General features: G+C 46.4%; 4 protein-coding genes and 2 long non-coding RNA genes across 37 annotated transcripts; 4 read left to right on the forward strand and 2 right to left on the reverse strand.

Moving 5' to 3' along the window:
• The first annotated feature begins 16,180 nt into the window (after window positions 1-16,180).
• Window positions 16,181-37,102, forward strand: LOC120688229 (serine/threonine-protein kinase Nek1-like). 19 transcript variants are annotated; one of them, XM_039970437.1, is made up of 16 exons: window positions 16,201-17,051; window positions 20,286-20,400; window positions 20,544-20,639; window positions 23,425-23,537; window positions 23,621-23,687; window positions 27,774-27,839; window positions 28,018-28,064; window positions 28,160-28,205; window positions 28,294-28,374; window positions 28,466-28,508; window positions 28,598-28,647; window positions 28,735-28,816; window positions 28,906-28,955; window positions 36,383-36,456; window positions 36,558-36,609; window positions 36,700-37,102. In XM_039970437.1, the coding sequence occupies exons 3-16, from the start codon at window positions 20,625-20,627 to the stop codon at window positions 36,934-36,936; spliced, it is 1,023 nt and encodes a 340-aa protein (XP_039826371.1). In that variant the 5' UTR covers window positions 16,201-17,051; window positions 20,286-20,400; window positions 20,544-20,624; the 3' UTR covers window positions 36,937-37,102. The 19 variants fall into 19 exon arrangements, 18 of the variants coding, with proteins under 18 accessions (XP_039826371.1, XP_039826372.1, XP_039826370.1 ...); XM_039970438.1 differs by having other exon boundaries at window positions 20,314-20,400; XM_039970442.1 differs by having other exon boundaries at window positions 16,202-17,051; window positions 20,314-20,400; window positions 23,420-23,537.
• On the forward strand, window positions 36,763-58,518 carry LOC120688226 (DNA-directed RNA polymerase IV subunit 1-like). 13 transcript variants are annotated; one of them, XR_005681007.1, is made up of 21 exons: window positions 40,631-40,959; window positions 42,769-42,844; window positions 43,075-43,195; window positions 43,308-43,432; window positions 44,783-44,827; window positions 44,900-45,163; window positions 45,501-45,653; window positions 47,025-47,162; window positions 47,886-49,748; window positions 49,849-50,018; window positions 50,105-50,168; window positions 50,268-50,386; window positions 51,067-51,209; window positions 54,315-54,541; window positions 54,676-54,849; window positions 56,112-56,249; window positions 56,749-57,008; window positions 57,148-57,259; window positions 57,351-57,562; window positions 57,658-57,769; window positions 57,883-58,518. XR_005681007.1 is itself a non-coding variant. In XM_039970427.1 (20 exons), the coding sequence occupies exons 1-20, from the start codon at window positions 40,646-40,648 to the stop codon at window positions 58,045-58,047; spliced, it is 4,425 nt and encodes a 1,474-aa protein (XP_039826361.1). In that variant the 5' UTR covers window positions 40,631-40,645; the 3' UTR covers window positions 58,048-58,518. The 13 variants fall into 13 exon arrangements, 9 of the variants coding, with proteins under 9 accessions (XP_039826363.1, XP_039826362.1, XP_039826365.1 ...); XR_005681006.1 differs by having other exon boundaries at window positions 57,351-57,769; XM_039970427.1 differs by lacking the exons at window positions 57,351-57,562; window positions 57,658-57,769 and having other exon boundaries at window positions 47,886-48,648; window positions 48,895-49,748.
• Window positions 58,519-58,792: 274 nt separating this feature from the next.
• Window positions 58,793-61,005, reverse strand: LOC120688228 (protein IQ-DOMAIN 14-like). The gene is made up of 3 exons (XM_039970435.1): window positions 60,279-61,005; window positions 59,922-60,161; window positions 58,793-59,841 (listed from the first exon to the last, which is right to left on the reverse strand). Exons 1-3 carry the CDS (start codon window positions 60,708-60,710, stop codon window positions 59,131-59,133), a joined length of 1,383 nt encoding a protein of 460 aa, XP_039826369.1. The 5' UTR covers window positions 60,711-61,005; the 3' UTR covers window positions 58,793-59,130.
• A 3,905-nt stretch (window positions 61,006-64,910) lies between these two features.
• LOC120691804 lies at window positions 64,911-66,268 on the forward strand. 2 transcript variants are annotated; one of them, XR_005682383.1, is made up of 4 exons: window positions 64,911-65,040; window positions 65,133-65,175; window positions 65,307-65,434; window positions 66,017-66,268. It is a non-coding gene; the product is annotated as an uncharacterized LOC120691804 (long non-coding RNA). The 2 variants fall into 2 exon arrangements; XR_005682382.1 differs by having other exon boundaries at window positions 65,307-65,423; window positions 66,017-66,259.
• A 23,527-nt stretch (window positions 66,269-89,795) lies between these two features.
• Window positions 89,796-91,130, reverse strand: LOC120692569. The gene is made up of 3 exons (XR_005682675.1): window positions 90,852-91,130; window positions 90,316-90,470; window positions 89,796-90,216 (listed from the first exon to the last, which is right to left on the reverse strand). It is a non-coding gene; the product is annotated as an uncharacterized LOC120692569 (long non-coding RNA).
• Window positions 91,131-91,242: 112 nt separating this feature from the next.
• LOC120692568 (protein PLASTID TRANSCRIPTIONALLY ACTIVE 16, chloroplastic-like) lies at window positions 91,243-98,809 on the forward strand. Its single transcript, XM_039975922.1, has 4 exons — window positions 91,243-92,247; window positions 92,351-92,419; window positions 97,270-97,328; window positions 98,073-98,809. The coding sequence occupies exons 1-4, from the start codon at window positions 91,360-91,362 to the stop codon at window positions 98,560-98,562; spliced, it is 1,506 nt and encodes a 501-aa protein (XP_039831856.1). The 5' UTR covers window positions 91,243-91,359; the 3' UTR covers window positions 98,563-98,809.
• Window positions 98,810-115,524: the final 16,715 nt, after the last annotated feature.

Raw genomic sequence — 115,524 nt, forward strand, 5'->3', positions numbered from 1 at the left:
GTTACCCGCCTTTTCAGTCTTAGGAGGCACTCTGGCGGCTGGTGGCGACTGGCGAGGGCTGGTATACTTGTGCCACGACGCATGAGCTTTATGATGGGGGTGTTGCCGATGAACTTCTCAGATATAATAAAAAGGTATCCATATGTTTAATATAAAAAAGGATAAAATCGCAAAGTATTTACAAAATTAGAGGCAAATTCACAAGGGCAAACTCGCCTTCTACCAGCCAGTTTCATACCGTTAGGTGTTGTTCACGAAGTAGGGGTAAACTCTGTCTTCATTTTAGAAAGCACAGGTAAAATCACAAAGGCTGGAAAAACAATGGTAAAATCATAATTCATGATCAAAATAGAGATAAGAATACAATTGCCCCAAAAATAAAAAATAGAAAGGGGAGTTGGGAGTAGAAATGGGCTGCCAACTTGCTTAGCTATCGCAGATAAAACTAGGCCTGGGTCTCACGTAGTTTGCTTTGGATTTTTTTCATTTTTATATTTAAAAAAATTAAAATTTCAAAAATATATGGCGGTTTCGAAAAATTTCAAAACTATACCCCTGTCGCCCCCTGCCTGGGCGACAGGGGGCCTGTCGCCCCCTGGCTGGGCGACAGGACCTAAATGTAAAAAAAAAAATATTTAGGTCCTGGCACCCGGGACGCATTAAACAGCGAACTTGTAAAATCGATATAAAATCGTAGAAAAATCGTAAAAATACAAACTCAACTGTTCTGGATTTTATGAAACAAGATCTACAACTTTTGTTATATAAAGTTTTTCATTTGATCAATGTATCTTGCTCTATTTTAAATACTAGTTTAATGCACTTTTATTTAAATATCAAGATCCATCCTTTGGATGTAGGTCACCTTTGGCTAGAGTGTTGCATATGGTGAGCATAGGCTTGCACAAAATTGGTAGATCCAGAAAACATTTCTAAAATAATTTTTAAAATTAAATCTTGCAATACGTCTAGTTTAAATGGGTTATTTATCCATGCTGCTATACTGAGTTTTAGAAGCCATAACTTTTACAGTACCATTATTTTATTTCCTAAGAGCTATAAAAAAAGTTTGGTAAATTTTAGATAAGCACAACTAGACCAAATGAATTATGACTAAGGTAAATGCACTAAATCAAGAAAAATAGTTCTTGTACCTAGAAAAATTTGAAATAATTCATTTGATCTAGTTGTGCTTATCTAAAATTTACCAAACTTTTTTTGTAGCTCTTAGGAAATAAAATAATGGTACTGTAAAAGTTATGGCTTCTAAAACTCAGTATAGCAGCATGGATAAATAACCCATTTAAACTAGACATATTGCAAGATTTAATTTAAAAACTTATTCTAGAAATGTTTTCTGGATCTACCAATTTTGTGCAAGCCTATGCTCACCATATGCAACACTCTAGCCAAAGGTGACTTGCATCCAAAGGATGGATCTTGAGATTTAAATAAAAGTGTATTAAACTAGTATTTAAAATAGAGCAAGATACATTGATCAAATGAAAAACTTTATATAACAAAAGTTGTAGATCTTGTTTCATAGAATTCAGAACAGTTGAGTTTGTATTTTTATGATTTTTTTACAATTTTATATCTATTTTACAAGTTCGCTGTTTAATGCGTCCCGGGCGCCAGGACCTAAATGTAATTTTTTTTACATTTAGGTCCTGTCGCCCAACCAGAGGGCGACAGGCCCCCTGTCGCCCAGGCAAGGGGCGACAGGGGTATAGTTTTGAAATTTTTCGAAACCGCTATATATTTTTGAAATTTTAATTTTTTTAAATACAAAAATGAAAAAAAAATCCGTTTGCGTTGCTGGGGTGGGTGCGGAAGGGATGATGCTGCGAGCTGTGCTGCAAGAATTGGCATGACGGGCCCGCCGCTCATCCACACCTACCTCCCGGAGGAGGACACGTCACCCGATGCTACGGTGTTGTTTGTGGCGTTGTTTAGTTGTGAAATTCAAAATTCCAAATCTATCACATCGAAAAAGAATGTTACATGTATTGAGTATTAAATCTAGATGAAATAAAAAATAAATTGCATAGTTTGCTTGTAAATTGCGAGACGAATCTAATGAGTCTAATTAGGCTATGATTAGACACTAAATTGCTAGAGTAATTACTATAGCACACATATTCTAATGATAGATTAATTAGGCTCATTAGATTCGTCTCTTAGTTTACAGACGAGTTCTGTAATTAGTTTTGCGATTAATCTATGTTTAATACTTTAGCTGTGCAAAGATTTCATTTTTACAATTTTACATGAGCAACTAAACGACGCCAAAGCTTGTAGTAGGCGTTTGTACCCGGTTCGATTTATTAGCCTTAAAAAGAATGCTGCTACGTACCACTAGGCAAGATTCATATCGTCCAACTACCTATTCACGTATGTAGGTGGGGTACGTTTTTTGTAGCGCGTCGCGCGTGCATGTGCCGCCTCAAACGTACGCGGGGATAAACGTAGTTCGCGCATTCACCACCGTGAACTAGGTTTCGGTGTGGTTGATAGCCGAGATTTCAGAACTCGAGTGTAACAGCATACATGCGCAACATTTGCTTCTTCTTTTCGTGTAAGTAATGTCCCAAGAGTGTGCCAAAGGACGCTAGACCTGCCGGGTGGTAGGGGTATAAATCTGTAAATTGTGAAACCAAAAATATATTTCGTAAAAAATAATTTTGAAAAATATAAAAATATAAAAAACGCCACGTATCTTGCTCTGGATTCTCCCTTCACTCCGGCCCATCCATAGAGTACTGTACTCGGCCGCGTTTATTTGCTTCTTCAGGTGGGCCTTCACCAGAGCGTGTACGAGGAAAAGATACGCCTCAAGATTCGCTCGCTAACAAGCGCGTCAAGGCTCTTCGCACTCGTCACTCTCCAAATTCACTTTCCAAAAAAAATATTCTTGTCTGGTCATCGAGATTCTCTTCTCTTATATTCAATTTCTCCGCATCCATCCATTCTCTATATCACTCTCTATACCAACTACCATGTGGTGGAACCCATACGTCAGCATTTTACTTTTTTTTCCTCTCTCCACCCTCCTTCCTCCCTCCTCTGCGCTCGCCCTTCGCAGTTGCTAGCGCCGGCCCGCTCCGCTCGGCAAGGGCGCATCCCACCGGCGGCGCACTGGCCCTTGCTGACGCCGCGGTCCGCCGAACTCGAGTGCAGCTCAAAGCGCGCACCCGTGAGCAGGCGAGCGGGCACGAGGACCTAGCTGCAGCGGCGTGGCGCCGGCAGCCATCCTGGCGGAGGCGCACGGCCTTGTCGGCGTGCGGCCACCCGCGTCGTGTCCCAGCGCCACCCGCAAAGTTGTGCTTCCATATAGAAGCAAAATTGGAGGCAGCAAGAGTAGTCTGCAACATGAATTTTTTTTTGTCATATTCATGTTCTTGCCTACTATTAAAGTACAGAGGTATGCAACATTCAGAAACATGGCTGCTACACAATTAGAGAGCTATATATCACCAACTACAATCAGTGATCAAAGTGTGCAAACTATATTCAGAGACAATGTATTAAATGATTACCTTATCGCTATCCGACATCCCGCTAGGATTCTCTCGAATGGTGTTGACACAGATTTGCGCCAACACACTCGAATGCACGAGAACGCGCGACGATCGTCAAAACGATCAACACAGCGAAAATCCTGAGCGGACCGGTCTGACCGGTTTTGCCGACCGGTCTGACCGGTGCAGGCAGTGAACTCGCGAAGACCTAGAACAGCGAGCTCGGGAGGGACCCTGTCGCAGCTCGTGATCGTAGGGTTGCTCTGAGGTCGGCAGGCCACTCAGAACGTCTTCAAACGCCGTCGGGACGAAGGAAGAAAGCAATCTAGGATTGGAAAAGGCTAGGGTTTGAGAGATAAAAGTAATGCGATTTTTTGTATTGATTCGATTGGGAATTAACTCAATTGGCCTTTGCCTTTATATTTATAGGCCGGGGAAGACGTACCCCTTCACGAGTAGGATTACATGAGGACTCTTTACAAAAACCATAATTCTACTCGGACTGTACAGACCAGACCGGTCTGACCGGTCGGCCCGACCGGTCAGACCGGTCGACCTGAGCAGGTGCCAAATTTGGCTGTCAACATATGCCCCCAGCTTTTTGGTGAGTTTCACAAGCAAAAAAGTAAGAACTATCCTGATGTACATGTTTTACACAGAGCATACAAGTCTAAAAATAAAACTAAGGACGATATCTAATACCAGCCGTCTTCGTCTTCACGCACTTTGCCATACGCTAGGATAGAATTTCTTCAAGTATCTCCCATTAATAGCCCTGAGTAGACGTTCACCTTGCACCGTCTCCACCATATACGAATTTTCGGAGATAACTTTGATAATCTTGTATGGACCCTCCCAACTTGGTGACCATGTGCCAAACTTGTTGCTTTTCATCCCAAGAGGCAAAATTGTCTTCCAAACCAGATCCCCAACCTGAAAAGATTTAAGTTTTACCTTTTTGTTGTAAGCTCTGGCCACCCGAAGCTTGTCTTTCTCAATCTCCTTCAAAGCCTTCAAACGCTTGTCGGTCACCTCATCAATATTATCCATCATCAAATCATGGTAATCAACAGCGAAGAGGTCATTTTGCTTTGCCAACCCATATGCGTCCAGATTTACCTCAACGGGTAAAACGGCCTCTTGACCATACACAAGATCAAAATGAGTAATCTTAGTAGAACCATGTCTAGATATACGATGAGCCCACAATGCTTCGGATAACACTTCATGCCACCTCTTAGGATTTTCTTCTATCTTCTTCTTGACAAGTTTGATCAAAATCTTATTACTAGACTCGGCCTGCCCATTGGCCTGAGCATAGTATGGAGATGAATTGATCAACTTAATCTTATAAGATTCGGCAAAAGCACGCACCTCTTTTGATATAAATGAAGGACATTGATCCGTTGTCAAAATTTGTGGAATGCCGAATCTATGAATAATATGCTCAGTAATAAACTCAATTATCTCCCTATGTGTCATATTCTTCAAAGGAACTGTTTCGGTCCACTTAGTAAAATAATCTGTAGCATCTAACACGAAGTGATGCCCCCTTTGAAGATGAAGGATTAATTTGTCCAATAAAATCCAACCCCCAACATCGGAACGGCCATTGTTTAATAATAGAATGCATCAACGCAGCAGGCACCAATTGCAAATCACCAAATCGCTGACATTCTTCACACCCTTTATATTATCTAAAATAATCGGATAGCATGGTGGGCCAATAGAAACCAGCTCTTCTGAGTAACCACTTCATCTTGGGAGCCGATTGATGAGTACCACAAATACCTTCACGAACCTCACCCATAGCAACACGAGCCTGATCCGAGTCTAAACATTTGAGGAGCAAATTTTCGGCAGTTCGACGATAAAGTTCATCGTCAATTAAAACATACTTGAAAGCCAAACGCCGAATATTTCTCTCTGCGCCACGACCAGGATCTCTCAAATACGACATAAGAGGAACCCTCCAATCCTGGGCTTCGGCCGAGACAATTGAATCATCTTTTTTTGCCGAATTAGAACTAGCAGCTGCATCATCTGACAAGTCTGGGCGGTCAGACCGGTTTCGTTGACCGGTCGGACCGGTGCGTCCAGAACCAGACACTCGGCTTTCGTTTGCATCGGCTTGCGAATGTTGATATATTTTTTCGTAACATTATAGCCAGATGCTTGTTGAGCCAGAGTATTTGCCTTTCCATTCTCTTCCCTCGGAATATGTTTGATAATAAATTCATCGAAAGAGGAAATAATATCGAGGCATTTATCAAGATATGCATTTAGAGAACCATTATAACACTGGCATACCTTAGATACTTGCTGCACCACCAGAAGAGAATCTCCAAAGGCTTCAACATGCTTCACGCCCATGGATTGCAAGAATTCCAAGCCAAATAGAAGAGCCTCATATTCAACTTGATTATTTGTGCACTCTTCTTCCAATCGGTTTGAAAATTCAAAAACAGCACCATTCGGAGAAATAAGAACAGCACCAATCCTTTGACCATCATCACAAACCGATCCATCAAAGTACAACTTCTATGGTGTGCAAGTAATATAGCCGACTTCTAAATCATGCTTGTCATTAATCCGATGCTCAACAATAAAATCCGCTACAATTTGGCCTCTCATAGATTTTAAAGGTTCACAAGCCAAATCATACTCAACCAAAGCATAAGCCCACTTACCGATTCTACCACTCAAAATCAGTTTTTGTAACATATGTTTGATCACATTGGTTTGACATAATACTATGCAAATACTAGATAATAGATAATGTCTCAATTTGGTACAAGCATAATAAAGAGACAAACATAACTTCTCAATAAATGTATACCTCGTCTCCGCATCAATAAGTCGTCGTCTTAAATATGTAATAATATATTCCTTCCCTTCGGTCTCTTGAGTCAAAACAGCCCCAATAACCTTGTCTTCAGCAGCCACATAAGTTTGAAAGGTACTCCTCTCCTAGGTGCTTTGAGTACAGGTGGTGAAGACAAATAAATCTTGATATTCTCAAATGCTTCTTGCTGTTTTGCCCCCCAAGTAAATTTGGTTTCATTTTTTAACCAAAGAATAGGAGTAAAAGCATCGATCTTCCCGGACAAGTTAGATATAAATCTTCTCAAGAAATTTACCTTGCCCAAGAACTTCTGTAAATCCTTCTTGCATGTAGGGGCTTCAACCTTCTTCATGGCTTCAACTCTCTTAGGATCAATCTCTATTCCCTTCTCATGAATAATGAAGCCAAGAAACTTTCCAGCCGATACAACAAAAGCACATTTGAGTGAATTCATCTTTAAACCATATCGGCGCATCCTTTCAAGAGCAATTCTTAAATTGGCTAAATGATGATCTAAACCGGCCGATTTAATGACAATATCATCAATATACACTTCCAAGATGACACCAATCAAATCATGGAAGATTAAATTCATAGCTCTTTGATAAGTAGCACCCGCATTTTTCAAACCAAAAGTCATAATCACCCACTCAAACAAGCCGACAAATCCCGGACATCTAAAGGCTGTTTTAGATATATCTTCTTCGGCCATAAATATCTGATTGTAACCGGCGTTACCATCAAGAAAACTAATAACACGATGTTCGGAAGCCTCATTGATCAACATATCAGCTATAGGCATAGAATATTCAACCTTGGGAGTAGCTTTATTAAGATCTCTAAAATCAATGCACACTCTAATTTTCCCTGAATTTTTCTTCTCAACGGGTACAATATTAGAGATCCAATCAGCATAACGACAAGACCAAATAAATCCAGCATCAAGTAAACGATTAATTTCAGTCTTAATTCGGTCATACATAATGGGATTGAAACGCCTAACCAGTTGTTTATAAGGTCTAAAACCGGCTTTAATTGGTAAACGATGCTCAACAAGATCACGACTCAAACCAGGCATTTCATGATACTCCCAAGCAAAACAATCAACATACTCCTTCAACAAATTAACCAAATCGGCTTTATATTTAGCCGATAAATTTTGTTTACAAAAGTCGGCCTAGGAATAGTTCCATCACCAATATCTACTTTTTCTAAAGGATCGGCCGATGTAAACCCTTGGCCCAACTTATCTAGATCACCAGAATCTTCAATGGCTTCACACATATCGTTCGTACGCGCCCGATATTAATCTAGCCTTTGCTGCAGCCATTCTGCGTTGGACCGGTCTGACCGGTCGGGGTGTCCGGTCTGACCGGTCGGCCCTGTGCGCCGAACGGGACAGGACCGGTCTGACCGGTCGGCACGGGCGGTCTGACCGGTCGCTTCTGGAGCTTCTGTTGTACTCATCTGATTTACATTAAATGATTTAGCCGATTATCCATCGGCTTTAGTACAGCAGAAACAAAATCATCCTTAGTGCAACTGATCAAATCATAATCGGACAGATCCATGCCCGATAAACACTTGACGTTGTCGTGTGCAATAATAGAATCCGAATCGGCTAAAGCAACAAAGGATGAAGTGTCCCCATGGACAATCTTAACCTCATCGCTGATCCACTGAACAAGAAATTGATGCAAGGTAGAAGGAACGCACTAATTTGCATGAATCCAATCCCTCCCAAGAATCAAATTGTAGTTACCTTACACTTCTGAGACGAAGAAAGCTGTAGCAAGCGTCTTACTCCCAATGGTGAGCTCCATGGAAGCAACTCCTTTGGCGCTAAGAGGCTCGCTCCCTCCAATGCCGCTGACTATCATGTTCGTCTTGATCAAGTCTTCGTCTTGGCCGCCGAGCTTCTTGTACAATAAGTAGGGCATAAGATTTACAATGGCCCCACCATCCACTAGCATGCGAGTCACCGGCTTTCCGTTGATGTGTCCTCTAATGTAAAGAGCCTTGAGGTGATTGTCTTTCTCGCTTGGCTTCTGGAACACAGCTTCACGGGGACCAAACTAAAGATGAGCCATGTCTTCCTCCGGAACCACAAAGTAATCCGAAGACAAGTGCACCACGTTAATCTCCAGATTGGTGTGCTCCGGAGATGCTTCATAATCCACCAATTCCTCGTCTTCGGCTGCCGGAGGAACTGCTGGGGCTTCGTCAACAGAAGAAACCGAAACGGGCGGCGCCGATTTGGCTGCTGGCTCTGCAGAAGGCTCGACCGGTCTGACCGGTCAGCTGCAGTGGTCCGACCGGTCTGGCTGGTTGATCAGCTGTCTTGGCCTTCCAAACCTTGCTCTGAGGGAACATGGGCCTGTATATGTTGAAGTCCTCATCCATCTTCTTCTCTTTCTCCTGCTCCTTCTTTTCTTTGTTGCGAAGGCGCTGCAATTTCCTCTTTTGTGTATGAGTTAAACCCGAGGGGCTCCACCTAGGCTGATGGTACTTGTCCACCGCGCTCTTGCTGCTACCGCCCTCATGATCATTGGCTATGACCGGCTTTTGCGAAGGAACGTCAACCGATGTATCTATATCCATCGGTTTCTTGCCCGTATCCTTTATGGGTACCTTGATTTCACCGATTTGAGCCACAACATCGGCTTTAAGCTTCTCTGGGTCGGCCACAGGCTTCTGCTCCCCTTTCTTCTCCTTGACGCGATACTCGAACCTCGGAACAAGAGCTTGGCCCGGCCTCTGATGAGACCGGTTTGACCGGTCGGAGGTGACCGGTCTGATCGGTGCAGCCTGCTACACTTGACCAGATTGGCGTGGTCCCAATTGGTCATGTACTGGTACTCTGGAGCTTTCCCCTTGATAATGTGGATTATAAGGCATCGGAAAACACTGCATCCATATCCCTTCATGCTCCCACACCGGATTTGTTGCATTTGACGCCGGTGGCATCCATGGCATGGTAGCATACATTTTCTGAGGAGGATACAATGTGACAACATCACATCTGCGCCTGCTGAACTCCCTCCTCAGGGATGCTGGACGATCTTGGCTCGGTGGTGATCGCAGTCTCTTTTTTAGCAGCCGATCGTTTTGAACGGCCTTTGTGTACTTGTTCAACAACTGGTTGAAGGTGGGCTTCTGATTAGTAGCTCTTCCCTGCACCTTCACCTCATTGGTCTTCCAAGTACCCACTTTCGGACATTTTGGCTTGAAAGTCCGGGGACGGTCACCAGGGCGGTCAGACCGGCTGGAAGAACCAGTCTGACCGGTCGGACCGGTCTGACCGATCGGAGACACCGGTCTGACCGGTTGTGCCTGATCAGTAGACCGATTTTCTGGTGGAGAGCTTCCTTGCCCCCTCCCGAGTATGGGATTTCTGACAATGATCTTCAAAGTATTCTTGCCATCATCAGTCTTCTCTTTGATAACTTCCCGGGCAAGGATCTTGTCACTTGTATTCATCGGTCTTGGATCACCGATGACAACATGCTCCCCCTTAGCTCCTTCGACTTGCTCCGGCCGAATGAGCACCTTTGGATTGTTCAATTCCAGCGTATAGACAGGGAAATGAACTTTGTCAATTTGTATCTCAGAAAGTACCAATCGTCCTTCATTAATGGCCGATTGTACCTGTCGACGAAAAACATTACAATCAGTAGTAACATGAGATGTAGAGTTATGCCACTTACAATATGCATGTCATTTAAGTTCGTCGGGAGATGGAATAGCATGTGACAATCGGATGTTACCATTCTTAAGAAATTCATCAAAAATCCGATCACACTTAGAAACATCAAAAGTAAATTTCAGCTCCTCTTGCCGATTCTTTTGAATCGGCTTGAGAGACGGAACCGAACCGGGTTTGGTCTTTGATGGCCAAACAAATTCAGCGGCATATACTTCCTTACTATCATTGTCCGAACTATCCGAATCATGATCAAGAACATGTGTGTTAGACCGATGAGGCTTGAAAGTATCTTTAGAATTTTTGTACTTAAATTCGGTGCCAATAGCTCGCATTTGCAAATGATTAATTGTAATGTAATCAAAACCTTCAAGTTTCTCCTTCAAATAAGAACGCAAGCCATTAAACGCTAAATCTGCCAAATCCTTTTCCGAAAGAGATGAATTAAAACACCGATTTTTTAAAGCTTTAAATCTTTGGAAGTAATCCAAAACCGATTCATCTCGGTTTTGTTTAATCGACGTCAAATCTAATAATCGAATTTCGGCTTCCCCACTATAGAAGTGATCATGAAATTTGCGCTCTAATTGATTCTAATTTAAAATAGATCCCGGCGCAAGTGAGGAAAACCAAGAGAAAGCGGTTCCAGTCAAAGACAAAGAAAACAAACGAACCCGCAAAGCATCATTAAGACTCGCTTCTCCCAATTGCAAGACATATTGGCTAACATGCTCCCAAGTCGTGCGAGAATCTTCACCATTGAATTTGACAAACTCGGGAACGCGCCAACCAGCAGGATATGAAATAAAATCAAACTCAGGAGGATGTGGCTTTTGATATAAACGCGACCCACTCATATCAATCCCGAGTTTAGATTTAAGTACACCGGCCAAATCTTCTTTAAATCTATTAAAATCGGCCTGATAACCACCATTGGCCGGAGTATACGAAGAGGATGAAACACGTTGAATGGTAGGACCAGAGTAAGCCACGTTAGTGTTAGGAATCGGTCCTCGATGAGGTCCAGATCCTTGCTGTGACGTAACATGGGGCCCTGTATACATCACCATCTCATTAGTTCGGCTATGGACAGCCGGACTAGGGTTGGACGTGTGCGGCACAGAGGGCACTGGCTGCTGTTCCGTCAGACCGGTCTGACCGGTCACATAACCGGTCTGACCGCCAGCACCGGTCTTATCGGTCGAGGAGACCGGTGGGACCGGTGGCGCATGGACAGTAGATGGCAACGGCGAGTTCGGCGGCATCCCATAGAATTGATCTTGGGTAAAAGACGTGCCAGCCGAATCTGCTTCTGTAAATTAAGCGTCACTCTCGACAGTTTTACCCTTTTTAAGCACTGTTATTTCATCATTAAGCCCAGCAAGAGCCTCTCCCGCAGCTACTTGCGCAACAGATATTTTCGAATCTACCATGAGAGAGAATTGTTTAATTAATTCAGAGGGATCATTAGGAAGTACCTCGACCTTGTCTTGGTTTAACTTGAATGATGGCATCACGAACTCCCCGACCCTCTTGAATAGGCCTCCTCGCTCCTTCTTGAATCCCTGAAGAAACTGCTCCTTCAGGTGCTCTTCAGCGATGAGGTAAGCCTTGCGCTCCTCTTCAGTGAGCTCCTCCATGGTTGCCTTGATGACATTGTCGTTGTGGATTTCACCATGAGTACCCATCTTCTCGGAGAATCTAGATTAGATCGGTTTTAAAACCAGATTAATCTGATTCCCCAGCGGAGTCGCCAAAAAGTGTGTTGACACAGATTTGCGCCAACACACTCGAATGCGCTAGAACGCACGACAATCATCAAAACGATCAACACAGCGAAAACCCTGAGCTGACCGGTTTCGCCGACCGGTCTGACTGGTACAACCAGGGAACTCGCGAAGACCTAGAACAGCGAGCTCGGGAGGGACCCCGTCGGAGCTCGTGATCATAGGGTTGCGCTGAGGTCGGCAGGCCACTCAGAACGTCTTCAAACGCTGCCGGGACGAAAGAAGAAAGCAATCTAGGGTTGGAAAAGGCTAGGGTTTGAGAGATAAAAGTAATGCGATTTTTTGTATTGATTCGATAGGGAATTAACTCAATCGGCCTTAGCCTTTATATTTATAGGCCGGGAAGACGTACCCCTTCACGAGTAGGATTACATGAGGACTCTTTACAAAAACCCTAATTCTACTCGGACTGTACAGACCAGACCGGTCTGACCGGTCGGCCCGACCGGTCAGACTGGTCGACCTGAGCAGGTGCCAAATTTGGCTGTCAACAAATGGCATCAGCATAGACTGATGCAAACTTCCCGACTTCATTCTTAATAGTGTCCCAGCGGCACTGTAGAGACCGTTCACTCCTTTCTGGGTTTCTTCCCCTCTTCAAGTCGTATCTATCCATAATTCTATCCCACATACGACCTTTTTTTTTGTCCAGTACTTGTAATTGGGTCATTGCTTATTTCAAGCCATGATTTCACAAGGTATTCATCTTCTTCTGGGTTGAAGTTGGCCAACTTGATACGACTGACGCATTTCTTTGTGCTCTTTCGTTTTCCTGTATGCTCGGGGGAGAGCTCTGGTTCCTCCTCATCTACTTCCAAAGATGGCTCTGCGTTTTCAGCCGGAGGATACACTTGTTGCCCACTGCCACCTGGCCGCCCCATTGCGACATAGGGTGGAACCAGCTGCCTACCTTGGGGGAACCAGGATGGAGGAGCTTGGTACACGTACATGTACGGGTTGCAGGCACCCGGGTTGGGAGGAATGTTGCCACCAGGAAAACCTCCCTGTGACCCATCATTGGATTGGTTAGGGTCCATCCTGAAATCACAGTCGAAAGACATATATCAGTGATCATTTAAATTCAATCTTGCATATTCTGGCATAATTGCACATAAGGCATATACTTGCTTCATTGTAAACATGGTGACATTTGGGTTAAGTTTCCTTTGTGTTGGACCTGCAACTAAATTGCTTACACTATTCTGAACAACTATAACATAAGACTAAACATTTGGGTTGACAGTAAACAAGTTCAGTTCAGCGTCCTCAATAATTTGATATTGCAATGGAAGTACTACATCATACTGAACTAAATTGCATCCATCTTCAGTTAGTTTCAAACAGCAACTGGTGATTGAAATTGCATTGCTTTCTACTCACTGCAGATAGTATCTTAAAAGCAAATGCTAAACAATATGTACAAGTAACAAATTGCATTGCTTTATACTCAAATGCTGATAGTGCATATTGGCCAACACAGGGCTACAAAGGGAGATACCTGAGTTTTCTAGGACGCCAGCTCGAGCGCCCGGTCGAGCTCTCCTCTGATGTGGCCGCCCGAACTGGTGAACTCCACCGCCGCCGCCGCTTCCGCCCACGGCGCGACACGCTCCCCTTCCCCAGGATGGCCTCGCGGCGCTGGACGCCCGCGCGTGCGGGCTACGACGAGAGGGCTCCGAGTTGGGGTTCCGGGAGGCGGCCCACCCCCGCGCGGATCCGGTCTTCCCTGGACCGGATCCGGCGCGGACACCAGTGGATCCGCCGCGGCAGGCCGTGATTTCCCGGCGGCGGCGCACTTCCTCAACCCACGACCGGCGCCGGTGCAAGGATAGGGCAGCGGCGGCGATTCACTTCACATCTGGCCGAGGCGGGCCCTCCCCCGCGCTAATCCGCTCCTCCGCGCAGTGCCCGGCCTCGATTCGGCCACGGTAACCGCCGGAGGCTGGGACGGCGGCGGATCAGGCGCGACAGGACTCGATCCGGTGAGACAACTCGGCGGAGGCGCGGATCCGGCGCTTGCAACCTCGATTGCACGAAGGTAGACGGTGCCGGCACTCCTCTTCCTCGACCTCGAGCCCGCGGCGGCAGCGCCTTGCGCTTGCGGAAGTTGCGGGGCCAGGCCGTCAAAGGTGGACGAGGGGGTGGGGGGTGTGGGGGCGGGGGGGGGGGGGGGCAGGAAGGGCCGCACGTGGGCGCGGGGGTTGTGGGGGGGGGGGGGCAGGGGCTCAGACGGTTGGGGACGACGGACGCGAGGAGGAGATACAGAGTCACTGGACGCGCGCTGGGAGTACAGAGCGGAGGATGAAACTGAATCTTACCGCGCGGGATAGAGAGCCCCGCTGCGGACTTTTTCTCTGTAAAATCACACTGCAAATCACGTAGCGTTTCGTTTATAGAGCCCAGTGCGGGCAGCCTAAGGCCCGGTATGTCTTCCTCAGATCCGTCATCGATATACACATACGAATATACGGGTCTTGTTTGGTTGCAAGTAGTGCAAGTAGCGTTACGAGACAATCTTGCATGCATGAATTATTAAACGAAGTTTATTTGCAAAATCTTTTTATGGATGTGTGTATTTTTTCGTGACGAATCTAATAACGATAATTAATCGATGATTGGCTACAGTAACCAACTTCTAATCATGCGGTCAAATGCCTTATTATATCCGTCTCACGAAGTACCATAGGGGTTGTGCACTTAATTTTGTAAACTACTTTTATTTTGTATCCTTAATTATTGATTAAAATTTGTTATAGTAGCTTGCGCTACTCCAACCAAACAGGACGTGCGCAAAACAAATACTACCACTGCAAACAGTATCACTGATGAGAGCAAGGATAATGGTCCTCGCTCGCTGCCGGCTGGGAGACGCCGGATCAGCGGTGGACTCCACATGCATTTAGTGCACGTCAGTGAGAGTGCCGTACGATTCAGCCGGCTGCGAGCGGACGGATAGTGAGACGCCCGCTTGGCTCTCTCTCCTCTTCCACGCAGGATCCAGCCGGCTCTGCCGGTCCATAATACTTGCTCTGAGGGCACGACGGACAAATAAAACCTGACAGGTGGAAGCGACACCTGCCACGCCTCGTTCCACGTTTACAGCGCCAAAGAAAATAATGATAATCACCCCGGTACGGATATGCACCATGGTCTTGTTTGAAATACTATCGTGTTTTTTAGTCTCCACATGAAAAACTAAATGAAGTCTATTTGTAATTTTTTAGAAATGAGTATAATTTTTCGTGACGAATCTAACGACGGTAATTAATTAATGATTTACTACATTGATGCTACAGTAACCATCCTCTAATCGCGCGGTCAAAGACCTCGTTAGATTCTTCAGGATCACTAGCGCAGTGGTTCTAAAGTTGGTTTTGTAAACTGGCTTTGTTTGATACCATAATTAACAGTCAAATTATCACTATTCACTAGCACGTTGCAAACCAAACGGAGTCCCTATATACTCCCTCCGGATTCTTTTGTAAGATGTATTTTTATTGTCTATTTTGACCAATATGAAGTCTTTCAGAAGCTAAAATATTTCAAAGTTGTAGCCGTGCAGGGTCTATTTATTATTCTTTAGTGTAAGCATACAGTGGTAGCAGTATTCTATTGCCAGCTAGCCAAACAGATAGCAGAGTTTTACTATTCCCAGAGCACGTCAGTCCAGTCCTTATCCAACGATTTCTGCAGCCCAATTAGAAAATCGGAGGTATGGAGTCTCCATTCTTCGGTAGAGGAAAAAAAGAGAAATACTAAAAGCCTAAAAGGTATAGGAAAAAGTAAAACATCCAACCATCTATTTTATATTCCCTCCGTTTCAAATTATAAGTCATTCCAAGAATCTTGGAGAGTTAAAAAATTTCAAGTCTGACCAAATTTATATAACAAAATAATAACATTTATGACAACAATTAAGTATCATTAGATTCCTTGTTAGCTATATTTTCATAATATATCTATTTGATGTCATAAATTTTTGTGTTTCTCTCTATAATTTTGGTCAAATTTTGAGATGGTTTAACTCTTCAAAATTCTTGAAATGACTTATAAGGGAGTATTTTATAGCCTGACAACGGTAGCCACCACTGAATCTAGCAAACAAGTAGTAAGTCATCCATCCTATAAGGGAACGATTAAACATCGCTACGCCCACCCAAACTGCCGTCCCCCACTGAGATGCTTGGGACCGAATGCACCAACAAAATTGTACCCCAAAACTCGCCACAGTTCAAAACAAAAGATCTGGATCATCCAAACCCCATCAAACGGACCGGAACGCTAGGCTTCAACGCGTTGAAGCGGACGGACAGCCCAACCCGCGCGCGGCGCGCCAGGTCCTCTTCCCCGCGCCCCGCGTTCGAAACTTTCTCCGAGCACCATCCGACTGCGCCGCGGCCTCCAGCTCCCCCGCAGCCGCGTCCGGTACTGGGCGGGTCCGTGGCCGCCGCCGGCCGCCGGCCTGCCTGCTGCGCCGCCTCGGGCCGAAGCCCCCTCCTGCGCCGCCCAGCTGTGCCGAAGTTGGCCGGCCCTATTCCTCCCTCCCTCCCTCCGCTTTCTCCCTCAGCCAGGAAACCTAGGTCGTCTCCTCCACCTCCGTTTTGGGAGTCCGGAGGCTACTGGGTCCGGATCCGCCCTCTCCCTCGCCGGATCTACGCCTCCCTTAGCCAGATCTACGTTCCTTCGCCTGGGCGACATGGAGCCGCCCTCCTCTTTCCGGCGGCGCTGGCGCAGCCTCCTCTACCGGGACTCGCGCGCGTGGAGGCGCTGGCCGGGCACGCCGTAGGCCGCCGTTGCCTCTGTGCCGCGCTCGTGGACGCGCTGGCCGGGGACGCGGCAGGCCAGTGTTGCTTCTGTGCCGCGCGGAGGTGCTGGCCGACCGGCCGTGGCTGTGGCCGCGGTGGCCGGTGCTCCAGCTTGCTTCTCTCACTTCCCGCTTCTTTTTTCTCCATTCTATTTCAGATCCGGTAGTGTGGAACTATAAACGGCACAGAGGGACGAGCTTTGTGGCGGCGGTTGCTCTGGTGAGGGAGCTCTGCGGCAAGCCACGCGGAGTGGCGGCCACGGCATGCTCACCCACGTCGAGGTTTCTCATGCTGATTTTGCATAATTTCTTACCATCTAGGAGCAAGATTGCTTCTGCAACATTAGCTATGAAGTTAATGTTTTGGCAAGAGGATCAACAGAAGGATGCGGTAAGCTTTCTATTTCTATGGAATAATGTCGTGTGGTGTGTTGCTTTTTTTAACATTAGCTTTTTTTAATCATGTGGTGTGTTGCTTTGGGTTCCTACCTGCTGCTTGTTTGATGAAAAGTCTAGGCAAACAATGTTACACCGAAATAGAAGTTGCTATTGCTTTTACTTGATGGACTTTGATTATTCTTGTTCCACTGTTAGAGTTTTGCCGAGGATGCAAAAATTATGCCAATTGGTTTTAGTTCTTATGAACAATTAGTTTGTTGTTGTGCAATACTTTCTTATTTGTGCTTGCATTTTCAAGCCTAGAATAAAACTTGGTGACCTATTACTACTTACTTTGCTAATTGTGCTTGCAATCATATTGTTATTTTCGTATTGTGTAAAATTTTGTTTATTTTGGCACACGCATTTTGTTGTGTAAACCTTGAGCCTGATGGTTCCATGCAGATCCTTGCCCTACGGTATGTAGAAGGCAAGAAAGCCAGAGATATTCTGGAAGTTTATTTAATCGATGAAAATAGACATCATCTGACAGAGCCATTTATGGATATGTCTTCCCTAATTGCCTTGTATGAGATCCCTACCCCTAAAGGATCGATGCAAATTTATGGATATCTCTTCCCTAACTTGTGAGCACGCGCACACTACAAATTTTAAATTTCTGCAACTCAAACTAGCATCAGTAAGGTAGATTCAGCTCATAAAGCCAGTGTACCATATAACTCTGGACAACTTAATGCTTCAGTTGCTAAAGATAGCACTTGCACCAAGTTTAATTTGGAGGATGCAAAGCATGCATTCGGAAATTGGTTGATCAGTTATATCTTTTATTTTGGGTTTTTATTTTTATCGTTTACACTTAGATTAGATCAGAGTATCAGACAACATTTTGCTGTTTTGCTGGTCCAAATATAGATTTTCTATGAGTGATCAGTTATATCTTTTATTTTGGGAAAAAGTCTACATGACCCCCTGAACTATACTGTCAGTACACTTAACACCCCAAACTCAAAAACCGGATGTTTAACCCCCTAAACTTTGGAAAACCGGACGAAACACCCCCTGAGCGGTTTTGGATGGTGGTTTTGCCACCGTGGAAGCCATGTCAGCGCCACCTAGATGCAAACGTGGCGCGGGGCCCACACGTCAGTGCCCATATCTCATCTGCTGTCTGTCGTCCCTCTCGGTGGCTCTCGTCGCCCTTTCCCGTGCCCCTAGCCGCAGGACGCCGCTCCTCCGACGCCGCTGCTTCCTACGCCGCCACCGCTCCTCGAGCTCCGCCGCGCCCGTTCCTCGAGCGAGCAGAAGCTCACTCCCGCCGCCGCCCACGCCGGCTTGGCCATAGGCGGGGGAGGGCCTCGCCGCGGCGGGGCGCGAAGCAGGGGCCGCGGCGGGCGTGCTCCACCCCGCGCGCCGGCCTGGCGTGCCTTCTCCACCTCCCCGGCGGCGTCGCCTCGGCGCAGCAGGAGGGGCGCGGGCCTCGCGGGCGGAGGGAGCAGAGGGAGAACGAGGGAGGAGGGGGGCGAGCTCCACTGCCGTCGACCTCAGAAAGAGGGGCGCGGCGCCCCGCGCGGGCGTCCACGGCGAGCTCGGCCGCCGCCCCGCGCGAGCGTCCATGGCGAGCCGTGCCGAGCTCGGCCGCCGGCCCGCGTCGTGGCCCTGCGCCGGCCGAGCTTGAGCTCCAGGAGGGTCAGCTCCATGCTTCGCCACCGAGGCCGGCGCGCGCGCGAGCTCCAGCTCCGGCGGCCGGCGTGCGAGGGAGCAGAGGGGCGAGGAGCAGAGGAAGGGCGATGCGCTCGCGGCGTAGTCGAAGCACGGGAGGGAGGGCCAGGCGGGTGGCGATGCGGACGAGGGGTTGCGCCGACACGCTGCCTCCCTCCAGCCCAAGCCAGCTCACCGCCTCGCGCCGCCCTCGGCCGGCCCGCCGCCTCACACCGGCGCCATCGGAGCTGCCCGGCGCACCGCCTCCCTCCAGCCCCGGCCAGCTCACCGCCTCACGCCGCCCCAGCTGGAGCTGCCCAACGCGCCACCTCCCTCCAGCACGGGGCCCCGGCCGGCTCACCGCCTCGCGTCGTTCCCGGCCGGCCCGCTGCCTCGCACCGCCCGAGACCGAGGTTGCGTCGGCGAGCCGCCGCCTCCATCGAAGGACAAGGCAGGAAGGGGAAAGTAGAGATGGGCACTGACGTGTGGGCCCCGTGCCACGTTTGCATCTAGGTGGTGCTGACATGGCTTCCACGGTGGCAAAACCACCATCCAAAACCGCTCAGGGGGTGTTTCGTCCGGTTTTCCAAAGTTTAGGGGGTTAAACATCCGGTTTTTGAGTTCGGGGGGTTAAGTGTACTGACAGTATAGTTCAGGGGGTCATGTAGACTTTTTCCTTTATTTTGGGTTTTTATCTTTACGGTTTACACTTAGATCAGAGTATCAGACAATATTTTGCTATTTTGCTGGTCCAAATATAGATTTTGTATGAGTCGTAGCTTGTAGGAAAACTAACTGGAGTTCATATCACAATTCATGTTGTGTCTACTCAGTAGGAATATTCAAAGTAACTATGTTTTTGTCTTATTGGATATCCATGGAAGCATCCTACTTTCTATTATCATAAAATTTGTCTTAAGAGAAGGTCCAGTTCATAACAGATATTAATAATTCATTTAGTTAGTTTGTAAGTATGTAGCACCCTTACTTAGAGTTGTTGTTCTAACCTGACAGATGCATGCTCTGAACTAATTCTTCTTGCCCCTCTGCTACTCCTAATAACTATATGTTACATCTTCTTTGTGTGAAACATTTATTTCTTATTTTGGACTATAGATCATGTGTTGTTTTTTGTATGTCTGAAATGCATCCATAGCGTTAGATATGATCATTTTAGTAATTTTCATTTGCATGGATATGATCATTTTATTCTTAACTATGGAAACATATTATGTCTTTTGGTTGTTTTGATGTGCATGGACAAAGTGTCACCCGGAGCGTTAGCACGGGCAGCCTGTCCAGGAACACAGCCTGGACGGCAGAAATACCAGAATATGCTCAAGAGTTTTAAGTTTTGCCATGGATAGAATGCATGATGAACTGCTGAAGCTTAATGGCAATGGCTTGCTATGCACAGTTGTGATGATATTTTTTATGCCTGAAAACAAGATAACTTCTTTCTGTTCTTTCTGTATCTCTCACCCTTTTATCATTGCTAATCCGAGGGATATGCTAATGGATTTGCCAGACTTTCTTTACAATGTAAAATATTGCAGTGAGAAAATTTGCTCATATGTGCTACAAGAAGATGCTATAAGTGAGCAATTGCTTCAAAGTTCTTTCTAATTTTATCTGGAGCACAGGTATGTTTCTCTGATGATTACCTTGAATCATGAACTTGCCACTTTGCATTGCTGTTAGTTTTTTTTTTGTTATCTTCTCTGGTTAATTGAGTGATCTTCTGATGGATGCTTAATTCTAATACACTTGATCACTGAAACTCCAGAGATTCCTGGGCAATATAATCTTACTCAAGTGTCATGCTGAGAATGAGATAATACACACCCTTGCATTCTTAGCTGGTGCCATGGTTTGGTCACAGGTACTAATAACTCACCTCTCTAGACCATAATCTATGTTAAGTCAATTATGTTTCCCCCCTATCTATATTGCACTCTGATTAGCTTTAATAGTCTTTCGGCACTTAAAATGGAATATGTATAAAGTGAGATATTTGCTTCGTTTCGTTGAACCGGCAGCTATATCGTGCCATGCTGGGTTATCTATGGGTATACAACAACAACAACAACATAGCCTTTTTTCCCAAGCAAGTTGGGGTAGGCTAGAGATGAAACCCGAAAGAAATAAGTTCAAGGTTCAGGCACATTAATAGCTAGTCTCCAAGCGCTCCTATCCAAAGCTATCTCTTTAGAGATGTTCCAATCTTTAAGGTCTCTCTTAACCGACTCAGCCCACGTCAGTTTAGGTCTACCTCTACCCCTCTTTACATTATCGACTAGCTCAAGGACCGTTATCTATGGGTATGATGCTAATAATTGTTATGACTTAGGAGTCAGGACTGGCATAATTATGTGGTCTGCACTTAAATATATTTGTTTTTTTAATCCGTAGCGTTAGCACGGGCCAACTTACTAGTAAACAAGTAATGCACCAATGGCAATAATGTTGTATGCGGAACTATAGCAAGATTCAGCATACGGTGGTGACAGGTTGCACCACTTTTGTTTAGCCACCTAATATAAAACGACATCTACGGTTTGTGAAACTGCAACGTTATTATTTAAGCTGTTAGACCTTTATTTAACGGTAAAGGAATAACTAGAGAATATGAGGATTTCAGTCACTAGAATAGACACTCGTAGTTTCGTATTAGGAGATATTTGGATCTCTAACTAAACTTTAATCACTATTTCATATTTCAATTAGAAGAACTAAATCCGAGCCGATGCTAATTCACGATAAGAATATATTAAATTAATTATACAAGCCGATGCTAATTCACGATAAGAATATATTAAATCTAATTAAACCATTATTGCACATATTTACTATAGCACAATACGAGCAAGTTATGGACTAATCAGATTTAATAAATTTATCTTGAGAATTAGTATCCATTTATACAATTAGTTTTATAATAAATTATATTTATACTTCTAGTTGCTTGTCAGCCAATCAGTCAACATCGTTTTTTTCTTACACTAAATCAGAACCAACCACCGACCAACTGACAATACTTTTCTCTCCTAAGGCTGACCTCAGCAGTCCCCCTGTGGCGCCAGCGGAGGCAGACGTGGCATGATGTGGCCGGGGGGGGGGGGCGGACGCGGCGGTGTCAAGGCTGGGCCACGTGTGCGGTTGGGGGCGGGGGCGGACGGGTGGGGGGGCCTATCGAGGTCAGCCTAACTTAGTACCAGTTAACAGAGTGTTCACAAGCCTTGCCAGAATCCAAAAGCACCGATTTGACCTTGGGATGCAGTCCGTCACCGCCCGCCTCCGTCCTCTTCTCCACGCCCTCTTCCCCTGTCGCTTTCCCAGCTTCCAATTCCATGGGTGTGTTTAGATGTGTAAAAAGAGTGTAAAAAGTGGATGCGAAAAGTCACATCAGTCACTGTAGCGTACTGTAGCACGTTTCGTTTGTTTGTGGCAAATATTATCCTATCATGACCTAACTAGGCTCAAAAGATTCGTCTCGCAACGTACATCAAAACTATGTAATTAGTTTTTTTATTTAACTATATTTAGTACTCCATGCATGCATCATTTGCTATATTTAATATTTGGATGTGATGTTGATGTGATTGAAAGTTTGGAAGTGGGGGGGAAATTTTTGGATCTAAACACACCCCATGGCCTCTTTCTCTCTCCTCTTCCGAATACTTTTCCTTTTCCCTCTCCCCTTCGCCTTTCTCATTTCGAGGTTCCGAGCAACCGGCGGGTTTGAAGTTTGAACTCACTCCCCCTCAAAGTCCCCGTCTCTATCTTTCTCTAGTCTCAACAAATGCGACAAGATCTGTGTGTAAGGTGACCAACACCAAGGATTTCTTCTCCTCCCCTTCCGCGTCGCGCATTTGCTCCGGGGGGCGCAGCTCCAGGAGGGCGATTATTGAGCTGTTCCAGTTCGTGGAGCCCGCTGCTGTCATTCAGAGGGGTTTTGGTGAGTTTTGCTTGTCATTATTATTTTCATTTCTGGGTTTCAATTCTTTATTTGCTTGCAAGATTTCCTGTGGTGAGTTTGGTGTGCTCTTGGAATTGGGGCTCAACATTTCTCTCTTGGACAGTTGGACCGTACCTTTTGGGGTTGGCATTTTAGTTATTTGTTTGAAAACTCGTGCTTTTTTTTGTCAGGATTTAGTCTTCAGCATTTCCCTGTGCTCTTCAGTCTTCAGTTTGGCATTTGGGGTTCAAAGCTTCACCTTTTGATGGGAACTACGGCAGCCCGTTGAACGCATCAGCCTGAGCATATATTAAGCACTTCAGCACTGTCGGCTAATTTTGTCAAAATGTTCATTTCGCATCACGTGGGGGCACTTCCTTTATTTTCCCCCGCCACCAATTTTGGCATCACTGTAACCTCACTGAAAATTTGTCGCCATTAGGGCACTAAAGTTGCGATCTGTGAATTATTTTTAAGTGTTTTAGATGTCAAAAGCATCAGTACTACCCTTGCAATAATGAAGCTGCAGGATGCTTAAATGCACTTGCTTTAAGTCAAATTTACTGACCGTGAGAGCAAAATGTTAATCTTGGCGCTCTCAAGTTGAATTTCCTCTATTATTAAGGTTCATTTTGTTTAGTCCGAACTCCGAACACAGAAATGCCAAGGGAAATCGTTCTGATATCTTGAATTTTCTTTTGCAGGACAGAAGGACAAAACATCTTGCTGGACGGCCATGGATCAATATGAAGTGCTGGAGCAGATCGGTAAAGGAGCATTTGGCTCTGCTTTGTTGGTCAGGCACAAGCTGGAGAAGAAGAAGTGAGACCACCACATTGCTTTCACTTTTTTTTTTACCACCATCTGTAATCCAGTTTCGTCATTGGGAATCTGAACTTGTGCAGGTATGTGTTGAAAAAGATCCGGCTTGCACGTCAGACAGACCGCACTCGCCGGTCTGCCCACCAGGAGGTAGGCAGCTGCTGCTTTGCACGGATCAACTTGTGCCTAGTTATGATTCGCACACTGGCCTTTTTGCGAATTCTCCCGAACTCTCCCGTTCTGCTACAGTTGAGAGGGCGAAAAGGGGGCGACTGCGTGCTCCCGCCGGCGGGGACGCCGATCCCCTCCGCCTCCGATGGCCTCTTTGGCCTTGGAGGTGTGGGGGATCCGTGTATCTTCTGCCGGCGGTGTAGATTAGGTCCTAGTAGTTCTAGGTTTTCGTTTCCCGGCGGCGTCGGCGAGGCGGCGGCGACGGCGGCGCCATGGAATAAGTCCCTCCTATCCCGACTCCGCTTCGTCTGCGCTAGCTCCGGCGCCGATGAGGGGTATGTGAGGGCGGAGTACATGGGTGCTGGAGGCCTCGCCATGGCGTTGGTTCTTCCGGTCCTTGGTTACTCCGGTGTAGGAGTCTGCTCGTCAACGGCTTGTCCAGGTATGTGGAAGGCGTTGATGGCGAGATGCAGCAGGCCGGCTGTTGGGTTCGTGGTCGTGAGATTGATGGGCTCCAGAGTCTCCATCGCCGGCTTCCGTCGGCGTGTTCGAGCTCATGGTCAGAGGAGCATGGGGTGTGTCCCCGGCCGTTATGCCTTCACTGTTCCTTTCTACGGCGGCTCTTTCCAAAGCCTTTGTGCGATGGTGTTTCTCTTGACCTTGGTGTCCACGCTGTTTTCTTCCCTGGTTGGTTCTCCTGCCGAGGATGGAGAAGGACGGCGGCGGACGGTGGTCGGACGAGATGCAGAAGACTCTTTGGACCTTTGTGTAATTTTTCTTTTCTTCAGGGTCTTCTGTGCAAATATGGGTGGACAGCTGTGCCTTCTGTATTGTTCTAGGTCGTTCCTGTACGTGTACGGTGTCATGTACGCTTTCCTGGTATAATACAGGTACGTTTTAATCAAAAAAAAAAAAGTTATGATTCGCACAAGTCTTTTGTTTACCAAGAATGGCTTGTGAAGGTCAACTCTTCGTGCAGAATGATTAGTATTTGCCAGGGTTTGGTTTCCCACAAACTAGTGTGTTCATGATGATGCTATTGCTTATCCTTTCTGTGAGGAACCAGCCCAAGTTGATCCCGCCTAATCGAGTCATCGTCCATTGATCAACTTGATTAGAAGGAACCAATCCCGGTAGTCCTTGGAATGTGTCATGAGCACCGCCCAGAATTTAAACACACTCCACAAGCACAACAGTAACACCATTACATAGGCACGTCCAACACACGAGATTATATTACAAAGCGGTTCAAAGTTTAATACAACAAGTCCTCAGAGTTTTTGCAGCGGAAAGTTCTAATACTAGCACTCCATACATATCGCAAATAAGAAGGTAACACTATATGCGGATAGTGCCCTTCACATAGCCACCGGCCATCTACTCCTCACCCGCACTTCCGTCCGCGGGGTAGAAGTAACCAAACACGGCCTCCAGCGGCGCATCACCTGCATCAACTTAACGGCAGCACCGTGAGTACAAAGGGTACTCGCAGGGCTTATCCAATATGGGTATATAATATCCCGACCTCAAGGAGAATGCATTTGGTTAGTAGCAAGGATAGGATACGGTATTTAACTTTTGCATAAAAGCATCTAACTTTGATCAAGTCGTAATAAACAAAAGACAGAGCATCTATGATCTCTAGAGCATGTATCAAACAATTGCATAAGTAAGGTATTCATAAATCATAAACTCAATCTTTCATGAACTTCCTCGGTAACTCTACGTTAAAGTCAAAGTACAAGAGCGTGCTCAATGTCCGAGAGCGCGGCTATTGCAATAGATTGAAAACCCTGCAGGGGTGTACAACTTTTCCCACACGAGAACAAGACCAACGACCATATCCACGGCCAAGGATAAGTGTTGATTCATGCCTCAACCTTTCGCACAAACACAACCGACTATGAGCGAACGGTCGAGAAGGACAAGTGCACCGGAAACGTTGATCGCACTCCATCACAACTCGCACCGAATCCGGTCAAGGCAAGGTGTGACTTATGTTAGTTGGCTTACCTTACCATTATATAGTATGTGGTTTGTACGGAAAGGTGCTCAAGTATCAAAGCGATTACGCATCGGTTCTTAATCAACTCAAGCAAAACTAACCATGTGAGCTTCATCCCAATATGGCCCTATCATACTTGCCCAAGTCCGAATCATCTTTCATATTTGCTTAACTTTTATCCATACTTGGCTAATCATGTAAATTAATCAAACATCCTATAGCTCGCGAGTGGTGGTGACCTGGCCACCTCTCGTCTTGTACCGTGGCTAAGCATATAGTTCGTGACACCTATTCAAGCATACTCATGTAAAGATGATATCCTAATCAAAGTTGATAATGCATCAAATAGGTTATATGCAATCAATGATATATATATAATAACTCATGCGCAAATAAGACATATACTTCATTGATCCAAAATAGGGTGTAAGAAATACTTAGGGGCTTGCCTTGAGTCTCGACGGGAGTAGAGTCTCCAACGATCTCCGGTTCAAGCTCCTCTTGCTCCGGCGTCACGGTCTCTACACGAGTGCAATGATGCATGATAAATGATATGCCATGAATGATTGACATGGTATGCAAATGGTATGAGAAGGTATGATTTAACATTGCAAAACTATGATAAAAGGGGCTAGACATATAGTACGTATGTGGAATAATCATAACTAATTGTAAGGGTAAAGAACAACTAAATGCGGACCGTCCGGCTTGGGAGAAGCGAACCGTCCGGCTCTAAACGGCGGACAATTTGGCGGACCGTTCGCAGGTCAGGTGCGGACCGTGTTGGGTGAAAACATGCTCTCTGACTAAATCGCGGACCATCCGTGTGGAATGAGCGGACTGTCCGGTCTGAACGGCGGACCGAGTGGCGGACCGTCCCCGGTCAGTCGCGGACCGTGCTGGGTGGAAACCATGCTCTCTGACTAAATCGCGGACCGTCCGCGTAGGTTAAGCGGACCGTCCGGCTCTCAATTTGTGAAAGGCTAAGAATCGTGCAGAGTCTCTGTTGGTTGTTGTCAGGAGCTGGCGGACTGTCCGGCCATGTCGGGTGGACTGTCCGCGACACTGCCGAGGCTCACCGGCGAGTTCGCCGCCGGCGATTCCGGCCACGGTTTGGGGTGGGGTTTGATCCTAGAGGTTCCTGGGAGTCTAGGGAGTTCACTTTAGTAACTAAATCTCACATGTATTAGGGTTTCGAAGCTCTAGGTCAACAATGGTGATTGGGCTTTAGGTGAGTTCTTGGCTTCAAATCCTAGGGCAATGCAGATGGATCGGGGAGGGGAAACACTCACCGGTGTCGAGTGGGTCACCGGTAAGGGCTTCAAGTCGTCGGGGAAGGCTTGGAGTAGCTCGGGGTCGTCCTCCTTGCTTGGGCTTGAGGAAGAGAATGAAGTAGAGGAAGAAGCTTGTTGGGGAAGCTCCTCCCCAAGGAAGAAGAGGAGATCGGGGTGGTGCAGTTCATAGGCGTCATTCTCCGGCGTCCTCCGGTTGTGCTCCGGCGAGGTGGAGGGGCTTCAATGTTGGGGAAGATGGGGGAGCTCCTCCATGGCTTGGAGCTTGAGAGAGAAGGTGAGGGGAGTGAATGAGTGAGAGAGAGAGAGCTGGGAGAAGGCTCCCAGGTGATGGAGGGTCGGGCTGACGGGTGGGGTCGGGGTGAGACGTGGCGCCCAGACTCTGCGCGCGTGACATGCATCGGAGATGCGCTAGCGGACCGTCCGCGAGTGAGGCGCGGACTGTCCGCGGGTAGGGTGACGTGGTAGTGAATTCGATGTGCCCGAGGTGAACCGTGGTCGGCCACGTGGCAAGGTCGCGAACCGTCCGCCGTATAGTGGCGGACTGGCCGCCACTACCAAAACAGTGGATTAGCCTAAGATTTAATTCTCTCCTTAATTGCGAGCTAATTATGCTTAATGCTTTAAGATGCACATGATGACATGTTTAACTAGTTAATCAACATAGGGCTGTTACACTTTTCCAACTGAGATCTGAACTTAGAAATCTTCTGCTTTCTGATAGCTGTGTTGTTAGTACACTTACGCAAAACTTAAATACCGATGCAGATGCAGCTCATTGCTACAGTGAGGAATCCATTCATTGTGGAGTACAAGGATTCATGGGTGGATAAGGTTAGTAAGAGTATTTAGGAAAAGAAATAGACTTTGAAGCATCTCGTAGATAATGCTTGCCAATCTTGAAACAAAACTTTGGGCATCACTTTCCTCGATTCTTTAACTTGTATTATGGACTAACGTGATAGTGTGGAAAATAAATTTACATAATTTTCACTTTATGTTTCAATTTCAGGGTTGCTACGTTTGCATTGTTATAGGGTATTGCGAAGGAGGAGATATGTATGTATCTCTCAGAGGAAACATATGCAGTTAATCCTTCCATCGTTGAACTTTATGGAACATTTTGATCAATGACTTATTCCTTCTTTTACCAGGGCTGAAGCTATTAAAAGAGCTAATGATACCCACTTTTCTGAGGAGGTACGGTTCATGACTTAGTTTCGTTTCATTTATTTTTGGGTGGTTCCTGATAACAAAGTAACACACGAGCTGTTTTTTCACTATGCAGAAGCTTTGCCAGTGGCTAGTGCAGCTTCTCATGGCCCTTGACTATTTGCACGCACATCACATTCTTCACCGTGATGTCAAGGTAATAGTTCTGTTCAGTTTGAAGTATCATAGATGCTCTTGTATAATGTGGAAATATATGTTTTCTGAAGCTGATCTGTATTTTTTTTCAGTGCTCCAATATATTTCTTACCAGGGATCAGAATATAAGACTTGGTATGTAAGTTATCATTTGTACAAGGCATGCTTTCTAGCACGTTACACAATTTTGGAAGCAATTTAATTTGCATTCTAAACAAATGCAGGTGACTTTGGGCTTGCAAAAATATTGACCCCTGATGATCTAGCATCCTCGGTTAGCCATACAACATGCCTATTCACTTGCTTCTGTTCACTATATCATTTCTTAGTCACAACACATGGCTCTATGCTCCTGATGCAGGTAGTAGGAACACCAAGTCACATGTGCCCGGAACTTCTTGCGGATATACCATATGGTAACAAATCTGATATTTGGTCGCTAGGTATGGCATCTGTTAAATGTAAGAGATCTCATGCCTGCAGTTCTGAAGTTATCAGTTGGACTGTAATGCTTGGTTCACTCTGTTTTCAGGATGCTGCATGTATGAAATGGCTGCACTCAGACCCGCATTTAAAGCTTTTGTAAGTTCTGAAAATGCTTTTACTAGATGCTTATGTGTTATCGAAACGTGCTGTTTGATTAAATTATCAAATGACTTCATCTATGCTTTACTTGTGCCGGGTTTGACTCTTGTTAGTGGCTTTACCATAATGCAATGAGCTAAATATTTATTGCGGCATATGGTACTGCTTGGGACATACTATGGTGCTACGGAATGTTTCAGTCGTCTCAATTTGGAACATACATGTTGACTGTGAACTGCTTATCTGAATTAAATGTTAGGTAATCTGCTGTTGGAAATAAATTTCAGTTAAGATATTGTGATCTTCACTATTAAGGAAGCGTTTAAACCATCTAAACGCGATTAAGGAAACCTAATGATAAAACCATAATGGGCTGTGATCAGCAGGCCTATTAGACCCGTTTCCAGAGGCTGGCCCCCAGCCCCACAGTGCCTATAAATATAAGGTCGTGGTTAGCACCTTAAACAACGAATTCACGTTATTCTAAAACCCTAGCCACCGCTAGTCTGATCGCTAAAGGCACTGGAGGGATTTGGAAGGCCAAGCACTCTCGTTTGGCGCCTGAAGGACGCCGATTCGCTGCTGCATCCCCTACACCGACAAGAACGCCTACTTCCTCTACGGATCAGGTGTAAATGGCTGCTGCTACTGCTAACGCTGGTATAATGTTTACCAATTTATTCCGCATTAGATTGATTTGTCATGAACTAGGTTATGTTAAGATCTTGGGTTATTAGCCTCTAATGTTTAAGCCTGGCTAATTCTAACAATCGGTATCATGAGCTATCTTAACCTAGTCATGCACGATCAATTTTGAGCTATGTTTATGCCTCTGATTTTCGTCGGTTTAAGATGCATATGAACTGTGCAGATTAGATCCTATTGCACAGTTAAGGTTGATGCATGTTTTAGATGCAATTAGATCCTGCAGAATGGCTTTTATGTGTTAATCATGCGTGATTAGATCTAAATCATGGTTAATTAAGTTTCTAATCACGAGATTAGATCTAATCTAATTCGGTTTAGGTCAAATTTAAGATTAATCTTGATCTGTTAATGTTAAGTGTCTCGGATTAGATGCAAATCATTAATGTTTATGCTAATTCATGGTTAAACCGAGACAAATTGATGATTAGCTATGCAATTAAGGTTAGGGTTTACTGCTACTTAATCTGTTCCCCAACTTAAGCCCCTGATCATATTTATTCCGCAAATTAGTTCTTAGATCCAAGAAATTGATGCATCAGAAAGCATTAAGAAGGAGGGGAAAACGCAATTTTCAGATCGGATTATGAAATCCCCAAATCCCGTGATGAACCCTAACCCTAAGATTGAATCTTACCTTGTGACCATGAGTTGGTTCACTGAGAATAAGCGGGCGGCGGCCGGCGCTTGCGGCCGGGGTGGGCGCGCTGCCGGGTCCGCGCTTGAGCACACGCGGCCGACAGCCCGCACACGCGCTCCTAGCGGTGCGCAGGGCGGCCACCAGGCGGTCACGTGGCACGCGGCCTGGGCGGCGAACCGAGCGGCCGGGCCTGACAGGCGCACGACGCCGGCGCTCCCGCGGGCCCGCGCGGTCGGCGCACCCGGGTCCCGCGCGACGCGTTGGACGCGCGCTCCACGCATGAGGCGCGCGAGTGCATGCTGCGGCGGCCGGAGCTCAGACCGTGGGCCCGCGCGCGAGTCCCGCGTCAGGCGGACGCGCGGCGGCGCTGCCAGGCCCGTGCGCGGCGCGTCTGCACGCGGCGGATGCGGCCGGGCCTCGGGCTGCGTCTCCCGACGCGTGAGTTACGGCGGCTCGGTCTGAGGGATGAAGAAGGAAAGGGAGTGGAAGTGATTTAGGGTTCAGACATGTCTCCACTCTTTTATATGAAGCTACATTAGTTTGTGGCCCTCAGATCACAATGGACGGTCCAGATTTCACCGCATTAGGGTTTCGCGGGATGGGCCGGATTGGGCCGCGCAGCAGCTTAACGGGCCGCACAAAGAGGGGAATTTTTGGGCTGTTTTTGTTTTTGGTTCAGATTTATGTCTTTTAGCCCAGTTGAATGTTTAAAGCCTTTTCTATTACTGTTTCTTATGATTTAAGCTTAATTTTGATTGCTGTTATGTTTAAAGGCTTTAATTATTTCTGTTGCACTTATTAATTACCAGCATTATGTTAATTAATTTGCATGAGTTATGTAAATGCTTTTAATTATATTTTAATTGCATTTATTCACTGAAAATTATGTTCATCCACCATTAGCAATTAAGATGCACTCTATTTAAATGGAACCATCGGAAAGTTTATTTAGAGCACTTGTAATTAATTCTGACCATCGTTGATTTAATTACGAGTTTTAATGATAAATTTCGTTTGTTTTCCCCATCGGTGATGCAAATTAAAATTTATGTATGATTTTAATCAGACCATCGTAGGGTTAATTTCATACTTCTTATGCGCATCTTAATTGTGAGTTTAATGAAGTTATTATTCTCATGATTTTCAGTGAACACTGTGACGGGCTACCTGAAGTCCATTGAGCCCCTGAATGGCACCAACTATCCAAGCTGGTATAAAGATGTTCAGGTGGCCATTGCTGTGTGCGAGTATGATCTCGCCTTACGTCAAGACAAGCCAGCAGAGCCCGCTGATCCCAATGGTGATCGTACTGCCATTGAGAAGTGGGAGAGATCAGACAGGATGGCCAACATGATCATTAAGAACACGATCACTCCGGCCATCTGTGGTGCTATTCCTGATAAGGACAAGGATGGTAATGATCTGAGCGCCAAGGCATACCTTGCCAAGGTGGAGGAGAACTTTAAGAGTTCTTCCAAGACTTATGCTAGCACCCTGATCATGAAGATGCTGACTTCACAGTATGATGGGCAAAGTGGAATCAGGGAGCACATTATGAGCATGTGTGACATGGCAAATAAGCTGAAGACACTGGATATGGCTATCTCTGATGGTTTTCTGGTGCACTTCATCATGACTTCTCTGCCAGCACAGTACAGTCCCTTCAAAATAAGTTACAACACTCAGAAGGCGACTTGGAGCATGGCTGAACTCATTAGCTACTGTGTTGAGGAAGAAGAAAGGCAGAAAGCTGAAAGGATGAAAGATGCTGTCAACATGGTCAGCGAGCGCTTTGGGCGTGTTAGCATGAGCAACACTCCTAAGCATCAGGCTGAGTCTGGCAGCAGCAGGCAGCATAAGAGAAAGTTTAAGGGCCATAAGAGCAAGGCCGTGTCACATAAGAAGACCTCTAATGAGAGGCTGTGCAAGTTCTGCAAGTCACCTAAACATGAGCAGAAGGATTGCCATGGATTTAAGGAGTGGCTTAAGAACAAAGGTACAATTACTGATTATGTATCTTTTATTGATGAATCATTCTTAGTGAATTTTTCTCCCAATACTTGGTGGATTGACTCAGGTGCCACTGTGCACATTTCCAATTCACTGCAGGTATTCAGTTCGATCCGAACTATAAGAGAGGGGGAGCGAAGTCTAAGAGTGGCTGATGGCAATGAAGTGAAGGTTGAAGGCATTGGGAGCTTCAATTTGGAGTTACCAGGCGGCTTCAACCTTAGTTTGCATGATGTTCTTTATGTTCCCAGTTTGAAGAGAAACCTTATTTCTGTTTCGCGTTTAGATAAGTCGGGACATATTTGTGAGTTTGGCAACTCAGTGTGCAACATTAAATTTCATAATTTAAGTGTGGGCCTTGGTCATTTGCAAGGCGATCTTTATTTGCTCTCTCTTGATAAAGTTTATTCTGCAATGAATGTGGATGATGTATCGCATAAGCGTAAGCGTGATGATGAGACTTCTTCGAAATTGTGGCATTGTTGTTTGGGCCACATTTCGAGAGGGAGAATTGAGCGTCTCATAAGAGAAGAGATACTCCATTCATTAGATCTCTCAGACTTAGATCAACAATGCGTTGATTGTATTAAGGGGAAATTCGCTAAGACAATTAAGAAAGGAGCTACTCGGAGTTCGGGCCTATTAGAAATAATTCATACTGATATTTGTGGCCCGTTCCCAGTAAAGTCTGTTGATGGTTTTGATTCGTTCATTACCTTCACAGATGACTTCTCTCGTTATGGTTATATTTACCCCATTCGTGATCGATCCGAGTCATTAGATAAATTCAAAATATTCAAGGCTGAAGTGGAAAATCAGCATAATGTCACTATTAAATTAGTGAGATCGGATCGAGGTGGTGAATATTATGGGAGACATACTCCATTCGGCCAAGTACCTGGACCATTCGCTAAGTATCTTGAAGAGAATGGTATAAAGGCCCAGTACAGTATGCCGGGCGAACCACAGCAAAACGGAGTTGCTGAGCGTCGTAACCGTACACTAATGGACATGGTACGTAGCATGCTTAGTTATTCTACTTTGTCTGTGGAGCTGTGGATGGAAGCATTAAAAACAGCTGCACACATACTTAATCGTGTTTCTTCCAAATCCGTGCCAAAAACACCTTATGAGTTGTTGTTTGGGAAGAAACCGTCGCTTAATTATTTGCGTGTGTGGGGCTGTCCAGCCGAAGCTAAGTTATTTAATCCACAGCAAAAGAAATTAGATGATAAAACGGTAAGCTGCTATTTCATCGGATACCCTGATAAGTCTAAGGGATACCGATTCTACTGTCCTGATCGTTTCACTAAGTTCGTTGAGACCAGGCAGGCTGTATTCCTAGAGGATGCAGGAATTAGTGGGAGCTTTCCGAGGAGGGAAATAAATCTTGAAGAAATACGGGCTGAGCTTCCCATCCCGGTGATTCAAGAAACAGTAACACCTCAGTTAGTGCCGCTGTTCGTTCCTTCCGTTCAGAGTACACCATCTGTTCAGATTACGCCTCTTGTTCAGAGTACTAGCGCTGCTCCGCCTATTGAAGTAGCTCCTGAGCCTGCGAGCGAACAACAAGCTGAGCAAATGGCGCCTAATGCTGAAGTTGAGAACCCTGTCGAGGTGCCTCAGACTGCACCTCAACCAGCACCTCAGCCTGTTGAACCATTAAGAAGATCACAGCAGGCTAGGAAACAGACAGTTTTCCCTGATTGTGAGACATACTTAAGTGAAGACATGTATGATATTGGGAAAGCTAATGATCCTAACTCGTTTAGAGAGGCAGTATCATGTGAGAACTCTGCCAAATGGGTTGAGGCCATGGAAGAAGAGCTTAAGTCCATGAGTTCCAATGATGTTTGGGATCTGGTAGATATTCCTAATGGAGTCAAACCAGTAGGCTGTAAATGGGTCTACAAGACTAAACGTGATTCTAAAGGGAATGTCGAACGATTCAAAGCAAGGCTTGTAGCCAAAGGTTTTACACAAAAGGAAGGGGTTGATTATAATGAAACCTTCTCCCCTGTGTCTAAGAAAGATTCATTCAGAATCGTTATGGCGCTAGTGGCTTATTATGACTTAGAGCTACATCAGATGGATGTCAAAACTGTGTTCCTTAATGGTGACTTGGATGAGACCATCTTCATGGCACAACCGGAAGGTTTTGTTGTGAAGGGCAAGGAACATTTGGGATGCAGACTTAAGAAATCCATTTACGGGCTTAAGCAAGCGTCAAGACAGTGGAACCTTAAATTCGATCAAGTGATTAAGAAATTCGGATTTAAGGAGAATGATGTGGATAATTGTATCTACACTAAGATAAAGGGTGGTAAATTTATAATTCTAGTGCTTTATGTGGATGATATCCTATTAGCGAGCAGCGATAAGCGTATGCTGCATGAGACAAAGGGTTTTCTTTCATCCAATTTTGATATGAAAGATCTTGGTGAAGCCTCTTATGTTCTGGGCATTGAGATACACCGAGATAGGACCAAAGGAGTACTAGGATTGTCTCAAAAGGCATATATTGAGAAAATGCTTAAGAGATTTAATATGGATAAGAGTAAGGCCACACCTGTTCCATTAGCGAAGGGCGATAAGTTTAGGGAAGCCCAATGTCCTAAGAACCAATTGGAATCAGATGAGATGAAGGACATACCTTATGCTTCAGCTGTCGGAAGCCTGATGTATGCACAAGTCTGTACGCGTCCTGACTTGGCATTTGCTACCGGAATGTTTGGAAGATATCAGAAAAATCCCGGAAAGGTCCACTGGGTTGGTGTCAAGAAGGCATTACGTTACTGTCAAGGCACTAAAGACTTCATGCTCACATACAGAAGATCAGATAACTTGAAGTTGTGGGTTATACTGATGCTGACTTTGCTGGATGTGTGGATAGTAGGAAATCTACATCAGGATATATCTACACGTTAGCTGGTGGAGCTATATCATGGAAAAGCTCTAAGCAAAGTTTAGTTGCAGCGTCGACGATGCAAGCTGAATTTGTGGCATGCTATGAAGCAACTGGACAGGCTGTTTGGCTTAAGAATTTTATTCCGGGCCTCAAGGTAATTGACAGCATTACGGAACCTATAACGTTATACTGCGATAATCAGTCTGCAGTATTCTTTTCGAGTAACAACAAGTCAAGTGGGGCTTCCAAACACATTAACCTTAAGTATCGTGTTGTGAAAGAAAGATGCCAGGATCGAACCATTAAGATTGAGCACATAAGAACTAATACTATGTTAGCGGATCCGCTCACTAAAGGCTTACCACCGAACGTGTTTAAGCAGCATGTTACTAATATGGGTTTGGTGGATAGTCTTTAGGTCCTGGTTTAGGGCCATTATGACTCCCAACTAATGAATAAGCGTTCTACCGAGGTGTTTCAGTGGGACTGTGGGTAATGGGGTCCCAGTAGTGCATCAAGCTACTGACGACGCATTGGTCCGGTACTTTCTGTTACTACTAAGGGTGAACATTAGTATGATACGAACATTAGCCTTAACCGTTCGATCAAGTGGGAGAATGTTGGAAATAAATTTCAGTTAAGATATTGTGATCTTCACTATTAAGGAAGCGTTTAAACCATCTAAACGCGATTAAGGAAACCTAATGATAAAACCCTAATGGGCTGTGATCAGCAGGCCCATTAGGCCCGTTTCCAGAGGCTGGCCCCCAGCCCCACAGTGCCTATAAATATAAGGTCGTGGTTAGCACCTTAAACAACGAATTCACGTTATTCTAAAACCCTAGCCACCGCTAGTCTGATCGCTAAAGGCACTGGAGGGGTTTGGAAGGCCAAGCACTCTCGTTTGGCGCCTGAAGGACGCCGATTCGCTGCTGCATCCCCTACACCGACAAGAACGCCTACTTCCTCTACGGATCAGGCGTAAATGGCTGCTGCTACTGCTAACACTGGTATAATGTTTACCAATTTATTTCGCATTAGATTGATTTGTCATGAACTAGGTTATGTTAAGATCTTGGGTTATTAGCCTCTAATGTTTAAGCCTGGCTAATTCTAACACTTGCAGCATAATAAATTCTGCTTTTATTGTTTCTTTGGCAGGATATGCAAGCCCTTATCAACAAGATTACCAAGTCGATCGTATCACCTTTGCCCACAAGATATTCTGGTGCATTGTGAGTTTCCTCGTCTATTCTTTTAGTATCTTTGTTTACTTCAATTTTAGCCATAGTTTGAATTTAGCATGTTTTTTGAAACAATTTACCTCCCCATGCAGCCGGGGACTTGTTAGGAGTATGCTGCGGAGAAGTCCAGAGCACAGGCCAAGTGTAATTACTTTATAATCCTCTTACCAATCAGTTCATCGATAATAATATGTTGTACACCTATATGAATCCTCGCATCACCATCTTGAACAGGCAGCTGAACTACTGAAACACCCACATCTACAACCCTACCTGCTGCAAGTGCATTTGAAATCTTCCCCTTCTCGGAGCATAATTCCTGTCCATGAATCTCCAACTGAAAAGAGAATGACATTCGCCACAGAACCTGTTTACAGAAGCAAGGGCAGGAGGAACTCTTTGGGTAATGAAAGCATAGTTCCGCTAGGCGTTAGGCGGATTCTAGGCGCTGACCCTCAACCTAGCGTCTAGGCGGGATTAATCGCGCCTAGGCGTTGCTAGGCATTTTGCTAGGCGTTCTATATCAATTTATATTTTACCTACAAAAGTCTATTAGAAAAGAAAAAACAGGACACATGTGGGCCAAATATTACATAAAAGGCCCATAAAACAGCCCAAGCCCAATTTGTACAGTAAACTTATCTCTAAGGGACCTCATCCCAACCCTATCCCTTCCACCGCACGGTGATTTCCTGACCGCGCCGGTCGTGGTCCCCGTCCCAGCCTCCTCCGCGACGTCGCCGCCCCGTCCCCGCCTCCTCCGCGCCGGTCGCCACCTCCGCCGCCCCCGTCCCCGCCTCCTCCGCGCCGGCCGCCACCTCCGCCCGCCTAGATGGGCGACTACCCCCATAGGCGCGGCGACGGGCTTCGCCCAGCGCCTAATCGCCGGCTAATCGACGCCTAGCGAAACAGAGAATGAAAGGATAGTGACCTTCAGCAAAGCTTCCCCAGAGGGAAATTATATCAGCTCTATTCCGGGTATAAAGGACTGCACCACGCCACAGAGTGCCAAAGAGCTATCTGTTGATGACAGTCAGGTTGAGGAGGTTACTAGTAAAACTGTGGCATCAAGGACCTCAAGTATCATGAAGACCCCAAAGACAACTCCATGGAAGATGATGACAACCCTGAAGAATCGGCTAGAAGCTCCACAAGCATCCTATGACTGGACGAGTCATATTGAGGTATGTCATAGCCAGTAGTAAAAACAAATCGACATGTGAATTTTCCTGGTGCATACTGCATATATATGTTTGATGCCCATTTTTAGTTGCCATACTTCAATTGAGCCTCTAGTTTTTTGGTTTTGCGCTGCCTTTGTGCTTCCATGGATAGGTTACATTACATGCTCTTAATGTTATCTCAAACATCGCTGACATTTATAGTTTTCTGTTCATCTACACAATCAAAATGCATCACCGTGTCGCACAAATCTTACCTCCATCGTGTACAGATTTACGGTGTGCCCATCCCGAGCAGCTAAAAATCAGGAGAAAATTACCTATTTGACATTAGAAAAGACGAGGTTTACACCCGAGCAGAAAAAAGCCTGGCCTCCTCTGTGTCTGTCTTCCTGTGTGGGCAGAAGGGCATATTGGTCATTTCGTGATGCGGGTCTACGCATCTAACCGTGGAATCTAACAGAAGCAAGCCGAGTGTCAAATTGACAACAAAATTTTCAGTTGGGGACATATAGATAAGTTCTGAATTTTCGATGTCAAATAAGCACACCTCATCTTTGCTAGTGTCAAATAGGTAATTTTCTCAAAAATCGACCCTTCTGTCGTTGTGCGGTGCAGGGTGTTTTGCAATTTCCCGTTTAGAGCAAGTATTATGGACGGCGTGGAGCGGGCGGAATCCGACGTGAGAGAGAAAGAAACGAGCATTTTGCGAGACGCCGAGCAGGAGCGGGCGCATACACGTGCAGAGGTCTCCTATTCGTTGCACTCCTCACCTGCTCGCGCTTATTGGGTGCTGGCGCATGCACCGCTTGCCGCTGTAGCATTAAATGCTGGCCACGCCGACTTCTTTTCATCTGTTGTTGCCGCAACCATGGTTTGCTCTTAGCGGTCATGCATACAGATGGTATCTTGGAGGGCGCGTCGTCGAGGCATCGTATTTTAAGGTCGTCCTAATGGCCTGGTCAAATCGCTAGCTGGATGTAAGCATGTACTCTGTACATTCTGAAATGTAGGGTATTTTAGATTTTTATAGATAAATTATGGAGGTAGAGAAAAGACGCATATACCCCTTATTAATGCATTGTTTAGTTAATCAATTGCTTAGTTTTTAATGCCCACACCAAAACCAATAATACTAGCATGCCTTTTTTACTCCCTTGGCCTACCACAATTGATTTTTTTACAAAATTAGCACCAAAACCTATTATGACTTTTTGTTCAAAGAACTTTAGGATGCCTTATATTTGGTGGGTACAAATTTTAAAACCTCAAATGCTTTATATTTCAGAATGGAGGGATTATGTGTTTAGATGGTGGGTCAGAATAGGTTCAACCCATATCCGTGTTTGGTTACAATTTGGATGAACTCAGATAGGAATAGCTAATGTACTGCTGGCCGTACGGCCTAAGAAAATTACAATGCAGCGTAACAGCACTATAACGGACAGATCCGTATCAGAAAAAACACATGACATAACACACAATTTAGAAAAATGTAGTTTCAAAATTAACCATCGAAATCAAAATCCGATTATATAGTTGTGTTTGTTATAATAAAAGCTTCAAAAATAAGTCTCACACCACTATGTTTCAATGCTATATTTTTTAAGAGAGAATATTTTTTAGTGTATTCTAGTTTACTTATGATATTTGCAAAAATTGCTTATGGCCTCGTAGAATGTTGTTTCACACGTCTGAGTTCTGTTAAGTAGATATTGATGTTTATGTTGTCAAGATAGATGGTTTGATGTGATTAGGGTAGGTGAATGTTTATTACATGATCAATATATATAACTTTAGCAGATCAGTTGAGCATTTTAGCTAATTTATTCTGGTATTTTTATTTTACATAAAAACAATTTATGTATCTGTGAAAAATATTGTCGAGACATATACAAGTTGGATCTTGTTTTAAAGCCTCTCCAAAAAAGAGACAATTATATAATCGGAATTTGAATTTGATGGATAGTTTACAAACTACAACTTGGTAAGCTCTGAAATTGTTTGCATGTTGAAATTGTTTGCATATGTTAGTCCATTATGGTAAATACTTCGTGCCGCTGCATCTCGAGAGAGAGCCCGTGTTAGTGAGCGAAGGAAAATGGAGAAGGCCCAGGTGATAATGTACCGTGGGGACCTACCTACGCACATGTGAGAACTGAAAATAGAAATCCCTCCAATGATACCTACGGCCGCCCCCGTCCCCGGGGAGTCTATTCCTCGCGCGCGCTACTGGAGCTCGAGCTGTCGCAGAAGGGAGGCGAGCTGACTGTGCTTCTTCAATCTCGAGCCAGCGATGGTGGTTGGCGCCGGGGTTAGGGGAGGGGGGTGGCCGGGGTCCGAGGGGTGGTTGGTGGGGGGAGCGGCCGCCGGCGAGGTCGCCGGCGGCCGGGGTGGTGGAGGGCGGCGGCGGCGGCCTTAGGATCTAGGGTTGCTGGGGGCGGCGGCGGCGGTGAAGAGCTCCATGGCCACCGGACCTAGAAGAGAAGGTGGTGGGGGGAGGAATCGACCGGCGGTGGGCGGTGGTGTGTGGGCGGGCGGCGAGGCGGCGCTCCGTGCCGCCGGCCGGGGTGGTGGGCGCCGGCGGCCGGGCCAGGTCCCGGGCGGGGGCGTGGCGCCGGAGAGGTTAGGGGAGGACGGGGATGCGCCGGCGGTGTTTGGTGGGCGGACGGCGCGGCGGCGAGAGCCGCCGGCCGGGGCGGAGGACGAAGGGGCGGGGGCGGAGGACGAAGCGCCTTCTGCGAGTGGATCGATTCCACTCGCGCGCGGTGAATAGACACCCCCCGTCCCCGCCCCCGCCCCCACCCGCGACTGGACCCCAAGCCGCCGCGCCGCAGCGACCCCGGACGGGAGGCGCGGCCCTGCCCTGATCCCGCGGCTGGCCCCAGGCCGCCGCGCCACAGCGGCTCCCGACGGGGGCATTGCCGGGACTGGGGTGGGGACGGGTCTGTTGCAGGATGCGCCTCTGAGGAAGTACAAAGGTGCGGCGGTCCCGGCGGATGACAAATGGGCCCCATCTGACACCCACACCAGCGGCGCTCTGGCAGCGGCAGGCACCCAAAACCCGAGGAGGCGAGACACAAACCTTGAGAACACCTCAAAAGGAGGAGATTCTCCTCGCCCCTTCCAGCAGCGCAGCCGACGGGCGAGGCGGCGACGGTAGCCGCCGTCGCAGCCGCTGCCTTCGCCTCCTGCCGGTCCTCTCCCGCGCGGTCTCGCAGGACGCCGCGCCGCCACTGTGGTGTTCGGGGGCGGCTCGGAGGACCCGCGGCCCCCTCGGCTTATCCGCCCCTCCGCCGCCGGCGCCATCGAGGTGAGCGATTTCCTCGCGTCCACACGGCTCCTGATCCCGGCGTGGTCCAATGCTCGCGCGCAGCGCTTGATTGTTGGGTTGTTTCTCTGATTGCCGGTTGGGGTTTTCCTTTCGGTTCATGCTCTGTTCCCGCTGCGCTTGCTCTGTTTCGCCTCCGCATTGTGCGGGGGTTTGGATTTGCGTCTTGGGGTCGCGGTTTTTGGCGCACGTGATCAGGTGACTACTGGAGACCGGTGGGGATCGGTGTCCGCTGATCCCGGGCGTTATGTTTTTTTTTTTTCTTGTGTGTGTGTGTGTGTTGTTTTCCTCTTCTGGTCAAGCCCACGTCATTGCAGAGGATGATCGAGGCTTCCGTATGTCAACGGTAGAAAAACCAGAAATTCTGATTTCTGAAGGGCTTCAAAGTCCTCGTCACCATCGATTCCATCGATGGAATAGTCCTGATCTCCACCGTGGCTCGTGTTGTCAGGGTGCCTCAAGGAATTAGTCCTTGAAAAGACCTGCGGATTGCGGTTACCTGACAAGCTTCTTGTCAGGACAGAGTCAACGGTTCTCTAGTCTGGTGCCCCACCCCTGAAAACCGATCTGTAGTTGCTCCTTGACATTCTCCTTTAAAGTTTTCTTCAAAAAGAAATTCTTCTTTCAAGTTAGTGCATCCGTGGAGAAGTGCCTGGAATTTGCTTGATCAATAACAACGGACACTGGAGATCAGAATGTAGCTCAGACACCATTTATCTTCATAATTCAGAAGCTTTGTTTGATTTTATGGAAAAATAATAACGTCTTCTGTGATGGCGAGAAAGAGGGTGTAGGATAGTCGGTAATAGGAGCACAACCGCGGTCAGAACTTGTCACATGTAGAAGCAATTGTCCGTAAGCTCTGTGCTAGTTATTTGGTATCATGCTGTTATATTTCTATTTGTTCATTTGTTAACGTTGGTGTTCTGATTGGATGTTTTCATGTGTACTAGTTGAAGCGAAAAGCAGTTCATACTTTACCTACGATTGGTTAAAACTGGCTGTTTGATTACTGTTCCATTCTTCGTTGCTGTGGTTCAATAGGTAACTACTAACTACTATGGGCAGCAGAGAGTGATATTGTGCAGAACGGTACATGCTTCCACTGCGTTGTATGTTGTGTGTACGCACGCATGTTTTTCTGGTGGGTTGGGGGGTCCCATGAGACAAAGTTATGTCCTTTTAGTGAAATATATGGATGCTTGCGACATTGGGCTGTATCCCTGATATTGTTTCTTGCATATAACCTATATTATATTACATGGGTTCAGGCCCTGTCTATGGTTTATGAAGGGTATTTGGTGCTATCATATTTCCATTTTGAAATGGTTCTCTTCGATTCCTTTTACTCTCCAAGTAGTTCATTTGTGATGTAAGTATTTTAAATGCTGTGTAGTGTAGCCTGCTAACAGTGAAACAAAGTAGGATACTCTACATGCATTGCCAGAGTGTGATTGTAGATGTACACCTAGACCACCTAGGTTCAAGTCCTTGTCGAGGCGAATTTGGGTATTTCATTCTTAATAAAAAGCCACCAAATTCCTCCTAGGTTGGTCTTTCTTTTAAGGTTTGTCATTTAAGGGCTGGTCTATCATTATTGTACTCTTACTTATTTTGTGTTCCTTTTTCATTATAACTAATTATACTGTTAATTGAAGAAATTTAGTTCAACCATCATATTCAGAACGATCTTTTGCCTTTTGCTGCTTACACTAACAGTCTTGCTCTCTTATTCCTTCTGTTTGGTTTCTACTTTGTCATCATGAAATTTACCACGTTACTGTTGTGCAGGATGGAGCTAAATCACGAACTTCCTAGAGCTACTCTTAATGCCATAAAAATTGATCTCATGACCAGTGCAGATATGGTAAGCTTCTAATTTTGCATAACTCACCTTTTCTCCCGGGAAGTAAAGTGCTAAACTTTTTTTACTTTTATACTTCACCGTCTTCTTTTGTGAGTAGCAAGTTTTTTCAATTTACAACCCATGCTCCTAGACATCTATGCAAATGTTTATTTTTTTTCATCAAGTCGGTACATAGAGTAATTTGATTATTCTATTCATTGCTTTTTTTTACAATCATTTAACAATGTCAGGAAAAATTGAGCAGCATAAGCATAGTAGAAGTAAGTGATGTCACTAGTCCCAAGTTAGGACTACCAAATGGTTCGCCGCAGTGTGAGACTTGTGGATCTCAAAGTGAACGTGACTGTGATGGTGAGTAAAATTAAACATGCTTACCTTGAAATGTAATATTAAGCATGCAGTATCGAAGCATGTGGTTTGTATGCATTTCAGTGCAAAGGGATCCAACTTGTCAAAATTTTAGGGCATTTTGGTGTGACTAAGCTGGCAGCAACTGTACACAACCCATACTTTATCGATGAAGTTGTTCACTTTCTAAATCAAATATGTCCTGGCTGCCTTAGTCCAAGGGAAAGCATAGATTTGAAGGTTTGTACTTTCCACACCGAGCTATTTTCATCCTCACTAAGCACTACATGTTTTGTATCTTTGCCAAAGTTCATTGATACCATAGTTTAGTAGCCGAATCACTTTCAGATTATCAGGGCCTTTGTCGAGAGCTCTCCTTGGTGATCTGATGGACTAAAATGGGCCAGAGATTCCTACATACAGAATAAAAGACTGTAAAATAAATAGCAGGAGTACTTATCATTACTAATGCATCTACAGTGAACCTGTAAATGCTATTCATTAATGAATTTACCTCTTAGGTAACCAATTACTTATTTATAGGTGTTGATACATATAAAAACAATAGAATGTTTTCAAGAAAATTGTGTATATCAGTTTGATGCTTATTACCTAATAAGTCTCTTTTCTTTGCATCTCATGTTAAGTCATCTTGTCCTGAAAATAAATATTATTTATTGTCTGCATCGAAGTTTCATACCAGAGCATTTCTTTTCACATTTGATAACTCTTTGATTTGTACTAACTAATCATACAATTGACTCAACTCTAGGTGAAACTGTAGAAATAGCATTCTCAGGCATGATGAATTTATATAATTGCTTTATTCCACTTATAGATTTATTTGATGTTATTCAACTGCTTACAAGTGAGTTCATCGATGGTATATCTAGTTTTTAACATATGGAAGCACATGGCTAACTTATGTTTAGGTAGGTAACAGTTTCTTTATTAGTCCCACAGGACTGCTTGTCATGTTTATTCAGGATATGTTTGTGCTAAATGGGCTTTAGAAATAGGTTATCTTTGTATGTGCATAATAGCTACCTTTGTTTCTTCAGTGTTTAATGTTTTCCCTTGTGTGACCCTGCTTCTGGTATTCCAAGGGTTCCTCCTTTTTGGACAAACAAGTATTTACTATGGTATTATGAGTTAGAACGCCCCACCTAGCCAACCCGACCATAAAACCCAGGTGTTATAGTGGGAGGGGTGGGGGCTTTTATCCTCAGTCCAACATTCCCCCTACTGCGTGCGAGCCGGGCGAGCCGCGGGGCTGTGCCACCTGTCCGGTCTCAGCACTTCGGTCTCAGCGAACGCAGCCAGGGAAATCGCGCAGCGGAAATGCGTGGCCGGGAGGGATCGAACCCAGGACCTCGGCTCTGGTACCAAGTTAGAACGCCCCACCTAGCCAACCCGACCATAAAACCCAGGTGTTATAGTGGGAGGGGTGGGGGCTTTTATCCTCAGTCCAACATTATGCCTACTGCATTCTCTTGCCATGGTTTTATCTATTTCTAAAATTAGTAGAGGTGCACTTGTTATGACACTAATGTTTTTTTCTCTTATACATCATTGTTTCCTTTATTGAAGAGATTGGGGAGTGAACCAGTTCAAACAGCATGCAAGTATTGCTCGGTAAGTGCATATTTAGTTCTATTGGGGCGTATTCTTCCACCTTGTATTAAACCTTGTGTTTTTACTGGACAGAAGGATGGCTCTAAACTTTACCCTAGCGTAATCTTTAAGACGCTGTCAAGTCCAAGAGTATTATTATCCAAGAGTAGACTTCACAGAAGCACAAGCGTGATGGAAAGAATTTCGATTGTTGCAGAAGCTACTGACAGAGTGTCTAATAAGTCAAAGGGTAAAGGTTTGCTTGAAGGCCTGCCCCAGGATTATTGGGATTTTGTACCTTCTGAAAATCAGCAACTGCAGTCTACTATGACCAAGATAATATTATCACCCTACCAAGTAATGTTTTCATTTCCAGCCATTCATTTTTGGTATAGGCTATTCTGTGTTGGCTTCCAGATTAGATTTACTCGTCCACTGTTTTTCCCCTGAGAAAAGACCATGTATTGTCTGATTATTGTTAATAGGGTCTCTGTTAATTTGGCTCATGTTTTTGTATCAGATACCGATGATTTAAAATGTACCGTGTAGGACACATGAAAGGGGGCATGGGGTTACTTGTATTGTCTGAAGTACTTAATGTACCAATCAAGGGCAATCTGCTGCTCATATTCACATAAATATATCTTGTTTCAGAAAGTAAGAATGTCCCTGATCTCTTTTGCCATATTTACAGGTCTTTCACATGTTGAAGAAAAGTGACCCTGAACTTATAAAACAATTTGTTTCAAGGCGGGAGCTATTGTTTCTATCATGTTTACCAGTGACTCCTAATTGCCATCGTGTTGTGGAGATTGGATATGGTCTTTCAGATGCGCGGCTAACTTTTGTAAGTAGCATGCCTTTTTTTTTAAATGTTATCTATTCATCATTTTCCATCCATTCGTGATTAGTACCCTTCTATTATTCTAGTTCAAATGCTAACTATCTGTATAGTTTCGAGTAAATCTTTTGGTAAGTCTATGGGAAGTCATTTAATTCAGAGCAAATCCACTTAATGTCTTTGAAGTAGTTCTTCGCTTGATTTGCTATCAATAATGTCCACTTCACTCCATGCCATTGCCAGATTGCATGGAGTAATTTGAAATCAGGATTTCAAGTTCTTTATTCCCTCTCACTCCATTAGTGAATAAATGGTGTCATGGGGCTATTCTAGATTTCTAGGTCTCTCTCCCCTCTCTTAACTTGTTTTAGAGTGTGTTGCAGGCCCTTTTATATCTGTAACTTCTTGGGGATCTTTCCCCCTTCTCTTCTTAATATATTGACGCGCAGCTCTCCTGCGAGTTTGAGGAAAAAAAGAATAGTGTTAGTGGTCATCTTTTTACTGTCCTTGTCGTGACCGTTCTATTTGTCTAGCGTGTGTGGATGCATGGTGCACGCGTTGTGTTTGCATGTTTATCTTTGTTACCTTTTTAATTCCTTCTTTAATCAAATAGCACGTATCTCTCTTGCGTGTTTGAGAAAGGAATGGTGAAGAAATCTGAAATCTGGATGGCTTGCAGCGAAATCCAAACTATTGGATGGCAAATCATGGAACCAAATTCTCCGATGTGTCCCTGATCATCTTGGGTGCTTGGGCTACCTGGAAGCATCATGATTCATGCATCTTTGAGGGCGTGTTTCTGGAGTCCAGACGGTTGTATGTGCTGGTTTTCGTAGATGTTGATCTGTGGACTGCGGGCTTGAGCTAGAGGCTTAACACAAGTATTGACCCCAAGCCCCCAACCTAGCCTGCAGTCTGACCTTTGTGGCGTGGCGTGTTGCTTTTCTGTCTTTCTATCTATCCTTATCCCTTTTTTTTGTTTGTTTCCAAGGTGGGTGGTCCACCCTTGTAACCCTATTTTCCCCCTCCTATACTGGAATACATGCAATTTTCTTGAATGTTTGAGAAAAGTTAATGAGCTCTACTCACACGACATGGTGGGAAACAATTTCATTGTGCTGCCAGATGCACAAGCTTTTTTTACTTATTTCAAATGGAGCTAGAACTTTCTCTTTTTTCCGTTATACTCCATCTTTTTTTTAGATATATGAACTAATTAGCCTGTCCTAATAGACATTTATTTAAAAATGGAGGGATTAGGTTTGTTCAAATGTCCATGTTATAACGGTCTGATGCACTATACTGCACTACACATTTGAACCACGTTGGCTTTTCTGTTGTAAACATACAATTTCATTCATTGCATGTTTGAAGTAGGATGACAGAACAAAGGCTTACAAGAGGATGGTTGATGTCAGTAGGAGAATTGATGACTACCGTCAGCATCCACAGTTCAGTGTTCTCGCAAGTTCACTTGTCTCAAGCCGAGTTTCAGAATGCCTGAAGTCATCCAAGGCAAGAAAGCTAGTGTTGTCTTCTTTTTTTTATTGCATATATGTCATTCTGATCTATCAGATCTGCTAAATTCTTAGAAAAATGCTGTGTTTAAATGCAAACAATTCGATCATATTTTCTATTCTGTCCAAACCCATTTAAATTACTCTAATCTAGCTGTTGTCGATGAACCATTATATTTAACAATTCTAGGTTTTTTGGGTCGTTAGACAAATGTAAGGTGCTTTTTATTTGAAGAAGCTTTTGTTTATTGTGTTCAACACACTCATATGACCTATGCAGCTAATCCTTTTTCGTGGAACTTAACCTGACTATAAAAGAGAATGCCAGCTTCTTTAAATGCATCTTACATGATCCATTGTGAAAATCATGAACATGCTCGACACTTGTCCCATGGTTATCAGAGGAATATCTATGTCTGACAAATATCAAAAGAATATCAATATCTGTTACGTGTTGTTAAGTTTTAACGCATCATAGACTTCACATATTCCCACACAAATTCAATCCAATTGCACTGAAGGAACTTAAACCTTCAATTTGTTGAAACTTGTCATTATCTTCATAGCTTTAACCAAATGTCTTATGGAAGTTACTTCGGAATGAGGGTAAATGATTTTTTTTTGTTAAGTGCCTATTAACAATAAATTCTCAGATTTTATTATAACTGTGGTACTGGCAAATGTCTTTAGCTTAATTCATTGACATTTTTGTTTCTTTCAGTTATACTCTAGAAAGACAGAGGGGGAGACAACCACAGATACGTACGGAATGAAATGGCTAAAGGATGCTGTTCTCAGCAAAAGATCAGATAATGCTTTTCGAAGTATTATGGTTGGAGACCCAAAAATTAGGTTATGGGAAATTGGCATTCCTGAAGGTTTAGCTTCAAATTTGGTTGTTTCTGAGCCTGTTAGTACTTATAATTTAGAAAATATGAATTTGAAGTGCAACCTGCACCTTCTAGCTAAGGAAGAACTGTTTATTCGCCGAAATGGGAAGCTAATGTTTATTCGGAAGGCAAATCAGCTAGAAGTTGGCGACATTGCCTATAGACCATTGCAAGATGGTGATCTTATTCTCATCAACAGGCCTCCTTCAGTTCATCAACATTCACTGATTGCATTGTCTACAAAAATTCTTCCAATTCAGTCTGTTGTATCAATCAATCCACTATGCTGTACACCTTTTTTGGGAGACTTTGATGGGGATTGTTTGCATGGATATATCCCACAATCTATACGATCAAGAATTGAGCTTGGAGAGCTGGTAAGCTTACACCAGCAGCTGTTGAATATGCAAGATGGTCGGAGTTTGGTGTCACTAACACATGACTCTCTTGCTGCTGCACATTTGTTAACAAGTGCAGATATTTTTCTGAAGAAATCTGAATTACAGCAGCTTCAAATGCTATGCCTTTCAGTATCAGACACACCAGTACCAGCAGTAGTTAAATCTATGGACTTTCAAAGTTCTCTGTGGACTGGTAAGCAATTATTCAGCATGCTTCTTCCTTCAGGCATGAATTTCATTTGCGATAGGAAGTTGCACATAATAGACAGTGAAGTTCTTACCTGCTCTTCGGGGTCTTCTTGGTTACAAAATAGCACATCTGGTCTCTTTTCTATCATGTTCAAACAGTATGGCCACAAGGCACTTGACTTCCTTTCTTCTGCCCAAGAAGTACTCTGTGAGTTCTTAACAATGAGGGGTTTAAGTGTCTCTCTTTCAGATCTGTATATGTTCTCAGATCATTACTCAAGGAGAAAACTGACTGAGGGAGTCAAACTGGCTTTGGATGAAGCTGAAGAAGCTTTCCGAATCAAGCAAATATTGCTGGATCCAATCAACATACCTGTTCTAAAGTGTCATGATGAAACTGAAGATGTAACTTACAGACAATCTGATTATATTCTGAACAATCTATCAGTTGTCAGATCTTCAATCATGGCATTTAAAGATGTCTTCAGTGATCTCCTAAAAATGGTGCAACAACATGTTAGCAATGATAACTCGATGATGGTGATGATTAATGCGGGAAGCAAGGGTAGCATGTTGAAATATGCGCAGCAAACTGCATGTGTTGGTCTTCAACTTCCAGCAAGCAAATTTCCCTTCAGAATTCCTTCCGAACTCTCATGTATTAGCTGGAATGAGCAGAAGTCATTAAGTTGTGAAGCTGAGGGTAACAACGGACGTGTGGGAGGTCAAAACCTTTACGCTGTAATCAGGCATTCCTTCATTGAGGGTTTAAATCCATTGGAGTGTCTTCTGCATGCTATATCTGGTAGGGCAAACTTCTTCAGTGAGCATGCTGATGTGCCTGGGACACTAACGAGAAAGTTAATGTATCACTTGAGAGATCTACATGTTGCTTATGATGGAACTGTTAGAAGTTCTTACGGGCAGCACATAACACAATTCTCTTATGACACTGCTGATGATATGTATTGTAATCGTGATCGGATAGATGAAATTGGTGCCCCTGTTGGTTCTTGGGCCGCTAGTTCGGTTTCAGAAGCTGCATATGGAGCTTTGGATCACCCAGTTAATGGTTTAGAGGACTCCCCTCTAATGAATCTACAAGTAACATTCTTCTATCTGTTTGTTAATGTCTATACTTATCGTGTGGCCACTGCCCTCTGTAATTTCTTCCCCTAACAATATATTTTATTTTGCTGTGCAGGAAGTATTTAAGTGTCACAAGGGTACAAATTCTGGTGATCATGTTGGTTTGCTTTTCCTGTCAAAGCATTTGAAGAAGTATAGATATGGTCTGGAATATGCATCCCTAGAAGTTAAAAACCATCTCGAGCGAGTAAACTTCTCTGATTTGGTTGAAATCGTCATGATTATGTTAGTTCCCTAAAACATTGTTTTTTCTGCCATCTTACCTTTTAATATTGTGCACTTGATCAATATTAGCTGCATTTTTTTACTAGATATGATGGATGTGACACAAGAAGAAAAGGAGGACCTTGGACCACCCATTTTCATATAAGCAAGGTTATGTTCTTTTTTAAGTAAATGAACAAATATTTTTGTTTTCTTTGCGTGCATTAAATTGGTATATAACTATCTGTTTCGTTGTGTGCATATTTACAGGAAATGATGAAGAAGAAAAGGTTAGGATTGGGATTTGTTGTAGAAGAGCTTACAAAAGAGTATGACACAATTAAAAACCAGCTAAACAATGCAATCCCATCAGTTTGTATTTCAAAGAGGTAAATACCAAAGCTATTTGTGTTTTGATGAGTATCTATATCTCATTATTTGCTTCTTTCTGTATTGTTGGTTTGTTGCTTTTCTTTGCACCTTGATACATAGGTAGCTAATTTAACATCATTTTTTTGCCAATTTTTTATGGGTGTATATGTTAGATTTCTTGATGTGTGCCAAGAAGACAGGATTGGGCATTAGCATACTGCACATTACAAAATGTTTGTGTGTAAGGAGCATTAGTTTATACCTGATAATTCATTTCTTCCATGCACATGACTCAAGATTAAAAAAAATATTGGTGTAGGTTCTTTATGCTGTATCAGATAATTAGACCTCAAATTTCATACAATATATCCACCTATACCTAGTTTGTTGAATTTTTTGAATTTACTATGGTTCTCGTTAGATATAAATACTTTATATTTTTTATTGAGAATTTGTTCTGTGAAACGTCTTATATTAAAATAATTAGACTCACTGAATTATTGAACAAAGTCGGCAATATGTTTAAAGTTTGATTTGGCAGTAGGTGTCATATGGGGCACCACAGAGGCTTGTGTTACAATCATACAAGCATCTCTATATGTAGTCTACTTCTCTCTCTTTTTTTTTTGACCATATAGTCTACTTCGCTCTTTGCATCTCTTATGCTATATCTTTTGATGTAAATACTTCTCTGCAGAAAATGTTCAGTAGGTGATGAGTGTGTTCAAAATTCAACTTGCTGTATCACAGTGGTAGCACAAGCTGAATCCAACTCCATGTCTCAGTTGGACATTATCAAGAAAAGAGTGATTCCAATCATACTGGATACACTACTGAAAGGTTGTTATGGTTTGATATATCTTTTACAAAATATATCCCATATTTCTATTGCGAGTTGTAGAACTTAGAAATCATGATCTTAGCTATAGGATTCCTTTCTAAGCTGCAGTGCGGAGAGGTAAAGTATTTCCGGGTGCACCTTGTATGGCTGTGTGTGTTTTCTGACATTTTGTGAAACCATACTTCGTTTCATGTGGCTTTTTATTATTCTAATATCACGTGATTTTGTAGCGACAGATTGTATTGTCTTAAGCAGACACTCACAATAAATTTAGCTATGATATTAGTCCATACTGCAATTGTGATTTGAAGTTTGGCTGATTCGAGATATGTAGATATATAGAATCTTAGGAATGTATCGAGTGCAAACCACCCATTTGCTAGCACAAGCTAAGCCCACTAGATTTGGGAATGAAAGCAATTAACAAATCCTCAAAAGAAAATTTATAATCAGTTATCGATGTGCACGTTGCTTCATAGGTCCAGACAGTCAGACACTTTTTGCTTGGAAAATGATGTAGATTTTTTATGGAGACATGAAAGCGAAGGTACTCTTTTTTTTTCCAGTTGACTCGATGATTGAAATTTTTGTTGGTTGTTGATCACATTTCTGATATATTTACATATCTTTTAGGAACTTCTCGTGTTAACTTGGTGTTCGTTTGGAGAAAATTGGTAGGTTATAGAATCTTTTTTATATTGAATACGTAGGTTATAGAGTCTGATGGGCTGTTGCACTAGATAGTAGGTTACACAAAGTTACAGATAAGGCCTGTGCCAGAGGTTCAAAATCTGGCTTGTATCAACTTATACTTGGCAAGGAATTGAATGTCTTAACCACTGTGCACCAAATTATACCGATTCTATGGATGGTTCTGAGAAATCTTGGCTTCCTTCAAAAGACTATTCTTTTTAGTATAGTGCGGCAGATCATAAGGTGATTGATAGAGTGTATAGCTGTGTGCGTATACTTGAGGCCCATATTGGGCGTGTAGGCCCATATTGGGCGGCCCATGTCGGGCATGGACATCTTCTTGTATTGCAAGTCACATTGGCTATATAATGAGAGGTCACCCCCCCCCCCCGCATAGGGTGTGCGGTGTTTTCCTATTCCCTCTATCTTTCTACATGGTATCACGAGAAGGCAACGATCGGCCTTCCGCTTCCGCTCCCCCCTGCGCTAGGGTTCTGCCATGGCTGAGGAGTACCAGGCGCTCGTCGACAATGACACTTGGCGGCTCGTTCCCAAGCCTCCTGGTGCCAATATTGTGACGGGCAAGTGGATTTATAAACATAAATACCACTCCGACGGCACACTTGCCCCTCACAAGGCTCGCTGGGTTGTTCGCGGCTTCACCCAGCGACACGGCGTCGTGTACGGCGAGACGTTCAGCCCCGTCGTCAAGCCTGCCACGATCCGGGTCGTCCTCAGCATCGCTACTTCACGACACTGGCCGATACACCAGTTCGATGTGAAGAATGCCTTCCTTCACGGACGCCTGGAGGAGATCGTCTACAGTCAGCAGCCTCCTGGCTTCGTCGACCCTGCTCCTCCTGACCATGTTTGCTTGCTGCAGCGCTCTCTTTATGGTCTGAAGCAGGCTCTGCGGGCGTGGTACCAGCGTTTTGCTACCTACCTTCGCCACCTGGGTTTCGTCGCCTCTGCCACCGACACCTCCCTCTTTGTTCTTCAAGAGGGAGGCGCCACCGCCTACTTGCTGGTGTACGTCGACGACATCATCCTCACGGCTTCTTCGTCGGACTTGCTCCGGCGAATCACAGCTCGTCTTCACTCCGAGTTCGCCATGACGGACCTCGGAGAGCTGCACCACTTCCTTGGGATCTCCGTCACGCGCTCCTCCGACGGGCTGTTCCTCAGCCAGCGCCAGTACGCGTTGGATCTTCTCCAGCGGGCAGGCATGGCCGAGTGTCACTCGACGTCGACACCTGTTGACACTCATGCCAAGCTCTCGGCTACCGAGGGTCCTCCTGTCGCCGACCCCTCTGAGTACCGGAGCCTCGCTGGCGCTCTCTAGTACCTGACCCTGACGCGTCCGGATCTCGCATATGCAGTACAGCAAGTCTGTCTGTTCATGCATGACCCCCGGGAACCTCACCTTGCGCTGATCAAGCGCATCCTTCGCTATGTGAAGGGCTCCCTGTCAGCCGGCCTCCACATCGGCACTGGGCCGGTTGACAAGCTGATCGCCTACTCCGACGCCGACTGGGCAGGCTGCCCCGACTCCCGCCGCTCTACATCAGGCTTCCGCGTCTTCCTTGGCGACAGCTTGGTGTCCTGGTCGTCCAAGCGACAAACCACGGTGTCCCGGTCCAGTGCGGAGGCCGAGTACCGGGCTGTTGCTCATGTGGTCGCCGAGTGTTGCTGGCTGCGCCAACTCCTTCAGGAACTTCATGTCCCGTTGAAGGTAGCTACCGTGGTCTACTGCGACAACGTCAGCGCTGTCTACATGACTGCCAATCCGGTCCACCACCGCCGTACCAAGCACATTGAGATCGACATCCACTTCGTTCGCGAGAAGGTGGCTCTCGGCGAAGTTCGTGTTCTTCATGTGCCGTCACAATATCAGTTCGCTGATATCATGACGAAGGGACTTCCTGTGCAGCTATTTCAGGATTTTCGGTCCAGCCTTTGCATCCGGAATCCTGATGCTTCGACTGAGGGCGGGTGATAGAGTGTATAGCTGTGTGCGTATACTTGAGGCCCATATTGGGCGTGTAGGCCCATATTGGGCGGCCCATGTCGGGTATGTACATCTTCTTGTATTGCAAGTCACATTGGCTATATAATGAGAGGTCACCCCCCCCCCCCCCCCCCCCGCATAGGGTGTGCGGTGTTTTCCTATTCCCTCTATCTTTCTACAGTGATGTTTTACAAACTTGGGTAAAAGGGAATTTTTCTCAGATGCTCATTTTGATCTCTGGGAGTTGTTCTGGACTGAAGCTATCACCAGCCAGAACATGCTATTGCATTTAAGTTCTCCCTAGAAAACAACACTCTTCAAGATCGAATTCGTTTTACTTGTTGGTATGTCTATTATTCTAATGATATTTGATTTTTTACTGCCCAATTTTTTTCCTGTGCAGGTTTTTTGGAATTTAAGGATGTTGAGATCCAGTGTCGGCATGATGGTGAACTTCTTGTGAAAGTTGGTATGTCTGAGCATTGCAAGGCTGGGAGGTTCTGGGCTACTCTACAAAATGCTTGCATTCCAGTAATGGAGCTGATTGACTGGGAGCAGAGTCGACCAAAGAATGTATACGATATTTTCTGTTCATATGGCATAGACTCGGCATGGAAATGCTTTGTTGAAGTATGTGCCCCTATATTTGTTGCCATTGGTTTTCGTTTCACTTCTTGATGAAGATTTATGTTTGATATTCCTCAAGACTGATTGTCTGCTATCATTTCATCTGTAGCATATGATTTTACTTGTTCTATTTTCAGTATTTAAAATCAGTAACGGCTGATATTGGAAGGAATGTTCGTCGGGAGCACTTACTAGTTGTTGCAGATTGCTTGTCTGTGACTGGGCAGTTCCATGCATTAAGCAGTCAAGGTTTAAAGCAGCAGCGCACTTTGTTATCGATCTCATCTCCATTTTCGGAAGCATGTTTTTCTGTAAGTACAATGTGATTTAACTAATGGGAACATATCTGGTGAAAACCACAACCTTTGTGAAAACTCGTGCAAACCACGGCAAAAAAAGTCATCTAAATTCACAAAAAAATCACACATGTAGATAATATGATGATACACAATCTTGTAAAATATCTTGTCCAAACTCGACTTTGTTTGTGAGATATAAAAATAAAAAATTTCAAGCCAGAAAGCTGTCTTGATGATTTGTTAGAAATTTGTTATTTTTATATCTCAGAAACGAAGTCGAGTTTGGACAAGATATTTTACAAGGTTGTGTATCATCATATCATCTACATGTGTGATTTTTTTGGTGAATTTAGACGATTCTTTTGCCATGGTTTGCACAGGTTTTCACGAAGGTTGCGGTTTCCACCAGATATGTTCCCTAACTAATGGGAACATATCTGGTGAAAACCACAACCTTTGTGAAAACCCGTGCAAACCACGGCAAAAAAAGTCATCTAAATTCACAAAAAAATCACACATGTAGATAATATGATGATACACAATCTTGTAAAATATCTTGTCCAAACTCGACTTTGTTTGTGAGATATAAAAATAAAAAATTTCAAGCCAGAAAGCTGTCTTGGTGATTTGTTAGAAATTTGTTATTTTTATATCTCAGAAACGAAGTCGAGTTTGGACAAGATATTTTACAAGGTTGTGTATCATCATATCATCTACATGTGTGATTTTTTTGGTGAATTTAGACGATTCTTTTGCCATGGTTTGCACAGGTTTTCACGAAGGTTGCGGTTTCCACCAGATATGTTCCTTAACTAATGGGAACATATCTGGTGAAAACCACAACCTTTGTGAAAACCCGTGCAAACCACGGCAAAAAAAGTCATCTAAATTCACAAAAAAATCACACATGTAGATAATATGATGATACACAATCTTGTAAAATATCTTGTCCAAACTCGACTTTGTTTGTGAGATATAAAAATAAAAAATTTCAAGCCAGAAAGCTGTCTTGATGATTTGTTAGAAATTTGTTATTTTTATATCTCAGAAACGAAGTCGAGTTTGGACAAGATATTTTACAAGGTTGTGTATCATCATATCATCTACATGTGTGATTTTTTTGGTGAATTTAGACGATTCTTTTGCCATGGTTTGCACGGGTTTTCACGAAGGTTGCGGTTTCCACCAGATATGTTCCCCTAACTAATTTGGTTTACATGAATTGGCTGTTTAAGTGCTCCCATCCTATTGTGATTTTATCTTGCTTTCTACAGAGGCCTGCACAAAGTTTTATAAATGCTGCAAAGCAATGTTCAGTGGACAATTTGTGTGGAAGTCTAGATGCAATTGCTTGGGGCAAAGAGCCTTTCAATGGGACGTCAGGGCCTTTTGAAATTATGCATGTGGGAAAGGTGTGTATTCAAAACGCGCTACCAGAGTAACACATGCACAATATTTTCGAGATATACTTCAACGCACTCCAGAAAGTGACAATGACAGTTTTTCGAGGGGCTTGATGAGCATCCAGCCACTACACCAATATTTACGTACTGCTTTATAATTGTGGAGTTTACTTTTTTCGCGGAAGCAGGGATGGGTTATTTATAATTCTTTTCTCACAATTTCAAGCATACTATTGTTTATTGGCCTCCAATGCTTCTTGATTGTTTATGGATATTTAACAAAGAGTGTTAGTTTTTTTCTTTTTTGCAATATCAATGTGAGCTCATCGTGATGTTTCGATTGATTAAGCTAAGCTCTTGACTGGTGTAGTGGATTTAACCAGAATTTTCTTCAAAAAAAAGCAGAATTTGGTTGCTGCATTTAGTTATGTAATTGATGGAGAAAATAAATATACTTCTAGAATGTTCAGATATTTAATTTCATGCTAACAGTTACCATATTTTGCAGCCACATGAACCAGAAGAAAATGAGAGCATCTATGGTTTCTTATGCGACCCTGAAGTTCGGAATTTTGAAAAGAATCATATGGATACCTGCAGACATAGTACTGAAAATTCTTTGAGATGTAGGTTAGCATGCAAGTATAAAGGCAATGCAACCATCAACGGTGGAGACATAACCATCGACCAAGGCTTTCTTCAGGCTAAAGTTGGTATATGGGATAACATTATTGATATGCGTACTTCGCTACAGAACATGCTAAGAGAGTAAGACAATATCACCCTCCATGGAGCTAGTTTACTGGTTTTATTTCTGTTCAACATGCATATTTTTGTTTTCCTTTTTCCTTTTTTAATTTATATCTTCATTATAATTTATGTGATTTCTTCTTTAACTTGCATGAAGGTACCCATTAAATGGATATGTGATGGAGCCAGATAAATCACTATTAGTCAAAGCCCTGAAGTTTCATCCCAAAGGGGCTGAAAAGATTGGTGTTGGAGTAAAAGAAATTAAGGTGATAATTATATAAATGATATCTGTTCTTTTCGGAATATCTTTGCCATTTTACTCACCTTAACTCTGATAATTGTGAAATCATGAAACAGTTAGAAGGGATCCTCTCAGTTTACAAAGAGTAGGTTTCTTTTAGACATATGGTTCCTGTATTGACCTCGCAGGAGAGCTATGTATCATTATATCAAGAAGATAAAGAGGGTAAAGAACACTTGCAACACACCCGAAGAACCAAACACAGTCACACCCAGGTTTCAAAAATTACATGCACACCTGTGCTAAAAGAATAACCTACCATGACCAGGTTGTGTATTTAACATGTTGTCCTTTGGCCAAGCTTGTTTAATGTCATTGGTTTTAGCAAACATCACTGACGAGCTGTCCAATTTGCTGGAAAAGGGTCACGTGCAATTATCATTGTAAGCCTTATTATCAGCCTTGTAAGCACTGTAAGCATCTCAAGGTTGAGCAAACAATAATCCTTCCACTCATAGACCGGATGACACTAAAGGTGGATTACAACCTTACTATTGCATTCCATAAACATGATGTGAAAAGTTTTATGCAGTGCACTAAGGCTGACATTTCCTATGGTGTTTTCTGATGTTGTTGTCCTCCTTGCAGATCGGACTGAATCCTAGTCACCCAGGTACAAGATGCTTCATTTTACTGAGGAATGATGATACAACTGAAGACTTTTCTTACAACAAGTGTGTTCAGGGTGCTGCAAATTCTATTTCACCTCAACTAGGAAGTTATTTTGAGAAGAAACTATACCTTAGAGGATAAGTTGTCTCACTAGTTGGCACATGGTAGTGCTCCTGGCATTTGTCCTGTCCTGACCAGACCAGACCAGACCATATGAAGGGTGCTCAAATTGCTCAGAAAGAATGAATCAGCATAGATCTCGTGCATCTTCCTATAGAAGGTCGTCGGGATTGGGATGAATATCAACTCAACTCAACTCATTGGGACTACCGAAGGCAGGTTTGAAAGAGTCGTGACTCTGGTTTCATGCCTCCATTTCCGTAGTCCTAGTCTACTCGTCTGCTAGCCTGCATGTTGTGTATTGTGAGCATATTGCGTCACTAGAACATGATGTGGTGCAATATTCGTTTATTTTGTTTCCGAGAATTGTTGGTGGCACGGCATACAATAGGCGCTACCACCTCCTTGTACTACTTGCACCTCCCGGCATTCTACTGTGGTAACCATGAAAGCTTATGTTGTGATTCAGTACGATATTTGTGACAAACCTAATTCGGAATGGTAAATGCAGAAGGCGTGCAGGTGGTGTCGGGCACCTTGCTGATTTGTGGTATAGCAAATGCACCCCATCACCGCCCATGTACCGCCAACTCCATCTCCCTCAAACCCGAGCCAGTTTTTCTGGCTCCCGGCCAGCTGAGTAGCTCAAGTCGGTGGAAATGTGGGAGTGAGGAGGCCTGCCAACACAGATAGAAATCATCTATGTACTGTTTGACAGTCTCAGACTCTCAGCAGGTACTGCTCATTGCTCATTCCGTAGCAACAGGACACTGATGATTCCTCATGCTTCATTTGGGTCTGAAACGACCAGGACTTGACAGATCGAAATACAAGCCGAACGGTGACACAACAAAGTACTACGAAAAGACACCAGTGCATGATTCTTGGCACGCAAAAACACCAAAACTGTCTCGTCGTTCATGGAATCCTTGAATAACACTCGTACAGATTTTGCAGAGTTGGAGCCCAGCTTCTTCTACTGTTAACTACAGTGAGCTGTCACTAGAATTCAGTACTCGCAGCTACCTGAAGTCCCGTCCCTACAGGCACAGCAGCATTTCTTCACAAACCATGTGAGCGCGAGTCAGGTCCTTCGAGGTCGCCTCAAGCCATGCCGGCGTTGTCGGTGGCCAGCAGCGACCAGCAGTACGTGGTGGTGGCGGCGGTCATCACCGTGCTCGTCGACCCGCACTCGCTGTCGTGCGCCGACGCGCTCCACCGGTCCAACCTCGCGCCCCACGGGCACGCCCCGGGCGCGCTCGCCTGCGACGGGCACCGCTGCACGCGCACGGGCCCGCACTTGGGCGCTGCCCCGCGCGCGCCCGGCGTCGCCTGCGCCTGGCTCTCCAGCGACGCCCTGCGCCGGCCGCCGCTCGGCTGCTGCTCCCACGGGCAGGCAGCCTCGGCGGCGGACGACACCGACAGCCGCTGCCGCGGCGCGCTCTGGGACCGCGCCTTGGCGCGCGACGACTCCGTGTTCGCCATGTAGCTGGGCACTAACATCGGGTGGTCGGCCGATGGCCTGTCCGCGCCTTCGTCGCGGTGGTGCGGCGGCCTCGACGGCGCGTAGCGGCACGGGCTGCTCCGCGCGGTGGCGAAGGAGAAGTCGTCGTACCGGCCGCTGTACGTGCGCGCGCTGGCGTCGGTGAGCGCGGAAGGCGTCGGCGAGATCTTCTGGTACAGCTCGTTCTTGGACGGCGTGCGGCAGAGCGGCGTGACGTAGCAGCTGCTGCGGCGCGACGTCCGCGGCGTGCCGTGCACCTCGCCGCCGGCGCCGGTGTCCACCTCCACGATCTTGACGTTCTCCTCCATGTCCTGTGCGACGCATTGCCGATAAAAATCCCCCTGTTCAGGCTGGCAGATGGCAACGAGAACGCACGGGCCGTCGCGCGTACCTGGTGGTGGCGGAAACGCGGGTGGCGCGGCGAGCTGCGCCGGGTCGGCGTCGTCCGCGGCGTCCGGACGGGCTTGTCGTCCTCGAGCATCCGCAGCCGCGCCGCGCGCGCCCTGTTCTGCGCGGCGACGAGCGCCTGCATGCATCGCAAGGTGTGGCTGGCCTGGCGGCGCACGAGGTGGCCGCGCACCAGCGCCTGCAGCTTGACGAGCCCGCGCAGCGCGCACAGCGCCTTCCTCGCCTGCAGCCGGTCGCGACACGTCAGGCCACGTCACGGGGCCCAAGACCCGATCGATCCAAAGTCAATGCAACTGGCCACGAACGCATAGAGCGAGCGCATGGCGGTCGCCGAACTCACCAGGTAGGATCTGAAGACGGCCTGGATCTTGATGGCGGCGGCCTCGTCGATGCCGATGACGGTGCGCTTGGACCCCGGCGCGGACGACGAGAGCCTGACGATGGCCGCGGCGGCATGCTTGGCCGCCATGGCCGCCTCGGCCGCGGCCGCCGTGGCGATGGCCACGGCGACGGCGTGCTGGTCCGGGTCCAGCACCCGCGGCTCCAGGGACCCGTAGTGCGCGAGCCGGCCGCCCTGCGCGTCCTTGGCGGGCGACGCCGCCGCCGGGCGCCGGAAGCTCCACCGCCTCTTCTCCTTGGCCCCCGGCGTGGACGCCGGCGTCGTCGTGGTCGCCCCCGGCAGCGCCAGCGCCAGGTCCGCGGGGTCCGCCGCCCCGGCCTTGCCCCTCCTGCCCGGCAGGAAGCTCCGGAGCCACTTGCTCGCCCTGCCCATCCCGCCACGGTCGCGGGATCGCAAGCTGTCTCAGCAAGTCACCACCGGCCCCGTCGCAGAGCCAGCATCGCAGTGCCGCGCAGGAGACGCAAAGCGAGCCCGGTCGCTTCAGCTGAGGAACCACCGCTGGACGGCGAGGCCCGGCATGTGGCAGGGGCGTGCGGGGCAGTGGAGTGCAGCGGAGGGGAGCCGGTGGACGGGACGGAATATATTACGGCGAGCGAGGGCGCCATGTCCATGTGCGACGCAGCGCTGCGCGCGGCAGATCACGCCTGCAATAACTAGTGGGAGGGGAGAGGGCCAGCCGGCCAGGACCAGCGGCCGGCAGCCGGCAGGGGGGGTTCCAGCCTCCAGGCGGGCACGCAGGCCTCGGCGATGGCGCGCTCGTGGTTCGTTTGGTGGTGGATCGTAACCGGCGGCAGCATCTATCCACGTGGCGCCCGACGGCACTGCTACCTCCGGCCGATTCCGGCGCGTATCCGACTGGAATTCTCCGGCCCTGAAATCCTGTGAATAATCCAAGGGTTCTGTACTGACCCGCACTGAGAGATTGGTCTTCCAAACGTTCAGGACTCGAGGCTGCAGAAGTGCCGATCAGGACTGGTTCCGATTCTGAAATTGCAGATTTTGCTAGGCCGCTCTCAACTCCAGGTGTGTTTAGTTCATTTTACATTTTGCGTTTTTTGCGTTTTTTAATGGAATCTTTAATATTTGAAGTATTAAATATAGACTAATCACAAAATTAATTACAGATCTTGTCTGTAAACTACGAGACGAATCTAATGAGCCTAATTAGAGGATCATTAGAGCATATTTACTGTATCATTACTGTAGCAATTTAGTGCTTAATCACGCCCTAATTAGTCTCATTAGATTCGTCTCGCGATTTACAGTCCATTTGTGTAATGCGATTTATTTTTTAACTATATTTAATACATCATACAAGCGATTTAAAAAAATTTATGTTTTGCCTTTTGGGATTTAAACACGGCCTCCATTATCTGAAAAAAAAACGGTTGGACTTTTGCAGATCGAGGTGCCGCTGAACTCGATGCTGCCAGCCAGCCAGACTGCTGTTTTCAGTAGTCTACTGGGGGATCCATCCGCTCATGATAGGGATGACGCCACGCGATCGCCATGAAGAGTCAGAGCTGCAGCATGTGGTGAGGGTGAGGTCACTGAGGTGGTGGTGAGAGAGACTACCCTCCACCTCCACTGGGCCGCCACAGCTCACCTCCATAAACAAGTTACAGTTGCGAGCTTGTTTATCCTTATCGGAGGCCACACATGGCATGGCACAGCTCAGCCGGCGTCACAATCTGATCTGACCGGGCGCCCCTTTTTAACGGACACGGATCCGGTGCAGTACTGCACGTGCAGTTACTGCCGCTGACACGTGGGCCCCACGGCGCATGGGCCCACACATCAGTGGCAGTAACTGCACGTGTAGTACGTCACTGAATCTCAATCTCTTTTTAACCACCATTAAGCAAGCTTTTGGAGCACATGATCCGAGGCCAATCCAAGTCTGAACCTTTTAGGCCATCTTCTTTCCCCTCCCTCGCAAGATAGATACAGCCAGCGCACGCTTATTTTCGAACCGCAGAATGGCCCTGCGCCTGCGAACAGTGCCGCTGTCCGATGCTAGATCGGACGGTCCACTTGAATCGACCGTACGGTGCCCGAATTGACTGTGGCGGTTATAATTTTTTGCCTAGATAATATAAGGGCCGTGTCCTAAAAGGATAGGGCTCTAATCTTATTCAAGATTGAGTTAAAAAATTAAAGAACAAATAGAATTGTGAAGAGAGCATTAGGACCATGGCCCATTACCATCCCTCGGTACGGGCTTCTAAGGTGGCGCTGCAGGTGTAGGCTACAGAATTACAGATCGACACACAGGGCGGTGTCAATGGGCAGGCTCGTGGGCGTCCTTTCGGGCGGCATGGCATTGTCCACTGTGGCTGTAGCGGGTCTAGCAAGGGGTTATGCGTTTGCCTGTGCCTGCGGACGAATTCATCTCGGTCCGGAGCATGGATTTGAACGTTGTTTCGCTGTAGCGCAAGATCGCGGACGGACGAGACGACGATCGGACTGGCTGGAGGGACCATATGCGTGCGTGGTCCGTGCGCGAGGCCTGTCCGTGCTCGATTAATTTCATGTTGCGGGGCTCTGGTCTGCCTAGTTTTGAACCGGTTTGGCTCATGGCATGTCCCCACTTGAATTCCATTCGGATCGACCAAATCCAAAGCTTCAGATCGGGTAGTGGCACTGCTGTTTGAACGTGCTTCCCGGCAAGTTTTTTTTTTCTTCGCATGATTCCTAAGATAACTATTACATGTCGTCGATCGTCAGGGATCAGAGATGCGTATCTTACTTGTGCGCAAACATAGAAAATTAGGAACCATTTTTTTTATAAGGAAACTACGAACGAACTCGTTGAAGGGGTTGGATGGAAGAAGACACAGAACAGAAGCCTTAGTTAGTTACGCAGGCCGGGGGGAAAGGGTGAATAGGCTGGGAAGCACGTGCTGTCTGGATCTCGCGTACGAGAGAGCATCGTCGCCAATTGGCTTGGGGTTCCTTATCCACTGCTGGGCGATTTCTATTTATCGCGCGCGCGATTTTTCTCCGAGCCATCGCATCAGCGCCCGCCCTAGCTGTGTTCATCCTCTACCTCGAGACTGGGGAGGGGCGCGGCAACCAGCGAGCCAGGGGATGGGGAGGGGGGAGGGAAGGGGTGGTAGGTGGCGAGGTCACCGGCGGCCGGGGTGGTAGAGGGAGGCGGCGGTCTTATGATCACGGATTACTGGGGGTGGGGTGGCTCCATGGCCGCCGGCCATAGAGGAGAGGGTCGGGAGCGGCGCCGACTAGGCAATGGTGACGGTTCGGCCGGGCGGGCGGGGCCGGACAGCCGGTAGGCGATGCCGGCGGTGGGGCGAGAGAAGGCGGCGGCGAGCTCGGTTAGGGAGGGTGGCGGCGGCAGAGGCGCCGGAGCCCGGGAGGCGGGGGAGCAAGGGCGGGGCGGAGCACGGCCGACCCTTCTGCGATGGGATGGATTCCCATCGCAGGTGCGAGGAATAGATGTTCCCCTGCTGGGATCAATTCGGAATTATTCATGATCCTTCGAAATTCATGTATCCTGCGGTGTGCATCTAGACGAGGGGCATCCTGTGCGAGCGGGGCATGCTTCTTCATTTGCTAGAGCTGTAATTAAGCCCACTCCGCAGCCCCTGCTGGGTCACGCTGCAAGTTCTGTAGTTTACTCTCAATCTTATTTGTTTTTCTACAGGTTTCCTCGCTTTCTCTATTGTATGTTCGATTCTTTTATATTACTTGGTGCAATTCGTGAGTCTTGCGTCCATAATGATCCACCTCAAATTTGCTTTGCGAAATTACTGAAAGTTTCTTACTAGCTTTGTACCAATTTGCAGTTGCCAGTTGACTCGATTTTTAATTTGAACTTAGTTGTTCGTCTAGCTCGCGAGCTCGTACGAGTTGGCTCGAGCTCCAACAAGCCGAGCCGAGCCGAGCTTCCTTTTTTGCTCGTTTTCCAAACGAGCCGAACCAAACTGGCTCGTTAATGTGACGAGCCAGACTGAGCCGAGCCGACTCATTATCCAAGCACATGACATGAGCACATCTTGGTCCAGCTCTTGCATTACATAGCTACGAAATGAGACAGCACGTGTACATTCAGCTCGGTGCAGTGCCATCCATTCCATTGTGATCGACATATATGCCGTGTCATGAGCCCATGATGGAGGGTGATGCTTACCTTGCAAGGTTGCTGCGGCCTGCGGGCACGGATCATTTCAGATAGCCAGAGCTAGCTGTAGGGATGCAAGCGGGGCGGGCTTTGCCGCAAGCCCGCTGGCTGGACCCGCGCCGCATACCCGCATACCGCCGCAAATCAGCCCGCATAGCTGAAGCGGCTCCATGCGGGCCAGCCAACAGGGCCCAGCGGCGCCGCCGCGCCCGCAAAGAATGGGATGGGGGGAGAGGGGTTCCGAGGGTGAGAGGGGCGGCGGCAGCGGCGCCGTCCGTGCGCTGCTGTCCGTTGTTCGCTCCGAGCGCTGCCGTCCGTGAGCTGTTATCCGCTTGTGCGATGCAACGCCACTCGCCCGCAGATCCACTGTTGTCTCCCATCGACCACTCTCCCTTCGTCGCCTTCGATCTCATCGACGCTCCATCAATTATTCCCTCTTGCCGGCGGCCTCGCCGACGTTTGCCGGCACGCTCGAGGTCGATCCGCTCATGGTTGCGGGCTCCTCTGTTGCCGCTAGGCGTACTCGTTCCTACCTTCGTTGCTGCAACCACGCCCTCCCAGGTAATTTCTCCACTCTAGCCCAAGATTGTTGCTGTTTTCTTGATTGGTACAACAGCATCGGAAAATCAACTTTGCCTTCTTTCCTTGGACAGTTGGACCTACGGAACCTTTGTTGCGGCATCCATCCCCTCCTAGGTAATTTCTTCCACTCGGATCTAAGGGTGGATTGCAATCTTTTGACTTGAGGAATCCATCTTTAAAATTTTAAAAGATGAAGGCAGTGGATGGGGAGAGTGCCGCTCATGATTTTCGAGTGGTGATTGCAGATACAGTCCTCGGATTCTGATGCTCCCGCTAGCAAGGTTGCTCTTGCTTCTGTTGGTCAATCGTGCAACTGGTGGAAGGAGGACCACGGTTCTCCATGCTGTGGTGTAGATTAGGCGGTAGGTACTAGGTACTAGGTTGTCTTCTCCTTCCACAGCTTGATTTTGTTTCGGTGCTCACTTTTCTGAAGTTGGTTCAAAATGCTTCAGTAGGATACTTTGACTTTTGTGGTGTTTCTTGTGCTTAATTAGACCCATATATACTGAACAGAAAACTGAAATTCAAATGAAACACCTCTCAATTTTTGTACACTGACCCAATTAGATGTTTCATTAGACTGTTGATTATGTCAACTTTCCTTATGCATTATGATTTCAATTTGTTTTAGAACAATACTACAACATGAATCAGAGGATAACCAGTTTTGCTAACCACCACAAGAATTTTATAAGCTTACAATGCCAAAAAAAGTCTTCAGACTTGTGAATCAGTCCAACCCTTGCAATGGTGTTATATAAGTACAAAGCGGTTTATTTTACTTGAATCACTGGATGAGTGGTATGGCACTCGTTAAGCTCTGCACACATTGACAGTTATACATGCAGGCTTGTGGACAACAAAAATAGATAATAGCAACAGTTACAACAGTTGATGTAGCTTATGATTACAAAGCTACTTCCTAAATTATTTTTGATTTCTCTGGAGACTGCAGCTAGGTGCTTGATGTCACTGAAGAGAAAGAAGTAGAGGAGCTTATGTTCTTATGTTCGCTTTGGTGGCCAGTTGCTTATAATTTATTTGATACGGCGGCTTAGGATTATAGTCTTATGTAACCGTGAAAATTGTCTTTGGCAAATTTACTAAGTAGTTCAGAAGACTCACTTTGTATTGTATTGTATTTTAATAATTTATTGTTGTTGTGATCAATCAATATAAATTTGCAATGATATATATACATTTTGGCAGATTGGATGTGACATGTCTGATAGTGGACAGCCGCTTTAGCTGTTGCAGTCGAGCTGATTGGTCAGGTACTGGTGCCTAGCGGAAGCTGCCCAGCTGACACCGTGCGGCGGACAGAGACATATAGCTAGTCGCGACGTAAACCGGGCTGCCGCAAAGCCCGCAAAAATGATGCGGCGGGAGGCGGGCAGCCGCATTGACCCGCAACGAACCATGCGCTCAGTGCGGCTGCGGGGCAGGCAGCCGCAACCCGCCCCGCTTGCATGCATAGCTAGCTGTATGTGTGTGCGCCAAGAGCCAAGACCACCACTTGAGTCTCCGTCTCGTCTGTCCCCTCCTTTTCCCTTCGGTGCCTGTCGATCGGTTTGCTTTACAGGTGAAAGTGAAAGACCTGTATGTTGAAAACTTAAACCACCGCGAATTCGTCGGAGAAACTTTGAGGTGCCGAACTGCCCAATCGAGACCAGGCCGAGTGAGAGACCCCTCGGTTGGGCGAAACTACATACGAACTTTTACGAGGCTCTCTCGCTCCGAACATGCTCCGGAAACTGCTGGGGTGGGACGAACCACCAGCATCTTTTGAGAGTGGAGCCCAGCAACTTGCATTGGGTGCGCTTGAGTACAGGCTGCGCATCACCAACACAACAGAAAGATTAAATTGGTGTTTCAGTTCTGCTATCGACAACTCACAACTCAGCACCAAAGCAATTGGCAGGCTGCTAATCGTTCATGAAAAAAAAATTGTAGCGAGCCTTCAGGCTACCAGCACCGGCGAACGGTATAGGTTCCTGCAGTAGACCGAGAGAGGAATCAGAGCTGCAGCGGCTTACGCGACAGCTCCCGCTATTGCCGCGGAAGCGGCGCCGCACGCCAAATGTGGCGCAGACAGCGGACGCCCTCTACGCGCCACTGTGGCGTGGGGCCCGCGCGCTCGCACGCCTCCCAACCGCTGTGCGCTCGCCCGTCGTTGCCCGAGCTCCGCTGGCGACCTCTGCACCGCCGCGCGTGTGCTCCCCGCCGCGGCCGCCGCTTCGCCTGCGCTTCCGCGGCCCACCTCGCCGCGCCGCCGGGATCCGCCGGGGAGGACTGGTCTGGAGCTCCTGCCATGGAGCCTCCGCCTCGCCGCTGCAGGGGAGCCCGTTCGCCGCCATGGCCCCGCGCGGGCCTCCACGGCCACCGCCGCCACAGGCCCCGCGCGGAGGAGGCCGCCGCCATCGTGGCCCCGAGCGGAGTAGGCCACGGAGGGAAGGAGGCCGGCCTGCCGCCGCGGCGGACCTCGAGCTCGAGCCCGGCCGCGTCAAATCGAGGAGAAGCCCTGCCCACTGCGCCACTGCTTGGGTCGCCGTCGTGGCCCGCCGACGTGACCCACGCGGCGCACGCGCGGCGCTCGCCCGCTCGCCCACGCGGCGCACGCGCGGTGCTCGGCCGCACGCGGCGGCGCGGCGCTCGGCCGCTCGGCCGGCCACCGCGCGCCTCCCGCGCCCCTGCCCTGCCGCCGCCGCTTCCACGCGCTGGCCCGCCCACGACACACGCCGCCCCGCCCGTGACGCGCGCCGGCCGCCGCCGCTGCTGCCACGAGGAGGGGCGAGGATGCTCGACGGAGCTCGAGCCCGGCGGCGAGCTATGCCGAGCGCCGCGGCGGCGAGCGAGGTGGGAGGGGGCGGCGTGGTGGAGGGGAGGAGAAGGATCGAGCCGTGCGGCCGAGCAGGGGCAGGGGACGGATGGAGCAGGGGCCGGCGAGCTGCGCGGTGCTCGCCGGACTCTGCCGCATCGGCCGAGCAGGGGAGTGGTGGGGAGCCGCACGCAGGGAGGAGGGCCGGGGCGGAGTGGGAGGCTGCGGTCGGGTGGGGGTGGGGGGTGGGGGGGGGGGGGAGGTGGGGGGAGAGAGAGAGGTGTGTATGACGTGTGGGCTCCATTGATGGGGAGTTGGCATAGAGGAGGAGATAGAGTAAGGATGAGTGCAGAAAAACTGGGTATAGAGTAAAGAATCTGTATGACTATACAGAAATATTCTTTATAGAGAATGATTTTAGAGTATGACGAGTGCAGATAGCCTCAGTTAGGCACTCAGGCCAGCTAATCGTGTCGACAAGCAGCTTCAGCAGCCGGATGATCCGTAGCTTTTTTTGAAAAAAAAAAGCTTTATTGATCTTAGAGAATTACATCAATATGATACAATCATATTAAGATCTAACCCGACCTCTGCATAATTAGGATGAACACAGCCTAAAGAGTAAAATGAACAAAAGAGTGACATAACAAAAAATTATGCCGTATCAAACTACAACATACAACTTCATCTTCAACACCTTGCCTCCTTCATTACCACAGTAACACCTGGACTTCGAATAAGGCTCCCAAGACAATGCCACCAACGTGGAAATGGTACGCGCACACATCGCCATCACAGTGACCCAACCAATTAAGACCAGACCATAGGTTTTCACCCTAGAGAGCAATTCTTCGGAATCCAAACAATGCCTTCAGCAAGGCCATTGCTAGGTACAACCAGTTAATGTCAGACCTTATAATTTCTTTCTGGCACCGAAGAATCAGTACCGAACAAGTACCACATAGACAGTCACTTGGTGCTGCTCCCCCTTCTTGCCAAGCCAATGCTACCAAACAGACCAGACTTGGCCCACTTCAAACAGCCACGAACTTCAAGTCTAGCAAATCATCTGTAGTCTCGTCTGCCTAGAATATCATGCTACAAAGTGCCCAATATGTATACATGCATAGTCCAATGGAACGAAGTGTAGATGGAACCCGTCTTTGAAGTAAGAGAATCCGCAGATTGAAGCCAAGATGACACAGCCTCTGGAACTGTGTGGAAGACAGAGGCGGAACTAGAATGAAGATGTTGTCGCCAGAAGTAATCGCGAAACCGGAGCTAGCCTCTCCGTCATCGAAGCAAGAGGCCCTCGCTACCGAAGCCATCTCCTCCACCACGGCAAGCAGTCAACGCACATGACGGCCACCAAATCTCCACCACCGATCTGAGTGGCCTCGAGTAGGCTGGGCCTCGCGAAGTAGGCTGCTGGCCTCTCCCATTGCCATCAGGCAAGGGAGCCAGGCAGGGGCGAAGGCACAGTGTGCTAACCGCACCAGGGTAAAACAAACTTTTACCACTGAATTTACTGGTATTTATCATATATTACTAGAAAAATTTATTTGTTACTTATGGGGTGCACCACCTAAACTTTTATGTTAGCTTCGCCCCTGGAGCCAGGGCCTAGGGGTGGCAGTGGCGACCACCGGTACCGCCCCACGCGACCACCGGCGGCCTGCTTCCCTGGTGATGGCCGTCCTCGACATCGTGGAGAGATGAGCTCGGAGGGCGCAGATCTGGAGCTGGAGGCCAGAATGGCACAGCCGGTGACCGGCGCCACGCGACGCCGCCCATAGGGAGCGTCAGACGCGCCGCACGACCATCACACCGTCTCCACTGTTAGAGTTAATCTTGATGTTTATCCTTTTGTGAGTCATTAGTCGTGTCGTGTTAGTGTGTTAGCAGGTGCATGCATGAGTTAGTTTGGTTAGAGAGGCCGTGATCTTCATGTTAGTGACTGCATGCTGGTGTATGGTGGCTTGGAGGAGCGGCCAAGTCAAGTGAACATGCAAGTGGCGTGAAAAGTGGATCAACTAGCTAACGGCTGCCTGCATGTGTTAGTGGTGATCGGCATGCAATGGCTTGCATGTAGGAACTTCAGGTAGTGGTGAAATCACGGAGTGCTTGGCCGAGTCGTGTGTGTGAGTGCTATTTAAACCTCTGTAATTATTGTGTTGAGTGTGGTGAAGAAAAGAGAAAAGCACTGGCGTACAGTGCGGCAAAACTACTTTGTGTGTACCTGTGTGTTTCATCCACCGAGAGAAGCTAGCAAGAGAAGTCCTTGCTTGCATTAGTGCAGAGGGTTTGTGAGTGAGAGACTGATCGGCTTGATCAATTCCAACATCCACGCCCGCGTGTCGCAGCTCCCACGCGGCCGCCGCCGAGCCTCGCCAGTGCCTTCCTCGGAGCCCACACGAGCATCCGGCGGTTGGTGCAGATCCGGTCCCTGAGGGAATAGATCAGGCCGAGAGACTGGCATACCGGGGGGCCGGAATCGGCCGTCGGCAGCCCGGGTTGCGGCCACCACCGAGGGGAGAGGGGACCTCGCCCGCGCTACACGAGGAGGAAGAGGGCCTGGCCGCCGCCTTCCTTGTAGCCAGCAGACTTCCGCAGGTCTGCTCGAGCAGTGGCGAGTGAGGGAAGCGGAAGGGAAGGGCGGCGGCGCTGGGGACTCGCTGATGATCCGTAGCTAGAGACGATCACTGAAAACAAGTAGCAATCGCCAAAAATGAAAAAAAAAGCAAATAAAGCGTTCAGTCAGTCCAGACAGAACCCAGCTTCACTTTGGCGATGAGTTTGAACTTTGGAGCTTCGCTGAGGACCGGAGGCGTCCAAAAGGAACGGGCAGGGTAAGCGAGGAAAGGCCGGAGCGCGACGATCGTGGGTGGCAGCTCCTGCCAGCCCAAATGCCGACGGTACCTTGGGGCTTCGACAACCCTCGGCCCACGCGAGCTGGGGCGGCCGGCAAGAGGAAGAAGAGGTCTACCTAGGGGACGGCCGGCGCTCCGACGAGCGCCAGCTTGAAGATAGGATGGTGACATGAAAATATGTAAAAAAACACCCTGCTTATTTTTGAATAATCCATAATTTGGATGGCGATTGGGATAATTAGGGAAAAGCCATCACTCACCTGAGTGATTTGAGCCATCTCCTCACTCGATTTTTTTTTCTCCAAATCCTCCCTTCCTCCCTTTCTTTTCCAACTCCGGCGAGCAACTCCGGCGAAGTTAGGGTTCGGGTTAGGGTTCCGGGTTGCTGGGGGGGCGCTGCTCACCACCGGCCTTAGAAGGAGGGCCGCGCCGGAGCAACGGCGCGGCCCTAGCGCGCCTGCGCCGGGGGGTGGCGGCGGGGTTGGGCGGCGGGCTGGGCGGCGGGGCTGGGCGGCATGGAAGGGAAGGAGAAGAAGGGAGGTAGAAGATGAAGGGAGGTAGAAGATGAAGGAGAGCTCTTGAATTTTAATCCAGTGGTTTAAAAAATTGAGTGAGAAGAGCCCCCAAATTGAGTGAGGGATAGACACTCCTGATAATTATCACGTATACGACGGAGGAGATGGAATCTAGGGACGGGGGACCACCCTGGGCACCTACCTTCCGTCCGATTCAACGTGTGCGTGCGAGATTGGAAGCATCTCATGGGGGCCTGCGATCTCCTCGATGGGCCTGGCTGGCTGGACACAGTTTACTCTCTTCTATGATGGGCTCTGGGCGCAGGAGGGCCGGGCCTTCCCTTCCCCGTCTGGCCATCTTTTTATATTGAAAAAAGTTTTTTCTATTTGTCTCCCTCAACTTTGGCCAGAATATGCTTTTCCTCTTTAGACAATAAAATCGTCCGTCCAGCCTCAGACTCCTAAAACCGTTCACATGATCTCCCCGAGTGGTTTAAGGCTGAGGTCGTGGTTTTTCTTTTTTAATTTTGACTAAAATTTTGAAAAATTATAGTAAATAAAAAAAATTATAAAATGAAAAATCTAATTTTTGTTGAACTCCGTATAAATTAATTTACACAATGACATATTATATAATATATTTTATTATAAAATTTTTGCTGTAGTTTTAGACCCACCGGTGAAAGACATCGTTGCGCCGCCGCACTTCTCCCTCTTCCACCCGGGTGTGGCCCCGCACTACACGAATCAGTTCGTGGGGGACCACGGCGGGGCGGTGGCCGCGCACGGCATGGGCGGCGTCGCGTTTCCGGCAGTGCTCCCGCACTGGCGAGAGACACAAGCCGTCGTGCCGGTGGCCACGCAGCTGCTGGCGCTGGGCAGCCCGCCGTCCACGCCGCCGCTTCTCGCGAGCTCCAAGGACAGCGGCGATAGCACGGGACCACGGCCATCGCGCGGAAAAAAAAATGGGGTGCGCTCCGGGCGCAGGAGCGCCTCCGCGCGACCCCCTAGACGATAGGCGATAGATGCCATGTGCCCACCAATTCCATTCGACGGCCAGCTTCTGGATTTCCACTGTAGACCCAAGACAGCACAGCATCGGTTCATCTCCTGGCTCCGGAAGCAGCCAGCGGCTCAGCTCTCGAATTCCCAACGCAGCGTCCACCAGGCGGCGGTTCAACACAACACTGGTCCGCCTGAGGCGACGGCATCCAGCCAGGCCCCGACCCCGCGTCGCTGGAGGGGGACGAGGAGGGCGGGCGTCGACAGGGCCGGGGCGGAGAGCCCGGTGCTGGTCGGCAGCGGCGTCCGACCGGCCCCGACCCTGCGTCACCGACGGGGGACGACGAGGGTGGGAGGGCGAGCGTCGAGGCCTGTATAAGGATGTGTTTGGTTGAGTAGCGGAATGGGATGGAGCCGTTCCGCTCTGTGTTTGGTTCGGGAGCCTGAGAATGGAGCGGTTCCAAGGAGCGAATATTCGCCTCAGATCCAGGACGAGTCCATCCCGTGAAATCGACCGAACTGAGCCGCTCCACTTCGACGACGTCACTTCCCGCTGATGGACCGCAGCTCGAGCGTGGAGGAAGGAGGCGCCGTGGGACGAGCTCAGGCGGAGCGGGGCGTTGAGGCGGAGCTCCGGCGGCATTCGAGCTCCGCGCGAGGGCGAAGCTTCGTGCGGAGGCGGAGGCGGAGCTCCGGCGGGCGAGGAAGGAGGTGCTCGGGCGGAGCAGGTGGAGCTCGGCACGGAGGCGGAGCTTCGGCGGGCGTGGGAGGAGGAGCTCGGCATGGAGGCGGAGCTTCGGCGGGCGTGGGAGGAGGAGCTCGGCACGGAGGCGGAGCTCCGGCGGGTGTGGGAGGAGGAGCTCGGGCGGAGCGGGTGGAGCTCGGCCCGGAGGCGGAGCTCCGACGGTGGCCGAGCTCGGGGTAAGGGCGGAGCTAGGCGCGGAGGCGAAGATCCGGGGGCGAGGGCGGCGCTCGCTGAGGGGAGGTGCTCGGGTGGTGGAGCTAGGCGGCACGGGGAGGAAGACGGCTGCGCGGGGGAGGAAAGCTGGCGTGTGACATCTCTGAGTTTTACAATGCTAAGCAAGAAATATTAAATGTGGTTTCATGCTAAATAAACAAGAGAAAGTCAAATTATGCATTTCTTTTTGGAAAAGAACATGTGTGTATGTATGTGTGTGAGTGTATGTGTACATATGGATGTGTGGGTACAAATTTTGTTCCTTTAATATTTGTAAACTTTCACGCTCAACTTGTCATGACAAATGTAGCATAACTCATACTTTTAGTTTTGTATTATACAAGTTTACGTAAAAGACTACTTTCAAATTCAAAAATTTAATTAATTAAGAGTTCAAATTCTAGTGGTGAGAAATTTCAAATAACTTTCACACCAATGCAAATAGGCATATGAAAATGAATAGACATGTTCACCATGAAAAGATTAATCAATGTCTAGTTGAACTTTAGGGGTAAAAGTGACAAAAATTACATGAAATGATAAGTGATTTGATTTATAGTTTTCGAAAATTTAAAATAACTTTTAAACCATTGCTCGATTAAAATTTTTCCTGAAATAAAAGTTGTAGGTTTTTAAATTCTCTACAACTTTCGTATTCAGAGTTTTCCATGTTTCAAAAGGAATTTTTGAGAAAAAATCGAATTTGAATCATTCAAACCTCTCATTTCTCTCTCCCTCTCTCTCTTCTCTCTCTCTCCCTCCCCTGTTCTGCGCTGGCCGAGCCGTGGTCGCCGTCCGAGTCAAGGCCGCCGGCCACGCGCCGTGCCCTCGCCGCGCCCCGTCCCTGGTTCTCCCGACACTACAAGGATCCTAAGAATGGCCTACGGTTTTTTAACTGTCGGCCATTAACTTGTACCGTCGGTAAACTTAATAGCTGAGGGTATACCGTCGGCAATCTCCTGTCGGCCACTCTTGGTCGGGCATTCCCCCTTTCACCGACGGGCAGTCGGTAAACCAGTAGGCGACAGCTAATAACCAACAGTAGACTATCGGCAACTAAATGGTCCGCCCTCTTTATCGATAGTGGGCCCAGCATGGTTTGCCGACTGTAATCTATTCCACGACGGTTTGTTTCACCATCGGGAAATATATTTGCTGATGATATTTTCTTAACGGTCAGAGATTTTACAATATCGGCCATGCATATATATGAGAGTCTTATCTTCCCCTTGGCTAGAACAAAATAAGACAGTCCCATTGAACCGTCGGGTTTCAAGGATCCAACATATAATTAGACCATCGGCAATATAAATATCCAACCATTTTGCGATATCCATCCAGTTTGCAATTATGTTCGTAGACATGTGGAACTAATATGTGATCATGAGGATCAATTACAAATGCTTAATAGTAAAAATTTGTAGCATTTCAGAAATTGCATGTTAATATTGTATAGTTCATAAAAACTTAACAAGTACGGAAGAAAGGTACATATATTCTAAAAGTGGCAAAGGACATAATTCAATAAGTTACTAATGATCAAATAATGGAAATACTTGACTAAGATACTACTGTTCATATGGCTTAAGGCCCATAACGTCATCCAACTCCAAAAGTGCAACACCAGCATTTTCATTTGCAGCATATGATCTCCAGCGAGCAAAAGAAAAGTATGTCCTCGTCACCAAAGGTTGAAATCCTCATCAATGTCATGATCATATCTGCCACAATTCTCTTCATCTTCATTGTCCTTGTATCCTTCATCATCATAGTTGTATCCTTCATCATCATCGTTGTATCCTTCATTGTCCTCATTACTGCAGTCTATTCCATTAATGTTTTCCTATAAAAAATTATGTGTAAGCACACAACTTGCTTGTATTACAAATTTTACAGCAATTTTGGTTGTTACATGAGCACATGGTTTGAACAGTCAATACGAACCTGTCCAGATATATCATGACCGATTCCATCATGCTCCTGTGAGACTGCATCCTCAGATTCAGTATCCTGCAGGTCAGCATATTAGTATGTACCCTTAGCTTTTTTGCAATAAATTTAGATGGACAGAATAAAATACAAAGATAAACAACTAGTGTGACATCTGAGTTTGTTTTAACCACATGTGTGCTGTCAGGTATCAATCGGCTAGAGATTAAATTTATATCCTCCTTAATTTCCAAGACATTAAGGATTGTTAGCTATAGTGTCTCTTATTTTCACAACTTCCAACTATCTAAGAAAATGAGATCTGGGAGCATGGCCATCCTAAATGCAGTTGCTCAATGTTGAAAAGATGATTGAACATTTATTTATGAACAAGAGAAACCAAAATAGTGTATATGTTGCTTTGCATAGTGGCGACAGCTGGTTCCTAGTAGAGGGTGCTTTCGATATGGCTAGTGGAATTGGGAGTTCTAGAACAATACTAAAAAATAGTGATGGAAAACTGATATGCCCAGAAGCACATTCGTATGAAGACCTACCAGTAGTTCTATTTTCATTTCTTTCACTCATGTAAATCCAGAAATAAACTTACTGCACATGTGTGCACAGAATGGAAAGTTAAAGCGCAAATTGCTAACTACTCAGAGATGATGGGAGCGATTTGTTAGATCAGATTTTACTCTACTTATGATCATTGTCAAACAAGATTAAGAATAGCTCCCTGATTCCAACTTACATTATCAAATATTATCAAATAGTGAGCTGATTATGTATGTCATAGAAGACAAATTCAGAGCTTAGCTTACCAAGTTAGGTACAGTTTCCTGAACTAATGCATCATAATCCATTCCCCCTTTAGCAGCCATTGCCTGTTAACAATTCAATATTAGCAACAGGTGCATCTTTTTAACCATATAGTTATTAACAACACATATTACCCGCACAACACGTTGAAGCTCGTGATAACGATCATTTTCCTTTCGTAACTCCTTATTCTCCCTTTCAAGCCGCTTCTCTCTAGCAGTAGCATTTGGTTGTGCACACCTCTTCCTTGTCTTGATTGTTTCCTTCTCACTAATGCTAATTGCCCCATCAGCAATTCCCAACTTGCCGTGTGGCATTCTACCCACACATTCATATATGACAGCTCCATCTAATTCAGGATGCACAACTCTCCAGTTTGGTCCATATTTGTTTTCCATTCCTTCTTCATATTGTTCCTTTTCAAAAAATATACAAGGAAAAAAAAGAAACAATCAGGATTTAGTAAGAGGAGAACTACAAGACCTATCAGCTAAATAATCCTGAGCACACCCATTTATCTGTAGCACTTTGGCTACATAGCCTGTCATCATTTGTCCCTGGATTCAATCTGTGGTTGTGCAGCCAAGCACCACCAAGTCCAGGGTCAACACCGGTTTTGAGTGCCTGCATTTAACAAGTATGACTCCATTATATTGAATACTACACACCGCTAGCCTATATATGAATGTTACAGAATGTTTTCCATGGGCACTTATTACCAGAAATTGGTGTGTTGCTGGCAAGCTTCTTGAGCCGTTGCGATGGTACGTTTGATTACCTCCGCTTTGGCGACAATGCTTTGCTCTTAAGGACATTCTTCTAAATTCTGGTGTACTCCAGTGCTCACATAGCAAACTCCAACCTTCATCAGTTGTAAAGTCTTTTGGCTTAACAGAAATTAGTGCTTCTTTTGTTGGCCAGCAGTTTCCCTTTTCATCCACATCTTCTGGCGGCACATTATCGTCCTTATACAGCTTTTTAAATGCTGATTGCTTCTCTTCGCTCAACATCTTAGGCACTATGTTTCTAAATTTTAACTCCAAGACTTCATCAGCCTTTGCTCTATCTTCTGGAAGACACTTGAAATGCCACTGCACAATCATGGAACACATAGTAGTTATAGTCAATTTATAGCCAAGACAGATTCTAAATTGTAGCAACAATATTCCTAAGATGCAGTTACTTTGCACATGTAAAGCATACCCAGAATTTTCCAACAACTCGAATGTCATTCCGTATTCCATTTGTGCTGGTCCTCTTGAAATCTTCCCATGTTAATACTGGCTTCAATACATTTATAGTATCGACAACATCGGGATACATCTCACGAACTAGAGCTCCTATTACTATTGGTGGTTTGCGGGAACCTTCATATGGATGAACTTCCCAATGCCTATTAATTTCAGATCACATGATATCATCATTTAGAGAAAAACTATAATATACAGAACTAAGAGAAATTTGTCCAAAGTTCAGTTGAGATGGAAAATTATTCTCTCATATCACAGAGACTAAAATCATGACTGTTATATCAAAAGGACGAGATCTAAGTGTTGGTCTGAGATCTGAAATTAACTATAACAAGTCCAAACATTTCCCTAAACATTTACTCTAGTTGTACTGAAACTTTAGACAGCTAATTTTAGATGCCCAATCATGCAACCAGATTATAACTTACTCGCCAACAGCCTTGATGGTGGGTTTGTCTTCATCCGGTAGTCTTTCACCACTACTGATCGAGTAGTTTTCTTTTTACCACTAGTTTGCTGATTTTCTGAAGCCAATCCATTAATTCCTCTTGCAGCGCTTGATGCGGAAGTCATAGACCTAGTTGATGACATTGGTCGATGCTTCAAGCGCCCACTCATCCTGCTTCATGCATGTTAATTAGTGTCAATATGGAAAATATTAATTGAACATATTGAGAGGCATTAAATAGAGGGATTACAAGTGCAGTAAATGAACTAAACCATCAGCCAAACAAGTATATATATAGACATGTATAGCTATTAAATAAGCAATCATAAGAAAATTGTTCCTCATATTTCTAGTTCTACATGAAGGCTAAATAATAAGACACTGCTGTGCATGAAAAAAACATTCAATAATCATCATAATCATATTCTAGTGCATCCATGGGTGTGTTTTCCTCGTCATCGTCAATATCCTCCTGGTCATTGTTTTCTTCAAATAATAAATCTTCTTCTTCCTCACTACTACTCTCATGATTAGAACTGTGGTCTGATGGATCATCATTGTTATTTTGTTTTTCTATAGCTTCAATTTCATCTGGGTTCAGGACATCATCCAATTCATTTGTCGACACAGTGGCATCATCAAACAAGGAGTCAGCATCAATGGAGAAGCTTCCATGTAGCCTATCTTCTTGGAAAAATACATCAGTATTTGGTGGCTCATGTGCATCGTCTCCATCAATGTTGTTTAAGGTTCTTGGCTGTATCTTGTAAACAACACACCAATCACGGAGATCACGCCTTGGAGATGGGTACTGCAAGTAGTACACTTGTGTGGCCTGGTGAGCCATGGCAAAGGGTTCAAAATTCACAAGTCTTGAGGATGACTTTACTTCCACTAAACCTAATTTAGGTTCAGACCTGAGACCAGAAATTGGGTCAAACCAACGACATTCCAAGAGAACCATTTCAATTTTTCTACCAGCACTAAAGGATAATTTGATAATGTCCTCAATGACACCATAATAGTCAATTTGCTGATCATCTGAGGTGAAGGAAGACAAACAAATCCCAGTGTTCACTGTGGTTAGCTTTGCACGGGAAGTCTCATAATTCTCTGACCTAAACCTATAGCCATTCACATCATAAGAGTTATATGATAGCACTCTAGATTTGCATCCATTAGCTAAATTCCACAAGTCTTCATCTGCTTCAGTATCGTTTCTACACTAAAAACGAAATAATTTTATATAGTTAGTAGATATGTTATAATCATAAGTATATAAAATATGAAAGATGGATAAAGAGTTAGTTCTTACAGTTTTCTTAAACCAGTCCACAAATTCTGCTGCCATCATTTGATCAAGGACCTCAACCGACAAATTAGGGTCCGGTGATAGCTTTTGTTCCATAAATGCTCTACAAATGTACACATGTTAGAGAACGTGTGCCAAGAAAAGTGAGAAAAAATATATTTGCTTCACTTACTCTCGAAAACGGTCTACAGCAGAGCAATTGGTCAAAATATATAGCCTTGCTGCATTTAACTCTTGTTCTGAGAGATCACGAGGCACACCTCTACCATGTAGGGTGCCATGATATTGGAACACATCTAAGGTGCAGCCATCATTTTGCACCTGTGTCCCTCTATTATTGTATCTATCGGTCCTTGTCCATCTAGTACAAATATGGTCGGCGAAGTATCCAAAAAAATAATCTGTCATCTCTTGCACAGTCTCTGCCTCTACAATAGAACCCTCTACTCTAGCCTTGTTGTGCACTTTCAATCGAAGATCATGCATGTACCTAACATAATAATATTGTACTGTTTAGTGACACAAGATTTAAAAATAAATATTGTTTAGTTGATAGGTTCAGCAATGTAAATAATACCTCTCATGCTGGTACATCCAACGAAATGCCACAGGACCACCAACCCTTGCCTTGTATGGAAGGTGCACAATTAAATGTTGCATTACATTAAAGAACCCTGGTGGAAACATTTTTTCTAGCTTGCATAGCAGAATCGGTATCTCCTTCTCAAGTTCACGCATTCGCATTGGATCAATTTCTTTGGCACAAAGTTGTCGATAAAAAAGCATAATTCTGATATATCGTTCCACTCCTTCTCAGGAATGAAACCCCTTAGTGCAACTGGCAGGAGGTGCTCGATGATTATGTGGAGGTCATGGCTTTTCAGACCAATAAATCTTTGCTGATCCAACCTCACAGATCTACTTAAATTAGCAGCAAATCGATCAGGGAACTTCAATTGTTTGAACCACTTCAAGATAACACTTTTATCTTCCTTCCTAACACAGTACTTTGCTCTTGGTTTTTGCCATTTTCCATTGGGCTTCCTAGTTAAATGAAGAGTTGGGCGATCACAAATCATAGCCATGTCAAGGCGTGCTTTGCCATTATCCTTAGTTTTGTCTAAGATATCTATAGTTGTTCCTAGTAGTGCCTCTCCAACATTTTTCTCATTGTGCATGACATCAATGTTATGTCTAAGAAGCAATTTTTTCCAGTATGGCAATTGCCACAACCCACTAATATCTGTCCAATTGTGCCACTTCCCAAAACCTTCATATTTATTCTTATCTTTGCTGTCAGGAGTTAGGCTACTGAGCTGATCATATACATCATCACCAGTTAGGTGCTTTGGTGGTAGATCTGTAACTTTGGTTTTCTTATGGAAACACTTTAAACTCTTACGGAATGCATGATTTTCTGGAAGAAATCTTCTATGGCAATCAAACCAACAAGGTTTGCCCCCATGCTTCAAACCAAATGTCTTTATGTCAGACCCGCAAATAGGACAAGCTAGCTTTCCATGTGTGCTCCAGCATGCTACTAAGCCATATGTAGGAAAATCATGAATGGTCCACGACACAATTGCCCTCATTGTGAAGTTTTGCTTTCTAAGACAATCATAAGTAGCAGCACCATTCTCCCATAAGTCCAAAAGCTCATCAATTAGTGGTTGCATATATACATTAAAGTTCTTCCCTGGGTGTTTAGGACCAGGAATAACAAGTGCAAGGATAATGTTGCTCCTTCTAGTGCACATTTCAGGGGGAAGGTTATATGGAACAATAAAGACAGGCCAGCAAGAGTATGGGGCAGCATGAATACCAAAAGGTGTAAAACCATCAGTTACCAAACCAAGACGCACATTCCTAATCTCATTGGCAAAATTTGGAAACATCTTATTAAATTCCATCCAAGCTTCTCCATCCGAAGGGTGAACCATAACACTCTTGTCCCTTGGTTGTGCATGGTAGCTCATGTGCTTTGCTGTGTTCTGTGACATATATAGCCGTTGCAGCCTTGCAGTAATTGGAAGATAACGCAAAGCATTCCGTGGCACTTTCCTAGATTTATTTCCTTGGGCTGGCTCCTCATATCGGGATTCACCACAAACAGTGCAGCTTTCTTTATTTTCATTATCTTTATAATATAACATGCATCCATTGGAGCACGCATGAATCTTGACATATGGCATTCCTAGGCTATGCACAAGCTTCTTGGATCTATAGAAGTTTTTGGGGAGATCCTTAGCAGCCTCAACTCCAATAGCTTCATGTAGCAGATTTATTATTTCATTGTAACCAGCTTCAGGCAAATTATATTGTGTTTTAATAGTCATAAGTCGTGCTACTATGGACAAACGGGACTGAGATGTTCTGTCATGCAGTGGTTTATCTGCTTCCTCTAGCAGTTTATATAATTCCTTTGCAGCTTGAGTTGGCTCCTCATCATTAGGAGTCACACCTTCTGCACCAATAGCATCAAGTAGCATTTCACCCATCCTATCTGAGGTACCAACATATTCATTGTCTACTTGATCAGGTACATCAATCTCCCCATGCCTAGTCCATCTCTCATATCCCAACTGGAAACCATTGCGACATAAATGCATCTCCATTTCATCCCTTTTACGCTTATGGCGACAATCACACTTAGTACATGGACACCTAGACCTCCCATCAATTGCTTCAGGTAAGGAAAAAGCATGGTCCAAAAAAGCATCTAGACCATGTTTCCAAAGTGGACTAAACAAGTTGCCTTTCCGCTCATTGTACATCCAACTACGATCCTCACCCATGGTACTTCACCTAAATATTACAGTTCAAATTTCAGAAAAACTTCATATTACTTAGATGGAAAAAAGGGCAACACCTCTGCCATATGTTCTTCAGCAAAATTTTCTATTTTGGATATACAAAATGTTTGGCTAAACTAAATATGCATGTATAATTTGTCCCTTCTAAAATGGGATTGACAGAACCTATTGTGAATTATTTGCTGGAGGCTGTGGCAATAGCTACCAAAGCACCAGTTGTATATTTAACAAGTTATATTTGCTTTAACTAGTTGAAGTTTCCATGCATAAACACTAACACAAACGGAGCTGCTCCTAAGAACCATCTTATGCACTTAGTGTGCAGTGATCTTTGTTCTTTGTTACACTTTCACCTTACTGTTTCATCAATTAACCAATGACTTATATATGAGACAGATCAGTTATAGCACCAGGAAGGCAATATTGACATCAAACTGTTGCACACATGAAAGCTCGAAAAGAACAGATTGAATAAAAACCCTGTTCAAATTCGTTCATACATGATATGCAAACAATCTGTCATAACCAAGGATCGACGTTTAATCGTTGGGTTATCAAATTACACGCAAACAATCGCAGCACCGCAAAGGAAACTTAAATCAGCACACGGAGACAAAGCAGCAGGGGGATGGTAAACAGAGAAGACGGGGAGAGGAGACCTGAATTCTTAGCTTTCCCCTTCAAGCAAATAACGATCTCCTGTCCGATCTCTAGGCAGCAGCACCAGCACAGCAGGACACCAGCCGCCGGCCACCAGCCGCCAGACGAGAAGTCGAGAAGATGATTAGATTAGATCGAAGGAGGTGAAAAGGCTTTTTAGGAAGGAACGGTCTGACAGAGGCCGAGCGGGATTTTAGGGATAGTGGCGGGGAGATTCGGCGCGAGAAAGTTTTCGTTGCGCGCTAAAATTTGCTCCGTCCGCCCCCCCTACTTCCATGCAGATGCAGATTTTTATTTAATTAACTTCTAGCAGTTTGTATATAGTATCTTTTTGTCCTACATCTTATCAAGATCTGGTCATAGTTCAGTTGGTCGACTGCAATTTTGAGATAAGATTAAGTTGCTTTAGTGTTCGAATCCTGTTGGCATCATTTTTTTAATTATTATTTCTGGAATTAACTTTTACATGTTGCTTATCCGATGCCCAAGTTTGATTTACTTGCACGAAAAAAAATTCTTTTACAACAATTCAATGAATGCAGTGATATTATTTCATATATGAAGCACGTACATATAGCAATCCTTGGACTTAATCTTTATGTGAATAATTGGGAATTCAGTTTTGAACCTTTAGATTCATCAGGTCAAGCTAGGGCTAATATATATCGTATCAGGCCTCTTGTATTTTGGAGTTTAGTAATTTAGTTAGAACCTTGCTGAAATAAAATTTCCTTTTTACCATGAAATAGTGAAGAAAAATAATTGAATATTACATATATAGAATAAAAAGAACACCAGTTAAACTATTCTACGTAGTCGTTTTTCGTGGGATCACTGCAAGAAAGCTGCCCTTGCATAACATCTTTGAATCTAGATGCAAATATAATATTACAATTGCCTTCACCGATCGAAGAATAGCAACAATTAATATAGAATCTCATCATACAATGGATGACGAGGCCAGTCTCAGTGAGAACTACGTATCTGTGTCAAATGGGTTTCATGATAATGAAACTCTCCTCGCATCCCATGAAATCACATCCTTCTCTCTTCTTCTCATGTCAGCAAAAATAATGATATTTAATATTATAAAACCTCCATTGAGACTGGCCTGATATATAGGACAATGTCCCTCACAAATAATGTCGAAAGTGTTTGCACATTTGAGGCTGATATGCACAACAATGGCACAATCAAGTGAGCTTCACGGAGAGTCTCCATATATAACAGAGTGGCTAGTGTATAGTTACATGCACTAAAAATAAGAATAATATTAAATTTTATCCAATGAGAAATACAAAAACATATGAATTAAAAATAACTAATCAACCAACCATATGAATAATCCCTGAAATATAAAAAAAATAAGGAAAGAAATATGCATGAGACATCATGGGCTTGAATCACACAGCCTCTCTTGAATATGGATAGGTCGAGCTTGCGCATTTAGCAAAGAAGTTGAACCATAGTGCTGTGTGGCGCGACCGCTTTCCTAGATGTGTTGAGCAGATCATTGCTCATGTTTGTAATACGTTTGTGAGCAATTAATATAGATCTCTCTTTACTCATAAAAAAAAGTCTTGACCATCGACCACTGCAACTAATAGTAGCCGAGAGTAGCGTAAACACCCATTGGCCAATGCTGCTAATAACCGTGTGTGAAATGATACTATCGGGAATAAGGATTGATCCATCGGCCATTCAACACAAAAGCCAACGGGTGAACGATTAACCATCGGCTATAGCTCATGAATAGCCGACCATCCATTTAAAATTGTAGGTGATTGTTTAACTGTTGGCTATCACGTCCATTTACCGTGTGTCACGTAGACACGGTCGGGAAATACTTAACCCTGTCGGTCATTTGACCTAATGGCCGACTAGTTAACATTTGACCCTTGGGAATTTGTTGTACCGTCGGCTATTGGTTAGAAACACCGATGGTTCAACCTTTAACCATCGGCGACATCTTAACTGTCGGACATTTACATTCTCCCCAACTAGTTGTTGGCCATTATACTACCCCGTCGGCCTAAGTTGGGTTTCCAGTAGTGCGAAGCCTCTCGGCCTCTCCACGCGGCGCCATCTCCCTGCACGCACGCCGAGGACGGCCGTCGACGCGCCACGGCGACGAACGTGCCGAGCTGTGCCGTGCGCCACTTTGCCGCTCGCTTGCGCCCTCTGCCCTGCTCTCCTCCCTTCCTTTTGCTTCGCAAACGAGCCCTCAACCTCTCCCTCCACTCTCCTCCCTGCTCCAAGCGCCGAGCCGAGCTCCCCGCGGCGTCCAGAGCTGCCGCCGCCCGCCATTAGCGCCGCCGCCTCCTAGGCCGCCACAAAGCCCCCCCCCCCTCCGCCTTTCCTCGTGCCCAACAACCCCCGCAGCCACCTTCCTTGCCCTCCACCGGTGCTCCCCGACCCGCTCGTCGTCGCCCACGACCGCCGGACCGCAGCCACCACCGCTCCCCGCCACCGCCGGCCGCTGTTCTCCGCGGAGCCGCCCGCTCCAGCCATCCCAGCCCCAACCGAGGCCACCCCGAGGTAGAGCTCGCCCTCCTCTTGCTTTTCCCCCACCGGGCCCTCGCCGCCGACGACCCCAGGCGCCGGAATCTGGCCGCCCGACGCTCCCCCTGCTCCAAGTCCGGCCAGGGGCCTCGTTTGAAAAGGAACAAAAGTTCCAGGGTGCTGTCTGCGAACCTAAGACTCATGGGAATAGTGCATGTAGGGACTTCTTTGTTATTTCTAGCTATAAACTTTGAAATTCAATATAAATTCGTAGAAAATTCGTAAAATAGCAAATCTAGTTGTTCTAGAATCCTTATGAAAATCTCTATGCATTAGAATCAAAATATGATGGGTGTTTGTTGAATGTTTTTGCTGTACAAATTGATTTGTGTCACTTGGTACATAAAGACTAGTTGTTTTATCTTTTCCTTAACTATTGTTTAAAGCCATGTATTGCTGTGAAATTTTTGTAGTGAGATGCTCATGTGACTCTAGTGTTACTATAAAAATTTCGTGGTCAGTTCTCATGAGTAGCTATTTCTTTGATTTAATGCTTGTTTAGTAGACTTTAATTATGGTAAATAGTTTATATTCATGATAAATCATGAAAATATTTCTGAGAGTTCTTTGTTGAATAGCTTAACTTGTACATGAAGTTTGAGCACCAGTTCATGACTATAACAGAAGCTAAAAATGAATCTTTTTATATTGCTGTCAGTTTTGTTTATTTTCTCAGAATTAATCCTGCGCATAATAAATTCTGAAATTTTTACAGTAACTAAGTTAGCTCTGTGTAGATCTTCTGTTAAATTTCTAGATTCTGTTTTGCTCTGGTTTAACCTGTATAATTCAATCTTGTTTTAAGTATTGTCTGAATACATGAATTGTTCTGAATAATTGGCTACAAGTTTTGGCATGAGTTTTGCAGGATAGTTTTTTCTGTTTACCTTCTTTTTGATATAATTTTTTCTGATTTTTATTACTGAATGTGTGTTGAGTTGTTTATTTATTAGCAAACCATGATTTACTTGTTATAGGAAACCACTTCAACTTGCTTGGTGAAGTTAGTATAGTTCTTTTGTGCTGTTGATCTTGATGCCTTGGGTAGTTAGAATTGTTAGTTAACTACTCTATAAACGATTGCCCATGTGATGCGATTGTTTTCTATTTGTTAGACTACAACTTTATCGTGATATGAAAGTGTTTATAATACTGTTCTTGCATCGCATATAGATACGACTACTCTCGCCGATGGTACATACGAGCTGGTGCCTGAAGCAGAAGAAGGTCCCGTGGAAGCTCAAGTGAACTTCGCCGACGCCGTCGAGAAACCGAACCCGACTCCAGAAGCCTCGGAAACTAACTCAGTTCAAGAAGGCAAGCCCCGGAGCACATCCTTCTATTTTAAATTATGCCACTTATTATTGTTTCTATCTACTTGTGCATCTAAGTTTACAGGAGTTGACTGGAACCTTAGTTGCATGATCCTAGGTACCGATGCTTGAACACTAGTATGGATAGGTCGCTAGTTAGCTATGCTAATGGTTCGGTAGAAGTAGAGTGATTTCCTGTCACTCGCGAGAAATTATAGGAGTTGATTGTTTACTACTTGCTACAACTATAAGGTCTACGGGCGGGGTCGTGATACTCGAGATGCCCCGTCTGTTTAGTGAAAAGTGATAAGGCCGCAGTGTGTGGTAGTGATGGTTAATCGTTTGAACGTACTAATCACATGCCGAGAATATGGTAATCGGTAAGCTTAAGTACTGGATTGAACCGCAGCCGGAATATACTCCCCACCGTCTTGACGTCGTTCTCATCTAGCTAATGACGGGTGCAGGGCCGGGCTCTGTAGTCAAGGGCGGTGGGCCTGTTCCGTGAAGCGGGAATTGAAGGGAAAAGTTGCACGTGTGACTCTGGGAGTAACCACGTGACGTGTGTTTAGGTCTGCCTGGCCAGGTTAACAAATTCGATTCGAATCGTCCGTTTCTCACCGGTTATTGAGACTGCTTAACCCTTTTGCCACATAGAGTAATAAGTGGAATTTGTATGATGATGAATATTGTTGGATGATGAAAGATAATTGTTTTACACCATGTATGTTATTGGATAGATGCTAATGTAGAACGGTTAATTGAACTAGAACCCTGAAGCTAAAATTTGAAAATAAGGACCTACACTCTATCGCTTTTCGGTAAAACAAACCCCTCAAGCCAAAGGCCTTGCATGTCTAGGTAGTGGGTTAAGTATACCCTCAGTCGAGTAAGCCTTGCTGAGTATTAGTATACTCAGCTTTGCTTGTGGCTCAATTTATTTCAGGAGATACTCTTGAAGATATGTTTGCCAGTCTGACCTGGCCTTGCACTCTTCCACCTAGTTGGTCCGTGGAGTGGGATACATCCCCGGCCAGCGATGACAAGAACGGGTGATGTCATGAATCGGGCTTCATCATGACACCCATATCGTCGTTAGTTCTCGTGTTTACTTCTGCTAAAATAAAGGACTCTAGTGAACTTCTTATATGTTGGCTTTACGAAAAGTACTTTGTTAAATTTGGAACTTGGTTTGTAATTCTACTATTATGTTAAACTCTGTGTTGTAATATTTTGTGAGGTGTTGTAATCTCTGGACTCGCCTTCGCGTGAGTATGCTGCTTTGTTTGATCCAGGTTTAAGTGGTTGCATCGGGATTTTACCCGACGGACTACCGATGTGCTCCGTCTGCGGTGCGAGTTAAACCTAATTGCCTTTGCAACGATGGTTAGCGCACTTAAGCCGGTTTATGTCGGGCAGTTCTGCCACACGGCGGCGCGGGGATGCCTAGCTGCGCGGCGGCGTGGGAGGTTCCTGCCTGCGATAGATAGAAGAGAGGAGAAGTTTGGGAGCCCGACATGTGGGGGCCACGTAACGGTGGTTAACTGAGCACTAACGTTTCCTATCCTCGTACCCCCAACCAAACAAGAAATTGAACCGTTCTATCCCTCCAACCAAACATATAGCATAGAATTATCTCACTCCTAAAATCTTAAATGGAACCGCTCCATCCTACCTCGCTCTTCAACCAAACACACCCTAAATTGCAAGTCAAAATATTCCATCTACAAGATTCCATGGTTGTGAGAGTTGAATAAGGCTGGAATTGTACTGTTATGCAGGCTGTGCAGTCACAGCAACAAGTAGAATGGGATTTTGCCTTAGACTGTGTTTTGTAAAATTTTATAAAAAAAATAACTACATGCATAGAGTACTAAATAAAATTTATTTGCAAAATTTTTTCATAAATAAGTGTAACTTTTCGAGACGGAACTAATGAGCCAAGTTCTACCATGATTGGCTATAGTGATGCTACAGTAACCACGACTAAACATCTCCTAATCATACAGTCAAAGACCTCATTAGCTACAGTACTGCTATAATACTGTAGTTGTGGAGTTAGTTTTGTAATTATACATCTTTTAATACACCTAATTAGTGGTCAAAGGACTGAAAAGGTTTCCTGAAAAATTTTACAACATCCATACAAACACAGCCTTAGCTAGACTGGAGCAAAGCCGTATCATGCTTGCAATAAGATTAAAAGAGCATCATGGGAAGAATCACGAAGTCATCGATGAGGCATCGAACTTTATCCAAAATGTCTACCAGGATGTTTGGCCTTCACTATCCGTAAACAAGCCTGAGAAGTGTGCTGCTGACAATCCTGAAAACACAGGAAAGGGTTCAAGGAAGTGAAATTCCTTGCGGATGAGCTAAGGGAGGTTGAGTTTACTCATTGTACACTACGAGAAAAAGTGATATTAGTACCGGCTGGTAGGGGCTGTTAGTACCAGTCGTGGCAACCGGTACCGGCCAACCGGTACTAACTTGAAGTCCATTTAGTACCGGTCGTAGCAACCGGTACTAAATACACCACTCATGCCACCCAGAAAAGAAAAAATGGCCAACTGGTACTAACTTGAGGTCCATTCAGTACCTGTCGTAGCAACCGGTACTAAATACACCACTCACGCCACCCAAAAAAGAAAAAATGAACTAGTTGTTGTTAGGATTCGAACCCACAACCTTCAGTCTCACGTGTAACTTTCTTACCATCCCATCTATGCATCACATGTGACTAGATGCGAGATGCTTTTCTTTTAAAGTAGCCGTGGAGGCCCATTTTGTACCGAGCTAAGACACCGACCGGTACTAAATGATGATATTTAGTACCGGTCGGTGTTATTGACCGGTATTAAATGGCCGCGTCATTTTAGTACCGGGCCAAAACACCAACCGTACTTAAAAAGTGACTTTTAGTACCGGGTGGTGTTATGACCCGGTACTAAATGGCATCAGGGGGCGTCAAAATTTAGAACCGGTACTAAATGCACCTCGGAGACCATTTAGTACCGGTCCTAAATGTGACCGGAACTAACACTCATGGACGAATGACTAGTTTTCTAGTAGTGGTAATAGATCATGTAATAGATTATGTATGAATAAAATCTTAACATGCCGGGCTTCCCATGTTTTTCTCCTAAATCTGTGTGCATGAACCATTTCCAGGCTGAACCAGATCCAGCCTGGTGGCTCACCAACCAGCAGCTCCTCCTCCAAAACCTGAGAGTGTACTTCTCAAATTGTACAATGTATGGATGTATTACAAAAGAGATATTATTCTGAAATAAATATGGATGTTCTTGAAAATGAGATTTTCTCTCATTTGTTGAAAAATAAATAATTATTGATTGGGATCCTTCTTTGCCCACATACAGAATGTTGAATTACTGCGAGCCTTTAAATGACAGGTGAAGAGAAAAATGGAAGATTCATTTATAAGAACAGTGCAAGACAATGTTTACTAAAAGGAGTAAATCCACAGGACATGAAATGTTGCCATCAGGTTTCATATTTTAGAAATTGTCAGACTGATAAAAGATGACTGGTTCCCTTAACATCAAAAGAGCACAGATACATATATTTATGATTTTGCACTTCAAAGCCCCTCTCTGCTGATGCTAAACTGAACACGAGCATCACAACCCGTCATTGTAATATTCTTTTGTGATGAATCATTTTCTCGATATCCTTGGCAACAGTAAACTAGATGTTTCTGACGTAAACTGCCATCTAGGCGGTGCTTTGTCTTGCTTCTTCTAACATTGAACCCAACCCGTTCAGCATAGGTGTTGTACATCTCATAAGCCTTTTTCTCATATTCAGAACTCATTCCAACTTCAGGTGTGGTCAAATTTTGTTTAGATTTATCAAGCACCTTCTGTACATATCAAATATTCAATTGCCAATCCAAGGTGTGCTATCAAAAGAAAAAAAATTAAAATATCATGACTGCTGTCCAGATTTATCATATTTTTACCTCATTAGGTACTTTATTCTCTACTGACCCAACTTGTGCTATTTGTTGTTCCTCTTCTGGTCGATCACCACCAACAACATCAATTTCTAGTGAATGTGGATCCTCCATGAGAGCATAAGACGGAACACCTGCCACGGAGGCTGATGGTTGATCACCTGCATAGGAGAATAAGCAACTAAATCATTCACACATGCGCCAAAGCAGAAAACGATGTCACATCCTCACAAGCGCCGAAGCAAAATTACAGTAGCCTGAGAAACAACATGACGGCATCCCTAGTGCTAGCATGATCTGTTTAATTTGGCTTGGCTTCCTAGTGCTAGCATTTATGAGATCGTTCTTGCAACCTGTACATCGTTCTAGTGTGCCCCTTGCACAATTTCACAACGACCAGCCATTGAAGCAAACATCGAGATTGCCTTGCCAGGAAGATGATGACCAAAATGAAAAAAAAGCGATCGAGGAACGAAGCAGCCACAAGAAGCTTCAACGATTACGCTAGAGAGGCATGAAGCGAATCAGCAGCATCACCTCACCTAGCCAGGTAGGACTTCGCACGAGGTGACGTGAACTGCCGCTTGATCCCCTCCGCTCGTCGCCGTCGCCTGGTAGGGCTTTCGCCGTCCGTCGTCGACACTGTCGCCACACTCGAGCGCCAGTTAGGGCTTCAAGCCTTGCGTTACGACTTACGAATTTACGATCAGGAGGCGAGCCGAGCGAGCGAATTTAGCGGAAGCCGAGTGGGCGCCTTGCGTTTTTTTTTCTTTTTCTTGAGCAAAGTGGGCGCTTTGCGTTGCTCAGGAGCAAGCGGCCAAGCGGGAGCCGAACGGCAGCAGACTATCCACGGGATGTTGACGCGGCGCGAGACCGCGGCCATGGATTGTCCACGAGGAGATAAACGGCGATCGACCTGTCCTCTCCCGATAGGCTCGCCCGCCACTTCCCCAAATCCAAACATGCGATCCAATCCACCCATCTCCACCCCTTCCTCATCCCACGGCTTCCATGCCCACCACCTGTTCGACCGCCTGACGCCGCGCCCCTATGGCTCCCGCGCTCACCTCGAGCCCGCCCTCCTTCCGCCCACTCTCCTCCCCGCTTCGCCGCCGTGCCGCCACCGTCCTGTGCCGCGCCTCCAAGCCCGGCGCGGATGACGACGCCGCCAAGAAGAGGACCAACCTCTTCGCGGACCTCGGCAAGCTCGCGGACGCCACCTCGCTGATACCGGCGCTCCCGACGCCCGCAGCGGGGTCGCTGTTTGCCGGCGGTGGCGGCGGGAGGGGGCGGAAGGACTCGCAGACGGTCTTCGTCGCGGGCGCCACGGGGCAGGCCGGGGTCCGCGTCGCGCAGACGTTGCTGCGCCAGGGCTTCGCCGTGCGCGCCGGCGTCCCGGACCTCGAGTCCGCGCAGGAGCTCGCGCGCCTCGCCGCGGCGTACCGGCTCATATCCCCGGCCGAGGCGCGCCGGCTCAACGCGGTCGAGTCGGACTTCGACGACCCCGAGGCGATCGCCAAGGCCATCGGCCCCGCTGCTAAGGTCGTGGTCACCGTCGGCCCGGGCGAGAAGGGGCCCGAAGCCGGGGGCGTCACCACCGACGACGCGCTCCGGGTTGTGCAGGCCGCGGACCTCGCCAGCGCCGCGCACGTCGTCGTCGTGTATGACGAGGGGGCCAGCGGCGGCCTTGGGGGCGGTGGGTCCACCTACAATGTGCTCGACGGCTTCACGTCCTTCTTCTCCAACCTCTTCTCCCGCGTGCAAACGCTGACGCTCAGCCAATTCCTGGCCAAGGTGGTGGAGACCGATGTCAGTTATACACTTGTCAAGGCTTCACTCACCGACGACTACAGCCCTGAGAGCTCCTACCCCCTGATCCTCGCCAAGGAGGGAGCATCGAAATCGTCCAGCACAATTTCAAGCACCGACACCGGCAAGGTATATATCTCTCTTAGCATTAACATTCATTCCAATGCTCATGCTTTAAGAGTCAATGTTGTTGCTTACATGCATAGCTATGTGCCTTTATGCTCTGTGGTAGGTGTCGAAGTCACAGATAGCGGCCCTTGTGGCTGATATATTCTCCAATGTGGCAGTCGCCGAGAATAAGGTACGTAAACTACATCGGTATGGATCTGTATGTGGTATTGCCTTGCATCTCCTCACTATGAGATAGAATTAATGCACAGTTTTTGGTACAGCCCTAAGGGCACTTATAGTACTCATACATCTAAACTCAGGGGTCAGGGCATGCATATGCATATTTGATGGTTTAAAAGTAGTTATTATTCAACAGCTACAGCTATATTGATGATAGTCTGCAATGCTTCATGCTTCTTTTTTTGTGTGGAAAATGCTTCATGCTTCTGGCAACCCTTTGTGCAGATCTAGGGAATTTCAAATGTCGTTGACAACTGAGAAGCAATCAAATTAAGGCATATATCTTATACTACATAAGTAAAGATAAATACATTCCGTGGTTCTGAAATTTAATTCCTCAAGATGCAGTAAATCAGTTGTATTGCAAGTCAAGGTTTCCAAAGATTATGAACTCCCGTTTTGGTAGATGCAGTCAGTAGCATTTTCATGCTCTAAATTGCAAAACCATATGATAAGAATGCACTTTGAGTATAGCATATGAAAAGGAACATAAATTTTGTTTTATTGCTGATTAGCCTACATCACCAGAATTTATCAGAAAGAGAAGCTTCTGCTCTGTTCTTGTATAAGTTTTTCGAAAGGACGCCAAGAGTTTTTGCTGAATTTTTATTAGAAGGAGAAAAGACTTTAAAATACAAAGACACCCAACTCGAAACAGACGCCACCGAAACAGACTCAACTATTGAGGTTGGGGTAACACCACGCACCACTAGGAGAAAAACAGCAAACTAACGAAAAGAAAACCACTAGGAGGTTGGGATGATTCTGTTGACTACTTCTACTACCTGTTGAAACTGCTGGACGTCTTCCTTGATTAGATAAGTTATCTCTGTCACGGTCTTTTCTTCCCGCCTGAGCGTTCGTCTGTTGCGCTCCTTCCAAATGTTCCACCAGAAATAAATAATGAGTCTGTCGAAAAAGGATTTACTCTCTTTCGCGACCATCGCTTGACATTTCTTCCAACATCTGTAGATAGAACTCATAGAACCGCTGGTCAGTAGTTGGTGCTAATATAGCCAATTAGCCATCTGATCCCAAACTGCACAAGTGACGGGCAGTGTTTACAAAGATGTTTTGGTGTGTCTGGTGTTGGGTTGCAAAGTTTGCATAACAGGTCATGGGGCCATCCTCTTTTTTTTCCAAGTTGTTTGCTGTTAATATCTTTCGGTGCAGCAGAATCCATGCAAAGAATTTACATTTAGGTTCCGCCTTTGCCTTCCAAATTGGGATAATGGATTGTCTTCTTGCTTGCCCAACAAACTGGATGCGATATGCACTCTTAGTTGTATAATTCCCATCTGACATCCATCTCCAAATAATCTTATCATCACTATTTGGATTGCAATCAAGTAAACTGATCTGTTCCCATAGACTTGCATACTCCCTAAACTCAGCATCCGTATGTAAGGGGCACACCCGATTAATCCAAAAAATTATTGTTCAATGCCTGTTGTACAGTAAAATTCTTCCTCCTTGATTTTCTAAAAAGACTGGGTGCCAAATTTTTTGGCGCCGCTCCGTTAACCCAACTTGAATGCCAAAAACTATCCTTATTTCCTTTGTCCACTGTGACTATTGTTGAGGCATTGAACAGGTTTCGATCACTCTTATCACAAGGGATGTCAAGACCAACCCACAGTCTACTATTGTGCTTCCACTGGAACCAGCACCATCGATGTCTAAGAGCTCTTGCTAGCCGCTCAAGATCGAGAATCCCCAGGCCTCCCATATCCTTTGGTGTGCATACAGTTGGCCAATTTATCAAACAATGTCCACCACCAGGGGCGAAGGCAGCAGGAGCCCCCCTAGACCCAAAAACACCATGGAGCCCCCCCCCCCCTCATTTTGGAGAAGAAAAGATGAGGAAGAAGGAGAGGAAAGAAGAAATCAGCCCCCATTTAAGAATTTCTGGATTCGCCACTGTCCACCACACTCCTTCTCAGGTTCCTCTCCCTTCCAAAGGAAACTTCTCCTCATGCGGTCAATTTGCTTGATGAGCCACTTTTGATTTGGAAAGACCGTGAGGTGGTATATAGGCTTCACGGTTAAAACACATTAGATCAAGGTCTCCCGACCTGATGATGACAACATCTTCCCTTTCCATCCCGGCAATCGCCCGGCAATTTTATCTAGCAAAGGCTGTACATCCACCCTTTTGAGTTTGCATGTGTGTAGGGGGAGCCCTAGGTACTTTCCAGGGAAGCTGCAGACCTTTCTAGGGAAGTCTATTAGTGCATCAGAAATTAAATCATCGTTGCATCTGATGGGGAAAATTTCAGTTTTGCTTAAGTTTACTTTGAGACCTGAGCATTGATCGAAGATGTGTAGGAGTTAGCTAATAATATGTAATTCAGATCGGTCTGGGTTTGCGAAAATGGCCGCATCATCCGCATAGAGTGAGCAGCGGAGCTTAGCTGCTTTGGGGAGGATCTGGTTTATGAGGCCCTTGTGGGCTGCCAATTCCATCAATTTGTGCAGTGGATCAATTGCTAGGATAAACAACATGGGAGACAAAGGATCCCCATGACGCAGACCTCTTGCATGCTTGAATTTTTTCTCAGGCATTCCATTAAGCAAAACTCTAGATGAAGATGTGGCTAACAGCGTTGCTATCCAATCTCTCCACTTTTGGCCAAACCCCAATGATTGTAAAGTTTCTAACAGATAGACCTAGCTAATTGAGTCAAAAGCCTTGGAAATATCCAACATGATAAACAATGCTGGCCTCTTTGCTATATATAGAGCCTTTATCACATTTTGCACGTAGATAAAGTTGTCATGTATACATCGCTTTCACGATCCTCTTGTGGACCATAAACGCCTGTGAGGGTCCAGGAAGTATTGTCTGCCCTCAAAGTAATAAAGTAATATCTGCTGACACTGTATACTCAGTTGTACTGCAGTTGTGTGGGTTGAAAAAAATTTCGTCCACAGCAATGAGGATGCCCCCTCGAGTACCACTAGCCAGGAAGGCCATGTATTTCCTAGCAAAACGTTGGCCTAGCGTATCCACTACCAAGTGTGTTGACCAATGTGCAATTTTTGTTTCCTGGCATACAATAGTTGCACCCGACGAGGTAACGGTGTTGCGAACACTCGCTCGTCTTGCTGCCGCATTAAGTCCACGGATGTTCCAGCACAAGTTAACATTTTTTTGTGACATAGAGAAACATCAAGCAAATTGGCAAATACTTGTTCACTTCCAACAGGGAGGGTCTATGTGGCTTCGCACCAGGGTCCGACACAAAGCCGAACCAACCCAGGAAGGAAGGCACAACCTGTAGGGCGATTAGTGACGACGACCATAGCTTGGCGTGCTTCATGAACGTTGGTGCTAGGCGCCAGGCCCCATACAAAGCACCCATGAAGCCGCAGGGCCAAATTGCCGGCCCAATAGTGGTTACGAACAACAAGTTCTGAGGTCTCTTGCTTAAAATACCTAAACACACACAGGACTTGATAGCTAACTGACAAAGCCCACGAGCTCCTCCTGGCAATTAGGCCTTCTGTGTCCCAGCCTACCCCGCAGGAATTGGGCCACCTTACTCTTCTTCTTGCTCACTGCCTTATTTCCTTGCTCAACAAGGACTATGAGGGCATCCATCGATCTTCTTGGTGACAGGCTGCTGGAAATGCTGCACCACAGAATTGAAATCCACCTTAGCTTTCTGTTTCAAATTAGGTGACAGCTCTCCTAGTTTATTAATTAAAACTCTCTGAGCAAGATTCAAGCTGCCCTTGACTGGATTAAGCTTAGCCTTGTCAGCTAGCCTGGTGCTTTTCCTCTGTGCCGTTGGTGTTTCTGTGCTGATATGTTGCACCCTACTTGAGTGATCATCATTTGGTTGCAAATCATTCACACGTGGTGGTGTGTGCGGTACAGGAACTGGAGGGGCACACGAAATGTAGTTGATTAGGAAGACAGGTCATTAATCTCATTATCTTCGGGACTTGTTGTAACAATAGCACTATTAACTAATTCATTTTCTGTGTTACTGACCTGCTGCACAACCTGAGCGTTGCTGGGGAAGGGGTTGCTGGCTGCAAATGGAGTTTCTTCCACTGTCTCCAATGCCACTTCTCCCCTCTGTATCTCACTCTCTTCTAGAACGTCTGCCTCAGCTTCCATTGTCTCTTCTTGAGCAGTAACAGGTGAAGCCTGCCAGCCACCTTGCCCTCTGCCTCGCTCAGCATCTCCAGGATCCTGGCCTCCTCCCATTATCTGAACTAGAGGGCATCAAAGGAGACCTTGCTGGAGGAGCACTTCTTGGGCTTGTAGATGAACTTCATGGTGTTGATGAGGCGATGCAGACAGCTGTCCCAGGCGTCACTCCCCCAGTCAGCAAGGGAGGGCCTGTTGCGATGTGGGTAGACATCACTGCTAGAGTGTCCATGGTAACGAGAGGTGGAGTAGCAGTCCTCCACCGCTCCCCGGCACCGCGACACCCTCTCCCAAGCGTGACTGCTACGGTGGCGGCGAGTGCCACGGTAGTAGTCATCGCCGTCGTCATCGTGTTCTTGTATAATGGTGCTCCATTAAGTCGTTGGCTTGCCATTTCAGAGAAAAGTTTCAAATTCGCAGTCCCTAATCATTCTAACTTCTCTTATAGCGATAACAAATATGTTTCTCTTTCATCACTGGACGTGTTTTGTTTTCCTCCTTTGTAGTTTTTATACCCATTTATGCTGTTGTACTAACAAAGGGGAATTGAGTACCCCTCATTTGGTTTTGGTTTTTTAATCCAAGGTGCTTGCTGCTCAATTTCCACTTAAATTGACAATTGGTTTCTCATTTTTTAGGTTGTTGAAGTTTCAACAAACTCTTCAGCAGTATCAAAGCCGATAGCAGAGGCTTTCGTGTGAGTAACTAAGACTATTTTTAGTTCACTGATATGTTGCTTGATTCTTGGATGGAATGCTATTTGTTTCTTGAATTCTCTAACGACCTTACCACTGAAATGATGAAAAGAAAGTGTTGCTGAAGCGATGTGTAGATCCATGCATTTTAAGCTGTGCTGAACCTTAATAAGCAAAAGATAATTTGCATGCAGAAGAAAAGACTAGGGTGGTGGCGTGTGTCTTGGGTGTGTAACTTGGCTATTTTGGCCCTTTCCTCTTCTTAATGCAATGATATGCAGCTCTCCTGCATATTCGAGAAAAAAAGAGAAGACTAGGGTATTTGAAGCCGAATAACGGCATAAGTTTTGTTGAGAAAATGTTGGAGACAAAATAGTTTAATTCTTCTTTATTTGATTTATAATGGATATAAGGTTATGCTTTTTATGAGAATGTGTTGAGTGATAAGACAATCTCTAAACTTGCAAAGAATCATTCCTTCACGTTATAACTCGTTTTGCAGATGTAGGATTTACTCTTAGTGCTGTATTCTTTTGTATTTACTTCTTATTCTGACATGATTTTTTAAACAATTTCGTTGTACATGTTTTTGTCATCAGCTTTTCACTTTCATAATGTTGTTTCTGTACTCATGAAGTGTCAATCTAACTGAACATGTTACAAAGGATCCCTTGATGTGTTTGAAATTTGTAAAACTCTAAAACTTCAAGATTATCTTACGATTCATTACTTATTCATTTCTTCAGAGCTATTCCTGAAGATAGTAGAAGAAAGGAGTACCAAGAAGCTGCTGCAAAGGCACAGGCAGAAGAGGTGGCCCTGGCCTCACAGCGAGCTAGTGAAGCTGAAGCAGCTGCCAGTAATCTCGAAGCCAAGGGGATGGAGTCACCCTCAAAGGAGGGAGCCGCTAGCCCCGTGAATGGGGCCCAAGCCTCTTTGGAAAACCTCCTGAGCAGAGCCAAAGGGATCAGCACAGACTTCTCCTGGGAGAAGTTCAGAACACAGCTTGCGGATGCGACGACTACTCGAACCTCCACGGAGAAGGGACCGAAGGCACAGATCGCCACGGTGCGAGGCCAGGCGAAGGCAAAGAAGCTTGCACCACAGAGAGCCGTCGTGAAGCCAGTGGCACAGAAGGTGAAACCGCAACCGAAGCAGCCGGACACCAAGCCTGAAGTAAGGCCAGTGTTCGGCGGCCTCTTCAAGCAAGAAACGGTGTATGTGGACGACGATTGACCTAAGGAGAGCAAAATTTATCTTCTACGTGATTTTGTCCAAGCTTTTATATGATCTTGGAATGTGAATTAGTAAATCCGTGTAAATTTGGCTGTAACGAAGCATTGTTCTGTCGACGAATACCCCCATTTTCCAGTGTACATGTTCACTGGTGTCACGACCCAAACTTGTTAAACATGATTAACAACTAAGCAAAGTCATCATGAGCATCATTGAAGCATAATAAGCATCATGGGCATTGATTGCATAAGCTTGTTATTTATTTTTATCTTGTGTGAATGTGCCCTTGTGAAGTAAATTTAATTTTTTTCTGTGCAACTGTGCCCCTAAAAATTTTAAATGATGAATTTAAAGTATTTTTGTGGAATTTTATAACATGTGACTCGAGCCATAAAATTCTTGGAAAACACAAAAACAACTCTTTTGTTCTTTTTGCTGCGACCAATCTGCGAACGCTTTTCGAGTGATTCTTAGTTGCAAAATGATCCTTGTGATTTCATATTGTCCCTGCTAAAATTTGGTAATTTCTGGGGCTTGGAAATATTTTTTAAAATTTTGAATCACAGCCGTCGTTTCACCTCTCTGCGGTCCAGCTTCACCCAGGCCCACCTTCGAGCCTTTCACCCCGCCTCTGCCTTGCCTCCCTGGGCGCTGGTTTGAGATGTTGACGGCATGCAAGACTCAATGAATGTCATAGACTCATAGTCAAACCACTACTTAGCTTTGGACATTTGGTGATTGATATGTAACAATTAATATTTATTTGGTTATTTATAATTTGATAGAAAGTAGAAACATGCATCTTTCTAACTTTTTCAAATTAGTACCATAGGAAAAATTAATGTTAGCCGGTGACAATTGCCGTTACATAGTTGTTATACTCTACAGTGCCATACAACTATTCAAGAAAGTTGTAGGCATACATAATTGAGACAATGGTTAATTCATTCTAAAAGAAGAAAATGAAGTTGTCCCTGTAGTGGCAATAGCATGGAAAATTTTAGTATCTGTGCTCTTTATTTAAGTATAATTTGCTTCTAAATATCAATTAAAAATGAAAATCGTAGCTCACGGATGCTATTCCTTCTATCTAACGACAACAGTGACCTACGATTTTAATATAATCTGTTTTGTCTTTATAATATTGTTCCTCATTTTGGGCATCTAGAATTTTTAAATTTATTTTTTTTGCTAATCGTATTCGATATGGACTCTTTGGTAGTTTGGTCATATCCTAGTTTTTGCTTTTTTAAAACCCTGAAATAGCTCTTTCGTAATAATATTTATCTTTATAATATCTAATGACAACAGTAAGCTACAATCTTAATATCATATGTTTTATGTTTATAATATCATTTCTCATATTAGGCATCTAATTTTTTTAAATTTCTAATTTTTCTACTAATCGCATACGGTATGGACTCTTTGGCCATATCCTAGTTTTTCATATTTTTAAAATTCAGAAATTAACTCTTTAATAGTAGTATTTGATATGGACTTTTGAGTTAGTTTAGTCCTAATTCTTCCTATTTTTTAATTTTGAAATAAGCTATTATGAAGAACTTTTATTTTTATTTTGAATTTATTTTTTTACTACTCGTATTCGGTATGGACTCTTTGGTCATATTCTAGTTTTTTCTATTTTAAGATTCCGAAATTAGCTCTTTAGTAATAGCATTTGATATGGTCTGTTGAGTTAGTTTATTTCTAATTTTTCCTATTTTTAATTTCGAAATTAGCTATTTAGGACGGCTCCATCGGGCCGCTGGAGATCCGGGTGGTGCGGCCAGGCCACCATCTACAAGGTGAAGGAGGTGGCGGCGAGGAGGACGGGATCTCACTGCCGGTCCTCGCTGCCGGGAAGGATGACTGCCCCGGCAACTGAAAGATATGCGCCCACCACGGCCGGAACTGAGCCTTGCTCGGTGGTACAGCCGTCGCCCAGCTAGGTTGAAAGAAATCAGGTGCTCGTAACTTAAGAGGGGGAGAGGGTGAATTAGGCAAACTAAAAATCTTAACCTCAAGCTCCAACTAATTTGCACGAAACATAAACTAGATCATACTATCTAGATGTGAAACTATGGTTTAACTAGTGAGAAAACCCTCATCCCAAAAGAATTATGCAACCTATAGCCAATCCTATCAAGATACCACTCTAAGAAAATAGAGGCACACAAATATTGCAATAAGTAAATGCGGAAGCTTAAAGGAGGGATGAGAGAAAGCAAACTCTTTGACACGAGAATTTATCCCGTGGTTCGATTAGCCACAAAGTCACACCTACATCTATATTGTTGAAGCACTCACAAAGAGTATTGCTTTCAGCAATCAAGTCTTTCACGTGAACACAATCACGATCACCTTGATCCCACTTTCTACTAAGGAGCTTCACCAAGAAGGGTGGGGTCTCCACGTCCCCCGCACAAAGATGTCGTCGCCGCTCCACACCAAACCGGAGGGTCGATGACGTTGCCGGCGAGCCACCAAGACTTCAAGGGGCCGGCACACCGAGTACAAGAGGTGGTTCTCTTCTAGAACCAGGGCACAAGGCACACAACCTTGCTCACTCACTCACTCACTCAAGAGCTAATCTAGCACTAACACTCACAGAGCATGTGCTAAACCTAAAAATGTGATCAATTTGCTCTTTGGTTTGCTTAGAGGTGTTTTTGGATGTGTGTGGGACTTCTCTGAACTCCAGCAACTCTAAAATGGCCAGGGTGAGGTGCTTAAATAACCCACCAAGTCGAAATAGCCATTTGGATCTGTTATGCCTTTTTCTGCGTAGACGTCGGATCATCCGGTCTCTCACAGACCAAACGGTAGCCGTTACAACTGAAAAGCGCACAGTCCGACGCATTAGTCCGACGAGGGCGTCGGATCATCAGGTGCTGAAGGACTGTCTTCTTCTACGCCTGTAATGCTGACGTCATTAGTCCGACGCTTTAGACCGACGGGGTCGTCGGATCATCCGGTGCTGAAGACTTCCATCTTCTTCTGTTGAAATGCTGACGTTATTGCTCTGATGCTTTAGTCCGACGTGGCGTCGGATCATCCGGTGCTGAAGGCTTTTTCTGCTGCGCCCTTGGCATGCTCTCTGGACGTTGATCCGACAATTAGTCTGACGCTACTTGAAAGCACGCGTCGGATCATCCGGTCCCACATAAGTTTTCAGGTGAATTCTGAATTTTGTCAGAATTAGTCCGGTCCTATTGGGTCGGTTAGTCCGAGGGGGGGGGGTCGTCGGTTGATCCGACGGACCGTCTGATAATCCGGTCCTTCCGTGTTTTTCTGATTCTTCTTCGCACTTGTCCAACTCATCGCATCGGTCATTTGGACACTTCACTGCGACTAAAGTGTCTCGACAATGGTTTGGACGTCTCGACGGTGAATTGGATGTCTCGGATATGGTTTGGACTCCATCCTAGGGATCCAAGAAATCCTACAAATATGATCTCACAAACTCGTTAGTCCCATCGATTGCGTTGTCACTCGATCACCAAAATTACTCGAAATGGCCTAAATTGGGCCATATTCGTTACATAGGTACGGTTCCCGGGGGCGACCCCCCCCCCCCCCCCCCCGCCTGGCTGGCGGAGCACCGCTCTCCGGCGACTTCCTCCCCCCTCTCGGTGGATCTGGATTTGAAAATTCGAAATAAATCCATCCCAACGCCGTCCAAGCCATATAGTACCAACCCTCATACACTAGAGCAGCTGTACGCCTCGGGACAAGTGTATCTGTATAGATACGGGTCACTAAAAGTACATACACTTTACTGGCATGTATCAGGTACAGAACACGTCCCCATGCTTCAAATGGATAGTTGAGATTATCTTGGTTCCGGTCTTTCTATAAAAAAAAAGATTATCTTGGTTCCGTTGCCTGCAGGTGAAAAGGCTCCCGCGGTACTTGGGCTAACGTTTCTTTCACCGCGAGCAGGAGACCCACGGCTCCAGCTTTAAAATTTACAGCTCCTCGCAAGCTTGCCGGGAGGCGTTGCCAAGAGTTTCGGGGAACCGATGCGCACGGCACAGATAGAGAGAGAGCAGGGGAGGCAGTGGGGACGAGTGGCAAACCGTCTCCTTTCGCCGCGCCGCTTTATCGGGATCCCCTCCGGCGGCGGCCTCCTGACCTCCTCCACTGCTCGGCCATCCGCACGCGACCAGCCGGTGAGCCTGGTCGGGGCGTTCGTTCGCATGCTGAGGTGGAAATTCCATTTCCACGGACGTACGTACTCGTGCCCGCTTTTGGCAGCCCCAGGCCCAGCCAGGCGCGCTTTGCAGCCTTGCACGCGGACGCGGCCACGGCATGCGAACTGAAATTGTACGGGCGCGGCAGGGCGGCTGTTATCTTTTGTTGGGCGCCGCGCCTGCCTGCCGGTGGTGACGTCCGCGGAGGGCCACGGCTGTCGCGTCCAGACGGGCGGAGTGTCCTCCTGCTCGATCCGGAATCCATCGCCTGAAGGAGGAAATGGGTTTTTTAATTCAATTTGGCCCAATAACGTTTGCCTGTATAATCTCCTTTCATACTATTTGGCCCAACTGTATATACTTTACTTCTCTTTTTCCATGCACCTACATGTGAATCGATTGACCAGACATACAGCATGCACATACATGCACATAGTTGTACTTTATCTTGTGTTGCCCGTTGCATATGCATGTAAAACGGTTGACTATAACATGAGGCAGAAACATCATGCATGCGATGAGTATCTTATCTTCTCTTTATTTTATTGCTATTTATTTTCTTCCTATTCTTTTATTTCTAATGCCATGTAAATATTTCTTTACTAGTATATAATCTGTTTTCCTTTCTTCTTGTTTATTTTTATTTTATCCCTATTTTATTTCTACTATAAACCAAGTGCAGTTGTTCTGAAGACATTACTGATTTCCTCTATTTTTTGTTTCTAATGTTTTTCCTTTTATTCTCTAATTTTGTACCCCACTCTTTTATCTATTCTTTCTCTACCTATCCACTTTTTTATATTTTTACTTTATATTCTTCTATTACTCCTTATTGTTGTATTTATCTATTTACTTTTTTAATAAGTAATATTTGTCTCCTGTCTATAACAAAATTGTTCGACGTGTATAATTTATTTGTTCATTTTGTAGATTAAATTGTTCAGTCATGTTGATTCGTTTGTTCGCAATATTCATTTTTCATTATTTATCCTGCACAATCAAATGTTCAAGATGTTTAATATTTTGTTCGTTGCGTATTATTGTTTGTTCGTTATATTTAATTTTTTGTTTGCAAAATAATTATTTGGTCATGTTGTGAAAAATATTTGTTCCAATTAATTACTTGGTATTACAAGTGGGATTTGATCTCGCGGGCCAATCTCTCACGCTCCAATCTGCGTCTCCATGCCGTAGACGGAGGGGGGCATCGCCCCGGAGGGGCAGAACCACCTCGAAGAGGAGGGAAATCAATCACCGAGCGCGGGATGGGGGAGATGGGGGGCGCTTATCGGTGAAACACCCAACGACGGGGACGGCGATGTAGCCCGACGAGAGCCGCCGGCCGCCGGCCGCCGACCGCGGAGCCCCTGGCGGTGGAGGAGGCGGAACCCCTGTTCATCTCCCCCCGCCGTCGGCTCTCCATGTTAGCATGAGAATAAGGTGAAATATCTCTTTTACCCTTAAGCTCCTTCCTGCCCTCCTTAGTTTCCCCCGGCATGTCATTCCATAATTTTACTTGGACCTACAATTTCCCCGTCAGTGGTGTAACTTGGAGCATCGGATTTCAGAACTTGAATTTTTATATTCAAATTAGACAATCGGAATTTTGAGTAGGGTAGTCTGGGTTGGTGCTTGTAAGAAATTGAGGGGGAAGAAGCGACCAAGAGCAGAAACGTATTCAGGCATCATTGAACCCGTCGGTCAGGCTAATCGGTCGAGGCGAGTGCGACCACCATACGGCCGGGCAGACGCATACCGTACGACGTACACCCGCCCGCGCGGCCGACAGCGACGGGGATTGAATATTTCGCGTAGCCATGCGGTGGCGACCGATCGGTCCATGCGTGATCCGCGGACCGCGCGCTCCGCGATCGTCGTCGGCCGGTTCCAACTTGCAACCCCATCCGCACCGGCGCCCAGCAGCTTCATGAGCTGGACGCGCCGCCGGAGCTCACCCGCGTGCCGTGCGGGTGCGGGTGCGCGCACGAGGGCGGCCGGACCCCAGCCGATTAGTAGTAGAACGGACGACGGCGACGTGTAGAGCTTCTGGTGGGGGCACCGACCGCCGTCGATCAGGCAGGGTCGATAGCTGAGTGGAGTTAGCGAGCTGCAGCGTGCGCGCGTTTGGTTTCTGTGTTCGCACAGCGCCGGATCATTCTGGGTTGGTTCTCCATCGAGGCACAGGCGCGTGCGGCCCGGACAATTATCTGGGTGGATGGAACGCGACGCTCTCTGCAACCTCTATTATTCGTTCCTACCAGTACATGGGCCTAGCTAATGGATAACATGGTCGCTGCTCTGCTTTTGAATCTTGATGGTGACAACGTCGCGGCAGCAGAGAGGGCCGGATATGTGTGTTAAGTTGTGGGTATGTGTAATGTACAACACCCACGAAAGATAAATAATTCGCGACAACTTTGGATGCTGGCTTACAAAACCTGGCGGGGACCTCCCTCTTATCATGAAACTAAACAAATTCAAGAGCAAGCGCACGGGCAAACGCATGGTGCCCGTGCCCGTGCCCGCGCGTTATTATCAATCAATCATACGCGGTGCTGAATTCCACTGACGCGTAATGGGGGAGAAGGCAAGTGCCGACCTTGGATACATGGCTGGCGATAAGGACGCACGCTGTTGGTCCAGCCACGGTTGGACGCCATGGCATGATTATATTTGAGGGGCGGCACCAGCACCACACCAACGCTGCTGGCTGCGGCCAAGGTTGGTGTCCATCAAGCCGCCCCCTGTCTGCGAGTCTGCGTCCGCGCCGCTGTTGCTTGCTTCCATGCGCGCCCAGCGTGTACGTAGGAAGTGACCAAAGGAGAAGGAAGGGGCCACCACACCATGCACAATGCCCCCCATCATATCCCTCTCTCCCTCTACTGGTGGGAGGGGCACATCAAAGGGACGTGCATGGTTGGTTATCTTCTTCACATACGGTGTATCTCTGAAAAGCAGAGCAGCTAATTAATCACCTTTTGATCATCTTATAGCTAGGTAGGGTCTGCTTGGAGGATCAGATCGAGTGGGTTTCCCCGTAGGTTAATTTCGATTATTGAACCATCGTATCCGAGGAGGATTGTTGTGACGACGACCTTTATCTGCGTGTGCTTTCGATTGAACCATGACCGTACCTCCTACACGGACCTATTAGCTGCGTCGTCGTAGACTCGCAGTCCACGCTAGCGTGCACTTGGGTAGCGCCGGCAACGCGTCGGTTCGTTCTTCAAGCCTTGGATCCGAAACGTGATGAGCTGATCGACACGGTGACGGCGAGGGCGAACGGTCATGATTCCGGCGCCAGGACCGGGGGCTGCAGGGAATCATGGTGCCACCCGGCGGACGGCGACGTCGTGCGTTGCCACCCGGGAGAGGAGAGGCAGCAGGCACAGTGCGCGAACAAAAAGGAGATCCCCATCGAGCGCAGCACACACTAGCCACAGTGCCAGTTCGCTATCGGCGGTGGTCTTCCGCTCACGCACTCACCGCACTGCTGCGGCACAGTCTCAGCAGCTTGCTAATCGCGCGCTGTCAGATCTGTAGGTGCGCCCAACAAGACGGAGTAAACTGATCCGCAGCTAGCCGGTTCGCGTGCGTTCGGTGTGATCTTGACAGGGCCGGATTAGGCATAATTCAAAATTCCAAAAAAAAAATTCCGACACCTACATGGACACTTAAATCTAGACGAAATAAAAAACGCATTGTACAGTTTGCCTCTAAATCGCGAGACGAATCTAATGAAACTAATTATGCCGTAATTAGATGCTAAATTGCTACAGTAAGCATTCTCTAATGACGAATTAATTAGGCTCATTAGATTCGTCTCGCGATTTACAGACGAGTTTTGTAATTAATTTTGTAATTAGTTTATGTTTAATACTTCAAATGTAAAAATATTTTTTTTCAAAAACTTTACACCCTGCAACTAAACAACACCTACTCAGTGGAAACACGTACGCCAATGAATGCGCTCACATGCCGGAATAGCTTCGTCTACACACCGGACTCCCCTAGCTAATCACAGTACTTGGGCGGCGGTGCAGATGCGATGAGATGCAGCTAGCTGGGGGGAATTGACATGTCGGTAACCCCCGGCCCCCGGCCCCTTGCATGCAGAACACGCGCCAATCCTCGAACAGGCCACAATTAGGAGGTACTCTGCGACGTGCAGAGATTAATGTAATTGCCAACGATGAACTTCTCAGCTTTGTACTGCACGGGCTAGCTAGTAACCACTTGAACGGTTGAACTGTCGCAAGCGAGCGACAGGCATGGAGAGTGCGCGCGCGCGCGTGCTGGTGGCACTAGACTACTATGCGCGCGCATGCATGTTCCTTGCATTATCCAAACGGCACCGACGAAGAGGGAAAGTATCATAGCGACCGTGCTGCCTTCGTTTCCACGCATCCACAGCCTTACCGTAGCTTGCATGCATGCAGCCAGCATGCTACTCTGCCACAAGCACTACTCAAAACCTCGGCGAACAGCTGAAAATGGGCACGAGATCGATCCTTCTAAAACCGTGCAACAGCTGCATGCTCATATGCATGCCCAACTGCTGCATTCTATTCGCTGGCCGGTGTGTTTCATCAGAACGGCAGCACCCTCTGCAACGTACCTGTGCCGCTGTGCGGTCCATGCAACGCGTCTGACACGAAGCAGCAGCAGAAGCATGAAAAACCGTTTCGTTTTCCCCAATTGGGTGGACAATATTCCAACGAACACATCCCGGCAGGCACGGTCAGTTCGGACTCCAGCCAAGGCCTTGTCTAGATGAACTCAAAATTCCAAAATTTTATAAGATTCTTCATCACATCGAATCTTTGAATACATGCATAAAATACTAAATGTAGCTAAACAAAATAACTAATTACACAGTTTGACTATAATTTGCGAGACGAATCTTTTGAGCCTAGTTAACTCATAGTGGGATAATAATTATCAAATACAAACAAAAATACTACAATACTTTACACCAAAAACTTTTCGCATCTAAACAAGACTCAAGTATGTACCGCTGGTTTGTGGTGCTAGCACTGATGTGGTGTGCCTCAGCTTGGCGGCCTTGGCCAATGGCCACATCTAAAAGCATCAATCTATCGTCAATGTTGCGTGCTTCTACTGAAAGCATGCGTACGGTCCACATCTACTGAAAGCATGCATGGTGTAGGTCCAGCAATGCTCTCATCAATCATCACACCCTCACCATGATCGTGCCATCGCAAGCAGTTATGGCTCCTCTATACATGCCGAAATTCAGCTCCTAAGGCTCTGTTTGTCATGGAGCAAAAACGTAGGAAAAATGGAGGTTTCAGTTCCAGAAGAGCCTGTACTTTTGGAGGAAAGAAGAAAAAAAATGCGCTCCGAGTTCATGGAAAATTTTCCTGCAACGCTCGCTTGCACACTGAGGCCATGTTTAGTTCTCAAAATTTTTCAAGATTTTTCGTCACATCAAATTTTTGGACACATGCATAGAGCATTAAATGTAGTTAAAGAAAATAATCAATTACACATTTTAGCTGTAAATGATGAAATGAATCTTTTAAGCCTAATTAATTTATAATTGGACACTAATTGCCAAATACAAACGAAAGTGCTACAGTAGGCGAATCCAAAAAAATTCACCAACTAAACACACCTGAGGCGTTAATCAACCTTACCATGGTGTGCTCTTCCTCCTTGTCACACAGCTCGAGTCCTTGAGACTAGGAAACTTCATTGGAGCAACAGAGAGACATAAAGAAAAAGCCCAAACAAAATGGAATCCAGCTTCAACTTGAACAAGAGCTCAACGAATCCTTGAGCATTGCTTGTGTGCCGGCTGCAGCTTTCTCTGCATGCATGGCCCTGCGTGCCGCCTCTGGGCTCTGCCATGGAAGGAACCAAGAGGACCCGCGTTCAAAGCCGTACGTGTGGCTCGGCGACCATCATCCATCGCACAGACGTTGCACGTACATAAACCTGTCATGGCACGTGCTGCGTAGACATGTCATGTTCATCAGTTCTTCATACATGCGTGGATGCAAGTAGTGGCGGAGCTGCCCAGATTTTTTGCTGGGGCAGAGCATGTTCGCCGCAAGAGCAGAAAAGGAGTAAGCCACAGAATCGGCGGCAATTCCATCCCACTTCGATTGCTTGCCATGCCACACGAGTGAATGAAGGAAGAACGGACGGGAGACCCTCACCTGGTTGAATTCCCAACTGCTGTCGTGCTCCCGAACGGCGGCGACGCCCTCCCGCGCCGCGGCTTGTGCCGGCGGCCCTCCCGCGCGACGTTGTGGATCTCCCATAGCCTAGCGCCCAGCTGTCGCGCCGAGGCCGACGCCGGACTCCTTCTCGCCGCCGCCAACGCAGCGCCCGCAGGTGCCGCATCCTCTCAAGATCCCTCGTCGTCCATCTTCCAAGAGGATGCCGGCGTGCCGAACTCCCCCCGGCGCCTGGCCCTGCCGAGGCGCAGCCGCAGCGGCGTCGGCACGCGGCCCGCGCTTCCGCACTCCTGGAGCCCCCGGAGGGCCCCGGCTGCTGCTGCACCGCCCCCGCCGCGCCAGCGCGCCTCTGGTCCCAGGAAAAGGAAGAAGCGGCTCCTCCGCGGCGACAAGATCGACCCCTCCTGGCGCTGCCGCTGCCGCAGATGGAGGGAGGGGATGCAGGGGAGGGGGCGAGAGGAGCTGGCCGCCGTCGGCTAGGGTTCCTCCGCCGGCTCCTGGCCGGCCATCGGGTATCGGGGCGTCGGGCGGAGCAGACAGAAGAGCGATGCAGGTGAGGAGGCGTCGGGCCGCTGCGGGGAACTTGACTGTGGTCAGTAGGCCAAAAACCAAATGGGCCACCTGCCCGTCTTGACTAGCCATCTGCCCAAAAACATGTCTTCTTCCTTCTTTAGCAGATGGACAAATCGGTGTCGCCGCCGCCTGGAACGCCATCACCATGGCACTTGGCAGGGGCCGAAGGGAGGGAGGGTTCTGCTGCGCGGCTCCGCCGGTAGCCGGGGCAGCTGCGTGATGGGTAGCTCCGCCTGTGGATGTAAGACCGTCCACAGCGATAAGAGGAAATGGAGGAGTAAATCTACTGTTTGACACTGTAGATGTACTGTTTGGCACTGTAGACAGAGAGGGCGTGGGAAACGAGGCAAGAGCAAATTTGCTCTTGCTCTTGCCATTGTGGACAGCCTAAGGGTGTCAGCACTCTTGTTATCTTGTGTTGTAGGCAAGCGCGCGTTGACCGTCGCACAGTCACAGGCGGGCAGGGAAACTTACGTTCATGCCGTCGAGCAGGTCCTTCGTCCTCGTGCACACTGCTGAGCGCTGAAATGCCGTTCCCGTGCGACTGTGCTACCAAGCCCACCTGCGCACGCTTCCACGACACGTTAGTGCCGGCCGGCAGGTTCGGCCGCAAGCTCGGCAATGCTGCGCGCATGTAGGTCGGGTCGGGGATGGAGCTACAGATAGGGTTGGCGACTTGGGAGTGGACAAGGGACCCGGATCGGAGCTACGGGCGTTTAGTTCCCAAATAAATTTGCGCAGTATTCGTCACATCAAATTTTTAGATATGTATGAAGCATTAAATATAATTAAAAAATAATTAATTACATAATCTAATTGATTTCTACTAGATAAATTTAATGACGCTAATTAATTTATAATTAAATATTAATTATTAAATAACAACGAAATGTGCTGTCATAGCCAAATCTAAATTTTTTCACCAACTAAACACCCCTGGGTGGGCCAGAGCGACACAACCGAAGGATTGATTGGATCATGAGTAATTGGACGGCCCAACGCGGGCATGCAGCAGCAGTGCCTCTCCTCGGTGACCGCGGCTGCTTTGCCAGCGGCCTGCGCGCCTGCGCGGGCGCAGTTTCTCTCTCCTCGAGTTCTCGCCTGCCTGCCGTGTCCGTGCCTTGTGGGTTGTGGCCACTCGCTAGCTAGCTACGCCACGGCGCGAGAGGCCACTGTGCGAGCCGAGGAGGCCGTAGGCACTGCGCCGCGGTCACTTCCTAGGCCGGACGGCAGCCGCAGCCGCAGCCGCAGCCGCAGGTGCAGGGCGCAATACTGTTTTCGCGGTTGACCGGATGAACGCCTCCTCACGGTCTGACGCTTGCGCTCCACGAGCACGTGATTATGTCGCCCCTCGCCTTCCCCCCGGCGCTTCTCTCTCGCCGTTTCCATTACCTGTCTTCTCTCACCTTTGCTTTCCTCTAGATCCCGACAGGCAGAGCCTCCGTCCGGCGAGCTGCGCGGCAGGCTGGCGGCATGGAGGTGCGGAGGAGCAGCGCGGCAGAGAGGCGCGGCACGGAGGCGGGGAGCAGCGCGGCGAGCCTCCGAGGGAGGCGCGGCGGCGGGCTTCCCGGGGAGGCGCAGCGCGGCGGTTGCAGGAACCTCGCCTCGGGGGTTCGCCCCCGGCGGCAGCAGCGAGCTCCGTCGAGTATTTTTTTCTTTTTTATCTTTGCATACAAATTTTTTTAAAAAAAATATTAGCCGAGTTTTTTTTATTTGGATGTACATTTTTTTCTACCATTTAATAAATTTCTTTTTATCTCACCAATTTTGTTTTTTAAAATTTTTTCTACCCACCAAATTTTAACTTGAAAAATTATTTGACTCATAAAAAAATGTCCGAATTTAATATTTTTTCTAAAAACAGAAAAAAATGCTGTCGGAAAATCGACCGTATGCAAGCAGAGCCGGGAGCAGTGCGGGAGGCAGGGGCGCCGGCGACGAGCGGCGCTCGCCGCGGGGCGAAGCAGGGCGAGCGGAGGCGGAGGTCCCTCCCTCTCCTCCCTTCTCCTGTCTCGCCATGTCGGCGGCGTCTCTCCTCCCCAGCCTCCCTCGCCGGCCGAAGCAGATCTGGCCCTGCCGGAGCTCCGGCTCGCGCGCCAGCCGCGGCACCCCGAGCCTCCTCGACCTCCTCCCTCGCCGGCTCTTGGGCCACGGCGGCGGGCCTCACGGCGGATTCGGGCGCAGGTGCGCGGTCAGGCTCGGCTCGGGCTCGACGGGGCCGGCCAGCGCGCGGCCCCTGTTCCGCGGCGGGGCGGCCAGGGCGCTTCCACGCGAGGCGGAGCTGCGGGCCGGCGGGAGCAGGGGCGCCGGGAGGAGGAAGGGAGCCCGCGCCCTGCCGCGTGGAGAGGAAAAATAGAGCAGGTGATAGAGAGCGCCGCTACAGCAAATTTTCTCTCTATTTTGTACTGAAAGCAACGGGGTGGAGTACGCCGCTGCGGCCAGCCTAACCAACCGCATTCACTTCGGTAGGTTGTACCAGAGTACTACCAGTAGTCCAGCGTTCACGTCCAGGTAAGGAGTATGCGATACGAACGGGGAACCCGTATCCGAACCACCAGGCAGCAGACCCCTGCGGCCAGCCAGCACCTTGTCCAACCCGCCACGACGCATGTCGCCACGAGCGCCGGCCGAGCGTGGCATGCGTGCCTGCCTGTTCCGCGAGCAGGCGATGCGAGCGACGGAGCCAAGGTTCACATTTTCGGCGAAATTTCGGCGGAATTCCGGTGAAAATTTCGTTTCCGCTAGTTATCGGGAAGAGAAATTTCGCTATTTTTCGGTGAATTTCGTTTCAAAATTCAAAAATTCAAAAAAATGGTAAAAAATATCAAAAAATGATAAAAAAAAACTAGGTGCTTTTTTGAGCGAGCAGCACTTGAAATCGTTCAAATATAAGTTGATTTGGTTGGTTAAAATCACTAAATGAGTTCGGACCCGTTAACGATGAGTGGACCCGTTAACACGGTAAACCTTATCTGCTCATCAGTCGTCACCCCTCAGGGTCGTCCGAGCATCTTTTTTCCCCTCCACGGTCTCCTCTCTGGTCCCCTCCGCCGCCGGCGGCGATTTTCGCCTCCCCACACCTAAATCTCGGCGGAAAGGCGGCGAAATCCGGGCGGGATGGGGCGGATCCCGTTCCCTGGATGAGCTGCCGGAAGGGCGCCGTAATCCGGGCGGATTTCGGTCTAATACCGGCGGAAAACCGGTGAAACCGACCGGATTTCGCCTCGGCTCCGGGAACTAAGGTATGAGAAGGTTTTTTTTATGTTGATGTTTGTTGATGTCGATCTAAGTTAGTTGATTTGAGATTCTAGAGACCATGTGACATAGAAAGCATAGAAAAAATCAGTTAGTTGATATGTATGAATTTTTTCATGTTAGTTGATATGTATGAATTGGTAGTTTTAATGAATTGTTAGTTTATGTGATATTCATGGGTTGTTAGTAGGTATTCATCAAAAAAGAACACGAGTTGCTACTTCATGTGTTATTCATGAACTTACACCTTACTATTTTTCTGTAATTGTAGGACAATGCCAAACCTAGTGTGGGAGCATGGCCAAAAGATCAGGGGTGGTTTCAAATGCAAGTATTGCAGGGAGGAGAAGAGTGGGGGAGGAGCAACAAGGTTCAAAGAGCATTTGGCACATAGGGGGAAAGATGTGAAGGACTGCCCTTCGGTTCCAGCCGAAGTTAAGGCCTTCTTTAGTGAGCAGTTGGACAAGAACAAGGCCAGAGCTAAAGCAAGGGCCCGAGAAAAACTGCTGAGGGACCAAGCTGCAAGGGGGCCGCACATTGACCTAGAGGAGGAGGGAGGCCAGGGGCTCGACGAGGATGCAGAACTACAAGCGGCCTTACACAAGTCCCGGCAAGAGTATGAATTTATGCAGCAAGCTGGGCCACGATATGATAGGGGTGGCGTATCGGGATGTAGTAGTCGTCCTGATCGAGGGAGTGGTGGTGTAGGAGGCAGTGGTGGTGTTGGAGGCAGTGGTGGACCGCTGCCTTCGATGTTCAGAAGGAGCCAATCACAAGTCCCCGAGAGGGTTAGGGACTACCATCTAGGGTTGTCGCAGTGTGCAGCCTCTAGTGGATGTGAAAGAAACTGGAGCACCTTTGCTTACATCCACACCAAACTGCGCAATAGGTTGAGCCACCAGAAATTGGACAAATTAGTCTTTGTGAACTACAACCTCCGCTTGCGTCTGCAACGTGCTACTAGAGGGGTCGATCCATATGACTATGATCCAGTTAGCAGTTTCATGAATCTTTCTTTGTACCGGCAGTCATCAGCAATTCAAGATTGGATGAAGCAATCAAGGTCCAATGGAGACCCAGCATTTGATGAAGACTCAGACTTCACTGACACTCCATTGCCGAGCCAGATGTTCACTGACATAGACTCTGCTCATGGTCACGATGAAGATGTGGAGACATGGGCCGAAGAAACAATTGGGGACACACATCTGGAAAAAGAAAGACTAAGATTGGTCCCGAAATGAGAAAAGGGAAGAAACCACGCACTGAGGAGTTAGGTAGTGACGATACCACACCTGAGCCTAGTGGTGGTGAGGACATTGGTGATGGTGATGATGATGATGATGATGATGATGATGATGATGATGATGATGATGATGATGATGATGATTCCAGTAGCAGTGAAGGTGATGGCAATGATGGCAGGGAAGGTGATGGCAATGATGGCAACGAAAGTGGTGGTTATCGTATATCTCCTACTATAAGGTTCACTGGAGAGGAGGACTTCACCCATGCAACACAAGATACAGATCATGGAGCACCTACTTCACAACGACAAACAACATCGACACGTCGACAGGCCCCACTTGCATATGATGAAGATAGCTCCAACTCTGCCTCCAGTGGTCAGTACTACAACCCTTACAGTACTTCTCCCCCTGCAGGGGGCTTTCTGTGGCCACCACCAGGGGTGGTGAACCCGCCACTTCCGCAGGCAGTTGCAGCATTGCCTTATTTGGATTATCACGGCTACCTACCATATGGAGCTCCATAGTTGCAATATCACCCATCTACGTACGTGTATTTGCCACCAACAGACGAGCCGTATGAGGGACCACCGAGAGAGAGATTTGAGGACCGAAGAATGCAGGTACTTATCCTATCAACAGAACTTATCTATACGTTTTGCTTCCTCTACTTATTCAGTTTATTTCAAATAAATATTTAAATACAGAGAATATGTTACATGGATTATTCTGGACTATGCCTTTGCCTCTGTTGTATCTTTGGATTGTAATAATTCTAATGGACTTTGGATGTATTGCGTTCTATGTGTGGACTTTGGACATGAGTTATGTGTAATAATTCTAATGGACTTTGGATGTATTACGTTGTATGTGTGGACTTTGAACATGAGTTATGTGTTAAATGGTGTATTTGTCATTGTTTTGTGGAGTTATATATATGTTATGCATTATAAACTGTCAATATACACATAATCAGGAGAAATTTTGCCAAAATTTTCAATTTTTCTATATATACACATCATTTTCTGTTAATTTGCATCATTTTACGGTGACAAAAACAAAATTTCGATCAAAACCACCGAAATTTCGGTCGGAATGCAACAAAATTTCGGTTTTTGAATTCAAAATCACTTTTCGGTCGACATTACTGAAATTTAGCGAAATTTCGCCCGAAATTCTGTTTCCGCCGGATGGCGGGATTCGGTGAAAAAACGAATTGGAGAACCTAGACGGAGCTGGCGTGGCCGCCGCACGGAATCGCTGCTCCACGACCCCGAAATTCCGTTTCCGCCGGATGGCGGGATTCGGTGAAAAAACGAATTGCCTGGACGGAGCTGGCCTGGCCGCTGCGCGGAATCGCTGCTCCACGACCTCACCGCGAAACAGCAACCCTTGTCCTATCCGAGCCTCCTAGCTGTTGCCGCCTGGCCGGGGCACTGTGCGGCAGATCCCGTGAGGTCACCCCCCACGCACTGCACTGCAGCTAGC

The sequence above is a fragment of the Panicum virgatum genome, chromosome 9N (assembly GCF_016808335.1).
Source record: "Panicum virgatum strain AP13 chromosome 9N, P.virgatum_v5, whole genome shotgun sequence".
NCBI classification, from domain to species: Eukaryota; Viridiplantae; Streptophyta; class Magnoliopsida; order Poales; family Poaceae; genus Panicum; species Panicum virgatum.

What these genes read in the sequence shown, in the direction of transcription:
- LOC120688229 (XM_039970436.1), top strand. An exon ending in ATCTGATATTTGGTCGCTAG is followed by an intron (nt 28,817 to 28,905) that starts GTATGGCATCTG and finishes CTCTGTTTTCAG; the next exon opens with GATGCTGCATGTATGAAATG. An exon ending in GACCCGCATTTAAAGCTTTT is followed by an intron (nt 28,956 to 36,382) that starts GTAAGTTCTGAA and finishes TTTCTTTGGCAG; the next exon opens with GATATGCAAGCCCTTATCAA.
- LOC120688226 (XM_039970425.1), top strand. Translation starts at nt 40,646, where the DNA reads ATGACAAATGGGCCCCATCTGACACCCACACCAGCGGCGCTCTGGCAG. An exon ending in TCATGACCAGTGCAGATATG is followed by an intron (nt 42,845 to 43,074) that starts GTAAGCTTCTAA and finishes TAACAATGTCAG; the next exon opens with GAAAAATTGAGCAGCATAAG. An exon ending in CCCATTTTCATATAAGCAAG is followed by an intron (nt 50,169 to 50,267) that starts GTTATGTTCTTT and finishes GCATATTTACAG; the next exon opens with GAAATGATGAAGAAGAAAAG.
- LOC120688228 (XM_039970435.1), bottom strand. Translation starts at nt 60,710, where the DNA reads ATGGGCAGGGCGAGCAAGTGGCTCCGGAGCTTCCTGCCGGGCAGGAGG. An exon ending in CCGTCTTCAGATCCTACCTG is followed by an intron (nt 60,162 to 60,278) that starts GTGAGTTCGGCG and finishes GACCGGCTGCAG; the next exon opens with GCGAGGAAGGCGCTGTGCGC. An exon ending in CGCGTTTCCGCCACCACCAG is followed by an intron (nt 59,842 to 59,921) that starts GTACGCGCGACG and finishes TGCGTCGCACAG; the next exon opens with GACATGGAGGAGAACGTCAA.
- LOC120692568 (XM_039975922.1), top strand. Translation starts at nt 91,360, where the DNA reads ATGGCTCCCGCGCTCACCTCGAGCCCGCCCTCCTTCCGCCCACTCTCC. An exon ending in CAAGCACCGACACCGGCAAG is followed by an intron (nt 92,248 to 92,350) that starts GTATATATCTCT and finishes GCTCTGTGGTAG; the next exon opens with GTGTCGAAGTCACAGATAGC. An exon ending in CCGATAGCAGAGGCTTTCGT is followed by an intron (nt 97,329 to 98,072) that starts GTGAGTAACTAA and finishes TCATTTCTTCAG; the next exon opens with AGCTATTCCTGAAGATAGTA.